Source organism: Citrus sinensis, chromosome 8, assembly GCF_022201045.2.
Source record: "Citrus sinensis cultivar Valencia sweet orange chromosome 8, DVS_A1.0, whole genome shotgun sequence".
Classification (NCBI taxonomy): domain Eukaryota; kingdom Viridiplantae; phylum Streptophyta; class Magnoliopsida; order Sapindales; family Rutaceae; genus Citrus; species Citrus sinensis.
Genome location: NC_068563.1, coordinates 7,747,758 through 7,869,653, shown reverse-complemented (window position 1 = coordinate 7,869,653; position 121,896 = coordinate 7,747,758). Strand labels below are relative to the sequence as shown.

Genomic DNA, 121,896 nt, shown 5'->3' with positions numbered 1-121,896 from the left:
ATGATAGAAATTAATATGAATGAAGGGATTTTGATCTTTCTAATAATTAATGAGAAGTCAAACAATTAGATTTAACTAAGACATTTATTGCCGTGAAATTGGAGAAAGCAGCAAGCACGAGTCATCAACTACATTGAAATAAATATACATAAAGAACATGAACACTCATGGTCAGCGTGCATGAAGATGATGTGACCACTTTTTATTTATACATAACCCAACTTCAACTTATTCAGTCTGCATACACCAATAATGACCAAATAGATAAAGTCCTTTGTGATTTTTATCCAGCTGGAAAAGGCGTGCATGTGAATTTATGGATCGTAATGCAGAGGGGAGGGGAGGTGAACATATCCCCGTATTTTTTCTTGATATTTTATATATGTTCATATTCTTTTTTTATTTCCATCAAAATTGTTTGAGGGAAGATGATAGGGATTCTAAATAATATCAAGAGATTTCTAAGGATCTTCAATATCAGAATAATTGATATGTTTTTTTTATTTTTTGAATTTGATTTAATCATATTAAAATAAAAAAATTTAAATAAATTTTGATAATATACTTATATTAATGTTAATCCATTAAGAAAATTACATTACAAAATATAAATTATCAAAATAGTTGTCTTCGTCAATCTTCATAATCCTATAATTAGAAAAAAAATGAAATTACCTTCATATCAATAATGAAATAAATGAAGTGTATATAAATATTTAAATTAATGAGACGAGGACGCGGCATGCTACTAGGCTATGATAAGATAATGACGAGGTAGATGCTGGCTGCGGTGTGAACAATTAGGAACAACTGAGTGAGACTATGAGAGCATGGCTGAGGGTTTGATTTATGGATTGTGCACTTATAGGGTAAGATTTGGATTGTGGTTAAGTCTAAATTACTACAAAGACTTTGTACTAACTAATATTTGTATTATTTGTATAAATATTTTGACATTTATTATTTACATCAATATTTAATATTTTATAATTTAATTTTTATTATTTATTATTTATTCACTAATAATTTTAAGAAAATAAAATGAGAAAATATTAAGAGGACAAAGACTCCACCTCATCTTTGTCCCATCTCTGAACAAGAAATTGGTGTGCCATTTCCATATAAGAAATTAATAAAATCATTAGCGTACCCTCTCCAACTTAGAAAAATATCTTAGGCCTATCCTGATTGGGATTTCTACCATCCCTACATGTGATATCAATAAAGTTGAACCATCATGTAATAATAAATGAAAGAGCTTTCGCATTTCAGTAGCCGATAAGGTAGGTTAAGCCAAACTATTTCATTACGATTAAATTGCACCATTAGTGCATTTATTAGTCTTCTTAATGCAATTTAATTCTTAATTGAAGTTCTAAGTTGCGGCTATAAATATTTTTCCAAAAATAGAGCACAAAGAGTAAGCTAAAGCAAATATGGCCGCAAATTCGGAACTGGCCGGTGATATAGAGGGTGAATATGGTGGTAACAGAGTCCAGCCTTTTGCTACACCAAAGCAAGTGCCCCTAAAAATTTCATTTAATTTTTATAGCTAGAGTCTTAGTTGTTGTTAAGTGAAGTTAAAGCTTCTAGCTTTTGTCCCTAACAAAATCTTCAAACAATTTTGCAGGCAAGAGCAGAGACTGATGGATGAAGAGAAGAAACAGAATCCCTCCACATGGAAAAAGATTTTGGGATTTGAAGACATTTTTTCTGTGAAAGTTAGTATGTTTTTGTCAAGTATTCTAATTTTATATAACATGTTTGGCCAAACTTTGCATGTATATAGTGCATAAATAAAGAATCATATTAAGTACACATTAGAAGAGAATCTCACAGCACTGTTGAAATTTTATCATCAGGTGTGGAGAGCATCAATGGCTGAGCTGCTTGGTACAGCAGTGCTGGTTTTTGCACTGGACACAATTGTCATTTCCTCCATTCAAACAGACACAAAGACCCCAAATCTTGTAATGTCAACTTTGGTCGCAATCACAATAACAATCCTCCTACTTGCAACTTTTCCAATTTCTGGTGGCCACATCAACCCATTAGTGTCCTTTGCTGCAGCACTCACTGGCATCGCGTCCTTCTCAAGGGCAGCCATATACATTTTGGCTCAATGTGTTGGTGGCATTTTCGGTGCACTAGCGCTGAAAGCTGTGGTGACCAACAAAATTGCACATAATTTTTCACTTGGAGGCTGCACCCTGAATGTTGTGGTACCTGGGCCAGATGGGCTTGTTGAGATCGGCTTGGGGACTAGGCAGGCCCTTTGGCTTGAGATAATTTGCTCGTTTGTGTTCCTTTTTGCTTCTGTGTGGATGGCTTTTGACTCCAGACAAGCCAAGGCTCTTGGCAGAGTTACCGTATGCATTGTCATTGGAACAGTGTTGGGTCTTCTGGTTTTTGTCTCGACAACTGTTACTGCTCAAAAGGGCTATGCCGGAGCTGGGCTCAACCCGGCAAGATGTTTGGGCCCAGCACTCGTTAGAGGAGGCCATCTCTGGGATCGCCACTGGGTTTTCTGGGCCGGGCCGGCTATCGCTTGCGTGGCATTTGCTTTGTACACTAAGGTCATTCCAAGTCAGAATTTGCACACCATCAAGTGATGTAGCTTGAATTTCAATCACCCTTATTGGCTTCTTAGGATTAATTGAAGGTGTTTCATGTTTTAAGGAATTAAAAAGTGAAATATCTATTGAAAATATATTTTATTGTCTATTATAACATCTTTTAAATTCTTTTACAAGTGAACTTATTATTGTGGATTTGATTTAAATCATTGAAATTTCTTGAACAAACACCGGCAGACTGATAGATTTATAAGATCACAGTTTCCTTATAATTTCATCCCTTGAGTAAAGAAAAATAACTAAGTAGATATCTTTGGGTTATAAATTAAAATTAAAAAGAAAACCGTAACAGGTTATATGACTAAAGCCGACAACATTTACTGTTTGTTGGGCTTGGGTAGCTACAATTGGTATTAAAATCCACTTTCTACCCATCGTGTGGATGGGTATGCTTCAATATGATTTCGTTTCATTTTATTTCCTGCCTATACAAAGATATTATGTACTCAAGGGAAGAATAACCTAATATCTCATATGGCGAGGATACGGTTGATGTTTTATAGCCATTTTTTAAAAAGAGTTTTCCACTCATTTCTTTCTTCTTTGTGCTTGCCTCCATGGATCTTTCTTTTCTTAGTAATTCTCAATTAATAAAATTTTGAAATTACTCATAGTAGGGAAGCTTAATTTTTAATCCTCTCTCTAATTAATAATTATCCTACTATTAAGAATTTTTAGTAAAAATTCTATATTTGATAGCCTTAGCAGCTAAAAATTATAATTATGTCATTCAGTATTAGTTTTTTCAATAAAAAGGTTAAATTCTTTATTTTTAATTTAAAAAGTAATTATTTAATTTCACAAAATTTCTTGTATCTTCTCAACAAAGACAATTATTACATTTGTTGGCTTAATTTTGAATGAAAAGAAAAATAGTTTCTTGAAATAACGGTTCCAAAAGAAATAAAAAAGATATCTTTCTGACTATTTTTCTTTTTTGAAATTTCCTAGAGTCTTGTTTATTATTGTTGAAATTCAGAGAAATAGTTAAAAAAGTTGATTGAATTAATTTTGGACTCTTTTACGCTTATTTAAATGTTAAGATTGTTGCATATAAAGAGAACAAATAAAAATTTCACGTAATACCCCATACTCTAAAGCCGGCCCTAATTTTTATTATGGTTACTAACTAATAATTTTCTTTTTTTTTTTTGGTGCATTTCACTTATTTAACAACTATTGATTCAAAGCACAAAATCCTTATCCCTTCAATAAACCTTTATTTTATCTAATATTAGCAATCAATGCATACACCCAATTAGATCTGACTTGTAATTAAAGTTACACATTTGTTTGTCTAAGTACGTCAGAAAACTGCACACTTAATTGGAAAATAAGAGTTAAAATTTATAATCCTATCGTTTCACTCTAAGAAGTTATCCATGTACAATCATTTCCATTGTCTTTGGCCAGCATTTTTTGTTTATGCTGAATGAATATTCTTGAAGATAAGATATTAAGCTTAAAAATATTACTCTTACTAATGCATCAATTTTATCTTCCATGCCAGCCTAAATATGACAGATGTATGTATGCTTTATCCATCTAGTGTTACGAGGCCTATGCAATCCAATCTCTTTGGTCTTTGCTTCGTCTCTAACCCTAAAACCAAACCTTGTTTGGCAGTTTTGCATGGCTTGTAGCTATAAGATCCATTACTAGTATTCCATTTGTAATTGAAAAATGGTGGATTATAAAACTCTCCTGCATGCCTCTTTCTTTATGTATCAATTAATGGTTCTCAAGTATACAAAACTGTCCTCGCTTCTCTTTCTTATAGACTTTAAAGCCATAGCATATGGATTTAATTGTCTCCCATGAAGCAGCTGATCCCCTACCTTCCCAAGGATTTTCAATTGAGAAAAATGAAATCATGAATGGAACAATAACAAGAAGGGAAATGTTTCTTGCTTGCATTGGGTTTTATGAATTTTTTTCACCAAAGGTAATCAACTATACTATACTGATGTTTAAATGTTAAGACTTGTCTTTAATACTATTGTCAGGTTTTTATCTGTCACTTTAAATTTTTGAGTCAACTAGTTTTATTAACATAGAATCAAAGTCAATGTCTAACGTTTTATTCTCCTTGTGTTATGCGCAAACTCTATTTCAATTATTTCTTCAATTTCTTGGCTCACTTTTGGGCTCTTCGTCCATTTTATAAGTTTCTATTTTTTAAACCTTAATTCACATTTCAACTTGCCTATAACACTATTATGATCCTCATGCATGTGATTATATTTTTGTTTTCAGATGTGGAGGGCAGCATTTACAGAGTTAGTAGCAACAGCCTTCCTTGTATTTACACTGACCACATCCATCATTTCATGCTTGGACTCGCACGTGTCCGAACAAAAGCTCCTTGTGCCGATTGCTGTATTCATCATTGCATTCCTCTTCCTCATGGTAACGGTTCCTCTCTCCGGCGGCCATATGAGCCCGGTCTTCACCTTCATCGCCGCCTTGAAGGGTATCGTAACCCTCGCACGAGCTGCCACATATGTCTTGGCACAATGTTTAGGCTCCATCGTAGGTTTTCTAATCATCAATAGTGTGATGAGCCACAATGCAGCAAGGAGATACTCTCTTGGTGGCTGTTTAATTGCTGGTAATGGGACGTCAGCTGGGATCAGTGCAGAAACAGCACTAATATTGGAATTTACTTGCACATTTGTGGTGCTATTTGTTGGCGTTACAATTGCTTTTGACAAGAGGAGGTGCAAAGAGCTTGGCTTAGTAGTGGTTTGTGCTATAGTGGCGGGAGCAATGGCAATTGCTGTGTTTGTGTCCATAACAGTCACGCAAAAGCCCGGTTATGCCGGCGTGGGCCTGAACCCGGCTAGGTGTTTAGGCCCGGCATTGTTACACGGGGGCCCATTATGGAAAGGCCATTGGGTATTTTGGGTTGGTCCCTTTCTTGCTTGTGTTGTTTACTATGGCTTTGCGAAGACCTTACCGGAGGAAGGCTTGGTGTGGGAAGATAAATTTGAACATGACATTATAAATTTGGCCAGGGTTTGGCGCAATGGGACAGGCACTTCCTGTCATCTTCAAAGGAAAAAGTAAACAATAAACAAATATTCATACATTCGTACGTATTTAATTTTGCATTTAAATTTTTAAATGCAAAAGTCTCAATTATAGAATATTCTTTAGCATAAATCGCAACTATCACAGCCTTTTAATCCAATGTATATAGTGACAGAAACATTTTAGAAGGTTCCCAATAAAGGGTTAGCAAAAAGGCCTCTATTAATTACATCGGAATTCAAGGACAAAAGACACAAAACAAAGGTTGATGACAATAAAATAAACAACTCTTAGCACCTCTGTTTCTATATTCATGTCTTAAGCATCATATCCCATCATGGAATCATCAGTGCTATATGACACAGTACACAAACTTAAGCTAGCCGTACTTAATTTCCTTAACAAAAAGATGAGGATTTTAACTTGCTTCCCTTGACACATATACCTTGTGAAACTATGGACACATAAATAATTAGGAAGATGGCTGCAAAAGAGTAGATGAAGGTGAGGCAAGGGGCTCGTGCACGACAGAATTTGACGAAATTGCAATGGGATTGCCCTCTAATTGCAACATGATACTCCCCAGAATTTCAGTCAGTAGCTTCTTGAACTCATCTTCTTTTACAAGCTTGCCATCATCTGCATTCACCATCTTGAACGCTTCACTGACAACCACGTCCATCTGCAGAACATTAAGATGAAATAAATATGCAATCAACAAAATGCATGGATGGCTAAGAGAAGCCGGCTCAGCCAGGCTAGTCTCGGCTGTCAATTGATGAAGTATACCTGTGCAACTGCACCAATTGGAGGTAAACCAGCTGATGCGGCCACTGCATCCACCGCTACACGTAAATAGTCTTTCGATAATTTCCCATTACGATCTTTTGGCACATTCTCTAGAGCTGCAGTCATTGTCTGTATTTTGAGATGAAGTTTAGCAAGCATTTCCATAATAATGCTACACTCCAAAATATGACACAGAAGCATGTTTTAAACAGAACACACCTTGTCTAATTCAAACTTGTTTGACAAGAGTCTCTTAATGCCACTTCCATCAAAAGTATTTTCACTATGGGCAACAATCACAGGCTGCTCTTTTAGACGTTGTGCCACACAATCAGCTATTTTCTTAAATTCCACCAAAAATGTCTCTTGCGAAACAGGTTTGCCATGTTCATCTATAGCACAAGTTTGAATCGCTGGTTCCACAATGTTGCTCATAACCTATGAAATTACAAACCCACATATCAAATAAGAAAGATAAAAAAAAAAATGTAAGAATGTTCAACCATGCCATAAATTAAAGTTAAAATGTGAAAGGTCAATTACCCAAGAATCTGAAGAAGGCGGTATCCCCTGTTCAACAGTAAGTTTATCCAAAGCCTTGATAATAAAATCCCGCATTGATCCATCCGGTGACTCTATCTGGGAAAATATGGATGCCATCTCTGGCTCATAACTGGGGCCATTGATGAATTCTTCCAGGTCCTCCCCATCCATGCGGAGGATGACTATAGGATCTCGTTTCAAGCCAGCAGCCATACCTAGTAAAATGTCCGAGAGAACCTCTCTAAACTCAATCTTGCTCACTTTCTCTTGTTTTCCATGGGTGAATTCATTCAAAACCTACAGAGCATATCATCAAGATGGTCATTTTAAACATACACTCAAGGCAATAACAAGCCTCGAACATGTTCTTACATAGTTTTAGCCGCGTCCAAAATTTACTACAAGTCAAAAGTCTCTTAAATCCGACAGAAAATCTAAATTTCTCTAGTCAAATCTTACCATATGAGCATTCATGTTAAAAACTAATTATGGTTGAATTAGATAATAAAAATATTTAAAAAGAGGACTTATTTTACTGGACAAACATTTTCCTATTATCCTACAGATCATTGCAAGCGTAGTTATGTTCTTGAGGTAACAAAACAATAAAGACCAGGGAGAGATCACTTGCATGGATTTAAAGAGACCAAGAACAAGGACAGACATCATGTAGAGCAACAGGACCACCCTGGTACTTTATCCCTGCTCTGCTTTTTGGCCATGACTATGATACTTTAATTTACTGCTTCCACATTTATCGTGCACCTAAAAGGAAATACTATTCCAACATCACATACTTTTTGGCTTCCAACATATAAATAATAATATGTGCTGAGCTGGGCCAAACATTAGAAGATTAGGTACAAGATTATCACTTGTTCAGCAAGCAAAGTCATGAGGCTCCACTTAAACCTTCATTGCAAATTATTAGAAAGCAAATTGACTTTGGTCCCCATTTACATTATTTCTTGAACAACAATAAAGTTCCAAAGAGACAAGCAGTAAGTTCCACAACATTCGTCACTAGATTCCTCCTTAAATATGAAGATATATACAAAGCAAGAACATTGAAAAAGTCAATAGGAAAAGAAATAAAGAAAAGGCTAGCTAATTAAAAGTTATAAAGTCGCAATACACCGACCAAAATTGAATAATAGGTTGGATAATTATGGAGCTAACTACGCAGAAAATGGAAACATTAGACAGCTTATATGTTAACGTAATTGAGTAGCCGACCTTCTACAATTATGTTCTATTGAAATTAAGATCACCAAAATGTTATATCAAGATTAGACTGTGCAGTACCCACCAACCAGGAAGAGATTGCACCGCCTTCTTTTCAATTCATAAATTTTCTTCAAATTGAAAAATATGAATGACACAAGAGGACAGTCAAATAACAATCTGATGATGACACAATTTTTGCTCATTTATCATCACTGAAAGATAAGTTTAATTGACCTTACTAGAAAAAAGAAAAAATTTGAAACGTAATGGAGAGCACAAAAGTCTTCACCACTTATGTAACATCTTTATCTTATTCTCGCTAGCTTTGGAGCTTGCAACAAAAAAAATGATATTTTCTATTTTTTTATTTTTTTATTTTCTACTTGTTCTTTGGAAACGATATCACTAACTTACAATTAGGGGAGAAATTTTTTTTTTTTTAAAAAAATCAAACTCAAGGAACAGATCAGATCAGTTGTAAATAGTAACTATGAGACTATTGCTTTAAAAAAAAAGATTAATTGTATTCTTATGATTGAAATATGGTTGTGTAATGAAATCACAGGCTTGACGTATAAGTAATATAGGCTTGTTCAATTATACAGAAAAGAAACTGACTACAAGTAGTAGTATTATTGGTGTGATAAGAATAACCATTACGGAAAAAAAATCACTAGCTGTCAAATTTAAATAAAAATAACTATTCCTATAACAGGTGTCGGATGAAATCACTGCCCCTTGAATATAAATTAAAAAAAGACTTCTGCAGTAATCAAATTATTGTACTTTCAAAATTAAGCTAGCAGTTAAAGCATCATAGGTACTGTAAAATGAAATGGGGTTCGAGTAGAAATGAACCTCGGAGTAGATGTGATCAGAGTCAGGAGAAGAGCCCTGAGCCGGCAAGCCAAGAGCAGCACCAATATCAGCAACAGCAGGCTGAAGCTCCTTCACAGAGAGCTGACCATCTCTGTCTCTGTCAAGTTCTTGGAACTTATGATCAACAAAGCTGCTAAACACCTCCTCATTTCCAACCAACTTCATTATATTTGAACCGTCCAGCACTTGCTGTTGGTGGTGCTGCTGCTTCATCGAGCTTGTACTTTCAGCTGTCTCCATTAATCTTCTTGTGATGATTCTCGTGAAGCTGGGGTTTTAGGTTTGTGGATTTGCTTTTTGCCTTTGCCTTTTGTTTTGTTGAGAGTCTCGTGAATCACAAGAGTTGCCTTTGGTATTGGGCGAGTCCCTCCATTTGCCTTCTTCTTCCCCTGCGTCTAATTAACTCTTTTGGCTCACATTTATATGATAAAAAAGGGAGAGCCGTAGTCGTTAGATAATGTATATTTTTAGAAACTAAAGTGTGGGGCCTGTTTGGTTTGGTTTCATTTAATTTAGTATTATTTTCAACGTGCATCACTCTCTCTTTCTTTTACACTTATTTAAGGAAAGTTAATATATATTTTAACTAATATAATAAATAATGTATCACTGTATAATTAATTTAAGTGATAAATAATTACCGAGTCTTGTTATTTTTAACTCAAATAATAAATTTTAATTATCAATACATAAGTTAAGATAAAAATTATATATCATAACTAAATAAACATAACATCACTCTTTCTTTTAATTTATGATATACTATATTTACTTGTAGCATCTTTATACGTGTTATACAATATAATAAAAGTGAGATCTTTACCCTAAACTCGAAATATATTTACTTATACATGTACGTGAAAAGATACATCACCCATATAAAAAGAAATTTAAAATAAAACCTTAAATATTAAATTTACTTTTATATTCATTGAACATGTCTTAAGCACGAGAAAATAGTGCATTGAACCTGTCTTAATTGAGTTTATATTCAAACAAAATCAATGTATAAACGGATAAATGTTGACTTGCATAAATCATAAAGAACAACTCTCACTTGTCTTAAATTTTTATCTTTCTTAATGTAATCTATTTAGCTTGTCATTCGCAAAATATAATTTTTCAAAAATTTTGACAAAATTTTTTAATTTTAACAGCAGCTGATGTGAGTTTTATGAGAATATTTTTATTAAATTGTTTAATTGAATTATGATAGATTAATTACTATGTTTATTCACTTTAGATGTTTAATTAAGATATTAATTGATGTGCTATTTTATGTGTAATCTAGAGAGTGGTGATAGGCTAATAATTAATAATAAAATTAATTAATACCCTTAAATAATTTTTGATACATCAATAAATATCTCAATTAAATATTTAAATTAAATAAGCACAACATGTTATTGATCCATTAACATATTTTATTTTCTTTGTTTCATTGTGACAAGCACTTTGAAAAATGAGGCCAAACACGTCCTTAGAAATAGAGAGAGATAAGGACAGAGGTTGGTGACCACACAAATCTATGTGTGGTCAGGACACGTGGGACGGTTTGAGGGCCTCCTGTAAAAGAGGTTTAGATCATAAGAGGGGACAAAACTACGTTACAGAATCTGTAAGGTACAGACTGCAGCATCAGCCGTTGGATGTGGTTGGATGTGGAGTGAGAAACTAAACAAAAGAAAATCGGATGGTGGGATGACGGGAGATGTTTGTTACAGAATCTGTAACATAGACAGGTCCGAATAGAGGATGAGACGAGAAGAGATGAGACCAGCAGAGGCCGGGGTGATTAAGTCTGCTTTTCACTTTTGGTCGGCCCGTATCTGCATGCCGCGTGGACTTTACAGCGCAGGCTCAGTCAGTTCCCAGCTCGTATTGACCGTTGACTCTTCGTTACGTGGGAATCATCCAATAAAAGTTTGTGGCTGGTCTGTATTGCCTGGTACGCACCCGAATTTTGATTTTGTCGATTTCAGTACATGCTCTTTTTAATCTGCTGTGGTCAATTCGAGGCTGCAAATCAGGCCAATGTGAGAATAACACGTTGGCAAAGTGATAGGGATAGCGGGAAAAATAGAATTTATTTTTAATAATTTCAAATAGACACATGTAATCGAGTTAATTTAAGGCAACTTGTGTTTTAAATCTTAAATGTGGTTGTTAATTTTTTATTCCTGAGCTTATGTTAAAAAATAGCATCCTTTTTTGTTCCTGAACTTATGTTAATGAAACGAGACTGGAACATCACCATAAATTATGTGTATCGTGAAGCAAATTTTATTATAGATTTCTTAGCTAATTATGCCCAGTCTCTATCATCTGAATGTCACCATTTTAAATTTTTAATGACCCCATACTAATTTGCTCTCTTTTCTCACACATGATATGTATGAAGTTGTTTATTCCTACTTTATCCGTCTTTATCTCTTGTTAAGAGTTCCATTGTACTAAAAAAAAAAAGCATATTTTTAACATGTCCTCAGTTGAGTTTTTTCTATACCTGCATTTTTTGTTATTGGGAGGGTTGAGTGTCAATCCAATTGAATGTAGCCTTCACATGCCTAAATATAGTATTTTTTTTAAATAAATAAGGTATTTATATTTTAAAAATTACTTCGAATACTTTTATTTAAATAAAATAATTTATTTCAAAAATTCTCATCACATGAATTAATGTTACCAACAAATGAATAATCTATTATAACTAATGTAATAATGATTTATAATTATCATACTTAAAACTTCTGGTTCATAATAATAACTAAACTTGTGTTCGAGTTTATTTATTTACTTAATCTTACAATTTTACACAATTGTCTCTTGATTCAAGCGAATGAAAACGAGATGAGTAAACTTTGTTGCTGAAGAGTTGCAAGATGCAACAATTTAAAGGAAAATAAACCAAATGCGCGGGAAAAACATCCATAGCAGAAGCCATTTGATTTGTTTAACACAATAATATCAGAAGGTAGAAAAGATACGATTCCAAGATATTCAAATTGTGTTAAAAAGAATTTATTTACAAATTAACAAAAATGATTTAATTGTAAGGATTTTTTTAGATATTTTAAAAAGTGTATAAAGTAAAACTTAAAACTTGTTTTTTAAATGTATGAAGTCAGACATTTTTTAAGTTTACTAGTTTGTTTTTCATATTTTATCTAAATTCTAGAATATACCACTTAATAGAAAAAATTAAATAAATAGAAAAAATTAAATAACTTAACTTTTATCTGAATTAAAAAAAGTTTGAACGAAAATCACTATAATATCTCAAAAATACCCCTATTAATACGCTTATTTCCAATCAAACATAACTAATTTTTATTTTACACTTTTCAATTGCTGTTACGTCGGGTACTCATGTCAAGCTCTTTTTTTATAACAATCATTTTGAACAAAACTTTTAACAAAAATTAATGAGGTAGGATGTAGCTGTTGTTTTTATTCGTTAATTATTTTAACTTTTACAATTAATAATATATGTAAAATGCTATTTTACTTGAAATTGTTAATTGATTCTATGTCAACTTGTGTGATTAAACGAAAAAAAAATCATATCATACACACAAATAATGTAATTAACATTGTACCTTTTTTAGCTGTAACATTGTATATGTTGAAAAAAAATAGATATTTTATAATTAATAATAAAATGATTTTAATTTACTTACCATCTTTAACTTATCAAATATATATTAATACTTAAAGGGACATAAATGTCAAAATATCATAATTCATTTTTTTTTTGGCTTATAAGACAAATAATTTAACACTTATATTTAGTCATAAAAAAGCAAACATGTCCTCAAGCATATACATTCAGAGCTATTTAGACTTTCATTTAATTAAGATATATTCAAATTAAAAAAGCAAAAAAAATAAAATCTTAATTTTTAAAATTAAGTGAATGGTTGTATGAAATAATAAATGTTCAGAATAATTTTTACAGTATAAATAATTTAATCCTTTAAAAATTGAGCACTTGACTGGTTGTTTCCACTATAGATGGTAAAATCAATTAAATTGAACTTTAAGATAACTCGTCATTTATTTAATAGATTATGATTTTCTTTAGATTTGAGCCGCTTCTTCATATGAGTGATTAGTAGTTTAGTAGATAACAATATAAAGTGGGATCCTAATTCATATTTAATAACAATTAGAAGTACTTCCAAACCTCGTGCCTAAAATGGTTGCATCGCGCATTAAATTACCTTATAAAAAATTATCGGCATGCAATTACAAAAACGTGTCACAGATTAATTTGTTGATTAGTTAATTCTCTACACGTGGATAAAAATGAATAGACAATTTAGGTAAGCTAGTACATGCTGCAATTTAAACGTGTTATTGACTATTGCATGTTACAATTTTCTTCTAACTGAAAGTCCCCTTTCACTACCACGCACTATATATTTTGTTAATCAATAGTCCCATGAGATTGATATGATACAAAATTGGTAGCAAGCAACCAATGGAGACTAATTAACTATTATTTGGTGTTAAATTTGCATCTTCTACATATATAAATCATCTGCATAATGGCACAAGACAAATACAAGGGCTTTATTATTGGCTTGCTGCTGCAGTCCTGAACAACGTCCATTTGCTTAAATGGCAGCCTACTCCCAAAACAGAAGACTTATGTCCCTTGCCTTAATTCTCAGCTTTAACAAATTAAGATCAATTTCTTTCTCATGTTTTGCAACATAAGGCCGCAATGAAACATTATAAACATAATCTGTCCCCTGAAGATATTAAAAGCTGAAACTTTTTAAATAATTTCAATCAGAAATTTTACAGAGTACTGAAAAAGATGATGAATTAATGCAGATTTATTACTTTTGTTTTGGGATATCAAAGATATATGAAGAATGCCAACTTAGCTTCACTGTACATCGGTAACCTTCAAGTTAATACGCAATACTGTCACGTGACGTTGTACTAATAATTGTCTGAGCCCCCGCAACGCATGTAGGGGTTTATTTCCTTTCTTAATTATTAAGTGAAGGCAATCTACTCCCTTTCGAAATGTGAGTGGAGTAGACACCCCTCGAATATTAGAGAGGGTAAAAATTTGGGCAGTGCTATATAAGAATTAATATAAATTAGGCCCAGTAATTGTTTGATTGTAAATATTAGTTGTAAATTTCATATAATATGAGTTGTAATCTAAGCATTAGTCTCATGTAATTCAAAAAAAAAAAAAATAGTATTGTTATTCATAAAAATACACATACCATGAAATAAAGGTATCGCCCACCCTCTCACCAACTGTGAACACAGCGACCAAAACCCTATAATTACAACACAACGAATGCAATTCTTTGTTTTTTTATTTGAATACTGATTAATCATCAGATTACTGCATTACACAGATATTTACAACAACTGCTTATTGTAGCAGAGATATTACACTGATATTTACAATCAGATATACATGATTGGGACTTACATTACATGATTGGGACTTACATTATTACAATGAATTCTATGAAGTACATGCCCAGATAAATAACCCCTCACAGGAGAGGGATGTCCATACTCCACTTGCATTTCGCAAGGGAGAATGATTTTTAAATATAAAGAACATTTAGCCCCCACAATGCTTTTGTGGGGGTTAGAACCGCTGCCCTCACAATGCTTGTGAGGGCAGCAGCCCACCACTTCGGCCAAGGCCGAAGTGGCGAATGCAATTCTTTGTTATTACAAGCAAAAGGATGCCTAGGTTCGGACGTCGTGATTTTACAAAATCAAGAATTAGAATCAGGTGCTGTATAACTCTGATTCTAATAATTTGAATTTATTAAATCCAAGCATCCAGACATGAATATGACTCGTTATATGTAAGGGATTAATTAGGATTGTTGCAAAATAATTCTTAATTAGTTAATAGTGTAAGCACTGATCCATAGTTCCATACCAATATTGGCACCAAAACAGGAGCTGTTCAGTATCTGGCTTGTTCTTCTCTGCTGCTTTAAAGCACTCATATGCAGGGTAAGCATAACCAAAAACCATTCTGTGAAGGGGGAAAAAAATTGCAATTAATTAATGAACCATTAACTTAAGTTAATATTTCTGATAATTAAAGAAAAACTAAACGGAAAATAAAAGAAAAGGGAATTTCTGATTAATTGTTTGTTGCATACAGAAGGGGTGTTGAAAGAAAAGATCCCATCATCTCTTTTTCTCGATAGTCCCTTGATTTTTTCACAATAATGCAACAAAAACATAATAATAATAATAACAATCATAATAATAACAACAACGACGACGACGACGACATATATACACTTGAGATCTTTCCATGCAAACGCAAAACCAGGACCACGTGCTAAATTGAACATTATATTTAATAATAATGTTTATTGAAAAATTATTTTAATTTAGACGGGCTTAAAATAAGCTTGCCCGTGTAATTCCGAGAATCAGCCGCTTTTTTTCTCTGTTTCATTTTGATAAAATTACGAACAATTAATGTCTTGCCTTCACTGGTAAGAATGCTTTCCGGATGAAACTTTATTATAATTGATATTGTTTAATACAACATTTGAGTTGCAAAATAATTGTACAAAATAGATACATGATAAAACTAAGCTGGTCACAGTGAATATTGAATGATAAGGTCTAGATTTAAACACAAAGACATAAGTGGCACAAAAAACCACGAATTAATATCATCCATGAGTTGAGTTCAAACAACAATATAATAAGTTGTCTCAAACTTATATTATCAACCTACTAACTATCTTAGTTGATGTGAGATAATTTTCCTATCACCTTCTGTCGTGTGCTAGCTGGTTGGTTTTTTTATTTAATTCTTATCACGAGGTAAGGTAATATACACCTACTTATGTATGAGTTTGACTTTGATACGATATAGAGGTTTATAAAACCAACTCATACTTAAAATCTACTTCTAAGATTCGAGGGTTGCTAAAAGCTTATGTTATAATTAGCCCAATATCCATCTTCCCTATCAAAGGAGCCTTGTGGAGCTTACGAAATGCTAAGAACAGTTACATATGCCACAATACCACAATCCTCATGGGGCTTATCATCATCATCATCATAGAAACTGCCAAAACCATTATCTGGAATTGTTTATTGAAGACGTTATTTTATATTTATTAGATGAAGCTTAGACTCAAATTAACTTTTGTTAGAAAAAATACTTGCTTTAAAACAAGTTTTTGATATTATTGCTGAAGATAAATTTTAACATTTTTAAAAGTCGGTTGGAGTTGGTTTTTAGCAATAAAACTGTTAATATATATATATATATATATATATATATATATATATATATATATATATATAATTTTATTGATATAGGATGGTTACATAGGATAAGCATGGAATTTTTTTGGGTTCAACTTAAATTACATGTGTCCATTTGGGGGTATAATATATTTTTTTGAAGTTGTTGTCGAGAAAAAATTAACACAATACTGTTTTTTTGGATATGGCCCAATAGTTTTGTTGGAAGTTTTATTTCGTCCATGGTTATTTTGCAAGTTTTAGTTATTTTCCTTTTTTTTTTGCTTTCAGGATTTTTATTCCTTTTTTTTTTCTAGATATTGATTTGGGTGTTGTTTGCTTTGTTTTCCTTATTTCAATTGGTAGAATTGTATATGTAATAATAATTTGTGTTTTACCTATTTTGGTAAATTCACATTATTTATGGATACTATAAAAGAGGTCATAAAACCTTAATTTTGTTATTCATACTATATTCAATAATATCCCAATTATTAAAATTTTTTATTTCTCTATCTTTTATGAATCTTTACACTTAAGTTTTGGTATTTATCTCCAAACAGAACTTAAAAAACAAGTTCCAAAATTTTGCTCAAGGGGTAATTTCCTCTCAAATAATATATAAATTGTTGAAAGGGGTAACATGCAAACCTTTTTGAATCTATTTGCAAAATAACTGAAGTTGTTAGGTCCATATGAAAATAGCACCTAGTAAAAGAACTTATGGTGTGTTTACTTGTGGGTTTGGGGAATGAGAATGAAGGAGTGAGAATGAAACACATGTTTACTTGGCAAAATATAATTTGGGAATATGAATAAAATGTGTGGGTCCCACACAATTTGGGAATAAGGAATGAGAATCTCATTCCCATGGAGGTGGGTTGAGAATGAAAATGTGGGAATGAGAATGAAACATAAATTTACTTTTCTATACTTATAATTTTTTCATATTTTCTAAATTACCCTTATTCAAATCACAAATAATTTTATTATTTTAAATGTCATTAATAATAATAATTAAATTTTATTAACTTTATTATTTTAGTTCTTATTAATTATTACTATTATTATTATTTTTATTAATATTATCATTATTAACAATAAAAATAATTAATTTATCATTATTAATAATATTATCCTTATTGTTGTTATTATTATTATTATTATTAAATTTTATTAACTTTATTATTTTAGTTATTATTAATTATTGTTAATAATAATTAAGTTTGTTGTCTTTATAACAAACCTAGAAAAGGGCTGATTAGCTAGCCCGATTGGTGTGACTTGAACTCTTACATTTCTTGTTCAAATCCTTAGATTTTCGACTTGTTCATTAGCGTTACATTTTCTCTGCATCTATTGATCTTGTACTGTGTCTTTGATGTTAGGAAATTGATGGGTGAAGCAGACACGCAGCTAAAATGAAATTGTAAGAAAAAAAAAGAACAAGCACAAAAAGTGGACACTAGAAATTACGTGGTTCGGCTTTTAGCCTACATCCACGGACGAAGACAGAAGAAAAATATTTTACTAGTGAAAAGGAGTTACAAGTATTGTAGTATTTTAGCTCACTACCCAAAACTCCAATACACCCAAACTCTCAAATCACTAAACAAGAGCTTTTATTATTTAAGCTCTACAAAAACTCTCTGCAGGAATTGTTTCTCACAACTCTTGACTCTCTTTACAAAATTGGATACAAGCTCTAAATTGAGAGCTTGTATTTATAGGCAAAACTTTGCCTCAAAAGTCAAAAAGGTGGTCATAAACTTCAAGCCATACAGCTCAAAAATTTTAGTTTTTCAAACTTTGAATTTTTTAGCTTTGAATTTTTCTTTTTCTTTTACCAAACATTACGGCATTTAGAACTTCAAAGCCATGTGCCAACCATTTTACTTCTTCAAACCTTCTAGATGCAGCTTCTAGATGCTGCAGCCAAATCTTTTGACATTCTCCCACTTGGAGATTTGATTGAGAATCAATCAATCTCCACATCATCATTTCTGCTTCGTCATTGTCATGTTGCCTACGTTTCTACTAAGCCACAAGAGGATCTACTGCAGACAAACTTATCAGTATTTATCGGCTTGGTCAAAACATCTGCTAGGTTCTCCTTCGTATGGATTTTCTATAAATCCACACTTCCGGCTTCCACTACTTCTCGAACGAAGTGATACTGAACCCCCATGTGCTTTGTTCTAGAATGAAAGGCTGGGTTCCTTGCAATATGCAAGACACTCTGACTGTCACAAACCATCTTTAACTTATCAAATATATATTAATACTTATAGGGACATAAATGTCAAAATATTATAATTCAATTTTTTTTTTTGCTTATAAGACAAATAATTTAACACTTATATTTAGTCATAAAAAAACAAACATGTCCTCCAAGCATATACAATTTTCTTCCAACTGAAAGTACCCAGCCACTACTACTCACTATATATATTGTTAATCAATAGTCCCATGAGATTTTTATGATACAAAATTGGTAGCAAGTAAACAATGGAGACTAATTAACTATTAATTGGTGTTAAATTTGCATCTTCTACGTATATAAATCATCTTCATAATGGCAGAAGACAAATACAAGGGCTTTATTATTGGCTTGCTGCTGCAGTCCTGAACAACGTCCATTTGCTTCTTGATTGCCGGATAGCTTGATCACTGGAAACTCCTTTTTGATTGAAGGAATTAATTAAATTGCCATCTTGGAAAGATGATGATACTGGCATTGTTTCCATTTTAGCAGCAGCCTCATATTTTGTTGGCAAATATGACAAGAAAATTCTTGCTGTAGCTTCTTCCATTTATAGCTTCTTCCGTAGCTTCTTGCTGCTGCTGCAGCAGAATCAAAAACAGTTTAACTTGCTTCCTATATATTGTAATATAACAAGAAAATTCACTATAATTTCTTTTATATTTTTCCACTTATTTTTCTGTCGTTTTTCATAAATCCTAAAACAAAACATTTTTTGTCTCTTAATGAGGAAATTGGCAGCAAAATATCTTACAAAATGTTGTTAAATTACCTGATCAGATTGAGGCAGTGAAGCTGAGTGAGAAGAGACGTACTGCAAAATCTCAAAAAACCTTGTTTGCCCATAAATGGCAGCCTTCTCCCAAAGCAGAAGACCTATTTCCCTGGCCTTAATTCTCAGCTTCAACAAATTAAGATCAATTTCTTTCTCATGTTTTGCAGCATAAGGCCGCAATAAAACATTATATAACATAAGCCGTCCCCTGAAAATATTAAAAGTTGAATTAGAATCAGGTGCTGTATAACTCTGATTCTAATAATTTGAATTTATTAAATTCAAACACCTAGACATGAATATGAGTCGTTATATGTAGGGATTAATTAGTATTGTTGCAAAATAATCCTTAGTTAATAGTGTAAGCATTGATCCATACCAATATTGGCACCAAAACAGGAGCTGTTCAATATCTGGCTTGTTCTTCTCTACTGCTTTAAAGCACTCATATGCAGGGTAAGCATAACCAAAAACCATTCCGTGAAGGGGGAAAAAAATTCCAATTAATAAACCATTAACTTAAGTTAATATTTCTGATAATTAAAGAAAAACTAAACGGAAAATAAAAGAAAATGGAATTTCTGATTAATTGTTTGCTGCATACAGCAAGGGTCTTGAAAGAAAAGATCCCATCGTCTCCTTTTCTCGATATTCCTTTGATTTTTTCACAATAATGCAACAAAAACATAATAAAAACAATAACAACGATGTATATAGAGTTGCTTAATTTGCAAGAGTTCAATGGAAAGTGAAAACCGTTTTTTGTTTTGTTAAGAAACTAGTTAAATCTTGATCGTTAATCAACCAAACCTAATCGATCTGACTCCCCAAGAACTGTTATCATAAGGTAAAGAAAACAACAACACATCCAATAAAGCTAAAGAACTCGAATAAAAGAATAAAATGAAGAAGACAACACTCAAAGATTACGTGGTTCAGTACCAATGGTACCTACCTCCACGGCTAAAGAACCCTCTTGGACTTGAAGCTTTTATTGAACTGATTGATTACAAAGAGACAACTGATGAAAATGATTAAATCTCTCTCACAGAGAATTTTCTATCTCTCACCCTAAGTCTCTCAAAATCGTGATTCAAGTACCACTGCTGATCAGGCTTGAGCCATATATTATAGCTCTGTTTGTCCAGCTGTTAGTAGCAACAAACTTAACTAACTACTGGCCCCGCAAACGCTGACTCAGCTTGCCACTTATCCTCCTAACCGAATTAACTAACTAGCTTCACAAATCTCCACCTTAGTTCATTCTGTTCCAGCCTCACCCCAACTATGCTTCAGCTTGTTGACATGCTTGACTTACAAGCATCTAACTCCAATCAAGCTCAGAGAGTTCCTGAACTTGATTGTTGGCAATGGTTTTGTTAATGCATCTGCTGGATTGTCCTCTGTAGATATTCTAACGACATCTATTGCACCTCTTTCAATTTCTTCCCTTATGAAATGTAGTCTTATATCTACATGCTTGGTTCTTTCATGACACTTGGAATTCTTACTCAGCTGAATTGCACTTGAGCTGTTACAACATACGGGAATTGTGTCTTGATTCAGTCCCAGTTCTGATACTATTCCACTGAGCCATTTTGCTTCTTTTACAGCTTCAACTAATGCAATGTACTCAGCCTCAATAGTGGATAATGCAACCACTGGCTCTAGAGAAGCTTTCCAACTCACAACTCCACCACACAATGTAAAAACAAAACCAGTAGTTGACCTTCTTTTGTCCAAGTCACCAGCGAAATCAGAGTCCACATAGCCAATGATTTTACTTGTGACACCCTCATCCCCTCCAAACAAAATATTAGATTCAGATGTCCCTTTAAGATACCTAAGTGTCCATTTAGCAGCATCCCAGTGACTCTTTCCTGGATTCCCCATAAATCTGCTAACCAAGCCCACACTATAAGCAATATTAGGTCTAGTGCAGACCATAGCATACATAATGCTTCCAACTACACTAGAGTAAGAAACCTTCTTCATATACTCAATATCAGCATCATCAGATGACTCCTACTGTTTTGACAATTTGAAATGAGTGGCTAAGGGAGTGGAAACTTCTTTTACATTTATCATTCCAAACTTGTTCAAAACTTTTCTTACATAACCAGCCTGTGTGAGGAATAGAGTTTTGGCAACTCAATCTCTCTTGACCTGCATTCATAGGATCTTGCTTACAGAGCCTAAGTCTTTCATTTCAAATTCAGATCTCAGCTCAGACTTAAGTTTCTCTATTTTTTCTCTGTGTTTGCATGCTATGAGAATGTCATCAATATAGAAAAGTAAATAAATCCCATTTCTAGAAGGTAGAAGCTTACAGTATACACAATTATTATATTGACTTCTAAAGTAGCCATGTGCCATCATAAACTGGTCAAACTTCAAATACCCCTGTCTGGGAGATTGCTTCAAGCCATATAAACTCTTTTTAAGCAAGCAAACCCTGTCTTCTAATCCATTCTGAATGAAACCTTTTGGTTGTTCCATGTATATCTCTTCCTCAAGGTTTCCATGAAGAAAGGCTGTCTTGACATCTAGCTTATCTAACTCCAAATCAAAATAAGCTGTGATGGCAAGTAACACCTTGATTGAGCTGTACTTAGCAACAGGAGAAAACACTTCACTGTAATCTACCCCTTCTCTTTGTGTAAAACCCTTAGCAACCAGCCTAACTTTATATCTTGGAGGTTCAACACCAGCAACTCCTTCTTTAAGCTTGAAAATCCATTTACACTCAACTAGCTTCCTTTCCATAGGCTTTTCTACCAAAATCCATGTGTCATTTTTCTTTAGTGATGCCATTTCTTTTTTCATTATTGATAACCAATTTGACTTATCTCTGCTGTTCATGGCTTGTTTGTAGCTACTAAGTTCTTCCCCAATAACTTCTTCAGCCACTGTGAGTGCATAGGATATCAGATCAGCTATGCCAAATCTCTTAGGCATTCTGATAACTCTCATCTCTCTGTCTCTTGCCAGCTGATAAGTCTCTTTTTCTGAGGAGCTAGTTCTGCTATCATGAGATTTGATCTTGTCATCTGCAGACTCCACCTCCAAGTTAGGCTCTTGACTGATACTTTGCTCAAGAGCTAATAGTTCAGTTTCAACCTTTTGTTGTAGCATAGCATCCTCATAAAAAATAACATCCCTGCTCACAATTACTCTTGAAGGTTTCCCATCAGAAAACCAGATCCTATATTCCTTAACTCCCTCAGGGTACCCAATAAAGATACCTTTAATTGCCCTAGACTCAAGTTTTCCCTGTTTGATGTGTGCATATGTTGGTGAGCTAAATATTCTAAGATTACTGAGATCAGGAATTTTACCAGACCAGACCTCTTGGGGGGTTTTGAAGTTCAGTGCTGTAGAGGGGCTTCTGTTGATTAGATATGCTGCTGTAGTGACAGCATCAGCCCAGAAGTGTTTTGATAGATTTGCACTAAACAGCATGCACCTGACTTTCTCCACTAAGGTCCTGTTCATCCTCTCAGCAAGGCCATTTTGCTGAGGTATACGCCTTACTGTTTTGTGTCTTACAATTCCCTTCTCTTTACAGAAGCTATCAAACTCCTTGCTGTAGTATTCTAGGCCATTATCAATCCTCAGCCTTTTCACTTTCCTCTCAGTCTGATTCTCAATTAATGTCATCCATTCTTTGAACTTCAGTAGTGCTTCCCCCTTCTGTTTTAAGACATAAACCCAAACTTTTCTAGTGTAGTCACCAATCAAAGTCATGAAGTATCTAGCCCCACCATGTGATGGAACTTGTGATGGCCCCCATAAGTCTGAATGGATGTAGTCCATTGAATGTTTGGTTTCTTGCTTGCTAGTGCCAAACTTTTGTCTGGTTGCTTTACTAAAAACACACTTTTCACAGAACTCAAGTGAGGAGATCTGATTAGAACCAATTACTCCTTGTTTACTGAGCTCTCTTAAACCTTTCTCACTCATGTGGCCTAATCTCATGTGTCATATTTTAGTTTTATCTTTACTAACTGAGGCCATTATTCCTGGTATGTAAGATGATCCTATCAGAACATATAGTCCATTTCTTCTAACCCCCTTCATTGTAACTATGCCATTTTTAATGACCTCTAGCTCACCGTTTTCAGCTTTTATGCTGCAACCAGATTGGTCAACTTCTCCTAGGGATATAAGATTTCTTTTTAGATCTGGTACATATCTAACATTTCTTAGATCTCTTGCTACCCCATCATGCATAGTAATGGTCACTGTCCCAATTCCAGCAACTTTACATGCTAAGTTATTTCCTAGTAAGACTTTACCTGTATCAACTTTTTACCTGTATCAACTTTCTTGAAAGTCTTGAAGAGTTGCTTATTGGGGCTCATGTGGAAGGAGCAGCCTGAGTTAAGGATCCATTCTTCAGTGGGTTACTTCTCGACAGCAATGAGAACATCAGCTCCTTCTGAATCTCCTTCATCCTCAGATGCTATAGCTGCCTTTCCAAAGGTCTCATTTTGGATCTTTTCGAGTTTCTTCTTCTCATGTTTCTTCTTCTTGTCAATTTTTGATTTGGCCATCAGGATTTCACCCATCCCCTGATCTTTTCCTTCAGTTTTTTTCTTTAGATCTTTTGACTCGAGAGTACTCTTTACATCTTTTAAGGTGATGGTTTGTCTCCCATACAGTAATGTATCAACGAAATGCTCATATGAGTCTGGAAGAGAGCTTAACAGTATAAGAGCTTTGTCCTCATCTTCAAGATTTATGCTCACATTCTCCAGGTCCAGAATTAACTTGTTGAATTCATCAAGATGATCTTTCATTGTTATTCCCTCCTTCATTGAGAACGTGTACAATCTCCTTTTCATGTAGAGTCTCGTGGCTAAGGATTTCTTCAAGAACATCTCTTCAAGTTTTGTCCAGAGGCCTGATGCAGATCTTTCTTTTGCTACCTCCCTCAGCACTTCATCTGAAAGATGCAAGATAATGGTGTTGTGAGCTTTGTTGTTGATTGTCCTCAAGTCTCCACCTGAACCTGAGGAACCTTATGCTTTTTCTTTCTTACCAATTTGATCTTCTTCAATATCAAGGGCAGCATCAAGCCCCTATTGTATCAAGATTGTATGCATCTTGAGACTCCATAGGTAGAAGTTATTTTCGCCATTGAACTTTTCTAGATCATATATGGTAGAAGCCATTTGTGAACACGCGTTGAGAGCTGTAAGGGCTCTGATACCAATTTGTTAAGAAACTAGTTAAATCTTGATCGTTAATCAACCAAACCCAATCAATCTGACTCCCCAAGAATTGTTATCATAAGATAAAGAAAACAACAACACATCCAAAAAAGCTAAAGAACTCGAATAAAAGAATAAGATGAAGAAGACAACACTCAAAGATTACGTGGTTCAGTACTAATGGTACCTACCTCCACGGCTAAAGAACCCTCTTGGGCTTGAAGCTTTTATTGAACTGATTGATTACAAAGAGACAACTGATGACAAGGATTAAATCTCTCTCACAGAGAATTTTCTATCTCTCACCCTAAGTCTCTCAAAATCGTGATTCAAGTACCACTGCTGATTAGGCTTGAGCCATATATTATAGCTCCGTTTGTCCAGCTGTTAGTAGCAACAAACTTAACTAACTACTGGCCCCACAAACGCTGACTCAGCTCACCACTTATCCTCCTAACCGAATTAACTAACTAGCTTCGCATGTTTAATTTTTTTTCCTGATATTTAAGTTTCGGTTGGATGCCACGAAACGCCGCTATTGATGATCATCACGACGATCAATTAATATTGGGGATGTGTACATTTGTAGTCTTTTCATACAAATGCAAAAACAGGACTACGTGCCAAATTGAACTTCTCGTGCACACCTTTTTTTATTTTTCCCTTGAGACAAAACCTCTTTTATTGAGATTTGATTTTGATATTTATGAGTTTTTTTGTTAAAGACAATATTAATGATGCTGTAAAAAAAATTATGGTATTATAGAGGGATTTAATAATAATAATAATAATAATAATCTGAAGAAACAATGCAATACGAGGCTATAATATTTAATAAATAATGTTTATTGAGAAATTATTTCAATTTAGCTGGGCTTAAAATAAGTTTTTTTAGCCTAAGGTTCTATTTAGTATAATTTTTTTAAACAAAATTTATTTAAGTAATATTTTTATTAGTATTTAAAAAAAATTGTAGTTATTTAATTCTCATTGGTAGTTTTTATTAAAAATTAAAAAATTACTTTAATAAATAATTTTTTTTAAAGTTATGTTATGAAAAAATAAAATAATATTATTTAATAAATAAATAATATTTTAGACATTTTAACATTTAAAAAAAAAAGCTCAAAATTTAGGTTTTTACTAGTGGAGGCAAAATAATTTATTTAATCTCAAAAGTTCTACTAAAAAATAACTAAATAATGATAAAAAATCTGAAAGCACTTATAAGTTTAAAAAATACTTATAACTATTAGATTAGTTATACTGAATTGGCGTTATCTAAATCATTGTTGATAAAATTGCGAACAATTGTCTTGCCTTCAATGGTAAGAATGCTCTCCAGATGAAACTGAATCCCAAGCAGATGCTTATATTTCTTGTGACCGGCAGCCATTATGAGCCCATCTTCAGTCCATGCTGTGAGCTCGAGCTCAGCACGAGGGAAGCTATCTTTGTCAATCACAAGGCTGTGATGTCTACCTCCTGTGAAAGGATTTGATAGAACCCGGTTAAAGGACTTAAAGTGAAAAAGGATGCAGGTTAGATAAGTTTGTTATCTTCATAACAAACCTAGAATTGCATAAAAAGACTGATCTGTTTGCCCGATTGGTGTGACTTGTACTCTTTCATTTCTTGTTCAAATCCTTGGATTCTCGACTTGTTCATTAGCATTCATTTTCTCTGTATCCGTTGATCTTGTGCTGCGTCTTTGATCAAGATAGGTGTGCTCATTTTTCCTTCAAAATCCCATTGTGTTCACCCTGTTTTTGTTCAATTTTTCTAGTTTTGTTATTAAGCTTGTTCTTTTTAGTGTTAACATTTTTGGTGGGTAGTTGATATCAATTATAAATCTTGAGTAAAAAATTAAATAAATTCAAACTTTTTAGTGTTTTCAATAACAAGGTAAACTAAAAGTATGTGGTTGATAATTTTCCTTTGTCTTTTTACGTTAAATTGACTTTCAAGAGCAAAATGATCAATTTGCTATGATTTTGTCAAATTTCTATTGGAAATTAAAGATATTTTGGATGAATGATATAAATTGTAAAATCGTGATGGATGAATGACACGACCCGCCCGACCCATATGTCGGATTCGCGGCGAATCATGCGGTTTAATATTTAAAACTCACGACATAAACTAATTCATGGATATATAAAAATGGCCTCGGGCCTTTACTATAAAACATATAATAAACATATTCAAATTTCGTACAATTTAAAACTCACTATATACACATATATCTTAGATATATACATATGGACATAAACGTGCTCAAAATGCAAGTCATGCAGCAATGTGTGTCATGGCCTAACCTCAATTGATTAAAAATCGAATTGCATAAATCCAGCCGAGACCTAGGAAAAATGAGATAAATAGGAGAATAGTGAGTTTATGATTCAGTGAGTGAATATAATTATATATATATATATATATATATATATATATATATATATATATATATATATATATATATATATATATATATATATATATATATATATATAAAGTAATGCACTAGAGCTCATACATAATCGTATGACATAAAATCATACATATATACATGGAAAAACTGCAACAAATAGTACCCAGGGAAAATAACTCTTAATACTCACCAAAATTATCATCGCACGAGCAGGCAGGGGAAAAACCTCTCAATACTAGCTGAATTTAACTACATTACACGGGTAGAGTAACCTAACTCTCAATCTGCATGTACAGAGGTAATGTGAAAGAATACATATATGGTGACTGGCAATTACATCTTATGACTCAATCAAACATATAAAATTTGTGCATATCATTATAACATGATATTAAATTATACTATAAAACATAAATGCTTCATAGAATGCATAATAGTAATAATAATATCCATTCACAGAGCCTAGTTTACTCTCGGGTTTGTTCAAGCTCTTGTGGGTTTCTGGAAACATAAATTTCTCTTAAAACACAGGGTTAAAAAATTAACTACTATAATTAATATAATACCTGATATGTATCATGAAAACTGTAATATAACTATTCGAACTTTATATATCTATTGCTCACTAATTCACTAGATATCAATCTAGCTGCCTAGTTTCATTTCCTTAAAGTTTCTTCTCAATTTCTCTTTTCAACTTCTTTTTTACTCTCGGCTTCTTAGACTCCTTTCTATTTTCCCTTCCTTTTTCTATTTTTCTTCACTCTTGGCTTCTCTGTTTTCTTTTATTTCTTTTCTTCTTTTCTTTTTCTTTCTTTCTCCCAATTTCTTTTTCTTCTCTCTGTTTTGCTTTTGATTTTGGCTTCTCCAAAAATATGAAAAATGAAGTAGCGTCCATTGTATTTAAACCTATATATATAGAGATCGAACGCGAAAGACACATTTGTAGCCACTCATTTATGAGTTGATGAAGTCTCACTTCCTAAAATCCCAAAATATCCAATACTCTCGCAAACTTAAAAAATAAAAATTATTGCTGTCACCACACATTTTCTTCGCCGTCTAGAAAATGCGTGTTACTACTAAATTAGCCCAATTAATGCCCATCGAAAAGGCCATTAATTTAGCCAGCAATTTTGTCAAAATTTCAACAATTGAAGAAACAATGATCACAAACAGAACAGGTGAATTTTGAAGTTGAGCAAATCTTGAGATACATACAACAAAGTCTTGAAACTTTAGTCTTCACAATTTGAGCACGCACTAAATATTAACCATCCATCTGCAGAGCAAGTATAGAACAAAGCTTGTTAGCTTCTTGCGCGAACTGAACAAAGCTTTTTTTTTTGAATTTTTTAAAGTCATTTATGTTCGATGCCATCTTTTTCTTCGCTGGCGTCTTCATTGGCATCCCTCTCTTAGCTGGCATCTGCCTCGTCTGTAGTTTGCTGTGCCTATATATCCAACCAATAAATTGGGCATTAAATACGAATGATGAATAAAATGATTAAAAAAAAAAACAAACAGAGAAAATTAAAATATAACACATATATGTTGAAAGAGAAATTTTGATTTTAGGATAGATCAATTAGCTATCACAAACGAAAACATGAACCAACTATGTATAGAGTCAATTAACTAAAGTTCTCAAGAGTTGACCTGTGCTCCAGAATTCTTGGAATCATCTATCTCCTTCTGAATTTAGACGAAGCTTGGGACAATTATTAACATCTACAGACTTGGCACATGGAAATGGGATCTGATAACCCGCAGGCCAAATGTTGGTGAGGTTTAGTAAATCTCTCAGTTCCAACCTCCCAAGTTCATTCATAACAATTTCATTGTAATCCGTGACGTCTGCTCCATCTTTATGCCAGAATACTTCTTCTAATTTATCATTACCTATCATGCATAGGCGCGACAGTTTTTGAAGACTTGGAGCTACGCTGATATGAAATAGATGCTTTAGTTTGGGGCAAAAACCGACAGTGATGCTTCTGAGTTTTGAGAAACATACAGGTTGGAGATGCTCCTCATCCTCATCCTCAGCAATGATTTGCTCTAATTCCCAGCAAAAATAAATTTCCAGCTTCTCCAATTGCAACAGATTACGAGCAAGTGTTGATGAGAAGAGACGTCTCAGCACAGTGCACCCGTCCACTTTTAAACATGTAAGACTTTGCAGGCTAAAATTATGCATGGGACCTACAGGTTGGAGATGCTCCTCATCCTCATCCTCATCCTCAGCAATGATTTGCTCTAATTCCGGACAATTATAAATCTCCAAATGCTCCAATTGCAACAGATTTCGAGCAAGTGTTGATGAGAAGAGACGTCTCAGCATAGTGCACCCCTTACAGTAAATCTGGTAAGATTTTGCAGGCTAAAATTATGCGTAGGACCTTCATGGTATAATACTTGCAGTTCTCGAAGGTTTTCCAACCACAACGTCTTCAAACATGGGAATAGTTTGTTTTCTTGTCCCGCAGCGATAATAACTTCCACTTGAAATACCACTTGTACTCCAAGTTCTCCAATAGACAATGTTTCCAAATTTTTTAAGCCATGCTTCAACAGAGCGTCAATTGTGTCATGCAAATGGAAGCATTTGCCTACTCTTAGGATTCTTAATTTCTGAGACAAATAAATAAATAACTTGATGTAATTAAAATTTGTTAGCAGCTAGGATTGTCAAATTGACAATTAAGCGACAAACACTAAAAAAATTCCTATAAAAATATAATACTACATATGTAAACTTATAAAATAATTATACTTTGTGAAAGTAACGAATTTATGAAAAATAAAAAGAAATTTGTTGAAAGAGATAATGTGAAGTGATATTGCAGTGGCATCGGTTTGTTTGAGAAAAAATAGTATTTTATTTCTATGGTTAAATTAACTAATGAATTGAATTTGACTAATAATATATACTCTTTACAAGTGATTGCATCCAGTTTTTTAATAAAGTAAAACGAGATATGACTTTTATTTGAAGAATGAATTTTAGGCCCTAAAACAAAGAAATTTGCTTAAGATACTGGATCATTATTATTGTCATCATCACCATTACCACCATCACCACTACTACCACCATCACTTTCATCTCAACACGGCCAAATGCAAGGTGATATGAATGACTGATTACACCATCACCACTACTACCACCATCACTTTCATCTCAACACGGCCAAATGCAAGGTGATATGAATGACTGATTACAAAAGTTATCGATAAACTATCATTTTGAATAAAATTAAAGGAAAAAAAAGAATAAAACATAAACACAAACAAACATACCTCTCCAAGATACTGCAAATTGGCTTCAAGTTCAATACTGTTGACGGTCAATTTAGGACAGCTGCTTAGGTCTAACTCCTCCAATGCCGGCCAAGTTGAATAATAATTTTCTGAACCGAAGCTCATGAGTTCGGGGATATCTTCAAATCTTAATTTTCTCAACAAAGGGAGCTCGAGTATTGTATTTCCATCTACTGCACTTATTTCCCCTTCATTATGATCAAATTTTGCTTTGATGATACATTCCAGTCTCTCACACTCCCTCACTTCCAGAGTTTTAAGCTGCACCAAACTTCGAGCTTGTGACAACGTGAAGATATATGTCAAATTGTTGCACCGTGACACACTTAATTCTGTAAGAGATTGGAGGCTGATCACATGTTGGGCGGGCGCCTTCCATATCCACTTCAGTTCTTGTAATTCTGACATATATAACCTTGCTAATCTTGAGAGCATCACAGGATTCCCACTCTTTCCATGCGGCGACTTAGAGGCATCCATTATGCATTCTAAATCTTCGCAATAGTTGACGTCAAGAGAAGTCAACTCATTTAATCCCCTTCCATCTATGCTTGGCACAATATTATGACAACCTCTTACCCTATTTAGATAAAGATTTTCCAATTCTGGATACAATGCTGAAAAAATAACTAGTGTTGCCTTATGGTCATTCTCAATGCATAACCACCTTGTCCCTCTATAAATTACAAAACCATTGCCGTCAACTTTATCGATGTGATACCTTTGTAATTTCGGAAATGAAAAGTCTTTTGGAAGATGTACAACGGATCCGTCGGGTTGGGAGTCCGACTCAGCATACCTGGCGTAACTTTCTTCTGAACTCATCCCTTCAACCGCCCAATTTTTTATCAGACCATAAAATTCTTCTAATTGAGGGAATTTTTTTATCGTGATGGGAGAAATAAAACTAGTATCAATATGTAGAAGTTTCAATCTACTAAGTTCATCCCACGATTCTTCAGGAATTTCAATGGCAGACCGCTGGAGACAGAGAATTTGAAGTCTTTTCAACTTTCCAAGGAAAGACGCGTCACTCACCTCACATCGAATCAACTGCAGAACCTGGAGGTTGGTGAGGATCTGAAGCGATTTAAGTGAAAGAACTCCACGTATTATATTAACAACTTTCAGTGCTGGCATTTCTTTGAAAAAATGTTCTGGAACTTCCAATTTGTAGTCATAGACAGCATTGTGCAATCGCAAAATATGAAGATTAGCAAATGCCAAACCATTAGGAAGCTCTTCTTTTTTATTTCCCACGAAAGAGATTCCTCTGCATTGTTCCCGGCCTTTTTCTATTGCCCGTTCCGCCAATCCAATGCCAACTTTACTAGTAAAAAATTTCTTCTCCACTGAGCCTATCCATAAGGCTACATCGCGAACTACGTCATGCATTTTCACAAATCCGTCATCATCAGTGTCTAACAGCAATGAAGAATCTTTGAGTCCTTTAATCGTTCCACGCAGCAGGCTTCTGGCTTTTTCGATTGACTCAGCTTGATACCAAACCAACCCCACTCCGTATCCAAGCAAATCCTCCAAATCTATCTTATAATCTTCTGGAAACAGCGAACACAACAAGAAGCATGACCTGGAATCCTCACCATTCAAATAATCATAACTAAATTTGAGACAACCGTAAACGCCCTGAGAATCCTTATCAATACCTTCTATCTTATGGAGTCTTGCATTTTGTAGTTTATCTAGTGCTACATTCCATTCATCAGCGGTTCTTCCTCTTAGTGCATTTCCAACAGCTTTAATAGCTAAAGGCAGCCCCTTACATTCATCAGCAACTCGTTTTGAAACATCAATCAAGGTTGTATCAGCAACATCAATGCCAGCATGCTTTCTTAGTAAATCCAATCCTTCATATTGCCTTAGAACACCTAGTTGGATCTGCGTGTCACAACCCATGCGATCACAAACTGGCTGCAGCCGAGTGGTTAGAAGGATTTTGCAACAATTGTCACTATCACCAACAGGAATACCTACTTTTTCCAAGTCGAGTTCATTCCAGACATCATCAAGAATTATGAGCATCTTGCGGCTCTTACTCTCAGAGAACATCATGCGCAATCGGCGTGCTCTATCTTTTTCATATTTCTCCGTTAATTCCCAACCCAACGACTTTACTAGCTCACTTTGAACATTTATTATGTTTTGATCCTGAGATACAGTGGCTATCCCCACCTCATCGAAAACATTTTCTTCCCGAAGTTGATTGCCCACAAAGTTCGCCAAAGTCGTCTTTCCGACACCACCAATCCCATACAATCCCATTATCTTCGTGTTGTCTCCTTTCAGTGCTTTAATGATCTGATTGCAAGCCGATTTTGTAGTCCCGAAAGACATGAAATGTCTTGGTATAGGCAATTCTTTGTCTGATGGAAGAGGTTTAGGACGGGCAACTGTGCTGAATTTGCTGCGGTCTTGTAGCAGATCGGACAGCTTGCTAGTCTTTTTTGATGCTTTTCTACCCAGCCAATAGCGGGAACCCCAATTAGGACACCATCCGTTAAGACAGCTCTTCTTTTCATCTACTATTGCTTTCAAATTTCGAACATCTGCTATTTCTTTCTCAACATCCTCCAACCACTTCTCTACATTTTTATCGATTACAATAGCGCGGTGTATTTGTCGTTCTTGTTCTACTCTTTCATTGATGCCATCTTTTTCCTCCTTCAAATTAGTTTCTTTATTCTCAAGTTCTTTAACAATGTTGTTGAAACAGAACAGATAGCGAGTTTGGTTTATGGTTGCGTCCCCCAATAATTCTGCAAACTTTGATCCAGCACATGATAAAATATCCATGCTATTTATCTGCAATTAACAAAGTTGATCTCAGTACGCTATAAATCACAGGATCGAACGATAATGTTTAATTACTTTTTTCTGAACGTTTAATTACTTTCTTCTATTCTGCGAATGCACGTTTATTAACGCTAGCTTTGATCAATAAGAGCAAAATACAAACGCCGGGCTTTAAGTAGCCTTTAGCTACAAACAGAAGAGAAGAAATAAGGTAAACGTGATATATGGTGGATTATATTGAAATTAGATTGCTTTAGAAAATTTTAAAGAAAAATATCAAGCATCAAATTTAATAGAATTTAGATAAGCCTAAGAGTTCATTGTGCCCCAAAAAGGAGCGGGTTCGAATCTTGGATGAGGTAAAGAGTTTAAAAAGAAATGAATTGTAGCTTTATCTAACCCTTACCTTTTTTAAAAAAAAAAAAAATTTGAGCTCGTTGTGAATTGCAAGTGAAGACAGGCAGTTTCATGTGGAAATATGCTAAAGTGATGAAAAAAGAGTAATAGAGATTAGAAGACCGCAACAACCTATTCTAATCCGCAACAACTTATGCACGCGCACTCATGAAAAAATTTGAAGGATTTCCAGATTATTACCCCCTTTTTTCTTTAATCAATATTTTAATAATATAATACCATAATTGTCAAATAATATCCTAATATTTTTTTTCTTCAAGTATTCAAGATACTCACCTATTGGACAATTAATTTAATCATTTGTTAAATTGTTTATTACTCTATCCTACTATATATCCAATGGGTATAAATGACACCTTATTTGGGATGGTAAAGATTGTGGCAAATTAAATAATTTGTATAAGGATAATTTGAGGTTTGTATAATTTATATGAAGATAATCTGCAAAATATGTCAATTTTAAAAGAGCGATATTAGTAATGATAAATTTATCAATTTTTTTAATAAAGATTTTGTTTAAAAATTGGCCAACTGGGTTTCATGAGGAAAATAGAGGAGCATGAACGGCGCCACTTTTAATTTTTATAGTTGTTGTACAAATGAAATTCAAAAGATGTATTAAATGGATCAATTTGAAATCGCAGGAGAGCATAATGGACTCATGTTCGGACTTGAGATTGAAAGGCTAAGGGGCCAGACGGCCTGTAGGAAAATTAATTTTATTTTTAAAGTATGGTCAACAGTAATGACTTGGAGGTGATTCCTATTAATCAACCATCTTTGACTTAAGAATTAATACAAATAAATGGCAAAAATAATATAATGAAAATTAATCAACCATTGGAAGTAAGACACATATCAAATTAAGAGTTTATGAAACAATAATATCGCATACCTTCTTCGTTATATATCCTCAATCACTGCTGAAAGCTCCAGTTAGAGAGTCGCAAGAGTTCGGAGAAAATTAAAAACTTCATCTAGCAACATAAATAAACATCAGATCAAAACAACATCGCATATATCTAGCTATTTAACATCATATATAAGTTCATGTTCACTATCAAATCTTTCATTGGCGGAGAAAAAAGGGATTGAAATAACACTGTAAGCGATATAGGAAGCAAAAGTAACATACCGAAATGAGAGCAGCAGCTCACAGATCTGGTGATTTCCGAGAGCAAGAAAAATGAATGAGCTTTGGTAGCAAGGTCCGAGTAATGTTTCACAAGTTGCCATTGACTTGGTGGCTTCACTTTTCTTTTCTTTTCTTTTTTAAATTCTACATCAGTGAGAATTGAAAGGTGGAGGGTGAAAAGGTACACATACCTTATCATCTATGATGAGGGGACAATTTGGTAAAACTCATTTAAAATAAAAAAGTTCAAAAAATTAAAAAAGAAACTTTGTGTCCAACGGCTTGTATTTGGGGCATCTTTCGGGTTGTTGAGAGAATGAGTTTAAATATAAGATTTTCATTTTTTTAATTATATGTTTCTCTTTAAAATGAATTTAAATATCATTCTTATTAAAAAATAGATTGAAAAATGAGCCTTTCATGATTTCGTCCCTTAGCTAGATCAGCCATAGCCCATAGATTGAAACAAGTATTGTGCTTGAATGTTATTTTGAAGTTTGACTAATGATTTTGGCCGAATGAATGTGCTGCATCTCTCTAACTTCGTTCGTCAATTCTTATTCTGGTAGTTATATACAAAATTCCAAAAGTAAAAATTGATTTGTGAAAAATGAGCAATTTTTTAATATTAAAATTGAAAAGGAAAGTGGTGGAATAGTGGGTGCTCTCTGAAATGATGAAAGTGGTGTATAATTTATTATATAAATTATAAAAGCAATCACTTCGTTAATGTAAATAAATGAGCGATTGCAAAAGTAAAATTTGTAATAATGTATCTTTCCCGTGAGCCCCATTGAGTGTGTTGTCAAATAATATTTTTATATTATCAAATTTTTATTAAATTAATTATTCTTGTTCGTTGTTGTTAGGATTTAGTCTTATTGTGAAATTTAATCTAATAATTAATAATTTTATTTGATTTGAAACAGATATGAAAAAAAAATTTAAAAAGAAACCACAGCTCCCATCTCCTTTAGAGGGAACTAGTGATGGTTCATATGAAGTCAATTTACAAAATTTGCTTGATGACCTTAGCTTGTGACCTTGTATTGATAGTTATAATTGTAATATTCGAGATCAAGTTCGAAGAACATACTTACAAAGGGGCCCTTTTCAACCTAAGGGGCACAATTTTAAATTTGAGAAATTTAGAAATCAACAACGACGATTTGTTTCGGATTGGTTCAAAGAATTTGGTTCTTAGCTGGAATATAGTATAAAAGAAGAGTCTGCATATTGTCTTTTTTGTTTTCTTTTCAAAGAAGATAATGGTGATCAAGCAGGCAGTGATACTTTTACTGGGAAAGGATTTAAAAATTAGAAAAAAAAATTAAAGATTCATGAAGGATGTGTCAATAGTGCCCATAACTGAGCTAGGCAAAAATGTGAATGGTTGATGAATCAGAAACAACATATTGCAACATTTTTTGAAAGAAAATCCTAGAAAACTCAAAGTGAATATGAAACTCGCTTGAATATTGTTGTTGATTGTATTCGATTTCCTTTAAATCAAGGGCTAGCATTTCGTGGACATGATGAGTCTGATGGTTCAAGCAACAGAGGGAATTTTCTTGAGCTTTTACACTTCCTTGCTGATCATAATGAAGATATTCATGCTGTTACTTTCAAAAATACTCCTCTAAATCTGCAAATGACATCTACAAAGATCCAAAAAGACATTGTAAGTTGTGTTGCAACTGAAACTACTAATGTTATTATTAGAGAGATGGATGGTGCATTATTTTATGTTCTAATTAATGAGTCTCCTGATATATCTACAAAAGAGCAAATGGCTATTGTATTACGTTATGTGGATAAGAATGGATATGTGGTTGAACGTTTTGTAGGCATTGAACATGTTTCTAGCACTAAAGCTGCCTCACTTAAAGAATCTCTTGATAATATGTTTTCAAGGTTTGGATTGAGTTTGTCAATGTTACGTGGGCAAGGTTATGATGGCGCAAGTAATCTGCAGGGTGAGTTTAATGGTTTGAAAATGCTCATTTTAGAGGAGAATGAATCTGCTTATAATGTTCACTGTTTTGCTCATCAACTGCAGTTGGCTCTTATTTCCGTGGCAAAAAAGCATGAGGATGTTAATTCTTTATTCAATTTAGTTTCAATGCTAGTTAATGTGGTTGGAGTGTCAGCTAAACGTTGTGACATTCTACATAAGATACATGCTCTTGCAGTTATTGAAGCATTAGGTAAAGGCGAGCTTTCAAGTGGACAAGGTTTGAATCAAGAGATTACTTTAAAGCGTCCTGCTGATACACGCTGGTCTTCTCATTATGGTACGTTAATGAGCATAATTTCTATGTTTCCATTTGTGGTTAATGTGCTTGAGATAATTGAAGTTGAAGGAAATTATGAACAAAAATTTCATGCTAAAATGCTATTGAAGTTGATGCAATCATTTGATTTTGTATTTTGTTTATTCTTAATGAAAAATATTCTTGGCTATGCAAATGAGTTGTCACAAGCACTACAAAAGAAAGATCAAGATATTTTGAATGCTGTAAAATTGGTTGAAGTTTATAGGCATAACCTTTAGAAGTTGAGAGATAGTGGATGGGATTCTTTATTTGGTCAAGTTTCTACTTTCTGTAGCAAGCATGATATCGATGTTTTAGCTATGGGTGATTTGTTTTTAATTCCAGGGCGATCACGCCGTAAAGCTCGAGAGATCACAAATTTACATCGGTATCAAGTTGAGTTATTTTATGCTGTCTTAGACATGCAACTTCAAGAGCTAAATAATCGATTCAATGAGTCAAATACTGAGTTGCTTATTTGTTTGGCTTATCTATGTCCAAATGATTTGTTTGCAGCTTTTGACAAGGAAAAATTACTGCGACTTGCTGAATTTTATCCTAAAGATTTTTCTGCAATAGATCTTATAGCACTTGAGATGCAACTTGATGTATACATTACGAATTTACGATCTAGTGCAGAATTTTCAGAATTGAAAGGGATTTGTGAACTTGTAAGGACAATAGTTAAGACTAAAAAGGACAAGGTGTACCCGTTAGTTTACTAATTGGTTACATTGGCTTTAATTCTACTTGTAGCTGCTGCCACTGTAGAAAGAGTATTTTCAGCCATGAATTTTGTGAAGAATCGACTTCGAAACCAAATGGGTGATCAATGACTGAATGATAACTTAGTTGTATACATAGAAAAAGATGTATTTGCTTGTATTAACAATGAAGATATTATTCGACGTTTTCAAAATATGAAAACACGTCGAGATCAGTTGAAGAAGTTTAAAAAATGATTATGTCAATAAAATTAAATATTTTACTTATTATTTTTTCAATTGATTTTTATTATCTTATCGAATTTTTTTTTATCAATTTATATTAAGGCCCTTCTGAATTTATTTCTCGGATCCGCCGCTGGTTTTGGAGGCTTTACTAGACTACCAATTTACCATTTTGAATTGCAGTAAAGTGAAAACAATAGACTGCCAATCTACTATTTTGGATTGCAATAAAGTGAAAATGGGTTACTTTCAAAAAAGAGAAGGTGACAGTGAGTTCTCAATTTCCAATTCATCAACTTTTTGCTGGATTATTGTCACCGTCAAAAGTAAATTATTGAATCACAAGCAAAAAGCAATTTGTCTTCTTCTTGATTTCGTAATTTGGCTGTCAAAATGCAGTCTATCAAGATTATGATTCCTCAATTCAAAATAACGTTTTTTTTCTGATGAAATGAATGAAAATTGAACTTACAATCTGCCACGAACACGCCATTCAATTAACCGTTTATTTCCCCTTAAATTTTTAATCTCAATGAAACGTAGATCTAATGGGAACTACACATATAAAAATATTATAGATTGAAGAAGATTAATTTTTCTTGTGCGGAAGTATTTTTAGTTAATACGAAAGAATTCTAGCAAGTTAATACAAAGGTATCATAAATTTATAGTATTAAGAGATTTTTTTCCTTTGATATTAAGAGTTCTCAATATACAAAAAAATGGGCGAAGGAAGAAGATGAGACAAGAAAAAATACGAAGAGTTTTGGCATTTTGATGGGTTTTATAGTGTCAAACATACATTTGCAAAATTGATAATTTTTAATGGGGTGTTATGAAAATATTGGTGTTTAAAGTATATTTTAAATTAATGATAAAATTTTAAGAAAAATTTTCACTTGTAAGAAAAAAAAAAATAAAAGGTTTGGCTTAGTAAAAATTTTTTTTATTAATCGTCTAATCGCTAATCTAATCTACTTTTTTATGAAATTCTTTGGCATTGTAAAATCTATCTTTATTATGCTCCCCAAACAAATATGCTTCAACCCTGAATAAAATCTGCGGGAAAACGGTAATTGGCAAGTAATGAAGTTCGTCATTTTTTATTATGAAGATAAAGGGAGTTGCTAAGTATGATATTGTTTTTGACAAGTCATTTTTTGTTTTGGCAAAATAACAAAATAAAACACGTGTTTGCTAGATCATTTTTCTGACATGCTCTTGCATTTGGTGAAAATAAATTGCATACTTTTAATGAAGAAAAGTAAAGATCAACAAAATATTTTGTAGTTTTCGACAGCTTTTGCGTTGTGAAGTGCACCTGGACCTTTTTTTTTTTTTTGGAGTTGTTTAATTTGTATTATAATGAATTATCATGGTCTCACGTGCCACTCTTTCCATTCGAAGTTTCATAATTTAACAGTATGGATAGGTTACAAAAATAATTTATTTTATATTTTGTAAAAAAATTACTAAAATGTAATAAATAAGATAATAATAATTATTAATAAAAAGTAAATTTAAGATAAGAAAAAAATCTTTCTTCGTACTAAATAAAAAGATAATAAGAATGGGATGCTTTTGGCTTATATTCTCATAGCTATTTATAGTGAAAAATTACATTAAATTTAATTAATAAATCAATGAACTGCAGGCTTATTAGATTTAAGTTATTTTAATAAGCTATAAATATACTAAATGAAAATAATTGTGTTTGGGATGTATGATGTCCCGACCAAATATATCCGAGCAGGGGTCGCTTCTTTGGTCACGAGGAGCTGTCTGGTATCCATGTGCAGGAGCTACTTGCTCGTAGGCGGGGAGCTATATGGTGCAGTTGTTAGACAAAATACGAGGAGATATCAACACGTGCATTCTTTCCAGAGATTCCAGACACAAAACCTACTTAGCAATGGTTATAACGCTGATACACTCATGATGAAACACTTGACATAGTCATGAACGTGGGGTAGTGGAGACAGAACGCCCAAACAAGTTATAAAAGGGTACATTTAATGATGGTAAAGGAGTTGGAGACTCGGACATTGAACTTATCTATATAACAATTCACTTTGACATTCTGGTTTTTACTCTCTTTGATAAGTCTCTTACATTAACGGGATAAAAATTAAAACAAAGCCACGAATCAGTGGCATAGCTTTTCCTAAATAAGTCCAGATTATTGATTTGAGTGTTGGAAGGTTTACGTTGAAAAAACTACCGGCGTCCCTTGACTGGTTGTGTGTGCAAGGGTTTGCCAAGGCCAAGTTTAGTTCTCTAAAACCCTGCTCATCAGGGAAAGAAGCACCTCGAGCTCATTCCCTACCAACTACAAATTCAAGTGTTTGAGGAGAAATCCTAATCTTGAACGAGCAGACCAAAATCCTGCATCAACAAGCAGTAAACCCATTGTTACACAATACTCTCCATTGAATGTCCACCACTTTCATATGGTCATAAAATAACTCTCATTAAAAGCCTTCACCAATAAAAACTCAGATGAGAAAAGCTAGTCATAGAAAAAAGGAGTGTAGAGCACATGTATCTACTTTTTATAGTTCTTCTCTTAGATATTTATGCTCCCCCTGGTAGAATACTTCCCATCAAATAGACAAACATCAATTTGGTAATCTATTGAGTTGACGCATGCCAATGCTATAGACTACCTGATAATCTACTGAGGCGACACATGCCAATACTATAAACTAGTTTTTCCTAGGTTGAAGTGGGTAAACCTTTAGTAAAAAGACCGCTAAATTATTAGTGTAATACAAACAGCATTGTCTTCTAATATTATTGTTGGAATGTCTGCAACACAAGTTGATGAAGTATACCTGTGCGACTGCACCAATTCGGGGTAAACTAGCTGATGCGGCCACTGCATCCAATGCTACACGTAAATAGTCTTTTGATAATTTCCCATTACGATATTTTGGCACAATCTCTAGAGCTGCAGTCCTTGTCTGTATTTTGAGATGAAGTTCAGTAAGCTTTTCCATAATAATGCTGCACTCCAAAATATGACACAAAAGCATGTTTTAAACAGGACACACCTTGTCTAATTCAAACTTGTTTGACAAGAGTCTCTTAATGCCACTTCCATCAAAAATATTTTTACTATGGGCAACAATCACAGGCTGCTCTTTTAGCCCTTGTGCCACACAATCGGCTAGTTTCTTAAATTCCACCAAAAATGTCTCTTGTTAAACAGGTTTCTCGTAGTTATGTTCTCGAAGTAACAAAACAACAGGACCACCCTGGTACTTGTTCCGCAAGCAAAGTCATGAGGCTCCACTTAAACCTTCATTGCAAATTATTAAAAAGCAAATTGACTTTGGTCCCCATTTACATTATTTCTTGAACATCAATAAAGTTCCAAAGAGACAAGCAGTAAGTTCCACAACATTCATCACTAGATTCCTCCTTAACTATGAAGATATATACAAAGCAAGAAAATTGAAAAAGTCAATAAGAAAAGAAATAAAGAAAAGGCTAGCTAATTAAAAGTTATAAAGCCGCAATACACCGACCAAAATTGAATAATAGGTTGGACAATTATGGAGCTAACTACGCAGAAAATGGAAACATTAGACAGCTTATATGTTAACGTAATTGAGTAGCCGACCTTCTACAATTATGTTCAATTGAAATTAAGATCACCAAAATGTTATATCAAGATTAGACTGTGCAGTACCCACCAACCAGGAATAGATTGCACCACCTTCTTTTCAATTCATAAATTTTCTTAAAATTGAAAAATATGAATGACACAAGAGGACAGTCGAGTGACAATCTGATGATGATGACACAATTTTTGCTCATTTATCATCATTGAAAGATAAGTTTAATTTGAAACGTAACGGAGAGCACAAAAATTTTCACCACTTATGTAACATCTTTATCTTATTCTCGCTAGCTTTGGAGCTTGCAACAAAAAAAATGATATTTTCTATTTTTTATTTTTTTATTTTCTAACTTGTTCTTTGGATACGATATCACTAACTTACAATTAGGGGAGATTTTTTTTTTTTAAAAAAATCAAACTCAAGGAACAGATCAGATCAGTTGTAAATAGTAACTATGAGACTATTGCTTTAAAAAAAAAAGATTAAGGCTGCGTTTACTTTTTGGATTGGATTGGGAATCCTAGGATTGGGAGTGTGGAGTGGGAGTGGGAGTATGTTGTTTACTTACACTGGAATGGAAGTATGGAATAGAGATCAGAATCCATTTTATGTGTTTACTTTGTCTTGGATTGTGAGTAAATAGTTTCAAATTACAATTTTATCCTTATTTAAAGAATTATAGTTTTTAATTACAAAACTAATAAAATATATATTTAATGAATAATATTTATTTTATTATATTTGTAAATTTATTATAATTATTAATATTCTTAATTATGAACAATAAATTATTAATTTTAATATAAAATGAAACCTTATTTTATTTAATATAATTATATTAAATTTATTATTATATAAAATAATAATATAATATTATTTTGTACAAAATTAATATTTTCTTAGAATAAACTATTTATTATTATTAATATTAAATAAATATAGTACTATTATTTTTAAAATAAATATAATAATATTATATTTATTAATTCTCTATTAATATAATAATATTATTTTAAAATAATTTTAACTTAGAATCAATACAAATTATTATTTAGTTAAATATAATATTATTATTCAAATAAATATAATAATATTATTCAAATAAATATAATATTATTATTTAAATAAATATAATATTATTTATTTTATTAATTATAAAATATTAAATTAAAAAATAAAAGGGTAAAAAAGGGAGAGGTGGGAGTGGGAATCCACTCCCACCTCCCACTCCCACTCCCACTCCCCACTCTAAAAATGGGTGGGGCTCACAGAATGAGATTCCCACTCCTTTCTCATTTTAAGGAAGTAAACGCTGGAGTGTAGAACGCTGGAGTGGGAGGAATCTACACTCCTCACTCCCACTCCAACAAGTAAACACAACATAATTGTATTCTTATAATTGAAATAGGGTTGTGTAATGAAATCACAGGCTTGACGTATAAGTAATATAGGCTCGTTCAATTAAACAGAAAAGTAACTGACTACAAGTAGTATTATTGGTGTGATAAGAATAACCATTATGGAAATAAAATTACGAAAATAAAATCACTAGCTGTCAAATATAAATAAAAATAACTATTCCTATAACGGTAAGAATATAAAAAAAAAATGAAATGGGGTTCGCGTAGAAATGAACCTCAGAGTAGATGTGATCAGAATCAGGAGAAGAGCCCTGAGCCGGCAAGCCAACAGCAGCACCAATATCAGCAACAGCAGGCTGAAGCTCCTTCACAGAGAGCTGACCATCTCTGTCTCTGTCAAGTTCTTGGAACTTATGATCAACAAAGCTGCTAAACACCTCCTCATTTCCAACCAACTTCATTATATTTGAACCGTCCAGCACTTGCTGCTGCTGCTTCATCGAGCTTGTACTTTCAGCTGTCTCCATTAATCTTCTTGTGATGATTCTCGTGAAGCTGGGGTTTTAGGTTTGTGGATTTGCTTTTGCCTTTGCCTTTTGTTTTGTTGAGAGTCTCGTGAATCACAAGAGTTGCCTTTGGTATTGGGCGAGTCCCTCCCTCTGCCTTCTTCTTCCCCTGCGTCTAATTAACTCTCTGGGTAATTATTAGAAACCTCCCTTGAGGTTTAGCGTATTCTCACATTGATAGATTGTATTCACGTTATCTCAGTCACCTCCCCCAATGTTAGTTTACCGTCTGTTGTTTGATAGAATGACCAAAATACTATTGAGTTGAAAAAAACCCTTGTTCGCACAAATTAAAGAATTGTTGGCTACAAATAGCATATCCATTTTGGCGCCAAGAGATGTAATTACAGTGAAAATATTAAATAAAACATTAGACTGTCCCCTTACATTAACAGAAGAAGGGGTATAAATTTTACACTTTGGGGCAAGATCTAGGCGTTCAATCATTTTTGCAACGCCAGCAATTCCTACACTCATCTCACACTCAACATCTTTGCTTAGTTCTTTAACTGAGGTATTCCGAGAAAGCAACCTCTCCTTTAAGCTGCAGGTACCCTTCGAGATTAATTCCTTGTATTTGTTAAGAAACAAACGCAAGTCAGATTGACATGTTGAAGCATATAAAACACCAATTCCAAATGAAACCAAGTTGCAGAAAATCTACCTGGCTGAAGCAGCAGACCATTTCGATTTTACAAACTCTGAGAAGAAGAATATCTCAGAAGGGCTTGGCCTCCTTAGATTATCAGGTGGTAACTGTTTGAAGAAAACTCTGAAAAACAAATGATCCATTGAATAATCTGAAACATATTTGTAAATAATGGAAATCTAAGAAATTATGTATAATTACAAAAACTTGTGCAATGGAAGCAAGAGCTTTCTAAGGCAAAATATATATATATATATATATATATGTAAGATAAATCCACTTGTGAAAAGAAGAAAAATCCACTTGTGAAAAGAAGAAAAAAACAATCAAACTTTTCAAAAGTACATTTACATAAAAACAAATGGAGAAAAAAGAATGCAGATCAACTTATAAGAGTGGGCAGAAATCATTTGTACTTCCACCCAAGCTGACTATTATTGCATTGCATCACTGAAAAAACTTTTACAAGAATAATTCAGCATTCCAAGCCAATTCTAGCTTTTTTTATCCTTTCAAATAACCTCTTGGGCTTTGCCAGCCAAATGCTAGTTGAAAACAACTGAAATATGAAAAATAATTGGACTTTTGAGTTTTGAACAAATACCTAGATTTAAAAGGGCTATCTCTGTTAATATCAGGATCAGATGAAGGAGGTTGAGCATGTCAATTGATCGTATGATAGAAATTAGCAAATCACTATGCGATGACCCATGACAGAAATTTGGTAAATTCGTATATGTTGGCAGCGTTAAAGAAGCATTTGCAGCAGAGATAGAATCAATCACTGGGGAAGCATTAAGTCCAGGATATCTCTGCATCTCTCTTTTGTGAAAATAACGAGCAGTAGCTAAACGTTGCATAACATGTGCTTCCATATCATCATAATCAAAGTAAGTACCATCCTGAAATATCCCACCTCACATGTTAGGAATATAATAAAAACTCTATCTCAACAAAGGGTTATTCAATTTATAATATTATAACGTATCACGAAACACAACCAAAAAATAATTACAAGAGCTTAACATTCAAGAATACATTGAAGATGATATTCATGCTTGCAGCTAGTAACCTGGGGGAGGATGAAGCTATGAAATTGGCCATTTGAAATTGAGAAAGTGAGAGAATGTGAAGAGACTTTAAGTGAAGATGATGACTGAGTCTATGAATGGATTGAGGGAAATTGAAGAGAAATGTGAACAAAGAAAGGAACCCTAGAAAAGTGTAGAGAGAGAAAGAGCCGGTGGTCAAAAGAAGAAAAGAATTAAAACCACTAAACTCACTGCTCTAGTGCAAGAGAATGCAGCAAACCGTGACATTTTTTCAACCAAGACATGTACATATCATGATAAAAAGAAAAAAAAAACAAAATCAAAGATTCTCAAATATTAATATTGTGGCAGAAGGTATCTCCAGCACTTTTCTAGGGCAATATTACATCTGTAATTTAACAAAAACTGGCATGAATCCCTGTTCAACAATCATCGGCAATAGCTTGAACAATTAAAAAATTTTCATACCCATTTTCAATCATTCACCAGGCAGCATAATGTAGTTGAAGTCATCTTCAAGCAAAATCAAGTGAACATGCATTTACAACAATTATTAACCTACAACTAACCCAATCGCTGGAAAAATAGAATGGAAGCAACAGAGACTCTCAAAAAGATTATCAAGACCCATTACTCATATTTTACCAAATTCATTAATTCCATCTAATAAAACTGACATGCACAGTAATAAGCCATTTTCATACCTCATTTGCGGCTCGAACAAACTGAGGTTGTTCGTGGGTTGACAACAAATCTCACCGATTGGCATTCTTCCACGCGGCCGTCGTGATTTAGTCGTCCCTGGTGTCAGCGTCTTCGAGTTCGTTGCGATGGTCACCTGATCGCGGCACCCTTTCTCTATTAAAGCATAGTAGAGAGAGAGAAAATGAAAGGGGTGTTGTTCTTGTAGCTTCGGTTTGAACTGGAGTAAGAAGATGCCCATTTTTATTTCTATTTTTTTTTTAGATAATATCCGTTGGTTAAAAGTATGCTTATGTTTTTCATCCATTGAATATTTATAAAAATCCAGATCAATTTCAGTACCCAACGTGATAATTTTAAGTTTGTTTGAATTTTTTATTATTAATAAGTTCTATTACTATATTATCCTCACTAACCGAACTTACACTAAACGGAGTACTAACGTCAGGGGATGTAGCTGAGAATACGTGAATACAATCTATCAATGTGAGAATACGCCAAACCTCAGGGGAGGTTTCTGATAATTACCCTAACTGTTTTGGCTCACTTTTATATGAAAAAAAAGGGAGAGCCGTAGTCGTTAGTGTATATTTTTAGAAGGGTTATTTTTACACACCTCCCCTGAGGTTTCACGTAATAACAGTTTAATAGAAAGTATCTCTGTATTTTTACATCCCTCCCCTACAGTTTCACAAAGTTATGTATACAATCAGTATACAAGGCTAAAATCGTAAAATCTCATTTAAAACTAAAAAAAAAACCCGAAATTTTTTTAAGGTTCTTATTATTTTTTTTTGGGGAAAACTATTGCAGTAAATCCCTAACAACACATCCTCTCTTGTGCGGTCACCCCTCCCGGTGATTCCTTCATGCCGCACCATGTCTCGCCGTTGCAGCCCACGATTTCGCTCCCCTAATTCCTAATTTCACAAAACAAAGTGAGCCCTAAGAGCCACATCCTTTCTCATCCAGTCACTCCTCCCGAGCATTCGCTCCGGTCCCTTCTCCCAGGGAATTTGACCCGACCCGAGTCATGGATCTGAACTGGGGACCCGCTGCCAATTCGTCTGGCGGGTGATTGGTCGGATCTCCTGGTGGGGGATTGGTTGACGACCCGGTCTCTTCTGAAGCCGTTTCTCAGCGGAGGCTTTGCCGGAGATCTAGTAATCACTCTCGGTCGTTGCCTCACTTCTTACTCGCCCTCTTCAATGTCTCTCATGTCAATGACATTAGTCATCGTTGAGAGGCTCTCGCTGACGCTGACGCTGCAAATCTTGGACACTTGAGACATGATTTCCTCCTCATTGCTGCTGCTCAAGTTCTGCTTATCTTGAGCATTCTTGGCAAAGGCTTCAACTTTGCGGGGCTATCACTAATCTTGGCCTCTTTCTCTTGTTCTCGTTCTTCTTGTTGCTGAAACTCTTGTTTCATATGAGCAGCAAAAACTGGGTATGGGTTTGGCTTCGGTTTTGGTTTACGGGTTTCGGAGAGAACTTCTTTGACAGTTCCAATATTTGGTGATGCTGAGTATTTGTTGAGTTGTTTACAGTTCCCCCACTTCCAAGTTTAAATATGAAGTAGTAAGTGGTCAGTTAATTTTGCTTCGTTCAATGCTCACCAGTTTCTTGTGGCTCATTTTCTTTTCTTTTTCCCTTAAACAAATAATAGTAACAAAACAAATGGCTTCCTTTCTTTGAATGGAAGTCATTTTCTAACTTTCTACATCATATTCTTTTGATTAAAAGTAAACTTTATTTATTTTCAGGTTTTATTAAGGTTTTATAATTTTGACATACAACTTTGTTCTTAACTCTTTCCCAATCGGCAGACAACAATTTGCCACCCAATCAAGGAATATTTCAAAAAAATTATTTATTTTAATTAATTAATTAAAAAGAAAGTTACAAGACAATGAAACATTTTTCTGTAACCCTCCCGTGGCCCATGTGATTCCGCTGTTGGTGTTCTAGCTCCTGTAATTGATGTACTATTTTTATTGAAGTTATGAAAATGTTATTTTCCCTTTTCAAAAAAAAGAAAATGCATGCTAGCCCACGCTCGCTCGCATCATTACACTGCCAAAATTTGTTGGGAAATTGTACCTGTCAGCCTTGAAAGGGTATTTTCGTCATCCTATGGTCCATTAACGGTCAACTGAAGGAAATACTAACTGCAGGGGAGGGATGTAAAAATACGAAGATAATTTCTATTAAACTGTTATTACGTGAAACCTCAGGGGAGGTATGTAAAAATAACCCATTTTTAGAAACTAGAGTCTGGGGCCTGTTTGGTTTCGATTCATTTAATTTAGTATTATTTTCAACGTGCATCACTCTTTCTTTCTTTTTCTATAATAATATTACACTTATTTAACAAAAGATTCTTAATTTATATTTTAACTAATATAATAAATAATATATCACTATATAATTAATTCAAGTGATAAATGATTACCGAGTCTTGTTATTTTCAACTCAAATAATAAATTTTTATTAATAGTACATAAGTTAAGATAAAAATTAAATATTCTAACTAAATAAACATAACATCACTATTTCTTTTAATTTATGATATGCAGATTATAATATGTATTATATTCACACGTAACATCTTTATATGTGTTATACAATATAAAAAAAATGTAAGATTTTACCCCAAATTCTAAATATATTTACTTATACACGTTTGTGAAAAGATACATCACTCATATAAAAAGAAATTTAAAATGAACCCTAAATATTGATTTTACTTTTATATTTATTGAACATGTCTTAAGCACGAGAAACTAGTGCATTGAACCTGTCCTAATCGTTTAATTGAGTTTATATTCAAACAAAATCAATGTATAAACGGATAAATGTTGACTTGCATAAGTCATAAAGAACAATTCTCACTTGCCTAAAACTTTTATCCTTCTCAATATAATGTAATTTAGCTTGACATTGGCAAAATATAATTTCCAAAAGTTTTGACAAATTTTTTTAATTTTAACAGCAGCTGAAATGATTTGTATGAGAATATTTTTATTAAATCGTAGAATAGAATTATGATAGATTAATTACTATATTTATTCACTTTATATATTTAATTAAGATATTAACTGATGTAAGATTTTATGTGTGATCTATAAGGTGGTGATAGACTAATAATTAATAATAAAATCAATTAATATCCTTAAATAATATGTGATCCACCAGTAAATATCTCAATTAAATATTTAAATTAAATAAGCATAGCATGTTATTGATCCATTAACATATTTTATTTTCATCGTTTCATTGTGAAATGCACCTTGGAGATGAGACCAAACACGTCCTTAGAAATAGAGAGAGATAAAGACAGAGGTTGGTGACCACACAAACCTATGTGTGGTCAGGACACGTGGGACGGTTTGAGAGCCTCCTAGAAAAGAGGTTGGTCATTAGAGGATGAGACGAGAAGAGATGAGACCAGCAGAGGCCGGGGTGATTGAGTCTGCTGTCCACTTTTGGTCGGCCCGTATCTGCATGCCGCGTGGACTTTATAGCGCAGGCTTAGTCAGTTCCCAGCTGGTATTGACCGTTGATTCTTCGCTACGTGGCAATCATCTAATAAAAGTTTGTGGCTGGTCTGTATTGCCTGGTACGTACCCGATATTTGATTTTGTCGATTTCAGTGAAATGTATATGCTCCTTTTCATCTGCTGTAGTCAATTCGAGGCTGCAAATCAGGCCACTACTTAGATTCACCAATGTGAAAATAACACGTTGGCAAAGTGATAGGGAAAGCGCGAAAAATAGAATTTATTTTTAATAATTTCAAATAGCCACATGTAATCGAATTAATTTAAGACAACTTGTGTTTTAAATCTTAAATGTATTTTTTTTTTAATATTTATTCCAGAGCTTATGTTAAAAAATAACATCTTTTTTTGTTCCTGAGCTTATGTTAATGAATCGAGACTATAACATCACCGTCAATCATGCGTATACCACAGATTTCTTAGCTAATTATGCCCGTCTCTACTTTCTACCATTGGGATGTCACCATTTCAATGATCCCCTACTAATATGCTCCCTTTCTTCACGCATGAAATGTATGGGGTTGTCTATCCCTACTTTGTCCATCCTTATCTCTTGTTACGAATCCCATTATACCCAAAAAATAAAAAAAATAGCATCTTTTTAACATGTGCTCGATTAAGTTTTTTCTATACCTGTATTTTTTGTGGTTGGAAAGGTTGAGTGCCAAGCCGATTGGAAAAGGCCTTTGCATGCCTTAATATAGTTTTTTTATTAAATAAATTGGGTATTTATTTTTTAAAAATTACTTTGAATATTTTTAATTAAATAAAATAATTTATTTCAAAAAGTCTCTTGATTCAAGGGAAAGAAAGCAAGACCAGTAAACTCTCTTGCTGAAGAGTTGCAGGATGCAACAGTGAAAGGGAAATAAACCAAATGCGGTGGAAAAAATCCGTAGCAGGAGCCATTTGATTTGTTTAACACAATAAAATCATATGGTAGAAAAGACACAATTTCAAGAAATTCGCATAGTGTCAAAAAGAATTTATTTACAAATTAGCTAAAATGATTTAATTAGTAAGGACTTTTTTTTTGTCTTTTAAAAAGTCTACAAAGTACAACTTAAAGTTTGTTTGTTAAATGTGTGAAGTCAAACATTATTTAAGTTTACTAGTTTATTTTTCATATTTTATCTAACTTTTAGAATATAGCACTTAATATAAAAAGTTAAATAACTTAATTTTTATCTTAATTGAAAAAAGTTTGAACGAAAATCACTACAATCTTTCAAAAATACCTCTATTTAATAGGTTTATTTCCAATCAAACATAACTAATTTTTATTTTACTCTTTCCAATTGCCGTTATTTCGTGGAGATTTTATAGGATTGAATCAACTTATTTTGTAAAAGCTATATTTTTGGACTTTGTACTCATCTCGGGCTCTTTTTTTTTTTTTTTTTATAACAACTATTTTGAACAAAACTTTTAACAAAAATTAATATGCTGGGATGTAGCTGTTGTTTTTATTCCTTAATTATTTTAACTTTTACAATTAATAATATATGTAAAATTCTATTTTACTTGAAATTGTTAATTGATTCTATGTTAAATTGTGTGATTGAACAAAAAAAAAAATCATATAATACACACAAATAATGTAATTAACATTGTACCTTTTTTAGCTGTAACATTGTATATATTGAAAAAAATAGATATGTTATAATTAATAATAAAATGATTTTAATTTACTAACCATCTTTAACTTATCAAATATATATTAATACTTATAGGGACATAAATGTCAAAATATTATAATTCAGTTTTTTTTTTGCTTATAAGACAAATAATTTAACACTTATATTTAGTCATAAAAAAACAATGTCCTCCAAGCATATACAATTTTCTTCCAACTGAAAGTACCCAGCCACTACTACTCACTATATATATTGTTAATCAATAGTCCCATGAGATTTATATGATACAAAATTGGTAGCAAGTAAACAATGGAGACTAATTAACTATTAATTGGTGTTAAATTTGCATCTTCTACATATATAAATCATCTGCATAATGGCACAAGACAAATACAAGGGCTTTATTATTGGCTTGCTGCAGTCCTGAGCAACCTCCATTTGCTTCTTGATTGCGGGATAGCTTGATCACTGGAAACTCCTTTTTGATTGAAGGAATTAATTAAATTGCCATCTTGGAAAGATGATGATTCTGGCACTGTTTCCATTTTAGCAGCAGCCTCATATTTTGTTGGCAAATGCCCTGCTTCTTCCGTAGCTTCTTGCTGCTGCAGCAGCAGAATAAAAAACAGTTTAACTTGCTTCCTATTGTAATATAAAAAGAAAATTCACTATAATTTCTTTTATTTTTTTTCCCCACTTACTTTTCTATCGTTTTTCATAATATCCCGAAACAAAACATTTTTGTCTCTTAATGAGCAAATTGGCAGCAAAATAGATTACAAAATGTTGTTAAATTACCTGATCAGATTGAGGCAGTGAAGCTGAGTGAGAAGAGACGTACTGCAAAATCTCAAAAAAACCTTGTTTGCCCATAAATGGCGGCCTTCTCCCAAAGCAGAAGACCTATTTCCCTGGCCTTAATTCTCAGCTTCAACAAATTAAGATCAATTTCTTTCTCATGTTTTGCAGCATAAGGCCGCAATAAAACATTATATCACATAAGCCGTCCCCTGAAAATATTAAAAGTTGAAACTTTTAAAATAATTTGAATCAGAAATTTTACAGAGTACTGAAAAAGATGATGAATTAATGCCGATTTATGTACTTTTGTTTGGGGATACCAAAGATATATGAAGAATGCCAACTTAGCCTCCCTGTACATCGGCAACCTTCATGATACAAGTAGACGAAAGCTAATACGCAATACTGTCACGTGACGTTGTACAATAGTATTGTTATTCATAAAATACAATACTTTTTTATTACAAGCAAAAGGATGCGTAGGTTCGGACGTCATGATTTTACACAATCAAGAATTAGAATCAGGTGCTGTATAACTCTGATTCTAATAATTTGAATTTATTAAATCCAAGCATCCAAACATGAATATGACTCGTTATATGTAAGGGATTAATTAGTATTGTTGCAAAATAATTGTTAGTTAATAGTGTAAGCACTGATCCATAGTTCCATACCAATATTGGCACCAAAACAGGAGCTGTTCAATATCTGGCTTGTTCTTCTCTACTGCTTTAAAGCACTCATATGCAGGGTAAGCATAACCAAAAACCATTCTGTGAAGGGGGAAAAAAATTCCAATTAATAAACATTAACTTAAGTTAATATTTCTGATAATTAAAGAAAAACTAAACGGAAAATAAAAGAAAATGGAATTTCTGATTAATTGATTGCTGCATACAGCAAGGGTCTTGAAAGAAAATATCCCATCATCTCCTTTTCTCGATATTCCTTTGATTTTTTTCACAATAATGCAACAAAAACATAATAAAAACAATAACAACGATGTAGATAGAGTTGCTTAATTTGCAAGAGTTCAATGGAAAGTGTGAACCGTTTTTTGTTTAATTTTTTTTTTCCTGATATTTAAGTTTCGGTTGGATGCCACGAAACGCCGCGATTGATGATCATCACGAGGATCAATTAATATTGGAGATGTGTACGGGCACGTCATTTGTAGTCTTTTCATACAAACGCAAAACCAGGACTACGTGCCAAATTGAATTAAGATTGGATTTTGATGTTTGTGATTTTTTTTGTTAAAGAGAATATTGATAATGCTGTAAAAAAATGATGGCATTATAGAGGGATTTATTATTATTATTATTATTATATGAAGAAACAATGAAATACGAGGCTATTATATTTAATAAATAATGTTTATTGATAAATTATTTCAATTTAGCTGGGCTTAAAATAAGTTTTTGTAGCCTAAGGTTCTATTTAGTATAACTTTTTTAAATAAAGTTTATTTAAGTAATGTTTTTATTAGAATATTTTTTTAAAAACAAATTGTAGTCATTTGATTCTCATTGGTAGTTTTTATTAAAAATTAAAAAATTATTTTAATAAATAATTTTTTTAAAATTATGTTATGAAAGAATAAAATAATATTATTTAATAAATAAATAATATTTTAGACATTCTAACATTTTAAAAAAATAGCTCAAAATTTAGGTTTTTATTAGAGGAGGCAAAATAATTTATTTAATCTCAAAAAATCTACTAAAAATAATTAAATAATAATAAAAAAATGAAAAACACTTATAACTTTAAATAAATACATACTTATGGTGCAAATTGAAAAATGCCCTTGAATCCAAGGATAAAGTGACCTTTATTTAAATTCTATAAAATATTCTAACAGTATTAACATTTTGGGTGGGTAGTTGATATCAATTATAAATCTAGAGTAAAAAATTAAATAAATTCAAATTTTTTAGTGTTTTCAATAACAGGGTAAACTAAAAATATGTGGTTGATAATTTTCCTTTGTCTTTTTACGTTAAATTAATTTTTAAGAGCAAAATGATCAATTTGCTATGATTTTGTCAATTTTCTATTGGAAATTAAAGATATTTTGGATGAATAATATAAATTGTAAAATCATGGTGGATGAATGACACGACCCGCCCGACCCATATGTCGGATTCGAGGCAAATCACGCGGTTTAATATTTAAAACTCACGACATAAACTAATTCATGGATATATAAAAATGGCCTCGGGCCTTTACTATAAACATATAATAACATATGTGTCTCATCTGAAAACATATTCAAATTTCGTACAATTTTAAACTCACTATATACACATATATCTTAAATATATACATATGGACATAAACGTGCTCAAAATGCAAGTCATGCAATAATGTGTGTCATGGCCTAACCTCAATTGATTAAAAATCGAACTATATGAAATCCAGCTGAGACCGAGAAAAAATGAGATAAATAGAAAAATAGTGAGTTTACGATTCAGTGAGTGAATATAATTATATATATAAAAATAAAGTAAAACACTAGAGCTCATACATAATCTATGACATAAAATCATACATATATAAATGGCAAAACTGCAACAAATAGTACCCATGAAAAATAACTCTTAATACTCACCAGGATCATCATCGCACGAGTATGTCAGGGGAAAAACCTCTCAATACTAGCTGAATTTAACCACATTGAATGGGTAGAGTGACCTAACTCTCAATCTACATGTACAAAGCCGATGGGGAAGAATAAATATATGGTGGCTGGCAATTACATCTTATAACTCAATCAAATATATAAAATGCGTGCATATAATTATAACATGATATTAAATTATACTATAAAAAATAAATGCTTCATAGAATGCACAATAGTAATAATAATATCTATTCACAGAGTTTAATTCACTCTCGGGTTCATTCAAGCTCTTGTGGGTTTTTGGAAACATGAATTTCTCCTAAAACACATGGTTCAAAAATTAACTATTATAATTAATCTAAAACCCGATACGTAACATGAAAACTATAATATAACTATTCAAACTTTATATATCTATCGTCCACTAATTCACTAGATATCAATCTAACTGCCTAGTTTCATTTCCTTAAAGTTTCTTCTCAATTTATCTTTTCAACTTCTTTTTGACTTTCCGCTTCTTAGTCTCCTTTCTATTTTTCCTTCCTTTTTCTATTTTTCTTCACTCTTGGCTTCTCTGTTTTCTTTTATTTCTTTTCTTCTTTTCTTTTTCTTTCTCTTTTCCTTTCCTTTTCTTTCTTTCTCCCAATTTCTTTTTCTTCTCTCTGTTTTGCTTTTGATTTCGGCTTCTCCAAAAATATGAAAAATGAAGCAGCCTCCATTGTATTTAAACTTTATATATATATATATATACACGAATAAAGCAAAAAAGAAAGAGGCGTCAAGCATGAGGTGGCAAGTGAAGCAACAGAAGCAAATTAGTGAAACATGCATGTGATCTCGAGGAAGCAAGCAGCTAGCTATTTCTTATTTATGAAGCCAAGTGTGGCTTTCATTTGGTGGCTTCATGTGTTCATCTAATTAATATTTAGATGAACAATGAGAAAATTAATTTTGACCAAAGTATGTGTTTTATTTTTTATTTTTAAAAATAAAATAAAACAAAAGTAATATAAAAGAATTTTTTTTATGTATTTGCTTTGGCCCTTCTTCTTCATCTCCTTCTTTATCTTTTTTTTTGGGTACTATTTATAAAATATTATCATATTATCATTGTACCATTTATGAAATAAAGTTTGATAACTTAAATAGTTGAAGTTAGGATATTATTTGAATTTTAAAGAGTATATAAAGTAAAATTTAATTTTTCTATAAATTGTGTATGAGTGTGTAGAGTAGTGGAATGTTCAAAGTAATATTTAGAGTGTAAATAACCCTATCCATAATTGAATGATTTGTTAAACGAAAAATGATTGAAATGTTTTGAGACAAAATAGAAAAAAGGAACTTAAATACCATTAAAAAAAACATTTTGAAAAATAAAAATTATTGCTGTCGCCACACTTTCTTCGCGGTTTAGAAAGCAAAGTCTAAAATAATTATTAAAAGCACTTGTAGGCTTGTAGCATAAAAGCAAAGTCTTATTTGTGAAAATGAGTTTCCAGTTTCCACGAGCCAAGAAGAATGCGTGGCTGTCAAAAGGTACGGGGCACCAGAGAATGCGAAAAACACATTTGTAGCCACTCATTTATGAGTTAATGAAGTCTCATTTCCTAAAACCCCAAAATATCCAATACTCTCCCAAAATTAAAAAATAAAAATTATTGCTGTCACGACATTACACACTTTCTTCGCCGTCTAGAAAGGTAGAATATTTTGAAGTTCCTCAATACAAAATGCGTGCTACTACTAAATTGGCACAAATAATGCCCATCGAAAAGGCCATCAATTTAGCCGGCAATTTTGTCAAAATTTCAACAATTGAAGAAACAATGATCACAAACGGAACAGGTAAAATTTTGAAGTTGAATAAATCTTGAGATGCATACAACAAAGCCTTGAAACTTTATTCTTCACAATTTGAGCACGCACTGAATATTAAAGCAAATATATATGAAAAAAAAATCATAAAGCTACCAAAAGGAACCACAAAATCATCAATATTATCGTTTAATATGGAGAATATTAAAATCATTTATGTTCGCTGCCATCTTTTTCTTCGCTGGCATCTTCCTCTCTTGGCTGGCATCTGCCTCGTCTGCAGTTTGATGTGCCTATATATCCAACCAATCAATTGGGCATTAAATACGAATGATGAATAAAATGATTAAAAAACAAACAGAGAAAATTATAATATAACACATATATATATTGAAAGAGAAATTTTGATTTTAGGATAGATCAATTAGCTATCACAAACGAAAACATGAACCAACTATGTTTAGAGTCAATTAACTAAAGTTCTCAAGAGTTGACTTGTGCTCCAGAATTCTTAGAATCATCTATCTCCTTCTGAATTTGGACGAAGCTTGGGACAATTACGAACATCTTCATCGGATGCAGATGGAAATGGGATCTGATAACCCGCAGGCCAAAAGTTGGTGAGGTTTGGTAAATCTCCCAGTTCCAACCCCCGAAGTTCATTCATAACAATTTCATTGTAATCCGTGACGTCTGCTCCATCTTTATGCCAGAATACTTCTTCTAATTCATCATTAGCTGCTAGAGATAGGTGCTTCAGTTTTTGAAGACTTGGAGCTACGCTGATATGAAATAGATGCTTTAGTTTGGGGCAATAATACACAGAGATCCTTGTGAGTTTTGGGAAACATACAGGTTGGAGATGATCCTCATCCTCATCCTCATCAATGATTTGCTCTAATTCCCAGCAACCCTGAATGAATAACTCCTCCAATTGCAACAGATTTCGAGCAAGTGTTGATGAGAAAAGACGTCTCAGCATAGCGCACCCGTCCACGCTTAAATAGGTAAGACTTTGCAGGCTAAAATTATGCGTAGGACCTTCATGATATAATACTTGCAGTTCTCGAAGGTTTTCCAACCACAACGTCTTCAAACATGGGAATAGTTTGTTTTCTTGTCCCTCAGCGATAATAGCTTCCACTTGAAATATCACTTGTACTCTAAGTTCTCCAATATACAATGTTTCCAAATTTTTTAAGCCGTGCTTCAACAGATCGTCAATTGTGTCACGCAAATAGGAGCATTTGCCTACTCGTAGAATTCGTAATTTCTGAGACAAATAAATAAATAACTTGATGTAATTAAAATTTGTTAGCAGCTAGGATTGTCAAATCGACAATTAAGCGACAAATACTTAAAAAAAACAATTCCCTACAAAAATATAATACTACACATGTAAACTTATAAAATAATTATACTCTGTGAAAGTAAGGAATTTATAAAAAAGAAAAAGAAATTCATTGAAAGAGATCATGTGAAGTGATATAGCAGTGACATCGGTTTGTTTGAGAAAAATTAGTATTCTATTTCTATGGTTAAATTAACTAATGAATTGAATTTGACTAATAATATATATACTTTACAAGTGCTTGCATCCAGTTTTTTTATAAAGTAAAACGAGATACGACTTTTATTTGAAGAATGAATTTTAGGCCCTAAAACAAAGATATTTGCTCAAGGATCATTATTATTATCATCACCATTACCACCACCATCATCTTCATCTCAACACGGCCAAATGCAAGGTGATATGAATGAATGATCACAAAAGTTTTTGATAAACCATCTTTTTGAGTAAAATTGAAGAAAAAGGAATGAAAAAACATAAACACAAACGAACATACCTCTCCAAGATACTGCAAATTGGCTTCAAGTTCAGTACTGTTGACAGTCAATTTAGGACAGCTGCTTACATCTAACTCTTCCAATGCCGGCCAAGTTAAATAATAATTTTCTGAACAGAAGCTGATGAGTTCGGGGAGACCTTCAAATCTTAATTTTCTCAACAAAGGGAGCTCGAGTATTGTATTTCCATACACTGCACTTATTTCCCCTTCATTATGATCAAATTTTGCTTCGATGATACATTCCAGTCTCTTGCAATAACTCACTTGCAGAGTTTTAAGCTGCACCAAACTTCGAGCTTGTGACAACGTGAAGATATATGTCAAATTGTTGCACCGTGACACATTTAATTCTGTAAGAGATTGGAGGCTGATCACATGTTGGGCGGGCGCCTTCCATATCCACTTCAGTTCTGGTAATTCTGACATATATAACTCTGCTAATCTTGAGAGCATCACAGGATTCCCACTCTTTCCATGCGGTGACTTAGAGGCATCCATTATGCATTCTAAATCTTCGCAATAGTCGACGTCAAGAAAAGTCAACTCATTTAATCCACTTTCATCTATGCTTGGCACAATATTATGACAACATCTTACCCTTTTTAGATAAAGATTTTCCAATTCTGGATACAATGCTGAAAAAATAACTAGTGTTGCTTTATGGTTATTCTCAATGCATAAGTACCTTGTCCCTCTATAAATTACAAAACCATCGCCGTCAACTTTATTGATGTCATACCTTTGTAATTTCGGAAATGAAAAGTCTTTTGGAAGACATACAACGGATTCGTCGGGTTGGGACTTCAACTCAGCACGCCCAGCATAACTTTCTTCTGAACTCATCCCTTCAACCTCCCAATTTTTTATCCAACCATAAAATTCTTCTAATTGAGGAAATTTTTTTATCGTAATGGGAGAAATGGAGCCAGTATCAATATACAGAAGTTTCAATCTACAAAGTTCATCCCTCAATCCATCTGGAATTTCAATGGGAGACTTCTCGAGATAAAGTATTTGACGTATCCTTAACTTTCCAAGGAAAGACGCGTCAGTCACCTCACATCGAATCAACTGCAGAACCTGGAGGTTGGTGAGGATCTGAAGTGATTTAAGTGAAAGAACTCCACCTATTATAGTGACAACTTTCAATGCTGGCATCTCTTTGAAAAAATGTTCCGGAACTTGCAATTTGTTGTCATATTCAGTATTCTCCAATCGCAAAATATGAAGGTTAGGGCATACCAAACCACTAGGAAGCTCTTCTTTTTCATTTCCCACCAAAGAGATTCCTCTGTATTGTTCTAGGCCTTCTTCCACTGCCCATTCCGCCAATCCAAAGCCAACTTTACTAGTAAAAAATTTCTTCTCCTCTGAGCCTATCCATAAGGCTACATCGCGAACTACGTCATGCATTTTCACAAATCTGTCATCATCAGTGTCTAACAGCAATGAAGAATCTTTGAGTCCTTTGATCGTTCCACGCAGTAGGCTTCTGGCTTTTTCGATTGATTCAGCTTGATACCAAACCAACCCCACTGCATATCCAAGCAAATCCTCCAAATCTATCTCATAATCTTCTGGAAACAGCGAACACAACAAGAAGCACGACCTGGAATCCTCACCATTCAAATAATCATAACTAAATTTGAGACAACCGTAAACGCCCCGGGAATCCTTATCAATACCTTCTATCTTATCGAGTTTTGCATTTTGTAGTTTATCTAGTGCTACATTCCATTCATCAGCAGTTCTTAATCTTAGTGCACTTCCAACAGCTTTAATAGCTAAAGGCAGCCCCTTACATTCATCAGCAACTCGTTTTGAAACATCAGTCATGGTTTTATCAGCAACGTCAATGCCAGCATGCTTTCTTAGTAAATCCAATCCTTCTGCTTGGTCTAGAGCATCTAGTTTAATCCGCGGGTCACAACCCATGCGATAACAAACTTGCTGCAGGCGTGTAGTTAGAAGGATTTTGCAGCAATTGTCTCTATCACCGACGGGAATACCTATTGTCTCCAAGTCGAGCTCTTTCCAGACATCATCAAGGATTACGAGTATCTTGCGGCTTTTACTCTCAGAGAACATCAAGCGCAATCGGTCTGCTCTATCTTCTTCATCTTTCTCCGTTAATGCCCAACCTAACGACTTTACCAGCTCACTTTGAACATTTATTATGCTTGGATCCTGAGATACAGTGGCTATCCCCACCTTATCGAAAATGTTGTTTTGCCGAAGTTGATTGCCCACAAATTTTGCCAGGGTTGTCTTTCCTACACCACCGAGACCATGCAATCCCACCATCTTTGTGCTATCTTTTTTCAGTGCTTCAATGATCTGATTGCAAGCCGATTCGGTAGTCTCGAAAGAAGAAAAAAATCTTGGAATAGGCATTTCTTTGTCTGATGGTAGAGGTTTAGGAAGGGCAACTGTGCTGAATTTGCCGCGGTCTTGTAGATCGGACAGCTTGCGAGTCTCCTTTGATACTTTTCTACCCATCCAATATCGGAAACGCCAATTAGGATACCATCCATTGAAGCAACTCTTCTTTTTATCTATCTTTGCTTTCAAAGTTCGGACATCGGCCATTTCTTTGACTACATCTGCCAGCCACTTCTCTACATCTTTCTCAACTACTATAGCGCAGTGTTTTTGTCGTTCTTGTTCTACTCTTTCATTGATGCCATCTTTTTCCTTCTTCAAATTAGTTTCTTTATCCTCAAGTTCTTTAACAATGCTGTTGAAACAGAACAGATAGCGAGCTTGTTTTATGGTAGCATCCACCAATAATTCTCCAAGCTTTGATGCAATACCTGATAAAATTTCCATGCTATTTATCTGCAATTAACAAAGTTGATCTCAGTACGCTATAAGCAAAACAACGAGGCTTGATCACAAGATCGAACGATAATGTTTAATTACTTTTTACTGAACGTTTAAGTACTTTCTTCTATTCTGCGAATGCACGTTTATTAATGCCGGCTTTGATCAATAAGAGCAAAATGCAAACGCCAGACTTTAAGTAGCCTTTAGCTGCAAAAAGAAGAGAAGAAATAAGGTAAACGTAATATATGGTGGATTATATTGAAATTAGATTACTTTAGAAATTTTTAAATAAAAATATCAAACAACAAATTTAACAGAATCTAGATAAACCGAAGAATCAGTTGTGCATTGCGAGTGAAGACAGGCAGTTACATGGGGGAATCTGGTAAGAGACTAAGAGTGATGAAAACTAAAAAGCCATCCATAATTAAATTTAAAAAGAGTATTAGAGATTAGAGGGGTTCAAGATCTTATGCAAGCCCACTCCTGATAAAATTTGAAGATAATTATCCCATTTTTACTTCAATCAATATTCCAATACAATAATTCCATAAATCTCAAATAATATTTTAAGAATTTTTTTTTCCTCAAACACTCATCTATTCGATGACTAATTTAATTATTTATTACTCTATTTTACTACATAATTGATGCAAATAACACTTTGTTTGGGATGGTAAAGATTGGGGTAAATTCTCTTTTAGTCTCTAAAATTTGGACCTACTATAGCTATTGAACATACTTTTCAAACGCAAAATAGTATTTTCTGTCTAATATAAATTAAAAATCAAACAAATCTATCATGCAGCAAATGAAAAGTAAAGAATATTAATTAAGTTTTAATCGAAACAAATATAGAATATAGATGTTTTGAGTAATTTTTGTGATTTTTTTAATGTTTGAGTTAGAATTGAATAATTTGCATAATGAAAATTTGAGTTCGTATAATTTATATGAAGATAAACTGCAAAATAACTTTACGTGCAGAATTTAAGATATATATTAGTAATCATGAAGTAAACAGAGAGTATAATGGACTTATGTGGGTACTTGGGATTGAAAGACTAAGAGGCCAGAAGATAGGACGGCTCGAAAGTTAATTTTAATTATAAGGTACGTTCAACAGAAGTGACTTGGAGGTGATTGCCGTTAATCAATTGTCTTTAACTTTAGAATTAATACAAATAAATGAATGAAAATTAATGTAATAAAAAATCGCATTAAAAACTTGGAACTTAAACTCTCAATCATCTTTTCCGTACGTTTTAATCCAACGGTCAGAATTGGCATAAAACAAACTAGTATAGCCATGGGAATTAAGTAAAACAAACATCAAACTAGGAGGCAAGAGCCTATGAAGCAATAATATCTCATACCTTCTTCCGTTTATATCTTCAGTTACTGCTGAAAGCTCTAGCTAGAGAGTCGCACAAGCTCAGAGAAAATTAAAAGCTGCATCTAGCAATATAAATAAACATCAGATCAAACCAACATAGGATATATCTAGCTAATTAACATCATATACAACTCCTTATTCTCAGTCAAATCTTTCATTCTTAAAAAAAAAAAGATTGAAATAATAACTGTAAGTGATATAGGAAGCAAAAGTAACATACTAAAACGAGAGCAGCTAGCTCACAGATCTGGTGACTTCCAAAAGCATGAAAAATGATTGAGGTTTAATAGCAAGGTCCGGGTCATGTTTCATAAGTTGCTATTGACTTCGTGGCTTCGTTTTCTTTGTTTTTGTTTTTTGTTTTTTTGTTTTTATATATATATATATATATATATATATATATTCTATATTAGTGTGAATTGAAAGGTGGAAAGTGAAATGGTGCATGTGCCTTATCATCTATGATGAGGAGTAATAGTCTTTTTGGGTTCGGTTATGTTAGAGTTTACTTACGGTGGGGCACGAATCACAGTCACACACGCAAAGTGATAAATAATAAATAATGAGTTATAATGAAATTTTTACTATTTATTACTTTGTGTGTATGGTTGAGTAGGTGAAATCCAACATAACCATAGCCTTTTTAAAAACCTTTCGTGAGGTTTAAGGTCACTCAGATAGACTATATTTCTGAACTACCAAATATCTCCCTGCCCATTTATACTCTGTTTAGCATCTCTTGGATGGTTGAGGGCAATTTTGTAAAACTCATTTAAAAATAAAAAATTTCAAAGAAATTCTAAAAGAAGCTTTGTATCTGGCCATCGTATCCTTGGAGTTGTCGTGGGAATGAGTTTGAATCTAAAGATTGTCATTCTCTTATTTTATTTATTTCTCCTAGGAATTAATTTGTGAGTCTTATTTTCATGAGACTCATTCTTTTTAAATAAAGGTAGATATCTCCCTACATATTTGAGGTATATTTTTAAAATTAATGTTAAACATATCTGTGGAGTGTATTATAAATATTTATGTCTAAAATCTCAATAGATTTCACACACACACTGTTAAGAATAAATCGTAATGTCCATGTCAGCAGCTAAGTCAGCAGCCACGTCAGCTTACAGTTACTTATGTCAAAACAGATTTCAGAGTTTGTTATTGTTTTCCCACTAATAATTTGTTAAAGGTTGTTAAGCTGATTCACATGCATCTGGTGTTGTAGAATCTTCCAGACTTGTGTATATAAAGTTTTGTAATCCGTCATTTCATTTTTACATATTAATAATAATGAATTCAGTCTGAAATATTTTCTCTCTGTAGTTTAAGAAAGTTTCCTGTCAACCAAACATTTTATAATCTTCAACTTGGTATCAGAGCCACGTGATGGCTTCTTCAAGCTTTAATTCTTCAACTCATGTCTCGTCTGGAACATCCTTTACCTTTACCACACCAATCAAACTTGATCGCACAAATTACACGATCTGGAAACAACAAGTACTCTCTTCAATTCGTGGGAATGGTCTTGAGAGCTACATCGATGAATCAAAACTCTGTCCAGAGCAATTTCTTCCTAATAGATCTGGATCTGGTGAAGCAAGTGGAGAAGGTCGTGAAAATCCAGATTTTGTTGCATGGAAACGTCAAGATCAGCTTCTGCTCAGCTGGATAATGTCCTCAATGAGTCTTGAGATTCTAAGTCTCGTGGTAAGCTCACAAACTACTCTTGAGTTATGGAAGAATCTGGAAAAACAATTTGGATCAGAATCAATGGCTAAAAAGGTTCACCTTAAAATGCTTCTTAGTAATCTAAGAAAAGGATCTCTGTCTATGACTGAATACTTCACAAAACTTAGAACAATTTCTGATGGTCTTGCTTTGGCTGGAAGTCCTTTAAGTAACATTGATCTAATCACTCATCTTATCACTGGCTTAGATCACTCCTACTATCCTGTAGTTGTTTACATTGAAGCAAACATGTTGACTATGGATCTAAGTGAAGCCTATGCTATGTTATTGACACATGAGGCTAGACTTGAAAACAGTAAGATTGTTGACAATAAAGAAGCTAAAAGCAACTATATGGCTAATGTAGCTCAAACTGGAAATTTTCAAAAGAAAGGTAATGGTAATAATCAGAATAATTGGAATAAAAATGGAGGTGGAAACTGGAATCAAAACTGGAATCAAAACTTTGCTGGTAGAGGTGGAGGATATCAAGGTCAAGGAAGAGGTAGTTGGAATGGAAATCCTAATGCTGGAAGAGGCTTTGCTGGTGGTTTTAATAATGGTGGTGGTAACTTTAACAGTGGAGGTTTAGCTGGTAATTTTAATAATGGAAACTCTAATGCTGGTGGCTTTGGCAGAGGTGGTTTTGGGGGTAATAGAAAGAATTTTGCTCAAGGAGGAGTTATGTGTCAGATTTGCTTCAGGTATAACCACACTGCTGCTGATTGTAGAGACAGATTTAATAGAAATTTTGCTCCCAACTTTCCAGCTCAGGGCTACCATCCAAATCAGGGACCAAAATCAGCCTACATGGCAACATCTGAGGGAGTTGCTGATCAGGGTTGGTATCTTGACAGTGGGGCTACTCACTACCTTACCAACTCAGCCCAGAACTTAACTGATGGTAAAATTTATTTTGGCACAAATTCTTTACTTGTAGGCAATGGACAAGGTCTTCAAATCACACATATTGGGAATGCATGCTTACATACTTCTGTTGGTTCATGCATTTATCTTCATAATACCCTATGTGTTCCAAAAATTACCAAAAACCTTATAAGTGTTTCCAAGCTTCTTGTTGACAGTAACATCACAATTGAATTTACATCTGATGTCTGTTTTCTAAAGGACAAGGTGAAGGGAACACTGCTGGCTCAGGGGATTGTTGAAGGAGGGTTGTATAAGCTGCTGTCATATGAAGAGTCATTTCTTCCTTTTGATTCAAAAGTTCAACAACCAAGTTCTATGGTGTCAGTTTTTTCTTCTCATCAAACCTGTGTTAACCCTTTGTCTGTGCAAATAAAGTCTGGTTTTCCAGTAAGCTTTCATGCTTCCAGCAATGTTTCAGTTAGTCTTTTACATAATAGACTTGGTCATCCAAGTAAGCATGTTGTTCAAACTCTTTTGAGAAACAGCTGTATCAACATTTCTTCTGATAATAAACAACAACTTGAATTCTGCAATGCTTGTCAACTTGGTAAACTACATCAATTTCATTTTTCAGCAACTGAAATCAAATCGAAAAATCCTCTTGAGTTAATCCATACAGACCTCTGGGGACCAGCCTCTGTACTTTCTATGGAAGGCTATAAGTATTACATCTCCTTTGTTGATGACTATACTAGGTACTGTTGGATCTTTCCTCTTGTGCTAAAATCAGATGCCTTAGGTACCTTCAAAAACTTCAAAGCCCTGGTAGAAAAACAATTTAGTCTCCCTATCAAAACATTACAATCTGACATGGGGGGAGAGTTTAAAGCCTTTACTTCTTTTCTTCACCAAGAAGGTATCCAACTTAGGTACAGCTGTCCTCACACACATCATCAAAATGGTGTGGTTGAGAGGAAGCATAGACATATTGTTGAAACAGGGTTAACTCTTCTTGCTCAAGCTCATATGCCTGTCACTTTCTGGTGGGAAGCCTTTCACACAGCCTCTTACCTCATTAATCGAATGCCAACCACAGTTTTAAACAATCAATCACCTTATCAAAAGTTGTTTCAGCAGTCACCAAATTATGATTTCCTTAGAGTGTTTGGCAGTGCTTGTTATCCTTTACTTAGACCATATAATCAACACAAACTTGATTTTCATTCTCAAAAGTGTTTGTTTATAGGTTATAGTCCCCTTCACAAGGGTTACAAATGTCTGGATAAAACAGGGAGAGTTTTCATTGCTGTTCATGTTAAATTCAATGAACATGAATTTCCTTATTCCAAATTGTTTCTTTCTTCTAGCTCAATGTCAGAGTCAGTCCAAATTTCTTCTCCTTCATTCTGTATTCTTCATGACAGTAGCTCAATACAGCAATCTCCATCATCATCAGCAGTTCCAGCAGTGCCACCATCTCCAAATTCTCTTTCCTTGCCCCAAATAAACACTCATTCTTCACCTATTTCCTCAAGTGATCACTCTCACACATCTATCCAACATTCATCAGTAGCCTTTCCTCAACCATCCTTATCAACAGTTCCTACTCATCCAATGCTTACAAGAGCCAAAGCAGGAATCTTCAAACCCAAAACTTACCTTACAGCTATTCAAGATATTGAACCAACTAGTGTCAAAATAGCTTTATCAGATCAAAAGTGGTCTATGGCTATGACAGAAGAGTTTCATGCCTTGAAGAATAATGAAACCTGGACTCTTGTGCCAGCTGACTTAGCCACCAAGATTGTTGGAAATAAATGGGTGTTTCGAGTTAAATATAACCCAGATGGAAGTATCTCTAAGTATAAGGCACGATTAGTTGCAAAAGGTTTTCATCAAACCTATGGTGTGGATTTCTTTGAGACTTTCAGCCCTGTTGTCAAGCCTTGTACCATTAGAATTATTCTGAGCCTTGCTGTGATGAATCATTGGACCATTAGACAGCTGGATGTCAATAATGCATTCCTGAATGGTGTCCTAACTGAAGAAGTCTTCATGCATCAGCCTGAGGGATTTATTGATTCTCAACATCCAACTTATGTCTGCAAGTTAAATAAAGCCTTGTATGGTCTTAAGCAAGCACCTCGTGCTTGGTATGATAGATTAAAGGGTTCTCTATTACAGTGGGGGTTTCAAACTTCTAGATCAGATACCTCTCTGTTTCTTAAGCACACTGGTTCAGATGTTTTAGCTGTTCTCATCTATGTAGATGATATCTTAGTCACTGGTTCTAGCAATGCACAAATAGAAGAAATTATTACACTGCTTGGTTCTGAGTTTGCCCTTAAAGACTTGGGTGACTTCAACTATTTCCTTGGGTTAGAGGTTACTCCATCAAGTGCTGGGTTACACCTTTCACAAACCAAGTACATTGGAGACATCTTACAGAAGGCTCATATGCTTGGCAGCAAAGGCTGTACTACTCCAATGAGTGCTGCTGACAAATTGTATAAAGATAAGGGTACTAAGTTTGAGAATCCTTCTCTTTACAGAAGTGTTATTGGATCTCTTCAGTATGTAACTCTAACAAGGCCTGATATAGCCTTTACTGTAAACAAGCTGAGTCAATTCTTAGCTGCTCCTACTGTGCTTCACTGGCAAGCCTGTAAAAGGGTTCTGAGGTATCTTCAGTGTACAGCTGATTATGGGATTCAATTCTATAATTCAAAATCTCTTTCTCTCACAGCCTTCTCAGATGCAGACTGGGGTTCTGACCCTGATGACAGAAGATCTGTAGGTGGTTACTGCATTTTTCTTGGGTCAAATCTTGTGTCCTGGTCATCTAAGAAACAGAATGTTGTTTCTCGGTCTTCAGCTGAGTCAGAATATAGGGCATTAGCCTTGACATCTTCAGAAGTGCTATGGATTTCATATCTGTTGCAGGAACTCAAAGTGCAGCTCAACAACACACCTATTTTATACTGTGATAATAAAAGTGCAGAAGCTCTGGCAAGTAACCCCAAATACCATTCACGCACCAAACACATTGAGCTAGACTTACACTTTGTGAGAGAACACATTGCAAAGAAGGAATTTGTTGTTGAACATGTATCAAGCTCAGATCAGTTGGCAGATGTACTCACTAAACCACTTAGCTTTGATCATTTTGCTTATATGAGAGCTAAGCTCAATGTCTGTCCCAGACCTTGAGCTTAAGGGGGAATGTTAAGAATAAATCGTAATGTCCATGTCAGCAGCTAAGTCAGCAGCCACGTCAGCTTACAGTTACTTATGTCAAAACAGATTTCAGAGTTTGTTATTGTTTTCCCACTAATAATTTGTTAAAGGTTGTTAAGCTGATTCACATGCATCTGGTGTTGTAGAATCTTCCAGACTTGTGTATATAAAGTTTTGTAATCCGTCATTTCATTTTTACATATTAATAATAATGAATTCAGTCTGAAATATTTTCTCTCTGTAGTTTAAGAAAGTTTCCTGTCAACCAAACATTTTATAATCTTCAACTCACACACACACACACACACACACACACACACATATATATATATAATGTAATTGATGAGGGATCCGTTAAGTTATCAAATTAAGCAGGATTATCCAAACGACAAAAAGAACACATTATGATTGGAAATACGGAATTGGAATTGTGATTATAATAGGGATTTTAATTGAAATTGTAATTGCAACTAGAATTGTAATTGCGATTGGATATGTAATTATCAATGTAATAGAAGTTGTAATTGTAATTGTTACGGCTATTGTAATTGTTCTTGCGTAATTGCAACTGTGTTTTTAATTTTAATTACACTTAATAATACAATTATAATTGTGATCATAATTGCAATTGTAATTACAATTGTATCTTTAAAAAAATTGTAATTACAGTTGTTATTCTATTTATTGTTACAAATACAATTTGATTATCGTTATTCTTATTGTAATTGTTGTTAAATATTATTAGAATAAAAATATTATTAGTTGTAACTGTCGATGGAATTACGAGTACAATTGTTATTGTAATTGGGATTAAAATTGTAATTGTAACAAAGTAAATGGAATTACAATTGAAATTAAAGTTGTAACGGTTGTTTAAATTAAATTTGGAATTAATAATAAAAAAATGAAATTGAAATTATTGATGTAGTTATTATAATTGCAATTGTAATTTTAATTGTAAGAAAGTGCAACTGAAATTATCAATCGTAAATATAATTAAAATTGTAATTAGAATTGTTCAACAAACATTTACCGAAAAAAGTATCCATGCTATTTTTTATTTTTGAAAAAGAAAGAGAAGCAATAGTAACCAATTTCTTAGAGCAGTATTAATGCTGCGTCTAATTATCAGTAATTTGAATGGGTTGGAATAAGTATGAGCTATAATGGAAATGAGGAATGGAAATCGTAATAAGTTGTTTACTTGAGCTACATGAATCAGAATCGGAATGGACTGGAATTCTATTGATGTGTTTATTTTATCTTGAAATAAGAATCGGAATAAGTTAAATAATTTAAAGTTCCTAAAATTTATAATATAACTATTATTATTATAATCATCGTAGTTGTCGTCATCATTATTATTATTTGTAATTTTTATTATTATAAAAATAATTGTTAATAATAATAATATTCAAATTAATATCATTAATAATTTATTAAAATACCTTTTGTTAATTATTGTCTAATGATGGTGGTGGTGATGATAATAATGGTGATAAATAATAATAAATAAATAAGTAAACAAATAATAGTAATAATTAATAACAATAACAACAACAATAATAATAAATTTTATAATAATATAAATAATAAAATAACAACAACAACAACAATTATATCAACAATAATAACTAAATTCCATAATAATAATAATAATAAATTTTCAGTTTTTTTCAATTTATATTTTTTAATTTCTAAAGAGGGTATATTTAAAACGTAGTAGGAATAATTTTGTTATTCTAGGAAATGGAGTTTCCATTCCCAACTCTTCTTAATAAATCACAACTCTAGCAATCAATCTAAAATTTTTATGAAGGGTCATGAAACTCATTCTCATTCTCAAACTCAATTTAACAAGTAAACAAACTATTCATTTCAACTCCTTTTCTCCGATTCCCGAGTTGGTAAACAAATAATAACGTTCCTCTTTCTTTTTCTGTTGTTGTTTCAGCGGGGCCACCACAAGTTGTTGCTGCAAATTCTCGACTATGTCAAAATAACTTCCAGCCGCTGATTGTACGAGGCATCAAATCCAGTGCTCTATATTTGTTTGAAAATATTTTATTACATGGGATCTATTAATAGATCCAGTTCATGTAGCCGTAGCCTTTGTGGGGTTTCGACAACTTTTGTCTTATATGGCGACTTTTTGTTGTTGTTTTATTTGTATGATGACTATCATGGACCTACGTGCCCGCATTTAAAACTTCATAATAATTTAAAAAAACAAAAGAAATGGGTCTCACATTATAATTTGTTCAAACAATATTATTTTAACACAAACGACCAAAATAAATTTTATATTCACTAAAAGCTTAATATATATATATATATATATATATATATTATAACATAAATATGAAAACAACATTTGAAAAAAATACATAGGCACCTTTAAATTTGATGTATAGCACTAAAACAATCTTTGTTGTAGGTCGCTTCTTTTGTATTTAAAATTTTCTAATAATTTAAATAAAATAATGGAAGTGGGTCTCACATATAGTTTATTGTATAATTTTTTCAAACAATAGTATTTTAATACAAACGATCAAAGCAAACTTCATATTCACTAAAAATTAATCATATATATATATATATATTTGCGCAGCTACTTTGCATCAGGAGTTTGGTACCTAAGTCATTTGTCTGTAGCAGAGTGACCGTTGGATTTAATCTAATGGCTGAAGAAGAGACACAGCACGGTAGCTAGTAACCTGACAAAAAGGTGATGGCCCGGTAACCTGCAGGGGATCCGCTTTTTGACCAAAAATGAACGACTGTAATGGGTTGGAAGTGGTTAAGTATCGCATGCAAATAAAGGAAAAAGGGTGCATGCAAGTAATGGTTAAAAACAAGACATTGGAAGCGTGCAAGTATGGGTTGGGGTAAGATGGATTTGAAATTTTAAAAAATAGGGACGAAAATTTTAGGAGGTGGATTTAAAGGTAGGGTCAGGTATTGCATTGCGTACTTGGGGGAAAAAGGGGAAATATCAAATTTAATCATGAAAGTAGCGTGACATTAATTTACAGTAAAGTGACCGTATAATTAATTTTTTGTGGAAATTTTGTTCATGAGTAAAGTAAATGAAAACTAGATTGGAAAAAAAATGTGAAGAAAAAATATTTACTGGGTAATAATAATAATAATAATAATAATAATAATAATAATTATTATTATTATTATTATTATTATTATTATTATTATTATTATTATAAATAAATAAATATTGATCAACAAAAAATGACAGTCTAAATTGAGGTAAAGTATAAGTTAAAAGAAGAAGAAAACAAGAAAAAACTCATTTAGTCTATGTATTTTAAGATTAGTATCCATTTAGTCTTTGTATTTTTAAAAATACTTTGAAACATCCATACCATTAAAGTATTAATACCCCTACCGTTACTTTTTATTTCTTTTCGCTTACTTTTATAATATTACCCTTTTATAAGAACTTTTTTGTTTGGACATTAATAAAAAAGAAAATAATTAAATTACCAATTTAATCCTAAAAATAAAAAAAAATTATATTAATTTTTAATTGTAAAAAATTGTATGCAAACTACCAAGTGTGCAAATGGTGCTTACAAAAAAATTAATATAATTTTTTAATTTTCTAGGGTTAAATTGGTAATTTAATTATTTTCTTTTTATTAATGTCCAAAAAAATTATTATAAAATGGTAATATTGTAAAAACAAGTCAAAAGAAATAAAAAGTAATGGTAGGGGTATCAATACTTTAACGGAAGGGATGTTTCAAGATATTTTTAAAAATATAAGGACCAGATGGATACTAATCTTAAAATACAAGGACTAAATGAGCTTTTACCCGAAGAAAACTAAGATAAAATTATCTTGAGCTTGATGAACCAAACACCCTATCGCAGATTTTCTGATCAACAGTTTGTTGCAGGATGGGTGTTTTGTTCAAGGAATCCAACTGACACTTAGTTGAATTATAACATACAAGCCGCTAAGTCGCTAAGTAAGGCTAGAAACCAATTATTAACAAGAAGAAGAAGAAGAAGAAGAAGAAGAAGAAGAATATTATTATTATTATTTAAAAAAATAACGATGATAATGATGATGATAATTAGAATAATAATAATAACAATAAAATTAAAAATAGTAAATCACCAACCAAGAAATATAGGCTTAATTGAGATGAAGGATAAGATTAAAAAAAAGAAAGATAAAAATATAATGGACTATTGTGTATGGTAATTGACATTAAAATATAAAATTAAACAAAATTTATTTATAAAAAAATTATGGAAAATATTAAAACACAGCTGAAAATTAAGATTACAGGCAGTTTGAGAGAAATTGAGAAGAAGAGAGATGCCCAAAAAAAAATTGAGACTCTATTGATAGAAAAATAATTTTATAATGTAGTAATTTGCGGTCCATCATAAACTTCATGTATGTTTTCCTCACAACCATTAGACGGAGAGTGAACGGCTGGTATTTTTTTAAGTCAATAGTACCCGTGGCATAATTTGAAGCGTCTGATACGATCAAACAACAATTGAGATTTGCGGGGTTAATGTGTGGAATGGGTTGACTGGAATACAAAGATATGAATACTACAACTTGCTTCACCAACCATTGTCAAATGGGACAATCGTGACCATTAAATCATGAACAGTTGAGATTGAGTCAAAACTACCAGCTATCCCAGGCAATCATATCTATTGTAAGCTCATGTAATCATAAAATCAGTTCCGGTCAACAAAAAAGGTCAATCTTTTTTACAGAAGCACAATTATAAGGCGGTCTTGATTAATGTTAAGGTTTTCAAACATGTTGAATAAAACATTAACATCGGTTTATCTGTTTGGAGACTTGAAAAATGTGAAATTAATATTTTATATTATAGACAACAAAAAAATACAAGTAATTAAATATAGTTAAGACATAATAAATAAATCATAATATATTACATAAAAACAAATATAAATTATCAAGTAAGCAAAAAATAAAAGTATTATCGGTTGGTAAATAAACAATTGTTAATACTAAAAACTGTGCACAATTAAATATTGCACAAATTATTGTTTTCAAATTGAATGAATAAAAGAGAACATATTTTTCCAAATAATATGTTGCGAGACACTGGCTTGGTCACATAACATTGCCCATTATCAAGGCATTTTTGCAGCGGATCAGATGAGAATACAGCAACCGTTTCAAATTTCAAAATTCAAGGTAGACAATTTTTTATCGAACAAAGTTAATACATACGAAAGAAAGGTTCAGGAGTTCTCATGTTTATAATTTTTTTTAATAAAAAAAATATGCGATGATACATTATTTTTCAGATAAAAGCATGAATCTGCCACTAGATTCAACAGGAAAGGTTCTTTTACAAATTGAGAAAAATGGGTCCAATATTACCTTCAACATAATGTACGTTGTTTCAAGTTTCAACACCAGACTATTTACAGGACAATTGAAATGAGTTTTAAGATTCATGAGCCCGGAAACAGATTATGACTAGCTCCAACCTGTCAAGCCTAATCTCTCAGCAACATTATACATTACTAGTTTATCCCAAGCAGAGCCAAAGAGATGCTCCCCTTCGATGGCAAATGTCAATGCCCATGAGAGTAAAACAATTGTGAAGACTGCAAACCCAACTGCTGATCCAAGAACATCTACAAAAGAATATATCTTACAGTTATAAAAACGAACAACATGGGAAAGAAGATGCATAAAATATATAATATGTGATATAATAATGCCAACAAGTAGCCTTCCATGTCGAAAATGCAGAGGCACCCAACTACATCTCATGAAAGGGTGCCTTTCTGTAATCAATACAACAAACTAATTATAGAAAAATTGCTACGTTCTTGGCTTACACTATATTGTAATCTAAATACGAGATGCGTAAATGAAATTCCTCGGTTAGTGGTGGTTGAGGCAGCATGCAGACTTCATCTATTGATTCTTAAAACACGCACACACACTCACTTGAAGCAGATCATGTCTGTGTTTCCAAGCTTTGCCAACTGAACGACACAGAGACCCACACCCCCTGAGGCAGCAGTGATCATAATGTTTTTCTGTTGGCCACTTCCATCTAGGTTGACACCAAGGAGCTGAGTGAGGGCCTGGTGAGCAGAGAGACCAGCACAAGGTATGCCAGCAACTTCAGTTGCAAAAACTTAAAAACTTCTTGCGGCCTAGCAACTGTCAAGCTCTCCTTGGCCATAGCAAACTCAGCTAGTCTGCCTCCACTCTGTCATCAATAACGAAATTTAAAACTGAAACAAAATGAACAGATGAAATCAGCTTATACAAAATTAGACTGAACCCTGATGGAGCAGCATCACCTCTCCGCTCACGTAGATGAAAAGACCTGAACCCTTCACATGCCAAAGATGTATGAACTTTGAATGAGGACAGAAGGCTCTCAGATATCCAACTACATGTACCAAAAACCAAATATGACTTGGAAATAAAGATTTATAGTGGTGGTATCTTTATACATGCCTATAACTTCATCCAACAAAAGCAACAGCGTGCAGTTTACACCTTTTCTTTTTTAATCTGATCTGACAACACTAAAATCTTTGGAATGCCACGTAATTATTTTTATTGATTGACCCAAGCACAAAACAAAGAAAGTACCAAAAATTCATTCAATTCACTCTATCACCAGATTGCAGTAACAAAAAGAAATTTTTATAGGGAAAGCAGAGTTGCTAGCATGGTCAAGAACCTGAACCGTGTAAAAAAGAGAAATGTGTTTTCGACATTTTACTAATTATCATAGTTGCAACCACAACCATATTAACTAATATGGGGGTTCTCTTAACTGGAAGAAATGATATTTTGTTGCCTATCATCAATAACCGGTCATCCAAATTTCTCCATGACCTTAATTTCAATCTTCCTAATAGTGAAAGAAGACTAGAAATTTATTCAGAATAAATTAAAGATAAAAGGATAAGAAAAAAAATATATATATAAATTAGCACTCACAAGCACAACTACAACTTTGTCACCCACTTTGAAATTTTTAACTTCTAATCCTAGCCCTATAAACTCCTTCTACATCAGATGTTGTTCCAAAAAAAAAAAGCTTCATCAGCAAAAATAAATACCAGAAGCACAATTTGTTTGTTTTGAAAAACAAGTCCCTTCTGCCGAGCTGGAATTTTTTTCATCTTCACAATTCCCTTATGCCGAGCTGGAATTTTTCTGACCGAGTCTCCGTTTGTTCCCATAATGGCGGCGAGAATCCGACCGAGTCTCGACGACAGTTCATTGCTACGACTCGTGATTGCGTCCCTTGAGTCTCTATCCGAAATCCAAATGCCGACGAAGACGGCCGCCTCTACGAACGGTTCTGAAATCACGCCATGCGTTGATGACGTGGCGGTGGCGATTAACAACAAGAACTTCAACTCGGAGGAGAGGTTCAACGGCTGTGATTTTTTGTTGAAGCGGTCGTATTCGTTCCGATTCAAGCGGAGTCTTGCGTCGGAGAGCATGGTGACGGAGGCGGTAACGGCGTCGGCGTGGAGGTACAAGAGGGGGAGTTTCTGGAGCAAACGGCTGTCCCCGTTTGGCTCATTGACGAAGTCCAGAGTCTTCTGGAGCAAAGGATTATATACTTCCTTTTTGTTTTCCTTTTACTGATATTGTAGCTATAGCCGGTTACCCATTTTGTAAGTGTTAAACCTCAGCCGTTGATTACCTTTCTTTACGATCTAAATGGTCATTTGCAAAAGGACAAATGACTGGGGTACCAAACCCCTGACGCAATGTAGCTGGACCCTATAACATAAATATGAAAACAACGTTTGAAAAAAATATAAAGCCACCTTTAAATTTATTGTACAACACTCGATCAATATTTGTCGTAAGTCTTTCTTTTACATTTAAAATTTCGTAATAATTTAAATAAGACAAAAGAAGTGGGTCTCACATATAATTTATTGTATAATTTTTTCAAAAAAATATTATTTTAATACAAACAACCAAAATAAACTTCATATTCACTAAAAATTAATCATATATATTATAACATAAATATGAAAACAACATTTGAAAAAAATACAAAGGCAAGCACTAGAACAATCTTTGCGGTAGGTCCCTTCTTTTGCATTTAAAATTTGTTAATAACTTAAACAAGACAAAAGCAATGGGTTTCACATACAATTTATTGTATAATTTTTTCAAATAATATTATTTTAATACAAACTACGAAAACAAACTTCATATTCATTAAAAATAATATATATATATATATATATATATATATTATAACATAAATATGAAAACAACCTTTAAAAAAAATACAAAGACACCTTTAAATTTAGAGAGCCTCTGAGTTACAATTATTGTCACTTACATTTCTCATGTATATAAATCATCTTCATAATGGCACAAGAAAAATACAAGGGCTTTATTATTGGCTTGCTGCTGCAGTCCTGAACAACGTCCATTTGCGTCTTGATTGCGGGATAGCTTGATCAGTGGAAACTCCTTTTTGATTGAAGGAATTAATTAAATTGCCATCTTGGAAAGATGATGATACTGGCATTGTTTCCATTTTAGCAGCAGCCTCATATTTTGTTGGCAAATGCCCTGCCTCTTCCGTAGCTTCTTGCTGCTGCTGCAGCAGAATCAAAAACAGTTTAACTTGCTTCCTATATATTGTAATATAACAAGAAAATTCACTATAATTTCTTTTATATTTTTCCACTTACTTTTCTGTCGTTTTTCATAAATCCCAAAACAAAACATTTTTTGTCTCTTAATGAGAAAATTGACAGCAAAATAGATTACAAAATGTTGTTCAATTACCTGATCAGAGTGAGACAATGAAGCTGAGTGAGAAGAGAAGTACTGCAAAATCTCAAAAAACCTTGCTTGCCCATAAATGGCAGCCTTCTCCCAAAGCAGAAGACCTATTTCCCTGGCCTTAATTCTCAGCTTTAAAAAATTAAGATCAATTTCTTTTTCATGTTTTGCAACATAAGGCCGCAATAAAACATTATATAACATAATCTGTCCCCTGAAGATATTAAAAGCTGAAACTTTTTAAATAATTTCAATCAGAAATTTTACAGAGTACTGAAAAAGATGATGAATTATTGCTGATTTATTACTTTTGTTTTGGGATACCAAAGATATATGAAGAATGCCAACTTAGCTTTACTGTACATCGGTAACCTTCAAGTTAATACGCAATACTGTCACGTGACGTTGTACTAAGAGTTTTGTTATTCATAAAAATACACATACCATGAAATAAAGGTATCGCCCACCCTCTCACCAACTGTGAACACAGCGACCAAAACCCTATAATTACAATACAACGAATGCAATTTTTTGTTATTACAAGCAAAAGGATGCCTAGGTTCGGACGTCGTGATTTTACAAAATCAAGAACTAGAATCAGGTGCTGTATAACTCTGATTCTAATAATTTGAATTTATTAAATCCAAGCATCCAGACATGAATATGACTCGTTATATGTACGGGATTAATTAGTATTGTTGCAAAATAATTCTTAATTAGTTAATAGTGTAAGCACTGATCCATAGTTCCATACCAATATTGGCACCAAAACAGGAGCTGTTCAGTATCTGGCTTGTTCTTCTCTGCTGCTTTAAAGCACTCATATGCAGGGTAAGCATAACCAAAAACCATTCTGTGAAGGGGGAAAAAAATTGCAATTAATTAATGAACCATTAACTTAAGTTAATATTTCTGATAATTAAAGAGAAACTAAACGGAAAATAAAAGAAAAGGGAATTTCTGATTAATTGTTTGTTGGATGCAGAAGGGGTGTTGAAAGAAAAGATCCCATCATCTCTTTTTCTCGATAGTCCCTTGATTTTTTCACAATAATGCAACAAAAACATAATAATAATTGTAACAATCATAATAATAACAACAACAACGACGACGACGACATATATACACTTGAGATCTTTCCATGCAAACGCAAAACCAGGACTACGTGCTAAATTGAACATTATATTTAATAATAATGTTTATTGAAAAATTATTTTAATTTAGACGGTCTTAAAATAAGTTTGCCCGTGTAATTCTGAGAATCAGCCGCTTTTTTTCTCCGTTTCATTTTGATAAAATTACGAACAATTAATGTCTTGCGTTCACTGGTAAGAATGCTTTCCGGATGAAACTTTATTATAATTGATATTGTTTAATACAACATTTGAGTTGCAAAGTAATTGTACAAAATAGATACATGATAAAACTAAGCTGGTCACAGTGAATATTGAATGATAAGGTCTAGATTTAAACACAAAGACATAAGTGGCACAAAAAACCATGAATTAATATCATCCATGAGTTGAGTTCAAACAACAATATAATAAGTTGTCTCAAACTTATATTATCAACCTAATAACTATCTTAGTTGATGTGAGATAATTTTCCTATCACCTTCTGTCGTGTGCTAGCTGGTTGGTTTTTTTATTTAGTTCTTATCACGAGGTAAGGTAATATACACCTACTCATGTATGAGTTTGACTTTGATACCATATAGAGGTTTATAAAACCAACTCATACTTAAAATCTACCTCAAGATTCGAGGGTTGCTAAAAGCTTATGTTATAATTAGCCCAATATCCATCTTCCCTATCAAAGGAGCCTTGTGGAGCTTACGAAATGTTAAGAACAGTTACATATGCCCACAATACCACAATCCTCATGGGGCTTATCATCATCATCATCATAGAAACTGCCAAAACCATTATCTGGAATTGTTTATTGAAGACGTTATTTTATATTTATTAGATGAAGCTTAGACTCAAATTAACTTTTGTTAGAAAAAAATACTTGCTTTAAAACAAGTTTTTGATATTATTGCTGAAGATAAATTTTAACATTTTTAAAAGTCGGTTGGAGTTGGTTTTTAGCAATAAAACTGTTAATATATATATATATATATATATAATTTTATTGATATAGGATGGTTACATAGGATAAGCATGGAATTTTTTTGGGTTCAACTTAAATTACATGTGTCCATTTGGGGGTATAATATATTGTTTTGAAGTTGTTGTCGAGAAAAAATTAACACAAAACTGTTTTTTGGATATGGCCCAATAGTTGTGTTGGAAGTTTTATTTCGTCCATGGTTATTTTGCAAGTTTTAGTTATTTTCCTTTTTTTTTTGCTTTCAGGATTTTTATTCTTTTTTTTTTCTAGATATTGATTTGGGTGTTGTTTGCTTTGTTTTCCTTATTTCAATTGGTAGAATTGTATATGTAATAATAATTTGTGTTTTACCTATTTTGGTAAATTCACATTATTTATGGATAATATAAAAGAGCTCATAAAACCTTAATTTTGTTATTCATACTATATTCAATAAGATCCCAATTATTCAAAAATTTTATTTCTCTATCTTTTATGAATCTTTACACTTAAGTTTTGGCATTTATCTCCAAACAGAACTTAAAAAACAAGTTCCAAAATTTTCCTCAAGGGGTAATTTCCTCTCAAATAATATATAAATTGTTGAAAGGGGTAACATGCAAACCTTTTTGAATCTATTTGCAAAATAACTGAAGTTGTTAGGTCCATATGAAAATAGCACCTAGTAAAAGAACTTATAGTGTGTTTATTTATGGGTTTGGGGAATGAGAATGAAGGAGTGAGAATGAAGGAGTGAGAATGAAACATATGTTTACTTGACAAAATATAATTTGGGAATATGAATAAAATGTGTGGGTCTCACACAATTTGGAAATAAGGAATGTGAATCTCATTCCTATGGAGGTGGGTTGGGAATAAAAATGTGGGAATGAGAATGAAATATAAATTTACTTTTCTATACTTATAATTTTTTCATATTTTCTAAATTACCCTTATTCAAATCACAAATAATTTTATTATTTTAAATGTCATTAATAATAATAATTAAATTTTATTAAATTTATTATTTTAGTTCTTATTAATTATTACTACTATTATTATTTTTATTAATATTATCATTATTAACAATAAAAATAATGATAAAAATAATAATTAATAAAAATAATTAATTTATCATTATTAATAATATTATCCTTATTGTTGTTGTTATTATTATTATTATTATTAATTTTATTATTATAATTATTAAATTTTATTAACTTTATTATTTTAGTTATTATTAATTATTGTTAATAATAATTAAGTTTGTTGTCTTTATAACAAACCTAGAACCGTATAAAGGGCTGATTAGCTAGCCCGATTGGTGTGACTTGTACTCTTACATTTCTTGTTCAAATCCTTAGATTTTCGACTTGTTCATTAGTGTTACATTTTCTCTGCATATATTGATCTTGTATTGTGTCTTTGATGTTAGGAAATTGATGGGTGAAGCAGACGCGCAGCTAAAATGAAATTGTAAGAAAAAAAAAGAACAACCACAAAAAGTGGACACCAGAAATTATGTGGTTCGACTTTTAGCCTATGTCCACGGGCGAAGACAGAAGGAAAATATTTTACTAGTGAAAAGGAGTTACAAGTATTGTAGTATTTTAGCTCACTACCCAAAACTCCAATACACCCAAACTCTCAAATCACTAAACAAGAGCTTTTATTATTTAGGCTCTACAAAAACTCTCTGCAGGAATTGTTTCTCACAACTCTTGACTCTCTTTACAAAATTGGATACAAACTCTAAATTGAGAGCTTGTATTTATAGGCAAAACTTTGCCTCAAAAGTCAAAAAGGTGGTCATAAACTTCAAACCATACAGCTCAAAAATTTTAGTTTTTCAAACTTTGAATTTTTGAGCTTTGAATTTTTCTTTTTCTTTTACCAAACATTACGGCATCTAGAACTTCAAAGCCATGTGCCAACCATTTTGCTTCTTCAAACCTTCTAGATGCAGCTTCTAGATGCTGCAGCCAAATCTTTTGACATTCTCCCACTTGGAGATTTGATTGAGAATCAATCAATCTCCACATCATCATTTCTGCTTCGCTATTGTCATGTTGCCTATGTTTCTACTAGGCCACAAGAGGATCTACTCCAGACAAACTTATCAGTATTTATCAGCTTGGTCAAAACATCTGCTAGGTTCTCCTTCGTATGGATTTTCTATAAATCCACACTTCCGGCTTCCACTACTTCTCGAACGAAGTGATACTGAACCCCCATGTGCTTTGTTCTGGAATGAAAGGCTGGGTTCCTTGCAATATGCAAGACACTCTGACTGTCACAAAACACAGAAATTTTCTGTTATTTGTGCCCGAGCTCCTCCAATAACCTTTATATCCAAATAGCTTCCTTGCAAGCTTGTGTAGTTGTCATGTATTCTGCTTCTGTTGTAGATAGAGCCACAACGGTCTGTAGTTTTGAAATCCAGCTTACAGCTGCTTCCGCAAGTGTAAACACATAACTAGTAGTGGATTTCCTTTTATCAAGGTCTCCTGCAAAATCTGAATCCACATAGCCCCTGATAGTAAACTCTGATCCTCTATAACATAATGCAACATCTGAGGTTCCTCTGATGTATCTCAGATTCCTCATCACAGCTATCCAATGCTCTCCACCAGGATTCACCATGTATCGACTGACTGCTCCCACTGATTGTGCAATGTCTGGTCTTGTACATATCATAGCGAACATCAAACTTCGCACTGCTGATGCATACGATACTCGAGACATCTCCTTCCTCTCTGCTTCATTGTTAGGACACATACTTGAGGATAATTTGAAATTAACAAGAAGTGGGGTAGAAATTGACTTACAATCTTGCATGTTGAAGCGCTGCAAGATTTTCTTCGAGTAATTCTTCTGTGAAAGCCAAATCTTCCTGTTATTTCTTTCTTGGTGAATTTACATCCCTAGAATCTTGTTTGCTGGTCCCAAGTCCTTCATTTCAAACTCCCTAGCCAACTGTGCCTTCAATTCTTAGACTCAATCTTTGTTGGAGCCTGCTACCAACATGTCATCCACATAAAACAACAAAATAATGAAATCATTATCTTCAAACCTTTTGTAATATACACAATGGTATGAACTGAGTCTGTTGTATCCAAGGCTCATGATGAAGGAATCAAATCTCTTATACCAGCACCTCGGTGCATGTTTGAGACCGTGTAGAGATTTGTTCAACCTGCAAACAAAGTTTTCTTTTCTTGTTTCTGCAAAACCTTTTGGTTAGAGCATATATATTTCTTCTTCGAGTTCTCCATGAAGAAATGCAGTTTTCCCATCTAACTGCTCAAGATGTAAGTCAAATGTAGCACACATCGTCAAGACTACTCTGACTGTTGTAAGTCGAACCACACGAGAAAATATCTCGTTGAAGTCAATACCTTCTTTCTGAGCATATTCTTTCACCACCAATCTTGCACGATACTGCTCCACTTGATCATTGCCATCACGTTTGATCTTGTAGACCCATTTGTTTCCAATGACTTTTCTTTCGTGTGGTAGTGGTACAAGTTCCCATGTCTTGTTCTTGTGTAGAGATTCAATTTCTTCCTGTATTGCTGTCATCCACAAAGCAACATCTGAGTTGCTTAAAGTTTCATGGAAAGTTGATGACTCTTCATCCTCAGTTAGAAGACAATAAGCAACATTGATTTCAGTGACAAACCTCTTCTACCTTAAATTCCCAAATCATAAACGAATTGAACCTAGCCAGCCACAAAGGCATGGATTCAGCCAACCCAGCCATCAAGCTTCGCACCTGCCGGCTAGCCGCTTGTCGATGACACCCCCTTCCATGCGCCGATGACGTCCCAGGCAACAACAACCAATTGAAGATGACAGCAAGTACTGCTTGTTGTCTGCTACTGCCATCTTCAGTTCTTGATATCTGCTGTCATCTTCTCGCTTGATGCTTGCTGTCTGCTGATCTTCAGTTCTTCTTCTTCTGTTATTTTTCCTCTTTCTTAATCTTAACAGTTGGTGCTGGGTGTTTGCTTTTGTTTGTTTAACTAGTGTTTTTTTCCTTTACATATACATATAATTCGAATTTAATCCCAAGATGACAGCAAGTACTGCTTGTTGTCTGCTGCTGTCATCTTCCCGTTTACTGCCTATTGTTTGTTGATCTGTGATTCTTCTTCTTCTGCGTTCCCCCCTTTAATCTTAACAGTTGGTGCTGGGTGTTTGCTTTTGTTTGTATAACTAGTTTTTTTTCCTTTACATATTCATATAATCCGAATTTAATCCGGAGCTATTAATCCGATCCGAATCCGAATTAATTCGAAATAATCATCCGATCCGAACTTAATCGGATCGAATTGGATCAAATGATTATTTCGAATTAATTCGGATGGTTTTTATCCCAATCCGATTGGATTGATCCGAATCCGTTTTCCCCCACCCCTAATATATAATCGTATGACATAACTCCATAGTGAACACATTATATAAGCAAACATAAAATCATACATATATACATGACAAAACTGCAGCAAATAGAATATAGGGCAAATAACTCTCATTACTCACCAAGATCATCATCACATGAGTACAACGGGAGAAAAACCTCTCAATATAGGCTGAATTTAACTATATTGCACATGTAGAGTAACCTAACTCTCAATCCACATGCACAGAGTCTGTGGGGGGAAGGGTACACATATGGTGACTGGCAATCACATTTTATGACTCAATCAAACTTATAATATGCGTACATATAGTCATAACATGATATTAAATCATACTATCAAACATAAATTCTTTATAAAATATATAATAGTAATAATAGTATCCATTCATAGAGTCTGTTTCACTCTGGGGTTCGTTTCGGCTCTTGTATGCTCCTGAAAACATGAATTCCTCCTAAAACACAGGATTCAAAAATTAACTATTAGAATTGATATAAAAACTGTTACTTATCATGAAAATTATAACATAACTACTCAAACTTTATAGATCTATTACCCACTAATTCACTAGATATTAATCTAACTGCCGAATTTCATTTCCTTAAAGTTTTTTCTCAATTTCTTTTTCACTCTCGGCTTCTCAATCTCTTTTCTACTTTTTCCTTCCTTTTTCTGTTTTCCTTCACTCTTGGCTCCTCTTTTTTCTTTTATTTCTTTTCTTCTTTTCTTTTTCTTTCTCTTTTCCTTTCCTTTTTTTTCTTTCTCCCAATTTCTTTTTCTTCTCTCTGTTTTTGCTTTTGATTTCGGCTTCTCCAAAAATATGAAAAACGAAGTAGCTTCCATTTTATTTAAACCTTATATATATTCACCGAATAAAGTGCCCAAAAAAAAAAACAGAGAGAGAGAGAGAGGTGTCAAGCATGAGGTGGCAAGTGAAGCAGGAGAAGCAAATTGGTGAAACATCCATCTAATCTCGAGGAAGCCAGCAGCTGGCTATTTCTTATTTATGAAGCCACGTGTGGCTTTATTTGGTGGCTTAATGCCACAAACATATGTTACAAGGAATGATGTAACTAAAAAGTATTGTAGTTTTTTTTTTATTTAATGACAGAACAATTTAAAAGTTAAAACTTTAATGAAGCAACTATAAAAAATTTTAACACAAAAAGTGATTGAGGGGCAAGGTTATTTATATTTTAAAAATTACTTTGAATACTCTGATTTTAATAAAAATATATTCTACAAAACTCTTGTAATGTGAATTACTATTAAGGACAATTTATTATAAGTCAATATTGTATAAGCACTTTGAACACCGATATAATATACTCATTGTTCAATTTATAATTCTCATACTTTAAACTCTAAAACTTTTATTTCTAAGGTGTTAATTAACATTTAGATGAATAATGAGAAAATCAATCTAGAATTTTTTTTTGCTAAAGTATGCGTTTAATTTTTTTTTGAAAAAATAAAATGAAACAAAAGTACTATAAAAGATTTTTTTTTTAATTTGCTTTGGCCCTTCTTCTTTGTCTTCTTCGTCTCTTTGTCTTCTTCATCTCCTTCTTTATCTTTTTTTTTTGGGTATTATTTATGAAATATTATCATGTTATCATTGTAAGTTATTTTGGGTGCAAAGTTCAATATTGAACATAAATAAATAAATAAATAATAACTAAAATTGTGTTAAATAATTTGCTTACAACTTGACTTGATTATATTCTTGTAAGTATATATTAAGTCTCCAAAAAAAAAATTGGAGCTAAATAGTTTTACTAGTATTTTAAGTAAATAATGTTTGAATAACGTAAATAGTTTAAGTAAGGATATTTTTTGAATTTTTAAAATTGTATAAATTAAAACTTAATTTTTTTATAATTTGTGTATGAGTGTACGGAATAATAAAGTGTTCAAAGTAATATTTTGAGTACAAATAATCTCATCCGTAATTAAGTGATTTTTGAAATAAAAAAATAACTGAAATGCTTTGGGAAAAATAAAATAAAGGAACTTAAAAATAATTTAAAAAAACGTAACTTAGTAAAATCATTTTACAGAATGCTCTTTCAAATGCACATTCCACAATAACATTAATGGATATTCCAAGACTTGAAAACTAATTAAAATTCAGCAACTCGATTCTTATTTATCTATTTATTAATTTGAAAAATAAACAAAAATTACGTGTCTTTTGTTTTGAACAATTATCTATATATCTATCTATAAATAGTAACCTTGTTAAATATTCTAAAACAAACCATGATTTTCATTTATGTCATTATATATATTCACTAATTAGTTTGTGGGTGTCATTTAGTAGAGATAATAAAAAATTTTGATGTGAATGCAAACGATTTTGAATTTGAAAAGAAAATTGAATTGCCATTACACTAAATAATTAAAAAAAAAAATTCACTAACATTTCTTGATGGTTTAGGCTCCAAAGCAAGCACCGATTCATATAACAAAATGATTATTAAAAGCACTTGTGGGCTTGTGGCATAAAGCAGAGTCCTATTCGGAACACAATTTTCCATTTTGTCTTTTGAAAATGAGTTTCCACAAGCCAATAAAAATGGGTGGCTATCGAAAGGTACGGGTACCAGAGAACCCAAAATCCCTAAATATCCAGGAAAATACTGTCACGAACATAAAAAATAAAAAATATTGCAGTCACCACACAAAGTCTCGAAGCTCTGGTCTTTACAATTTGAGCTCAGAATAAATATTAACAACCTGCCATTTATAATTTGTATTAACTCTGTACCATTTGATATGGTTAATAAAAAATAAAATAATAACTTTAAATAGAAAAATTAAAAGATATTGCAGTCACCACACACTTTCTTCGCTGTCTAGAAAGGTAGAACATTTTGAAGTTACTCAATACAAAATGCGTGCTACTACCAAATTGGCCCAATTAATGCCCATCGAAAAGGCCATCAATTTAGCCAACAATTGAAGAAACAATGATCACAAACGGAACAGGTGAATTTTGAAGTTGAATAAATCTTGAGATACATACAACAAAGCCTTGAAACTTTATTCTTCACAATTTGAGCACGCACTAACTATTAAACAAGTATAGAACAAAGCTTATTTTTAGCTCCTTGCGCGAACTGAACACGTTGAACAAAGCTTTTTTTTTTTTTTTGGATTTTTGGAATTTTTTAAATTCATTTATGTTCGCTCCCATCTTTTTCTTCGCTGGCGTCTTCATTGGCATCTCCTCGTCTGTAGTTTGCTGTGCCTATATATCCAACCATTAAATTGGGCATTAAATACGATTGAATGATGAATAAAATGATTAAAAAAAATTATAATATAACACATATATATATCAAAAGAGAAATTTTGATTTTAGGATAGATTAATTAGCTATCACAAACGAAAACATGAACCAACTATGTTTAGAGTCAATTAACTAAAGTTCTCAAGAGTTGACCTGTGCTCCTGAATTCTTGGAATCATATATCTCCTTCGGAACTTGGACGAAACTTGGGACAATTACGAACAACAACTCTATAGGGTGCAGATGGAAATGGGATCTGATAACCCGCAGGCCAAAAGTTGGTGAGGTTTGGTAAGTTTATCAGTTCCAACTTCCGAAGTTCATTCATAACAATTTCATTGTAATCCGTGACGTCTGCTCCATCTTTATGGCAGAATACTTCTTCTAATTCATCATTACCTATTATGTACAGTTTTTGAAGACCTGGAGCTACGCTGATATGAAATAGATGCTTTAGTTTGGGGCACCTAAAGACAGAGATCCTTGTGAGTTTTGGGAAACATACAGGTTGGAGATGATCCTCATCCTCATCCTCATGAATGATTTGCTCTAATTCCCAGCAATCGCGAACGAATAACTCCTCCAATTGCAACAGATTTCGAGCAAGTGTTGATGAGAAGAGACGTCTCAGCATAGTGCACCCGTCTACTCTTAAATAGGTAAGACTTTGCAGGCTGAAATTATGCGTGGGACCTACGTGATATAATAATACTTGCAGTTCTCGAAGGTTTTCCAACCACAACCTCTTCAAACATGGGAATAGTTTGTTTTCTTGTCCCTCAGCGATAATAGCTTCCACTTGAAATACCACTTGTACTCCAAGTTGGCTAATACCCAATTCTTCCAAATTTTTTAAGCCGTGCTTCAACAGTGCTGGAATCGTGTCACGCAAATGGGAGCATTCACGTACTCTTAGAATTCTTAATTTCTGAGACAAATAAATAAATAACTTGATGTAATTAAAATTTGTTAGCAGCTAGGATTGTCAAATTGACAATTAAGCGACAAATAATTCAAAAAGTCCCTACAAAAATATAATACTACACATGTAAACTTATAAAATAATTATACTTTGTGAAAGTAAGGAATTTATAAAAAAGAAAAAGAAATCCATTGAAAAAAATCATGTGAAGTGATATAGCAGTGACATCGTTTTGTTTGAGAAAAATTAATATAGTATCTCTATGGTAAAATTAACTAATGAATTGAATTTGACTAATAATATACATACTTTACAAGTCCTTGCATCCATTTTTTTAGTATAAAGTAAAACGAGATATGAATTTTATTTAAAAAATGAATTTTAGGCCCTAAAACAAAGAAATTTGCTCAAGATACTGGATCGTTATTATTATCATCACCACTACCACCACCGTCATCTTCATCTCAACACACCAAATGCAAGGTGATATGAATGACTGATCACAAAAGTTTTTGATAAACTATCTTTTTGAGTAAAATTAAAGGAAAAGAAAGAAAAAAACGTAAACACAAGCGAACATACCTCTCCAAGATACTGCAAATTGGCTTCAAGTTCAGTACTGTTGACGGTCAATTTAGGACAACTCCTTACATCTAACTCTTCCAATGCCGGCCAAGTTGAATAATAATTTTCTGAACAGAAGCTGATGAGTTCGGGGAGATCTTTAAATCTTAATTTCTCAACGAAGGGAGCGCAAGTATTGTATTTCCATCTCCTACACTTATTTCCCTCTCATTATGATCAAATTTTGCTTCAACGATACATTCCAGTCTCTCGCAGTAACTCACTTTCAGACTTTTAAGCTGCACCAAACTTCGAGCTTGTGACAACGTGAAGATATATGTCAAATTGTTGCACCATGACACTTTTAATTCTGTAAGAGATTGGAGGCCGATCACATGTTGGCCGGGCGCCTTCCATATCCACTTCAGTTCTGGTAATCCCCTCATATATAACTCTACTAATCTTGAGAGCATCACAGGATTCCCACTCTTTCCATGCGGCGACTTAGAGGCGTCCATTATGCATTCTAAATCTTTACAATCGGTGACATGAAGAATAGTCAACTCATTTAAGCCCCGTTCATCTATGCTTGGCACAATATTATGACAACCTGTTACCCCACTTAAATAAAGAATTTCCAGATTTTGATACAGTGCTGAAAAAATTCCTAGCGTCGCTTTAGGATGGTTATTCTCAATGATTAAGCACCTTGTCCCTCTATCAAAAGCGTCTAAGCACCTTGTCCATCTATCAGTGTCATATAAAGCGCCAACTTCCATGATGCCATACCTTTGTAATTTCGGAAATGAAAAGTCATTTGGAAGACATACAACGGATCCGTCGGGTTGGGAGTCCGACTCAGCACACCTAGCGTAACTTTCTTCTGAACTCATCCCTTCAACCTCCCAATTTTTTATCCAACCATAAAATTCTTCTAATTGAGGAAATTTATTTATCGTAATGGGAGAAATGGAGCCAGACCAACTACCAATATACAGAAGTTTCAATCTACTAAGTTCATCCCCCAATCCATCTGGAATTTCAATGGGAGACTTCTCGAGATAAAGTATTTGAAGTCTCTTCAACTTTCCAAGGAAAGACGCGTCACTCACATCACATCGAATCAACAGCAGAACTCGAAGGTTATTGGCGAGGAATTGAAGTGATTTAACTGAAAGGACTCCACCTATTATAGTAACAACTTTCAGTGCTGACATCTCTTTAAAAAAATATTCTGGAACTTGCAATTTGTTGCCATCTAGAGTATTCTCCAGTCGTAAAATATGAAGGCTAGGGCATACCAAACCGCTAGGAAGCTCTACTTTTTCATTTCCCACCAAAGAGATTCCTCTGTATTGTTCTAGGCATTCTTCCACTGCCCATTCCGCCAATCCAATGCCAACTTTACTAGTAAAACATTTCTTCTCCACTTTGCCTATCCATATGGCTACATCGCGAACTACGTCATGCATTTTCACAAATCCGTCATTATCAGTGTCTAACAGCAATGAAGAATCTTTGAGTCCTTTGATTGTTCAACGCAGTAGGCTTCTGGCTTTTTCGATTGACTCAGCTTGATACCAAACCAACCCCACAGCATATCCAAGCAAATCCTCCAAATCTATCTCATAATCTTCTGGAAACAGCGAACACAATAAGAAGCACGACCTGGAATCCTCACCATTCAAATAATCATAACTAAATTTGAGACAACCGTAAACGCCCCGGGAATCCTTATCAATACCTTCTATCTTATCGAGTTTTGCATTTTGTAGTTTATCTAGTGCTACATTCCATTCATCAGCGGTTCTTCCTCTTAGTGCACTTCCAACAGCTTTAATAGCTAAAGGCAACCCCTTACATTCATCAGCAACTCGTTTTGAAACATCAATCAAGGTTGTATCAGCAACGTCAATGCCAGCATGCTTTCTTAGTAAATTCAATCCTTCTGCTTGGTCTAGAGCATCTAGTTTAATCCGCGTGTCACAACCCATGCGATCACAAACCTGCTGCAGGCGAGTAGTTAGAAGCATTTTGCAGCAGTTGTCTCTATCACCGACGGGAATACCTACTGTCTCCATGTCGAGCTCTTTCCAGACATCATCAAGGATTATGAGTATCTTGCGGCTTTTACTCTCAAAGAACATCAAGCGCAGTCGGTCTGCTCTATCTTCTTCATCTTGCTCCGTTAATGCCCAACCTAACGACTTTACCAGCTCACTTTGAACATTTATTATGCTTGGATCCTGAGACACAGTGGCTATCCCCACCTGATCGAAAATCATTTTCTGCCGAAGTTGATTGCCCACAAATTTTGCCAGGGTTGTCTTTCCTACACCACCGAGACCATGCAATCCCACCATCTTTGTGCTGTCTTTTATCAGTGCTTCAATGATCTGATTGCAAGCCGATTCTGTAGTCCCGAAAGACATAAAATGTCTTGGTATAGGCAATTCTTTGTCTGATGGAAGAGGTTTAGGACGGGCAATTGTGCTGAATTTGCTGCGGTCTTGTAGCAGATCGGACAGCTTGCTAGTCCTTTTTGATGCTTTTCTACCCAGCCAATATCGGCAACCCCAATTAGGACACCATCCATTAAGACAACTCTTCTTTTCATCTACCATTGCTTTCAAATTTCGAACATCTGCCATTTCTTTGACTACATCCGCTAGCCACTTCTCTACATCTTTCTCAACTACTATAGCGCAATGTTTTTGTCGTTCTTCTTCTACTTTTTCGTTGATGCCATCTTGTGCCTCCTTCAAATTAGTTTCTTTATCCTCAAGTTCTTTAACAATGCTGTTGAAACAGAACAGATAGCGAGCTTGTTTTATGGTAGCATCCACCAATAATTCTCCAAGCTTTGATGCAATACCTGATAAAATTTCCATGCTATTTATCTGCAATTAACAAAGTTGATCTCAGTACACTATAAGCAAAACAACGAGGCTTGATCACAAGATCGAACGATAATGTTTAATTACTATTTTCTGAACGTTTAATTACTTTCTTCTATTCTGCGAATGCACGTTTATTAACGCCAGCTTTGATCAATAGAGCAAAATACAAACGCTGGGCTTTAAGTAGCCTTTAGCTGCAAACAGAAGAGAAGAAATAAGGTAAACGTGATATATGGTGGAACATATTGAAATTAGATTGCTTTAGAAATTTTTGAAGAAAAATATCAAACATCAAATTTAATAGAATTTAGATAAGCCTAAGAGTTCATTGTGCCCCAAAAAGGAGCGGGTTCGAATCTTGGATGAGGTAAAGAGTTTAAAAAGAAATGAATTGTAGCTTTATCTAACCCTTACCTTTTTTTTAAAAAAAAAAAATTGAGCTCGTTGGGAATTGCAAGTGAAGACAGGCAGTTTCATGTGGAAATATGCTAAAAGTGATGAAAAAAGAGTAATAGAGATTAGAAGACCGCAACAACCTATTCTAATCCGCAACAACTTATGCACGCGCACTCATGAAAAAAATTGAAGGATTTCCAGATTATAGTTGTTGCACATATGAAATTCAAAAGATGTATTAAATGGATCAATTTGAAATCACAGGAGAGCATAATGGACTCATGTTCGGACTTCATTAAAGCCGGTAGGCAAATTAATTTTATTTTTAAAGTATGGTCAACAGTAATGACTTGGAGGTGATTCCTATTAATCAACCATCTTTGACTTAAGAATTAATACAAATAAACGGCAAAAATAATATAATGAAAATTAATGTAATAAAAAATTGCATTAAAAGACTTAGAACTTAAAATTCTCGACCATTTTATCTGTATGTTTTTAATCCAACGTGCAAAATTGGCATAAAACGAACTAGCGTAGCCATTGGAAGTAAAACAAATAACATCAAATTAAGAGCTTATGAAACAATAATATCGCATACCTTCTTCGTTATATATCCTCAATCACTGCTGAAACCTCCAGTTAGAGAGTCGCAAGAGTTCAGAGAAAATTAAAAGCTTCATCTAGCAATATAAATAAACATCAGATCAAAACAACATAAGATATATCTACCTAATTAACATCATACATAAGTTCTTGTTCACTATCAAATCTTTCATTGGGGGGGAAAAAAGGGATTGAAATAACACTGTAAGCGATATAGGAAGCAAAAGTAACATACCGAAATGAGAGCAGCAGCTCAGAGATCTGGTAATTTCCGAGAGCATGAGAAATGAATGAGCTTTGGTAGCAAGGTCCGAGTAATGTTTCACAAGTTGCCATTGACTTGGTGGCTTCACTTTTCTTTTCTTTTCTTTTCTTTTTTAAATTCTACATCAGTGAGAATTGAAAGGTGGAGGGTGAAAAGGTACGCATACCTTATAATCTATGATGAGGGGACAATTTGGTAAAACTCATTTAAAATAAAAAAGTTGAAAAAAATTAAAAAAGAAACTTTGTGTCCAACGGCTTGTATTTGGGGCATCTTTCGGGTTGTTGAGAGAATGAGTTTAATTAAATATAAGATTTTCATTTTTTTTAATTATATGTTTCTCTTTAAAATGAATTTAAATATCATTCTTATTACAACATAGATTGAAAAATGAGCCTTTCATGATTTCGTCCCTTAGCTAGATCAGCCATAGCCCATAAATTGAAACAAGTATTGTGCTTGAATGTTGTTTTGAAGTTTGACTAATGATTTTGGCCGAATGAATGTGCTGCATCTCTCTAACTTCGTTCGTCAATTCTTATTCTGATAGCTATATACAAAATTCCAAAAGTAAAAGTTGATTTGTGAAAAGTGAGCAATTCTTTAATATTAAAATTGAAAGGGAAAGTGGTGGGATAGTGGGTGCTCTGTGAAATGATGAAAGTGGTGTATAATTTATTATATAAATTATAAAAGCAATCACTTTGTTAATGCAAATAAATGAGCAATTGAAAAAGTAAAATTTGCAATAATGTATCTTTCCCGTGAGCCCCATTGAGTGTGTTGTCAAATAATATTTTTATATTATCAAATTTTTATTAAATTAATTATTCTTGTTCGTTGTTAGGATTTAGTCTTATTGTGAAATTTAATCTAATAATTAATAATTTTATTTGATTTGAAACAGATATGGAAAAATTTTTTAAAAAGAAACCACAGCTCCCATCTCCTTTAGAGGGAACTAGTGATGGTTCATATAAAGTCAATTTACAAAATTTACTTGCTGACCCTGGCTTGTAACCTTGTATTGATAGTTATAATTGTAATATTCGAGATCAAGTTCGAAGAACATACTTACAAAGGGGTCCTTTTCAACCTAAGGGGCACAATTTTAAATTTGAGAAATTTAGAAATCAACAACAACGATTTGTTTCGGATTGGTTCAAAGAATTTGGTTCTTAGCTGGAATATAGTATAAAAGAAGAGTCTGCATATTTTCTTTTTTGTTTTCTTTTCAAAGAAGATAATGGTGATCAATCAGGCAGTGATACTTTTACTGGGAAAGGATTTAAACATTGGAAAAAAAAAGAAAAAGTAAAGATTCATGAAGGAGGTGTCAATAGTGCCCATAACCGAGCTAGGCAGAAATGTGAATGGTTGATGAATCAGAAACAACATATTGCAACATTTTTTGAAAGAAAATCCTAGAAAACTCAAAGTGAATATGAAACTCACTTGAATACTGTTGTTGATTGTATTCGATTTCTTTTAAATCAAGGGCTAGCATTTCGTGGGCATGATGAGTCTGATGGTTCAAGCAACAGAGGGAATTTTCTTGAGCTTTTACACTTCCTTGCTGATCATAATGAAGATATTAATGCTGTTACTTTCAAAAATAATCCTCTAAATCTGCAAATGACATCTCCAAAGATCCAAAAAGACATTGTAAGTTGTGTTGCAACTGAAACTACTAATGATATTATTAGAGAGATGGATGGTGCATTATTTTATGTTCTAATTGATGAGCCTAGTGATATATCTACAAAAGAGCAAATGGCTGTTGTATTACGTTATGTGGATAAGAATGGATATGTGGTTGAACGTTTTGTAGGCATTGAACATGTTTCTAGCACTAAAGTTGCCTCACTTAAAGAATCTCTTGATAATATGTTTTCAAGGTTTGGATTGAGTTTGTCAATGTTACGTGGGCAAGGTTATGATGGCGCAAGTAATCTGCAGGGTGAGTTTAATGGTTTGAAAACACTCATTTTAGAGGAGAATGAATCTGCTTATTATGTTCACTGTTTTGCTCATCAACTTCAGTTGGCTCTTATTTTCGTGGCAAAAAAGCATGAGGATGTTAATTCTTTATTCAATTTAGTTTCAATGCTAGTTAATGTTGTTGGAGTGTCAGCTAAACGTCGTGACATTCTACATGAGATACATGCTCTTGCAGTTATTGAAGCATTAGGTAAAGGTGAGCTTTCAAGTGGACAAGGTTTGAATCAGGAGATTACTTTAAAGCGTCCTGTTGATACACGCTGGTCTTCTCATTATGGTACGTTAATGAGCATAATTTCAATGTTTCCATCTGTGGTTAATGTGCTTGAGATAATTGAAGTTGAAGAAAATTCTGAACAAAAATTTCATGCTAAAACGCTATTGAAGTTGATGCAATCATTTGATTTCGTATTTTGTTTATTCTTAATGAAAAATATTCTTGGCTATGCAAATGAGTTGTCACGAGCACTACAAATGAAAAATCAAGATATTTTGAATGCTATAAAATTGGTTGAAGTTTATAGGCATAACCTTCAGAAGTTGAGAGATAGTGGATGTGATTCTTTATTTGGTCAAGTTTCTACTTTCTGTACCAAGCATGATATCGATGTTTTAGATATGGGTGATTTGTTTTTAATTCCAGGGCGATCACGCCGTAAAGCTCGAGAGATCACAAATAAAACGCGTGTTTGCTCTAGCATTTGGTGAAAATAAATTGCATACTTTTAATGAAGAAAAGTAAAGATCAACAAAATATTTTATAGTTTTCGACAACTTTTGCGTTGTGAAGTGCACCTGGGCCTTTTTTTTTTTTCTTTTGAGTTGTTTAATTTGTATTATAATGAATTATCATGGTCTCACGTGCCACTCTAATTTCCATTCGAAGTTTCATAATTTAACAGTAGGGATAGGTTACACAAATAATTTATTTTATATTTTTTAAAAAAATTACTAAAATGTAATAAATAAGATAATAATAATTATTAATAAGAAAGTAAATTTAAGATAAAAAAAAACTTTCTTCGTACTAAATAAAAAGATAATAAGAATGGGATGCTTTTGGCTTATATTCTCATAGCTATTTATAGTGAAAAATTACATTAAATTTAATTAATAAATCAATGAGATTTAAGTTATTTTAATAAGCTATAAATATACTAAATGAAAATAGTTGTGTTTGGGATGTTTGATGTCCCGACCAAATATATCCGAGCAGGGGTCGCTTCTTTGGTGACGAGGAGCTGTCTGGTATCCATGTGCAGGAGCTACTTGCTCGTAGGTGGGGAGCTATATGGTGTAGTTGTTGGACAAAATACGAGGAGATATCAACACGTGCATTCTTTCCAGAGATTCCAGACACTAAACCTACTTAGCAATGGTTATAACGCTAATACACTCATGATGAAACACTTGACATAGTGATGAACGTGGGGCAGTGGAGACAGAACGCCCAAACAAGTTATAAAAGGGACATTTAATGATGGTAAAGGAGTTGCAAACTCGGACATTGAACTTATCTATATAACAATTCACTTTGACATTCTATTTTTTACTCTCTTTGATAAGTCTCTTACATTAACGGGATAAAAATTAAAACAAAGCCACGAATCAGTGGCATAGTTTTTTTCTAAATAAGTCCATATTACTGATTTGAGCGTCGGAGGGTTTATGTTAGAAAAACTACCAGCGTCCCCTGACTGGTTGTTGTGTGTGCAAGGGTTTGCCAAGGGGAGGTTTAGTTCTCTAAAACCCTGCTCATCAGGGAAAGAAGCACCTCAAGATCATTCCCTACCAACTAAAAATTCAAGTGCCAAAATCCTGCATCAACAAGCAGTAAACCCATTGTTACACAATACTCTCCATTGAATGTCCCCCACTTTCATATGGTCCTAAAATAACTCTCATTAAAAGCCTTCACCAATAAAATCTCAGATGAGAAAAACTAGTCATAGAAAAAAGGAGTGTAGAGCACATGTATCTACTTTTTATAGTTCTTCTCTTAGATATTTATGCACGTAGAATACTTCCCATCAAATAGACAAACATCAATTTGGTAATCTATTGAGTTGACGCATGCCAATACTATAGACTACCTGATAATCTACTGAGGTGACACATGCCAATACTATAAACTAGTTTTTCCTAGGTTGAAGTGGGTAAACCTTTAGTAAAAAGACCGCTAAATTATTAGTGGAATATATCTATTTAACATCAATTTTCTCTCTGCTGGAGCTCATGAGTGTAAAAGTTCGTAAAAGAACTTTGGTGAGATGTGTTCGGTTTTATCTCCTTTTATATATCCTCCTCTAACTTGTGTAATACAAACAGCATTGTCTTCTAATATTATTGTTGGAATGTCTGTAACACAAGTTGATGAAGAATACCTGTGCGACTGCACCAATTCGGGGTAAACTAGCTGATGCGGCCACTGCATCCAATGCTACACGTAAATAGTCCTTTGATAATTTCCCATTATGATCTTTTGGCACAATCTCTAGAGCTGCAGTCCTTGTCTGTATTTTGAGATGAAGTTCAGTAAGCTTTTCCATAATAATGCTGCACTCCAAAATATGACACAAAAGCATGTTTTAAACAGGACACACCTTGTCTAATTCAAACTTGTTTGACAAGAGTCTCTTAATGCCACTTCCATCAAAAATATTTTCACTATGGGCAACAATCACAGGCTGCTCTTTTAGCGGTTGTGCCACACAATCGGCTAGTTGATGTAGAGCAACAGGACCACCCTCGTACTTTATCCCTGCTCTGCTTTTCGGCCATGACTATGATGCTTTAATTTACTGCTTCCACATTTATCGTGCGCCTAAAAGGAAATAATATTCCAACATCACATACTTTTTGGTTCCAACATATAAAAAATAATATGTGCTGAGCTGGGCCGAACACTAGAAGATTAGGTACAAGATTATCACTTGTTCAGCAAGCAAAGTCATGAGGCTTCACTTAAACCTTCATTGCAAATTATTAAAAAGCAAATTCACTTTGGTCCCCATTTACATTATTTCTTGAACAACAATAAAGTTCCAAAGAGACAAGCAGTAAGTTCCACAACATTCGTCACTAGATTCCTCCTTAACTATGGAGATATATACAAAGCAAGAACATTGAAAAAGTCAATAAGAAAAGAAATAAAGAAAAGGCTAGCTAATCAAAAGTTATAAAGTCGCAATACACCGACCAAAATTGAATAATAGGTTGGATAATTATGGAGCTAACTACGCAGAAAATGGAAACATTAGACAGCTTATATGTTAACGTAATTGAGTAGCCGACCTTCTACAATTATGTTCTATTGAAATTAAGATCACCAAAATGTTATATCAAGATTAGACTGTGCAGTACCCACCAACCAGGAAGAGATTGCACCGCCTTCTTTTCAATTCATAAATTTTCTTCAAATTGAAAAATATGAATGACATAAGAGGACAGTCAAATAATCTGATGATGACACAATTTTTGCTCATTTATCATCATTGAAAGATAAGTTTAATTGACCTTACTAGAAAAAAGAAAAAAATTGAAACGTAAGGGAGAGCACAAAAGTCTTCACCACTTATGTAACATCTTTATCTTATTCTCGCTAGCTTTGGAGCTTGCAACCAAAAAAATGATATTTTCTATTTTTTTTTTTTTTCTAACTTGTTCTTTGGATACGATATCACTAACTTACAATTAGGGGAGAATTTTTTTTTTAAAAAAAAATCAAACTCAAGGAACAGATCAGATCAGTTGTAAATAGTAACTATGAGACTATTGCTTTAAAAAAAAAGATTAATTGTATTCTTATGATTGAAATAGGGTTGTGTAATGAAATCACAGGCTTGACGTATAAGTAATATAGGCTCGTTCAATTAAACAGAAAAGAAACTGACTACAAGTAGTAGTATTATTGGTGTGCTAAGAATAACCATTACGGAAATAAAATTACGGAAATAAAATCACTAGCTGTCAAATAAAAATAAAAATAACTATTCCTATAACAGGTGTCGGATGAAATCACTGCCCCTTGAATATAAATTAAAAAAAAGACTTATGCAGTAATCAAATTATTGTACTTTTAAAAATTAAGCTAGCAGTTAAAGCATCATAGGTACGGTAAGAATATAAAAAAAATGAAATGGGGTTCGCGTAGAAATGAACCTCGGAGTAGATGTGATCAGAGTCAGGAGAAGAGCCCTGAGCAGGCAAGCCAAGAGCAGCACAAATATCAGCAACAGCAGGCTGAAGCTCCTTCACAGAGAGCTGACCATCTCTGTCTCTGTCAAGTTCTTGGAACTTATGATCAACAAAGCTGCTAAACACCTCCTCATTTCCAACCAACTTCATTATATTTGAACCGTCCAGCACTTGCTGCTGCTGCTTCATCGAGCTTGTACTTTCAGCTGTCTCCATTAATCTTCTTGTGATGATTCTCGTGAAGCTAGGGTTTTAGGTTTGTGGATTTGCTTTTGCCTTTGCCTTTTGTTTTGTTGAGAGTCTCGTGAATCACAAGAGTTGCCTTTGGTATTGGGCGAGTCCCTCCCGTTGCCTTCTTCTTCCCCGGCGTCTAATTAACTCTTTTGGCTCACTTTTATATGAAAAAAAAAGGGAGAGCCGTAGTCGTTAGATAATGTATGTTTTTAGAAACTAAAGTGTGGGCCCCGTTTGGTTTGGTTTCATTTAATTTAGTATTATTTTCAACGTGCATTACTCTCTCTTTCTTTTACTATAATAATATTACACTTATTTAAAAGGAAAGTTAATATATATTTTAACTAATATAATAAATAATGTATCATTGTGTAATTAATTTAAGTGATAAATAATTACCGAGTCTTGTTATTTTTAACTCAAATAATAAATTTTAATTGTCAATACATAAGTTAAGATAAAAATTAAATATCATAACTAAATAAACATCTTTTAATTTATGATATGCTATATTTACTTGTAGCATCTTTATACTTGTTATACAATATAATAAAATTGAGATATTTACCCCAAACTCGAAATATATCTACTTATACATGTACGTGAAAAGTTACATCATCCATATAAAAAGAAATTTAAAATAAAATCTCAAATATTGAATTTACTTTTATATTCATTGAACATGTCTTAAGCATGAGAAAATAGTGCATTGAACCTGTCTTAATTGAGTTTATATTCAAACAAAATTAATGTATAAACGGATAAATGTTGACTTGCATAAATCATAAAGAACAACTCTCACTTGTCTTAAACTTTTATCTTTCTGAATATTATCTATTTAGCTTGTCATTCGCAAAATATAATTTTTCAAAAATTTTGTCATTTTAACAGCAGCTGATGTGAGTTGTATGAGAATATTTTTAGTAAATTGTTTAATTGAATTATGATAGATTAATTATTATGTTTATTCACTTTAGATATTTAATTAAGATATTAATTGATGTGCTATTTTATGAGTAATCTAGAGAGTGGTGATAGGCTAATAATTAATAATAAAATTAATTAATACCCTTAAATAATTTGTGATACATCAATAAATATCTCAATTAAATAAGCATAACATGTTATTGATCCATTAACATATTTTATTTTCATCGTTTCATTGTGACAAGCACTTTGAAAAATGAGGTCAAACACGTCCATAGAAATAGAGAGAGATAAGGACAGAGGTTGGTGACCACTAGGGATGGCAAAAATCCCCACGGGGACGGGTACCCTCGGGGATTTTCCCCATTCGGGGAGGGTATGAGGATAATTTCATACCCAATTTCTTATTCGGGGAAGGGATGGGGAAATTTTTTTATCCAGTTTCTTATTCGGGGAGGGGACGGGGATGAGGTGGAATCCCCATCCCCTACCCATTTCCCCATTTTAATTTTTAATTTTATTTTAATTTTTTAAAATTACTAGTAAATAAATTATAAAATTATAAATATTGGTAAAAATAAAAAATATCAAAATATTTATATTATTAAACTTTTAGGCCTAATTAACTAATTAAAGTCTTAAATTTTTATTTAAGACATTAAAAAGACCGAGTAAATTCTATTAGTCCAAAATTTTTTAATTTTAATATTATTTAAATATTTTAAACTTAAATCTATTTTTTATTTATTTTTAGATGTTATAATTGCCCACAGCGAATCAAAATTTTAATATCTAATCTAATCTAATCTAATATTTGCTCTTGATTTGCTCCGATTTAACTATTGTGTTGTAAAGGGAATAGTCCACATTTATAAAGTGTCCACGCCACCATTGAAAAATTTAATTTTGAATCTAAATTCAATTTTATTTGTAACAATTTTGTATTAGACTATTAATTTGTTCATGATAGTTTGTAAAAGAAGTTTGTATCCCTTGCATGCTGCGTTACTTATTAATTTAATGTATGTGACTTTTGTAATGGATATTAATGTAAGATATATTTCGAACTTTACTTTTATTTAAATTTTTTATTTTAATATCATTAACTCAAAATCAAAAACAAAAAAAAAATGTATTAATTATTCGGGGATCGGGGACCCTCGGGGATCCCCTGTTATTATTCGGGGAGAGGATGGAGATTCTCTCAAATAATTCTGACGGGAACGGGGAAGGGACGGGGACATACACAAAATATTGGGAATAAATACGGGGAGATTGGTCCCCTCCCCTCTCCTCCCCATTGCCATCCCTAGTGACCACACAAATCTATGTGTGGTCAGGACACGTGGGACGGTTTGAGGGCCTCCTGTAAAAGAGGTTTAGATCGTAGAGGATGAGACGAGAAGAGATGAGACCAGCGGAGGCCGGGTTGATTGAGTCTGCTTTTCACTTTTGGTTGGCCCGTATCTGCATGCCGCATGGACTTTACAGCGCAGGCTCAGTCAGTTCCCAGCTCGTTTGGACCGTTGATTCTTCGTTACGTGGCAATCATCCAATAAAAGTTTGTGGCTGGTCTGTATTGCCTGGTACGCACCCGATTTTTTATTTTGTCGATTTCAGTACATGATCTTTTTAATCTGCTGTAATTAGGGATGGCAATGGGGAGGGGAGGGGAGGGGACCAATCTCCCTATACCTATCCCCGATATTTTGTGTATGTCCCCGTCTCCTCCCTGTCCCCGTCAGAATTGCTTGAGAGAATTCCCATCCCCTCCCCGAATAATAACAGGGGATCCCCGAGGGTCCTCGGTCCCCGAATAATTAATAGTCTAATACATTTTTTTATTTTCGATTTTAAATTAATCATATTAAAATAAAAAATTCAGATAAAAATAAAGTTTAAAATATACCTTACATTAATATTGATCCATTACAAAGTCACATTCAAAATATAAATTATTAAAATAATTATCTTTATCAATGTCTCAATCTTCATAATCCTACAATAAAAAGAAAAAAATTATTTTTTATATCGGCAATAAAATAAATGAAATAAATGTATATACTTAATTAATATTTTTAATAAAACTATTTACCTCCTGCTCGTCCTGTTCTTCCTCGAGAAATGTGGCAAATTGAGAGATAGCCTCATATTTCAAACCTAAAACAATGAAAATGATATAAGTAACGTAACTTATAAGTGCAAATATTAATAACTGTATAATATAATTACAATGTAAAATAAACTCATACTGCTATTGTAAGCTCGTAACCAATTTTAACAGCACATTAAGGCCTCCAATGTGCTTGGATGAAATTTGTTACGGTGTGGGCTCACAACTCTACCACCGGTGCTAAAAGCTGATTCAGAAGCAACTGTTGTAATTGGAATTGCCAAAATATCTCTAGCAATTCGAGCTAATGTAGGATACCTATTAGCATTTGTCTTCCACCAACTCAAAATATTAAAATCTTCCATCCGGGGTATAACTTTTTCATCCAAATATGAATCTAATTCATCTGCAACAACTGCACAATCTCCATTGTTTACATAATCATCAAAACTTGTAATCCATTTGGTTGCTTTCTTATAAGAATCCCCTGTAGATCTAATAGAAGAACTACTACTAGTATAATCAAAGCAATAAACAGTTGGTGAAAACTTCAATTGATACTCTTCCACTAATTCCCGACAAAAGGTGACCACTTTCCCAACATACAACTCTTTAACACCACCATAAACCATAGAAAAGTAATATTCAATGAACTTCTTTTTATACCTTGGATCAAAGATACATGCCACACCCAAAATTCCACTCATATTTTGTCAATATTTATAATTTTGTTATTTATTTATTAGTAATTTTAAAAATAAAAATAAAATTAAAAATTAAAATGGGGAAATGGGTAGGGGATGGGGATTCCACCTCATCCCCGTCCCGTCCCCGAATAAAAAATTGGGTAAAAAATTTTCCCTGTCCCCTCCCCGAATAAAAAATTGGATATAAAATTATCCCCGTACCCTCCCCGAATGGGGAAAATCCCCAAGGGTACCCGTCCCCGTGGAGATTTTTTCCATCCCTAGCTGTAGTCAATTCGAGGCTGCAAATCAGGCCAATGTGAGAATAACACGTTGGCAAAGTGATAGGGATAGCGGGAAAAATAGAATTTATTTTTAATAATTTCAAATAGACACATGTAATCGAGTTAATTTAAGGCAACTTGTGTTTTAAATCTTAAATGTGGTTGTTTATTTTTTAATCCTGAGCTTATGTTAAAAAATAGCATTCTTTTTTGTTTATGAACTTACGTTAATGAAGCGAGACTGGAACATCACCATAAATCATGTGTATCGTGAAGCAAATTTTACTATAAATTTTTTAGTTAATTATGCCCCAGTCTCTATCATTGGGATGTCACCATTTTAAATTTTTAATGACCCCTTACTAATTTGCTCTCTTTTCTCACACATGATATGTACTAAAAATAAATAAAAATCTTTTTAACATGTCCTCAGTTGAGTTTTTTCTATACCTGTATTTTTTGTTATTGGGAGGGTTGAGTGTCAATCCAATTGAATGTAGCCTTCGCATGCCTAATATAGTAATTTTTTAAATAAATAGGGTATTTATATTTTAAAATTACTTTGAATACTTTTATTTAAATAAAATAATTTATTTCAAAAATTCTCATCACATGAATTAATGTTATGAACAAATGAATAATCTATTATAACTAATGTAATACTGATTTATAATTCTCATACTTAAAACTTCTGGTTCATAATAATAACTAAACTTGTGTTCGAGTTTATTTATTTACTTAATCTTACAGTTTTAGACAATTGTCTCTTGATTCAATCGAATGAAAACGAGATGAGTAAACTCTCTTGCTGAAGAGTTGCAACGTGCAACAGTTTAAAGGGAAATAAACCAAATGCACGGGAAAAACATCCGTAGCAGAAGCCATTTGATTTGTTTAACACAATAAAATCAGAAGGAGGAAAAAACACGATTTCAAGAAATTCAAATTGTGTTAAAAAGAATTTATTTACAAATTAACTAAAATGATTTAATTAGTCAGGATTTTTTTTAGATATTTTAAAAAGTGTATAAAGTAAAACTTAAAGCTTGATTTTTAAATGTATGAAGTCAGACATTTTTTTTAAGTTTACTAGTTTGTTTTTCGTATTTTATCTAAATTCTAGAATATACCACTTAATAGAAAAAAGTTAAATAACTGGATTTTTATCTGAATTAAAAAAAGTTTGAACAAAAATCACTATAATATCTCAAAAATACCCCTATTTAATACACTTATTTCCAATCAAACATAACTAATTTTTATTTTACTCTTTCCAATTGCCGTTAAGTCGTATACTCATCTCGGGCTCTTTTTTTATAACAACTATTTTTTTATAACAATCATTTTGAACAAAACTTTTAACAAAAATTAATGGGCTAGGATGTAGCTGTTGTTTTTATTCCTTAATTATTTTAACTTTTACAATTAATAATATATGTAAAATGCTATTTTACTTGAAATTGTTAATTGATTCTATGTCAACTTGTGTGATTAAACGAAAAAAAAAATCATATCATACACACAAATAATGTAATTAACATTGTACCTTTTTTAGCTGTAACATTGTATATATTGAAAAAAATAGATATTTTATAATTAATAATAAAATGATTTTAATTTACTTACCATCTTTAACTTATCAAATATATATTAATACTTATAGGGACATAAATGTCAAAATATCATAATTCATTTTTTTTTTTGCTTATAAGACAAATAATTTAACACTTATATTTAGTCATAAAAAAACAAACATGTCCTCAAGCATATACATTCAGAGCTATTTAGACTTTCATTTAATTAAGATCTATTCAAATTAAAAAAGTAAAAAAAATATAATCTTAATTTTTAAAATTAAGTGAATGGTTGTATGAAATAATAAATGTTTAGAATAATTTTTACAGTGTAAATAATTTAATCCTTTAAAAATTGAGCACTTGACTGGTTGCTTCCACTATAAATGGTAAAATCAATTAGATTGAACTTTAAGATAACTCGTCATTAATTTAATAGATTATGATTTTCTTTAGATTTGTGATGCTTCTTCATAGTTAATAGTGTTAATAGTGTAAGCATAACAGGAGCTGTTCAATATCTGGCTTGTTCTTCTCTACTGCTTTAAAGCACTCATATGCAGGGTAAGCATAACCAAAAACCATTCTGTGAAGGGGGATAAAAATTCCAATTAATAAACCAGTAACTTAAGTTAATATTTCTGATAATTTTTTTTTTTTTTGAGACTGATTAATCATCAGATTACTGCATTACACAGATATTTACAACAACTGCTTATTGTAGCAGAGGTATTACACTGATATTTACAATCAAATATACATGATTGGGACTTACATTATTACAATGAATTCTATGAAGTACATGCCCAATACAAATAACCCCTCACAGGAGAGGATGTCCATACTCCACTTGCATTTCGCAAGGGAGAAGGATATAAAGAACATTTAGCCCCCACAATGCTTTTGTGGGGGCTAGAACCGCTGCTTGTGAGGGCAGCAGCCCACCACTTCGGCCAAGGCCGAAGTGGCTTATTTCTGATAATTAAAGAAAAACTAAACGGAAAATAAAAGAAAATGGAATTTCTGATTAATTGATTGCTGCATACAGAAGGGGTGTTGAAAGAAAAGATCCCATCATCTCTTTTTCTCCATAGTCCCTTGATTTTTTCACAATAATGCAACAAAAACATAATAATAATAATAACAACGATGTAGATAGAGTTGCTTAATTTGCAAGAGTTCAATGGAAAGTGTGAACCGTTTTTTGTTTAATTTTTTTTTTCCTGATATTTAAGTTTCGGTTGGATGCCACGAAACGCCGCGATTGATGATCATCACGACGATCAATTAATATTGGAGATGTGTACGGGCACGTACATTTGTAGTCTTTTCATACAAACGCAAAACCAGGACTACGTGCCAAATTGAATTAAGATTGGATTTTGATATTTATGAGTTTTTTTGTTAAAGAGAATATTGATAATGCTGTAAAAAAATGATGGCATTATAGAGGGATTTATTATTATTATTATTATTATTATTATTATTATTATTATTATTATATGAAGAAACAATTAAATACGAGGCTATTATATTTAATAAATAATGTTTATTGAGAAATTATTTCAATTTAGTTGGGCTTAAAATAAGTTTTTGTAGCCTAAGGTTCTATTTAGTATAACTTTTTTAAATAAAGTTTATTTAATTAATGTTTTTATTTGTATATTTTTTTAAAAACAAATTGTAGTCATTTGATTCTCATTGGTAGTTTTTATTAAAAATTAAAAAATTATTTTAATAAATAATTTTTTAAAAATTATGTTATGAAAGAATAAAATAATATTATTTAATAAATAAATAATATTTTAGACATTCTAACATTTTAAAAAAATAGCTCAAAATTTAGGTTTTTATTAGTGGAGGCAAAATAATTTATTTAATCTCAAAAAATCTACTAAAAATAATTAAATAATAAAAAAATGAAAAACACTTATAACTTTAAATAAATAAATACTTATGGTGCAAATTGAAAAATGCCCTTGAATCCAAGGATAAAGTGACCTTTATTTAAATTCTATAAAATATTCTAACAGTGTTAACATTTTGGGTGGGTAGTTGATATCAATTATAAATCTAGAGTAAAAAATTAAATAAATTCAAATTTTTTAGTGTTTTCAATAACAGGGTAAACTAAAAATATGTGGTTGATAATTTTCCTTTGTCTTTTTACGTTAAATTAATTTTTAAGAGCAAAATGATCTATTTGCTATGATTTTGTCAATTTTCTATTGGAAATTAAAGATATTTTGGATGAATAATATAAATTGTAAAATCATGGTGGATGAATGACACGACCCGCCCGACCCATATGTCGGATTCGAGGCAAATCACGCGGTTTAATATTTAAAACTCACGACATAAACTAATTCATGGATATATAAAAATGGCCTCGGGCCTTTACTATAAACATATAATAATGTTTATAACATATGTGTCTCATCTGAAAACATATTCAAATTTCGTACAATTTTAAACTCACTATATACACATATATCTTAAATATATACATATGGACATAAACGTGCTCAAAATGCAAGTCATGCAATAATGTGTGTCATGGCCTAACCTCAATTAATTAAAAATCGAACTATATGAAATCCAGCTGAGACCTAGAAAAAATGAGATAAATAGAAAAATAGTGAGTTTACGATTCAGTGAGTGAATATAATTATATATATATAAATAAAGTAAAACACTAGAGCTCATACATAATCTATGACATAAAATCATACATATATAAATGGCAAAACTGCAACAAATAGTACCCATGGAAAATAACTCTTAATACTCACCAGTATCATTATCGCATGAGTAGGGCAGGGGAAAAACCTCTCAATACTAGCTTAATTTAACCACATTGAATGGGTAGAGTGATCTAACTCTCAATCTACATGTGTAGAGCCGATGGGGAAGAATATATATATGGTGGTTGGCAATTACATCTTATGACTCAATCAAATATATAAAATGCGTGCATATAATTATAACATGATATTAAATTATACTATCAAACATAAATGCTTCATAGAATGCACAATAGTAATAATAGTATCTATTCACAAAGTCTAATTCACTCTCGGGTTCATTCAAGCTCTTGTGGGTTTCTGGAAACATGAATTTCTCCTAAAACACATGGTTCAAAAATTAACTATTATAATTAATATAAAACCCGATACGTAACATGAAAACTATAATATAACTATTCGAACTTTATATATCTATCGCCCAATAATTCACTAGATATCAATCTAACTGCCTAGTTTCATTTCCTTAAAGTTTCTTCTCAATTTCTCTTTTCAACTTCTTTTTGACTCTCGGCTTCTTAGTCTCCTTTCTATTTTTCCTTCCTTTTTCTATTTTTCTTCACTCTTGGCTTCTCTGTTTTCTTTTATTTCTTTTCGTCTTTTCTTTTTCTTTCTCTTTTCCTTGCCTCTTCTTTCTTTCTCCCAATTTCTTTTTCTTCTCTCTGTTTTGCTTTTGATTTCGGCTTCTCCAAAAATATGAAAAATGAAGTAGCCTCCATTGTATTTAAACCTTATATATATATATATATATATATATTCACGAATAAAGCAAAAAAGAAAGAGGCGTCAAGCATGAGGTGGCAAGTGAAGCAACAGAAGCAAATTAGTCAAACATGCATGTGATCTCGAGGAAGCAAGCAGCTAGCTATTTCTTATTTATGAAGCCAAGTGTGGCTTCATTTGGTGGCTTCATGTGTTCATCTAATTAATATTTAGATGAACAATGAGAAAATTAATTTTGAAAAAAATTTTGACCAAAGTATGTGTTTTATTTTTTATTTTTAAAAATAAAATAAAAAAAAGTAATATAAAAGAAATTTTTTTATGTATTTGCTTTGGCCCTTCTTCTTCATCTCCTTCTTTATCTTTTTTTTTTTAGTACTATTTATAAAATATTATCATGTTATCATTGTACCATTTATGAAATAAATTTTGATAACTTAAATAGTTGAAGTTAGGATATTATTTGAATTTTAAAGAGTATATAAAATAAAATTTAATTTTTCTATAAATGGTGTATGAGTGTGTAGAGTAGTGGAATGTTCAAAGTAATATTTAGAGTGTAAATAACCCTATCCATAATTGAATGATTTGTGAAACGAAAAATGATTGAAATGTTTTGAGAAAAAAATAGAAAAAAGGAACTTAAATACCATTAAAAAAAACATTTTGAAAAATAAAAATTATTGCTGTCGCCACACACTTTCTTCGCGGTTTAGAAAGCAAAGTCTAAAAATTTCACTAATATTTCTTGATGGGTTGGGCTCCAAAGCAAGCACCGATTCTCCTAACAAAATAATTATTAAAAGCACTTGTAGCATAAAAGCAAAGTCTTATTTGTGAAAATGAGTTTCCAGTTTCCAGTTTCCACGAGCCAAGAAGAATGCGTGGCTGTCAAAAGGTACGGGGTACCAGAGAATGCGAAAGACACATTTGTAGCCACTCATCCTAAAAAATAAAAATTATTGCTGTCACGACATTACACACTTTCTTCGCCGTCTAGAAAATGCGTGCTACTACTAAATTAGCCCAATTAATGGCCATCGAAAAGGCCATCAATTTAGCCAGCAATTGTCAAAATTTAAACAATTGAAGAAACAATTATCACAAACAGAATAGGTGAATTTTGAAGTTGAGCAAATCCTGAGATACATACAGCAAAGTCTTGAAACTTTAGTCTTCACAATTTGAGCACGCACTAAATATTAACCATCCATCTGCAGAGCAAGTATAGAACAAAGCTTGAACTGAACACGCTGAACAAAGCCTTTTTTTTTTTTGGATTTTTGGAATTTTTTAAAGTCATTTATGTTCGCTGCCATATATAATATAACACATATATATATATAACACATATATATATTGAAAGAGAAATTTTGATTTTAAGATAGATCAATTAGCTATCACAAACGAAAATGTGAACCAACTATGTATAGAATCAATTAACTAAAGTTCTCAAGAGTTGACCTGTGCTTCAGAATTCTGGGAATAATGAATCTGCAAAAAATGGATCCACTTCTGAATTTTCAGGAAGCCTGGGACAATTATGAACAACCCTAAAGTCAGTACAATAATGAACATCTTCACTGGATACAGATGGAAATGGGATCTGATAACCCGCAGGCCAAAAGTTGGTGAGGTTTGGTAAATCTCTCAGTTCCAACACCCAAAGTTCATTCATAACAATTTCATTGTAATCCGTATCCGTGACGTCTGCTCCATCTTTATGCCAGAATACTTCTTTTAATTCATCATTAAATCCTATGTATAGGTTCTTCAGTTTTTGAAGACTTGGAGCTACGCTGATATGAAATAGATGCTTTAGTTTGGGGCAATATCTGATAGAGATCTCTCTGAAGTTTGGGAAACATACAGGTTGGAGATGCTCCTCATCCTCATCCTCAGCAATGATTTGCTCTAATTCCCAACAATTATAAATTTCCAACTTCTCCAATTGCAACAGATTTCGAGCAAGTGTTGATGAGAAGAGACGTCTCAGCTTAGGGGAGCTGCTTACGGTTAAATAAGTAAGATTTTGCAGGCTAAAATTATGTGTAGGACCTTCATGATATAATACTTGCAGTTCTCGAAGATTTGTCAAGTACAACCTCTTCAAACATGGGAATAGTTTGTTTTCTTGTCCCTCAGCGATAATAGCTTCCGCTTGAAATACCACCTGTACTCCAAGATCTCCAATATACAATGTTTCCAAATTTTCAAAGCCATGCTTCAACAGAGCGTCAATTGTGTCACGCAAATGGAAGCATTCGCTTACTTCTAGAATTCTTAATTTCTGAGACAAATAAATAAATAACTTGATGTAATTAAAATTTGTTAGCAGCTAGGATTGTCAAATTGACAATTAAGTGACAAATACTTCAAAAAAAAAATCCCTACAAATATTTTACACATGCAAACTTATAAAATAATTATACGCTGTGAAAGTAAGGAATTTGTAAAAAAGAAAAAGAAATTCGTTGAAAGAGATCATGTGAAGTGATATAGCAGTGACATCGGTTTGTTTGAGAAAAATTAGTATTCTATTTCTATGGTTAGTATTCTATCAATTGTATATTCAAAGCTGTCAACTTCACTGATGCTATACCTTTGTAATTTCGGAAATGAAAAGTTCTTTCGAAGACATACAACGGATCCGTCGGGTCGGGGGTTCAACTCAGCATGCCTAGCGGAACTTTCTTCTGAACTCATCCCTTGAACTGCCCAATTTTTTATCAGACCATAAAATTCTTCTAATTGAACAAATTCATTTATCGTAATGGGAGAAATGGAGCAAGTATCAATATACAGAAGTTTCAATATCCTAAGTTTAACCCCCAATCCATCTGGAATTTCAATGCGAGACATCTTGAGATAAAGTATTTGAAGTCCCTCCAACTTTCCAAGGAAAGACGCGTCAGTCACCTCACATCGAATCAACTGCAAAACCTGGAGGTTGGTGAGGAATTGAAGAGATTTAAGTGAAAGGACTCCACCTATTATAGTAACAACTTTCAATGCTGGCATCTCTTTAAAAAAATGTTCTGGAACTTGCAATTTGTTGTCATATTCAGTATTCTCCAATCGCAAAATATGAAGGCTACGGCATTCCAAACCACTAGGAAGCTCTTCTCTTCCATTTCCCACCAAAGAGATTCCTCTGTATTGTTTTAGGCCTTCTTCCACTGCCCGTTCCGCCAATCCAATGACAACTTTACTAGTAAAAAATTTCTTCTCCTCTGAGCCTATCCATAAGGCTACATCGCGAACTACGTCATGCATTTTCACAAATCTGTCATCATCAGTGTCTAACAGCAATGAAGAATCTTTGAGTCCTTTGATCGTTCCACGCAGTAGGCTTCTGGCTTTTTCGATTGACTCAGCTTGATACCAAACCAACCCCACTGCATATCCAAGCAAATCCTCCAAATCAATCTTATAATCTTGTGGAAACAGCGAACACAACAAGAAGCACGACCTGGAATCCTCACCATTCAAATAATCATAACTAAATTTGAGACAACCGTAAACATCCTGGGAATCCTTATCAATACCTTCTATTTTATCGAGCTTTGCATTTTGTAGTTTTTCTAGTGCTAGATTCCATTGATCAGCGGTGTTTCCTCTTAGTGCACTTCCAACAGCTTTAATAGCTAAAGGCAGCCCCTTACATTCATCAGCAACTCGTTTTGAAACATCAGTCAAGGCTTTATCAGCAACATCAATGCCAGCATGCTCTCTTAGTAAATTCAATCCTTCTGCTTGGTCTAGAGCATCTAGTTTAATCCGCGTGTCACAACCCATGCGATCACAAACTTGCTGCAGACGAGTAGTTAGAAGGATTTTGCAGCAATTGGCGGGAATACCTACTGTCTCCAAGTCGAGCTCTTTCCAGACATCATCAAGGATTATGAGTATCTTGCGGCCTTTACTCTCAGAGAACATCAAGCGCAGTCGGTCTGCTCTCTTCTTTTCATCAACCTCATCTAACGCCCGACCTAACGACTCTACCAGCTCACTTTGAACATTTTTTATGTTTGGATCCTGAGATACAGTGGCTATCCCCACCTCATCAAAAATCTTTTCTTGCCGAAGTCGATTGCCCACAACTTTTGCTAATGTCGTCTTTCCTACACCGCCGACACCATGCAATCCCACCATCTTTATGTTGTCTTTTTTCAGTGCTTCAATGATCTGATTGCAAGCCGATTCTGTAGTCTCGAAAGAAGAAACAAATCTTGGAATAGGCATTTCTTTGTCTGATGGAAGAGGTTTAGGACGGGCAGCCGTGTTGAATTTGCCGCGGTCATGTAGATTAGACAACTTGCTAGTCTCCTTTGATGCTTTTCTACCCATCCAATATTGGCAACCCCAATTAGGACACCATCCATTAAGACAACTCTTCTTTTCAGCTATCTTTGCTTTCAACGTTTGGACATCGGCCATTTCTTTGACTACATCCGCCAGCCACTTCTCTACATCTTTCTCAATGTCAATGGCGCTGTGTATTTGTCGTTCTTGTTCTACTCTTTCATTGATGCCATCTTGTGCCTCCTTCAAATTAGTTTCTTTATCCTCAAGTTCTTTAACAATGGTGTTGAAACAGAACAGATAGCGAGCTTGTACCGACTCTTTTAATGCAATTTTTTATTACATTAAGTTTCATTATATTATTTTTGCCATTTATTTGTATTAATTCTTTAAGTTAAAGATGGTTGATTAATAGGAATCACCTCCAAGTCATTACTGTTGACCATACTTTAAAAATAAAATTAATTTTTTCAATCTCAAGTCCAACGTAAGTCCCTTTTGCTCTCCTGCGATTTCAAATGGATCCATTTAATGCATCTTTTGAAATTTCATTTGTACAACAACAATAAAAATTAAAAGTGGCGCCGTTCATGCTCCTCTATTTTCCTCATGAAACCCAGTTAGCCAATTTTTAAACAAAATCTTTATTAAAAAAATTGATAAATTTATGATTACTAATATCGCTCTTTTAAAATTGACATATTTTGCAGATTATCTTCATATAAATTATACAAACCTCAAATTATTCTCATACAAACTATTCAATTTACCCCATGCTTTACCACACCAAATAAATTGTCATTTATATCCATTAGATATATAGTAAGATAAAATAATAAATAATTTAACATATGATTCAATTAATTATCTAATAGGTGAGTATTATGATGAACACTTGAAGAAAAAAATATGTTAGGATATTATTTGAGAATTATGGTATTATTTTATTAGAATATTGATTAAAGAAAGAAAGGGGTAATAATCTTGAAACCCGTCAAATTTTATCATGAGTGCACGTGCATAGGATGTTAAAGTCTTCTAATCTCTAATACTCTTTTTAACTGTTATTATGGGTGGCTTTTCAATTTTCATCACTGTTGTGCAAATTTTATTGAACTCGTAAGTGCACAAATCTATTGTAGAATAGATTAATGGTGACGAGTGTCGATCCCACGAGGAGGTGGATTTTAATTATATATAGAATTGATTTTGTATGAGGGTGGTTGGATTTGTGGTGAAAGTGACTTAGATTATTCTAAAATTGGAATTGAAATGGCGAGAATAAATTGAAGAGAAATCTATTGAAATGACGTACTTAGGTATCTGGATCCGTATTAACATACACCATGGGCTAAATATTCATTATTCATTATTAATGCCAATTAAATCATGAGGGGGGAATCCACACCTCATGAACACACTCTAATCAATATGGTGCTAAGGGCTTATCGTGCCAAATAATAATAACCTTGTTCTAAAGAGCCGGTGAAACAAAGACGGTATCTGCATGTCTTCACTCGCAATTCACAACAAGCTCATTTTTAAAATTTAAAAAAAAAAAGTGAGCAAGGGATGAACAAAACTCAAATTTATTTTTTTGGACCCTTGCCTCCAAATTTTGAACCCACTACTTGAAACCCACTGGGCTCCTTGGGGCACAACGAACTCTGAGGCTTATTTATTTTTTTGTTTAAAAATTTCTAAAGTAATCTAATTTCAATATAATCCACCATATATCACGTTTACCTTAGTTCTCTTCTCTACATATAACCTTCGAGAAATGCAAGTATTATTATATCATGAAGGTCCCACGCATAATTTTAGCCTGCAAAGTCTTACCTATTTAAGAGTGGACGGGTGCACTACACTGAGACGTCTCTTCTCATCAACAACTTGCTCGAAATCTGTTGCAATTGGAGGGGTTATATGTTTGGAATTGCTCAGAATTAGAACAAATCATTGATGAGGATCATCTCCAACCTGTATATTTCCCAAAACTCAAAAGGATCTCTGTCGGTTATTGCCCCAAACTAAAGCGTCTATTTCATATCAGCGTAGCTCCAAGTCTTCAAAAACTGAAGTACCTATTCATAGAAGCTAATGATGAATTAGAAGAAGTATTCTGGCATAAAGATGGAGCAGACGTCACGGATTACAATGAAATTGTTATGAATGAACTTCGGGAGTTGGAACTGACAGATTTACCAAACCTCGCCAACATTTGGCCTGCGGGTTATCAGATCCCATTTCCATCTGCATTCGACGGAGTTGCTGTTCGTAATTGTCCCAAGCTTAGTGGAAATTCATAAGGAGAAGATGATTCCAAGAATTCTGGAGCAGAGGTAATTCTTGAGAACTTTAAATTAATTGATTCTATACATAGTTGGTTCATGTTTTCGTTTGTGATAGCTAATTGATCTATCCTAAAATCAAAATTTCTCTTTTGATATATATATTTGTTATATTATAATTTTCTCTGTTTGTTATTTTTTAATCATTTTATTCATCATTCATTCGTATTTAATGCCCAATTTATTGGTTGGATATATAGGCACAGCAAACTACGGAGGAGGCAGCTGCCAGCCAAGAGAGGGATGCCAATGAAGACGCCAGCGAAGAAAAAGATGGGAGCGAACATAAATGAATTTAAAAAATTCCAAAAATCCAAAAAAAGAAAAAAAAAAAAGCTTTGTTCAACGTGTTCAGTTCGCGCAAGGAGCTAAAAATAAGCTTTGTTCTATACTTGTTTAATAGTTAGTGCGTGCTCAAATTGTGAAGAATAAAGTTTCAAGGCTTTGTTGTATGTATCTCAAGATTTATTCAACTTCAAAATTCACCTGTTCCGTTTGTGACCATTGTTTCTTCAATTGTTGAAATTTTGACAAAATTGTTGGCTAAATTGATGGCCTTTTCGATGGGCATTAATTGGGCCAATGTTTAGTAGTAGCACGCATTTTGTATTGAGTAACTTCAAAATGTTCTAGCTTTCTAAACCGCGAAGAAAGTGTGTGGCGACAGCAATAATTTTTATTTTTCAAAATGTTTTTTTTAATGGTATTTAAGTTCTTTTTTTTCTATTTTTTCTCAAAAAATTTCAATCATTTTTCGTTTCACAAATCATTCGATTATGGATAGGGTTATTTACACTCTAAATATTACTTTGAACATTCAACTACTCTACACACTTATACATAATTTATAGAAAAATTAAGTTTTACTTTATATACTCTTTAAAATTCAAATAATATCCTAACTTCAACTATTTAAGTTATCAAACTTTATTTCATAAATAGTACAATGATAACATGATAATATTTTATAAATAGTACCCATAAAAAAAAGATAAAGAAAGAGATGAAGAAGACAAAGAGATGAAGAAGAAGGGCCAAAGCAAATACATAAAAAAAATTTCTTTTATATTACTTTTGTTTTATTTTATTTTTAAAAATAAAAAATAAAACACATACTTTAATCAAAAAAATTTCAAAATTAATTTTCTCATTGTTCATCTAAATATTAATTAGATGAACACATGAAGCCACCAAATGAAGCCACACTTGGCTTCATAAATAAGAAATAGCTAGCTGCTTGCTTCCTCGAGATCACATGCATGTTTGACTAATTTGCTTCTGTTGCTTCACTTGCCACCTCATGCTTGACGCCTCTTTCTTTTTTGCTTTATTCGTGAATATATATATATATATATATATATAAGGTTTAAATACAATGGAGGCTACTTCATTTTTCATATTTTTGGAGAAGCCGAAATCAAAAGCAAAATAGAGAGAAGAAAAAGAAATTGGGAGAATATTATATATACACAAAACTCCTTCAGACGCAAAACAATCACTCATTTGTTTTCTAAAAAGGCTTCGACATCAAGAGTAACAGATTAACGAGATATTATGAAAACTGCAGAAAAATAAATGGAAAAAACACAAAAGTTATAGTTATTTTTTTATTTTATATTACAATAGGAAGCAAATTAAACTATTTTTTATTACGCTGCAGCGGCGGCAGCAGCAAGAAGCCACAGAAGAAGTGGCACTTTAATTAATTCCTACAATAAAAAAGCAGGTTCTAGTGATCAAGCTATCCCGCAATCAAGAAGCAAATGGAGGCTGTTCAGAACTGCAGCAAGCCAATAATAAAGCACTTGTCTAGTTGTCTTGTGCCATTTTGCAGATGATTTATATATGTAGGAGATACAAATTTTACACCAATTGATTAATTAATTAGACTCCATTGTGTACTTGCTACCAATTTTGTAATATATATATATATATATATATATAGTGACCAGTAGTGACTATATATATTGACCAGTACTTGCTACCAACATTCAATTACCGCTAATACAATTACAAATATAGGTTTTACTTTATAAAACCCATCAAAATGCAAAAACTATTCTTAATATTTTTTCTTCTCTGATCTTCATCCTTCACCTATTTTTTTCTATCTCGAAAACTCTTGACTTTATTGCAATGAGGGGCCGAAATTCTTATACATGTGATTAAGTTTTATGTGTATAGTTAATTAGCAAGCACTAGTTGGGGATATTTGTGTCCATGGAAATTTACAGTTCGTTGTTGGTATTATTCTGTGGGTCTGTAAGTGTGATCATGATGTGACCATTCAAATTAAAAAAATGGGGGTCCTGCTAGTTGACAGAGTTAGTAATTATCACATATGCAGATCTGGTCCATGCGAGAATCTTATCATAAATTAAAAGAATACGAGGACTTGGTTGAATAAATGAACCGATATTTGAATATAAAAAAATTTTATAATAAAGACAATTATTAATTTGTTATGAATGTAACTGGGACTTGTCTATGGTACAGTTTCTGTAACAAACATCTCCCGTCATCCCACCATCTGATTTTTTATTGTTTAGTTTCTCACTCCACATCTAACCACATCCAACGGCTGATGCTGCAGTCTGTAGCTTACAGATACTGTAAGCTAGTCAAGTCCATGTAACTGACATAAGCTGTAAATTAGCGGGACCCTTCACTTTATTGCAATCCAAAATGGTATGTCGGTAGACGCCTCCAAAATGTCCTTGCTTCACTTAAATTGTTTATTTTTAAAAGAAAATTATATATATATAATCATTATTAAATAAAAGATATCTTAAATTATTAAATTAAGAGATAAAATAAAGAGTTCTGCTATTTGTTCCGGGTCAAACCCCGAAACGGCAGCATAAGTCGTCGTTTTCAGCTCTTATTTTTTTTGTTTTGATTCGTCTTCAAACGACATCGTTTTGCTTCTATTTTTTTTTCTTTCTTTGTTCTGATTTCTTCCTTCTCTTCCTTTAATATCTGACTCCCTCCTAGATCTGTCAGCACCGTCCCTGGTGTCTCCGGTTGAAAGCCTCTCATTATCATATTTTGAATAGTGGCGTGATCTTAGCGGTGACCTGGACCTATGACCTCTTCGATGGCGGGATGGAGGCGAGAAAGAGCGGGACCTCCTTCTACGATGAAAACTCACGGGTGACCTTGACTTGGATCTTGACCTTGCACGAGAGGTTGAAGGTGACCTGCAGAACAAAGCAATCAGTTAAAATATCACAAATATGAACCAGTATTTGATCTATCCAGCAAAATCTGAATAGCTTCCAAGACTAACATGTTTTAAGTTGAGCAACAAATAATATTTGATAAGCACAGAAAATCTTAAAAGAATACAATCGCATTGTTAAGATAGTTCATATTATGGAGTTATAGAATTAACGAGCTAATTAGTTTTTTGTTTGTTAGTATTGCTGATGTGTAACTTGCTGAGTCAACTGGTTAGTTTTAGTTGTTAATAACGGTTTAGTAACTGAGCCTTGATTTTGTTTTTCACATACACAACGCGTGTATACCATTCCAGATTATGTATATATACAACAGTTGTCATCAAGATCAATAATATAACAAATCATTTTTCTCATTTTTGCTCTTCGAATACTCTCAACATTTTCTCTCTGGTTCATACATTTTCTCTGTATCCAAACACACGAACTCTGTTTTTAACTTGGTATCAGAGCTATGATCCAAGCTGCCATGGCTTCTTCAAGCTCAAATCCAAACATTAATCAAACTGTTTCTTCTTTTACCTTCACAAATCCAATCAAATTAGACAGATCAAACTACACAATCTGGAAATCTCAGATCCTTTCTACAATTCGAGCCAATGGACTTGAATCTCTTCTTGATGGAACTAGAAAGTGTCCAAATCAGTTTCACAATCAAGAAGAAGCAAGCTTAAGTTCAGATCGAGTAACTGTAGCTGAGCCACAGGAAAATCCAGAGTTCAATAACTGGAAAAGGCAGGATCAGTTGCTGCTGAGCTGGTTGATGTCATCGATCAGTGTTGAAATTCTCAGTCTAGTGGTAAATTCTAACTCATCTAATGAACTCTGGACTAACATTGAAGAACAATTTGGATCAGAAACAGGTGCTAAGAAAGTACATCTGAAAATGCTACTTAATAATCTCAAAAAAGGATCAATGACAATCACTGAGTATTTTAGCAAACTTAAGGCTGTGAGTGATGAACTTGCTTTGGCTGGAAGTCCTGTAACCAATCTAGATTTTATAACTCATCTGATATGTGGATTAGGACAGCCATATTATCCTGTGGTTGTATACATAGAAGCTAATATGTTGAAAATGTCAGTAAATGAAGCATATTCTATGCTTTTAACTCATGAGGCTAGAATAGAGAGTAATCAACAAAATGCTAATAAAGAAGCTAAGTTGAACTATACTGCCAATATGGCTCAGACTGGACCTAACAAGAAATTTAATGGCAATACTGGAGGTGGTTATGGTAATTGGAACCAAAATGCCAATTGGAATGGAAATAATGGGGGCAGAGGAGGCTACAATAATAATAATGGAGGAGGTTTTGGTAACTGGAATCAAAATGTCAACTGGAATGGGAACAATGGTGGCAGAGGAGGCTATAATAGCAATAATGGAGGAAGAGGTGGTTTTGGCAGAGGTGTTACAGGCCAAGGAAGAGGTAACTGGTCTGATGGTAATCACTGGAATACTGGCAATTTCAACAGGAATTATTCTGGACAAGGAAGAGGTGACTGGAATGACAGTGGCAATGGTGTATTTGGTCAGAATGGTGCCTTTAATGGTAACAAAGGTGCTCAGAATTCTCCTGCTGTCATCTGTCAAATTTGTTTCAAGCCAAGGCACACTGCAGCTGAGTGTAGGAACATGTTTAACAAAGATTTCACTCCTGCATATCCACCCTCAAACTTCAACCCTTATCAGTCAAACACAAAAGCTGCTTTTCTCACAACTTCAGAGGGTGGCTTAGCTGATCAAGGATGGTACTTGGACAGTGGTGCTACTCACCATCTCACCAACAATCTGCAGAATCTGAATATGGGAATGGAGTATTCAGGTAATCAGCTATTACATGTTGGTAATGGGGAAGGTTTGAATATATCACATATTGGATATGCTTGCTTTCATACATCATGTGACTCACTTTTACACTTAAATGACATCTTATATGTGCCTGCAATAACCAAAAACCTCATTAGTATTTCAACACTTTTGAAAGATAATGACATAACCATTGAGTTTGTTGCCAATCTTTGTTTCATTAAGGACAAGAAGAAGACTGTGCATCTGGCTCAAGGGATTGCTAAAGAAGGATTGTATCAGCTGCTGTCAAAAGATACCTTTCTTTCCAAATCCTGTTCTCTAGCCTATGTACCTAGATCAATGATTTCTGTTATTAGTAATTCAGCTTCTGTTCTGTCAAATAAAGCTGAAAATAAAGCTTGTACTGAATCAGTAAATTCTAAGAGTCATGTAAACATTACCAAATCTGTTGTTTGTGGAAACTTACTGCATCAACGACTTGGTCATCCAAACAAACATGCTTTGAAAAATATTATACCTCATTTGTCTCTTAAGTCTTCTATAACTTTACCTGATTTCTGTGATGCATGTCAGTATGGAAAACTTCATCAGTTATCTTTTTATTCAACTGGAATTAAAACCTCAGTACCCCTGGAGCTTATACATACTGACCTTTGGGGACCATCTCCCATGCCCTCCTTTTTACATGGATATAGATACTACATCAGCTTTGTAGATGATTACACCAGATGCATAGAGAAACTCCCATCAGCCTTGGCACCTTGACAGTAAACATACATTTCATGAAAAAAAGCACTGAATCAGACAAGGAAAATATACACTATGCACAGAAGTACAAATCAACCACCTATTGTTCATGACCAAATATCCATATCATCTATGCACTACTGACCAAAAAAACGAAGAGCAAAATATAACACCAGTTGCAGAAACTGTCTCCATTTCCTTCCATGATAAAAAGAACAATTACAGAGTAGTCAATACATCTCTTCTCTTCGTTCTCTTCAGAACCCAGCTGCCCCTTCGTTTGCCTCGTTCCATTTTCCTTCATCGAACTAAAATACAGGATACCTGCATAGTCTCCTCGTTCTCTTCTCTTCTATAATCAATCCAGATTGGGTTGTGGATAACAAACTTGGGCAGAAAAAGTTTGATGGTGGATATGTTCACAATGGGTCATTGAAGGCTGCAAGGTGGGTTTTCGATGCCGAGTGTGAATTTTTAAGGGGCTTGGTTGACAGGAAGCCAAATTATACTTTGACATTTGCTGGGCATTCATTGGGGGCAGGGGTGGTGGCATTGTTGGTGTTGATTGTGGTTCAGAATCTGGACAAGTTGGGGAACATTGAGAGGGACAAAATCAGATGCTTTGCGATTGCACCTACTAAGTGTATGTCACTGAATTTGGCTGTGAGATATGAATTTGCTGGGCATTCAATGGCTGTGAGAGGAAGGGGAAGACGGAAGAGAAAGAGAAATCAATGGTTTTGCCTTAGCCAAAACGGCGTCGTTTAGGGAGAATGAAAGAGGAAAAAAAAAAATGAAACGGCGTCGTTTGGATGAGTTTCGGGGTTTGACCCGAAAAAAGTAGCATTTTCCTAAAATAAATAACTCACTTTAATACATTATATTTTACTATGTACAATGTTAAAACACATATTTTTCTTATTTTTAACTTAATAATTTTAAAAATCTCTTGTTAGAACATTACAATATATATATATATGTATTTCTTTTTGTGTGTTATGAAATCTGTTGAGATTTTAAATAAAAATATTTATAATATAATTTAGAAATATGTTGAACATTAATTATAAAATATACCCAAAATTTGTGTAGAGAAATCTACCTTCATTTAATAAGAATGAGATTTAAATTCATTCTAAAGAAAAATATATAAAAGAAAAGTAAAAGTCTTATATTTAATTAAACAATTTAAAATCATCCTCTCAATAACCCGAAAGATTCCCCAAGTACAAGCAGTTGGACACAAAACTTCATATTAAATTTTTTTTTTAAATTTTAAATCAGTTTTACC

At 33.1% G+C, this 121,896-nt stretch overlaps 6 protein-coding genes and 2 pseudogenes across 9 annotated transcripts; 2 read left to right on the top strand and 6 right to left on the bottom strand.

The window, feature by feature from the left end:
- Positions 1-1,349: 1,349 nt before the first annotated feature.
- Positions 1,350-2,724, top strand: LOC102614478 (uncharacterized). The gene is made up of 3 exons (XM_006487333.4): positions 1,350-1,516; positions 1,631-1,721; positions 1,863-2,724. Exons 1-3 carry the CDS (start codon positions 1,437-1,439, stop codon positions 2,610-2,612), a joined length of 921 nt encoding a protein of 306 aa, XP_006487396.2. The 5' UTR covers positions 1,350-1,436; the 3' UTR covers positions 2,613-2,724.
- Positions 2,725-2,862: 138 nt separating this feature from the next.
- On the top strand, positions 2,863-5,727 carry LOC102628368 (aquaporin TIP1-2). Its single transcript, XM_006487377.4, has 2 exons — positions 2,863-4,581; positions 4,893-5,727. Exons 1-2 carry the CDS (start codon positions 4,435-4,437, stop codon positions 5,703-5,705), a joined length of 960 nt encoding a protein of 319 aa, XP_006487440.2. The 5' UTR covers positions 2,863-4,434; the 3' UTR covers positions 5,706-5,727.
- A 50-nt stretch (positions 5,728-5,777) lies between these two features.
- LOC102614191 (uncharacterized) lies at positions 5,778-99,201 on the bottom strand. Of its 3 annotated transcripts, XM_052431844.1 has the most exons (6): positions 98,974-99,201; positions 43,276-43,491; positions 7,002-7,298; positions 6,678-6,896; positions 6,459-6,587; positions 5,778-6,351 (listed from the first exon to the last, which is right to left on the bottom strand). In XM_052431844.1, the coding sequence occupies exons 1-6, from the start codon at positions 99,016-99,018 to the stop codon at positions 6,142-6,144; spliced, it is 1,116 nt and encodes a 371-aa protein (XP_052287804.1). In that variant the 5' UTR covers positions 99,019-99,201; the 3' UTR covers positions 5,778-6,141. The 3 variants fall into 3 exon arrangements, with proteins under 3 accessions (XP_052287804.1, XP_052287805.1, XP_006487395.2); XM_052431845.1 differs by lacking the exons at positions 43,276-43,491; positions 98,974-99,201 and adding an exon at positions 98,767-98,945; XM_006487332.4 differs by lacking the exons at positions 43,276-43,491; positions 98,974-99,201 and adding an exon at positions 9,087-9,347.
- LOC102628077 (putative HVA22-like protein g) lies at positions 13,727-15,300 on the bottom strand (annotated as a pseudogene).
- Positions 28,125-92,712, bottom strand: LOC127899074 (probable disease resistance protein At4g27220). Of its 2 annotated transcripts, none has more exons than XM_052431840.1 (5): positions 92,575-92,712; positions 92,335-92,416; positions 30,362-33,205; positions 28,721-29,695; positions 28,125-28,515 (listed from the first exon to the last, which is right to left on the bottom strand). In XM_052431840.1, exons 3-4 carry the CDS (start codon positions 33,194-33,196, stop codon positions 29,399-29,401), a joined length of 3,132 nt encoding a protein of 1,043 aa, XP_052287800.1. In that variant the 5' UTR covers positions 33,197-33,205; positions 92,335-92,416; positions 92,575-92,712; the 3' UTR covers positions 28,125-28,515; positions 28,721-29,398. The 2 variants fall into 2 exon arrangements, with proteins under 2 accessions (XP_052287800.1, XP_052287799.1); XM_052431839.1 differs by lacking the exons at positions 92,335-92,416; positions 92,575-92,712 and adding exons at positions 34,509-34,590; positions 34,749-34,897.
- On the bottom strand, positions 47,284-52,899 carry LOC127899103 (putative HVA22-like protein g; annotated as a pseudogene).
- LOC127899075 (probable disease resistance protein At4g27220) lies at positions 87,553-90,099 on the bottom strand. Its single transcript, XM_052431843.1, has 2 exons — positions 88,456-90,099; positions 87,553-87,879 (listed from the first exon to the last, which is right to left on the bottom strand). The coding sequence occupies exon 1, from the start codon at positions 89,907-89,909 to the stop codon at positions 88,605-88,607; it is 1,305 nt and encodes a 434-aa protein (XP_052287803.1). The 5' UTR covers positions 89,910-90,099; the 3' UTR covers positions 87,553-87,879; positions 88,456-88,604.
- Positions 99,202-109,618: 10,417 nt separating the features above from the next.
- On the bottom strand, positions 109,619-112,898 carry LOC127899266 (probable disease resistance protein At1g61300). The gene is made up of 3 exons (XM_052432607.1): positions 112,889-112,898; positions 110,791-112,772; positions 109,619-110,437 (listed from the first exon to the last, which is right to left on the bottom strand). Exons 1-3 carry the CDS (start codon positions 112,896-112,898, stop codon positions 109,619-109,621), a joined length of 2,811 nt encoding a protein of 936 aa, XP_052288567.1.
- Positions 112,899-121,896: the final 8,998 nt, after the last annotated feature.

Coding starts and splice junctions, on each gene's coding strand:
- LOC102628368 (XM_006487377.4), top strand. CDS start 4,435: ATGGATTTAATTGTCTCCCATGAAGCAGCTGATCCCCTACCTTCCCAA. Junction 4,582..4,892: donor ATGAATTTTTTTCACCAAAG/GTAATCAACTAT, acceptor TTTTGTTTTCAG/ATGTGGAGGGCAGCATTTAC.
- LOC127899075 (XM_052431843.1), bottom strand. CDS start 89,909: ATGCATGACGTAGTTCGCGATGTAGCCATATGGATAGGCAAAGTGGAG.
- LOC127899266 (XM_052432607.1), bottom strand. Junction 110,438..110,790: donor CCCGACCCGACGGATCCGTT/GTATGTCTTCGA, acceptor TATTTGTCTCAG/AAATTAAGAATTCTAGAAGT.
- LOC102614478 (XM_006487333.4), top strand. CDS start 1,437: ATGGCCGCAAATTCGGAACTGGCCGGTGATATAGAGGGTGAATATGGT. Junction 1,517..1,630: donor CAGCCTTTTGCTACACCAAA/GCAAGTGCCCCT, acceptor ACAATTTTGCAG/GCAAGAGCAGAGACTGATGG. Junction 1,722..1,862: donor AAGACATTTTTTCTGTGAAA/GTTAGTATGTTT, acceptor TTTTATCATCAG/GTGTGGAGAGCATCAATGGC.
- LOC102614191 (XM_052431844.1), bottom strand. CDS start 99,018: ATGGAGACAGCTGAAAGTACAAGCTCGATGAAGCAGCAGCAGCAA. Junction 7,299..43,275: donor CTGATCACATCTACTCTGAG/GTTCATTTCTAC, acceptor TATGCTCTGTAG/GTTTTGAATGAATTCACCCA. Junction 6,352..6,458: donor CAATTGGTGCAGTTGCACAG/GTATACTTCATC, acceptor AATGTTCTGCAG/ATGGACGTGGTTGTCAGTGA.
- LOC127899074 (XM_052431840.1), bottom strand. CDS start 33,196: ATGGATATTTTATCATGTGCTGGATCAAAGTTTGCAGAATTATTGGGG. Junction 29,696..30,361: donor ATTTGCAGTATCTTGGAGAG/GTATGTTTGTTT, acceptor TATTTGTCTCAG/AAATTAAGAATCCTAAGAGT.